The sequence below is a fragment of the Labrus bergylta genome, chromosome 7 (assembly GCF_963930695.1).
Source record: "Labrus bergylta chromosome 7, fLabBer1.1, whole genome shotgun sequence".
In the NCBI taxonomy this organism is placed as follows: Eukaryota; Metazoa; Chordata; class Actinopteri; order Labriformes; family Labridae; genus Labrus; species Labrus bergylta.
Window position 1 is genome coordinate 17850221 of NC_089201.1, and position 144179 is coordinate 17994399.

General features: G+C 39.7%; 1 protein-coding gene across 1 annotated transcript; it reads right to left on the reverse strand.

The window, feature by feature from the left end:
• Positions 1-35928: 35928 nt before the first annotated feature.
• Positions 35929-97951, reverse strand: si:dkey-106n21.1 (solute carrier family 23 member 1). The gene is made up of 12 exons (XM_065957053.1): positions 97638-97951; positions 85877-86029; positions 75736-75893; positions 70361-70544; positions 68760-68941; positions 66914-67031; positions 60486-60642; positions 55521-55774; positions 51353-51517; positions 48681-48789; positions 38939-39034; positions 35929-38848 (listed from the first exon to the last, which is right to left on the reverse strand). Exons 1-12 carry the CDS (start codon positions 97899-97901, stop codon positions 38664-38666), a joined length of 2025 nt encoding a protein of 674 aa, XP_065813125.1. The 5' UTR covers positions 97902-97951; the 3' UTR covers positions 35929-38663.
• Positions 97952-144179: the final 46228 nt, after the last annotated feature.

A 144179-nucleotide genomic window follows, 5' to 3' on the forward strand; every position in this document is an offset into this window, starting at 1 on the left:
TGGCCTTGCCCTTCCGGACAAGGTCTCCCAGGAAGGTCAAGAAGGTGGGGGAAATGTCAGGCGGGGAAACTCCAGGGGGCCCCCTGGACTCCTTTGGCTCCCTTCCCCATCCCACGAAGTAGACTTTAGCAGTGACAGGGGAAGGACCTTGGCCTAGTCATGCTGTCCTCGGGTCTGAACCAGGTTTCCTCTGATGGTCAGGGGGTGCAGATGGTTGAGGGGAGGTTCCCATCTGTGTCATCACATCTGTCATGCACTGGCGAATCATATCCACCATCTCCGTGTTTGTATTTCTGCCCTCAGCGGACTCGTAGGGCCTGCCGCCAAACCTATCCTTCGGTCTGGAGTGTTGGTCATTTCTGAAATTCCCTCTTGGTCTGGTGTGATCTCGTTGTGGCTGTCGATACCTAGACTGTGATTTGTGCCACCCTTCGTCCCTTTGACTCTGCTGCCCACCCGGTGGGCGAGGCGGTCCCGAGTATTGTGGTTTGGTTATGGTCTTGGGGCACGGTAGTTCGTCACCCTTAAGTGCCAGCGAGTTGGCTTCTGGTGTTGTGATTTCCAGGACACTGTGGCTGCTCTCTGGTTTCTTGGACTCCGGGCGCAGACGTGTTTCCCACGCTACTTGCGCGTATTTCTTCATTTCCTGCATAGTTAGGCCACGGTCTCTACAATGCATGGCGACATCGTATCGCACGCTGTCATGCAGGTTGTGTGTGAACAACGCTTTGAAGGCTTCATCTTCCTCTAATCCTGGTGCTTTTCTTCCTTGGAAATAGGCAGCCCTTAGGCGCCTATAGTACTCCCTGGGGGCCTCGTGCTTCTTATGTATAACACTGAAAGCTCCAAGGGTAGCTGCTGCTGAGTCTGTGTAGACTGAATATTCTTCCCGCAGAGCTCTGCAGAGTGTAGGGTAGTACTGACGGACCTCATATGGGAGTGTCCCCATGAACGCACGAACCGTCCTGGTTGTCGTTTTCCAAATCAGTTTTAGTTTTTCGCGCGTTGATGCATGGGGCAGGTCAAGGAGACACTGGTCGATTTCTGTGACGTAGTCATCGACATTTGCGTCTGGGCTATTTGGATCGAAACGCTCCACATCTTTGGCCAGAGATTCTATCTGCCTGGTACGCAGGCCCTGACTTGAAGGCTGGCGGTGGTCGTCCGATTCATCTGACGAATCGTAAGCCCTGTGGTTGTCACGGTAGAAGGGTTGTAACCGTGGCGGGGTTTGTGTTCGGCTCAAACGTGGCCGTCTCCCGTGGGGCCGGTAGCGTTCGGTACCCGATTGGGCCCACCTTTCCTCCCTGTCTCTAGGGGGTGTGAAGTCCCTCCTCCTGCGGGGTGAGGGTTCTCTTTGCTCAAAGCGTATTGCGGGACGCGGGGGCCCTTCATCTTTAATCATCCCGCTCCTTAACGGGTGGTCTGAGGACGTGGACGCTTTTGTGCCTGGGTCGACCCGGCGGTGCCTTCCCCTCTCCTCTAGATCCTGCAACATGTCTGTCTCCCTCCTCCAGGGGCTTGGTTCGGTCTCCCATCCTTCATCTGAGGTTTCCTCATCTGATCTGGGGGCTGAAGTCCTTCTCTGCCTGTCCTGAACTCTGGGTACCATATCACTTCGTTTCCTCTGTTCGGCCAGTTTGCTGCTTTCGTGCAGTGTTTTATTCTCCTCCTGCAGGGCCTTTAGTTTATCCTGCATCCCTTTGAAGTCGTCCCGCAGGATCTGTCCTTCTTCTTGTACCCGGGCTAGTTGTTCCCGGAGTATCTTATTCTGCACCTTTGATTTGCGCTGGTAAAGGAGGAGAATTTCGCCTAGAACATCTGAAATTGTGCGTATTGGCTTCCCAGTTGGTTGATTTGCATATTCAACCAAGCCCTTTAGTTTCTCTTCACATGTACTGAGGGAGTAGGAGTTCAGACTGTTGAGCTGCTCTATAGGGAGATGGATCAGACTAGCAACTACATCTTGAATGGACCGATCATCTAATCCGCAGGGAGCCTCAGCTCCTGAGTAATGTGGGCTTTCCTCGCCCATTCTGTCTTTTGTTAGGAGCGGGACTTTTGTGTACACAAGAGCAAATCTTATCTAAGTTTCCCAACTGATCACTGCAGTCTATCCTGGAAGATAGGAGAGGGGATTCACACCTCAAGTCCTCAAAGGAAGGGAGGAACTCACACCTCTCAGACAGCTGGCTATGCAACAATGATGAGGTTACACTCTCATCTGGCCAAATGGCTCTCAAACAAAGAGCACCACAATCTTTTAGTAGAATGCTTCAGGATCAAGATCTAGATTAATGCAACAAATCAGGTTCCTTGATAAAGTCACACTAGCTGCATCATTATGTCCAATTGTTGTATGGACCCAAAGGGGACAACAGTTATGGCTTTAACCATTAACTAACAACATACAACACAACTAAGCCACAGCTTGATGTCTGCTTTGCTTAAACCACAAAATTTAAAGAAAATATAATTTTCTTCCGAAGGATCCTTTTTAGGATTTTAAGTTTGGATTACTGTGCATTTACAGTGCAATAAAGCTGGTTTATTGAAGACCTCACACGGGGCACCATTTGTTGGGGTTGTATCAAGTCAACTTTGGTTATATTCTTTAATAATTATACTTAATTATTAATAATATAAATAAAATATCATTAAACTATGTTTAATCTCGTTTTGGGGCACCAACCTGTAATCAGGTAAATATAACCAAAATATCACTCAAATCAGTCTCAAATTAGTTATTTAATTACTAATATTATTAATAATGAATAACTATATTTAATAAATTGAAGGCGTGAAATCCGTACACAAAGCCTTCTCACCCAGCTTATATCACAATGCAAATACACCAGTAACCACAAACAACTGCTCTCTTAAATTATAACAGAATTTATTTAAACAAAGCAACATCAATCCAAAATCAATGAACTTAATTAAACAAATAACTATTATAAACTAATCTAAGCAACAAACATTATCAAGCAAAGGCTTGTGGAAGGGGTGTGAATGTAGGTGTGTGTGTGTGTGTGTGTGTGTGTGTGTGTGAGAGAGAGAGAGAGAGAGGCAAGAAGAAAGGGGGGGAGATGGCTTCGTACCCTCGTGGTCGTTCACGATGGCGCAAACCTAACAAAGACCTGGGTGCGTGCGTGTGTGGATGAAAGGGAGAGAGAAGGGGGGGGAAGATTACTTCGTCCCACGTGGTCGCCCTTCCGATGGCACACACCTAACAAAGACCTAAATGTGGCCTTAAGGTCTAAAAGAGACTGAGTTCGGCCCTACACGATCTGTGTCTCTGAGGCGTCTGGATAGCCGCGAGTGTATAGATCTCTGTGCGTAATGGCGCGGTGGTGGAGTTGGTCTCCAGATGTACGTTTACACGGGAATATGTGCGTATGTGTATGTTCGTAGAGGGGAATAAAAGAGAATAAAAGAGAAATGCGTGCCTGAAGAGGCCGGATCACAGTCCGACTCCCGCGCCACAACTCGGAGTAATTCCCTTCATTCACAGAAACAAACCAATAGCCGAATTCAAGTTAATACGGCTTACACTGGCCTTTCTGATCAGAAGAGTAATACCCGGTTATAACGCTGTTACGCTAAACACATATAGGACGCAGCGGTCCGAAACAACAAGAGTTTTAAACAGTTAAAACTCAGGACGCAGGTCCAACAAAGATAAAAATTACAGTTTCTACTTTGATCAACAATTGTTAAAAACACTCTCTAAAGCTAATTCTGCCCAGACCTAATTAAGCCTCACTTGTGAATCGCTTTGCCCGCGATTGGTGAAAGGAAAAGAGTCCGGCGATGGAGCAGATCTTCTGTCCGTCCTGGTGCAGAGGCGTCTGATGGCGGCGAGGGTCCCTTACGGCGAGAGCGGCTTCGTTGGTTCTCCGTCGAGTGGAAAAATGTCCTTTGATGTCCTTTCGTTGCAGGACGGAATAAGACCGTTATCTTTCTGATAATCTGTTATAGTCTGACGCTCTCCGAGAAACTGAGATGTGTTCACTGGACAATCCGAGCTCGGAATTTAGAACACTGCCGGCCGCGGATTACCTGCGCGCCAAAACTTAAAACAAAGGAAGATTGTTGCAGGAAACAGGAGATCTTCTTGGGTCTCCGAGCACCGAAGGTCAGCGCGTGAAAGAGAGCGAGCAATGGAAGTCTTGGAGTTTTGTAGCCTGGCCTGCTCCATGGGGGTCTACCTCAGGTCCCCTCCAATGAGGAGAGAGAGGTTCCGGTCCCCCCTTTACTTCACAGGTGTGAAGTACCGCAGGGGATTCTGGGATTAAGAGTCCTTTTAGGCCTCTTTGTGATCTCAGTGAATAACTCAAATGAGGCTTTTACAGAGGTGCAGGCCCAAGTCCATTGCTTGACTGTTCTAAGCCTGCGTGGCCCAACAATGGAATATTTTGAAAAATGAAGACTGGGGAATTATCATAGCAAATATGAATGCAGAAAATAAAACTCAAATGACCAAAGTTGTCTTGGAGGTCACAAGGGTTAAACAAGGATGTTTATGGTCCTTATGACCACAAGGAGTGGTTAAGAAATATCTCTGGTGGCTTATAGTGTGTCTTAGAGTTCTACAAGCAACACATATGTGACGGGTATGGAAGAGAGGAGATTTTAATTGGATTTATTTAGTTTAAGGTCACTTGGTCTGCAAATATACCTTGGCGGCTGTATGCTTTGCAGACATATTTATCATGTTTAGGCTTATTATAATATTGATTCATAAAGGTGAAATGGTTTATAAATATTGAGCTTCTCATGTGAGTTTTGATCATACCTCTAGATGACATACAGTTAAATGATGCTGAGGTCAAGGACAGTTGGAGTGAAGCCGATGACAGTGGCACAGAAGCTTCAGCGTGTGGAACCAGGCAGCCTGTGGATGTGGCATCAGAGTTTACTATCATTGATCAGGTCCATGACTCTGAAGATACAGGTAGGTGACCTCACTTTATTGAGTACCAACTGATTCAAGTTAGTTTTTCGCGCAGAAAAATAAACTCTCAAATATTTGTCTTATAGAAACCGTGTCTTTGGTTCCATCCACGAAAGATGAGACTGCCATTCTTCCTGAAGGTAAACAAAGTCTAATTGTAAAGCCCATCTTGTGAGACAGAAATGTAAATCTTTGTATCATTTTATCTCAGAGTGTTTAATCTTTCTTTTAAAGCATGCAAAAATGTTAAAAGAAACATAGAAAGTGCAGGATTATTATATCTTCCTCCCTTTAAAAAATGTACCTTAAGGACTAAAATTACACTAAACTAAGAAGCTATTCTCTCAATCTCAGGGGACCACATGTATAAACGGTGCGTGCAAACTAAAATCTTAAGTATGCTGTGTTTCACGCACACGTCGTGATGTATAAGAATCAGCGTGACGCGAGAATGTGCGGACCCTGCCGCAAACTGTTTTTTTGACAGTGCCAAATTATTTAGTTCTGAAACTCGCCAGATGAGCCATAATAAATTTGCCAGTCAATTTACTAAACTATTTTCATGAAGTGGGATAAATTAAAACATATTTTTTATAGTTTGAGCAACAAAAACACATCTAAACGAACAGATGTCTTAACCTCTGTGCAAAACCAAAAATCACTATTTTTGTGACATGGAGATGTTAACACACATCAGGGACTGAACAGTCCCCGTGGCGCACAGATATTCATGACACAAAGGAAACGAGGCGCACTCCCACCTCCTGTGCAAGCAGGTAGTGCGCTGCACAGTGTGGCAAACGTGGTGTGCTTGTGCCTCAGGAGCTACAAATGGACGAACCTGACACTGGCCCGGCACCGGACACCGAGCCAAACGCAACTATACAGCACCGTTAGGATACAGAGAACGTGAAACAATGCGGGATGTCTGTGTGTGTCTCTGTGTGTCTGTGTGGGTGGGTGAGTGAGTGAGTGAGTGAGTGTGTGTGTGTGTGTGTGTGTGTGTGTGTGTGTGTGTGTGTGTGTGTGTGTGTGTGTGTGTGTGTGTGTGTGTGTGTGTGTGTGTGTGTGTGTGTCTCTGTGTGTGTGAGTGAGTGAGTGAGTGAGTGTGTGTGTGTGTGTGTGTGTGAGAGAGAGTGAGTGAGTGTGCGTGTGTGTGTGTGTCTTTGTGTGTGTCTGTGTGTGTGAGTGAGTGAGTGAGTGAGTGAGTGTGTGTGTGTGTGTGTGTGTGTGCATGTGTGTGTGTGAGAGAGAGTGAGTGAGTGAGTGTGTGTGTGTGTGTGCGTGTGTGTGTGTGAGAGAGAGTGAGTGAGTGAGTGTGTGTGTGTGTGTGTGTAGGGTAGCAAACGTTGCTTTGAGTGTATGTGAGAGACGAAAATGTGAGGAAATTATTTTTAAATAAAGCAACAAATAGCCTTTAATAAAGTCTGGGTTGTAAAACCATCTGAAATCACATTGTGAATGTTATGTTCTGAACATGGGGCATATCATAATGCTATGTCCTTTTGTAGATGAAAAACATCTGGTTTTCCTTGGAAAGATAAGCTCCCATATGACCCTGTCCAAGGAAACGGTGTGCTCCAAGAGAATCCAGCAGAAGGAGCGTAGGCATCAGAGGACTGCCTATTGACAGAAAATATGCCGGGAGACCTTCAGGTTTCTGCATGTGTTAGTTACCATTTAAAAATAAACCCTACATTAAGCTCTTTTAAAAACTATAATGATAAGCATATGACATACTTCATCTAATTTGCATAATGGTTATTTTTTTCCAGAATATCTCAAAACAAGCTCACCAACCTTATCAAATTTTATAAACAATATGGATTTGCCCCAAGGATGAAAAGGTCTGGTGGGCGTGTTTTGAGCAGGAGGCTGCTGACTGAAGCAGTTCATGGTAAATTTTGCTGATGTCCACGCCATGCCACCCCCTGGGCGCATCCCCGGTTTCAAAAGGTCTGACATCCAGGTGCTTCCCACAACAGGGACCATGACATCAGTGTGGCGGAAATACAAGGCTCAGATGTGCTAATTAAATAACACTAGATTGATTACATTGTACATAATTGTTTAAAATAGTCATATTAAATACTCTTCTATATTATTATTCCCACTCCTTTTAAATCATTCCCAGGCCCAATTCCCTCTAATTCAAGGACCCAACAAGGCATAGTTTGAGACATGGATCAAGGTTAATTACCGTTACAAAACTGAGAATTTTTACAATGAGAACTAGCAGGCTTTATAGAACAACTATTAAAAAGAGAGAGAGGCTTGGATGTGTGAACACTTCTCAATTGTGCCGTGTTACTGTGATGGCAGGCTATGTGGCCTATTGACGAACGTTAAGTAACAAAAATTATAAAAAGAACTTCAATTTCTATTCTTGCACAAAATATATAAATTCAAGCACTTTCAATGACCCATGTCTATTTTCAAAAACTTTCAAGGCCTTGATTATTATTTTTGCAAGGATTTCAAGGACCCGTGGGAACCCTGTATTATAGTAAATAACACTATATCAGATTATATTGTACATAATTGTTTTTAATGATTATCAAATTATTTATTCATTTCTTGCACTGTAACTTTTATTACCTGTCTTATTCTATTTTAGCTTGTTTTTATTTTCTATAATCTGGGCTCTTTAATGATAATTTTTTCTAATTGTATTTAAGTCCTTTTATGTGTTTCTGTGCACTTTGTCACAATGCTTTGAATGTTTTATGTAAAGCACTTTGAATTGACTTGATTGTTTATAAATGTATTTCAATTAATTTGGAAAATGGCAGAATTTTGATTGCTGTCTTTAATGCCCTTTTTCTCAATAACAAGGTTTGGTGACAGTCGACATTTGGAAGACTGTATCTCGTAGAATATCTGGAGTAGAAAAATAATTTTGGTATTGCCATAAAGCTGAGACTTTCCTCTTTACAGCCATGCAGAAAACTCAAAATATGTTTCTGGGTTAAAGTGACTCAAAGTGATGGCGCAGGTCACATATAGACTGGATGAGCAAATTCCCATGCTCCCCCAAGAAGCCCTGTGAGGGTAAAGAGCTGGTCCTCTGTCCCACGGCCAGGACGGAATCCACATTGTTCCTCCTGTATCCGAGGTTCGACAATCGGCCGGAGCCTCCTTTCCAGCACCCTAGAGTTAGCTTTCCCCGGAAGGCTGAGAAGTGTGATACCCCGAAGTGTGATAATTGGAGCACACCCTCCGGTCCCCCTTTTTTAAAATGGGAACCACCACACCGGTCTGCCTCTCCACAGGCCACTGTTCCAGATTTCCACGCAACATTGAAAAGGCGTGTCAGCCAAGACAGTCCAACAATGTCCAGAGCCTTTAGCATCTCAGGGCGAATCTCGTCCACACCTGGAGCCTTGCCACTGAGGAGCTTTCTAAAGCTTTCTCTAAAGCCTCCCCGAACACACCAGAAACTACACCCACACCCAAAACCTGAAACTACTGCTGGTAAATAACTCTCTGAACCATTAGATTGGTTTTCATTGTCCATCCAAGGCTCTGTTGGGCAAAGATTTGATCTGCCAACTCCTTCTGTCCAATGAACCAGATGGTCCATATTGCCTTGGACAGTGGAACAAGATTCCTCCTCACAGAGTTTTGTAGCATACATTTTGTGATTTTTTTTAGTGATCTCACATCTGAAAAACGTGTTACAAGCATTTATTCCTAGCAAAAACTGACCTCGTGAAGTCAAGTGAAGCTCTCTGCCTGTATCACGGGAAGAGTTACACAATCTGACACTGGAGTTAACCAGTGTCAAAAATAATTTGGACAATTAGCATTCAAGTAATCCTTAACAGCAGTTTGCAATATGATATACACACACACAAACGGCTACACTGTGTGCTGCTTCAGGGGGGAAAAAAACTGACATCTATTCTAGCCCAAAGATTATACACAAAACCCGAGTTTATTTATTTTCGACACTTAAAACAATCAATTCATCTGACGGTGGCTTCACACTAGGGACCCGGGCCCAGATCTAAGTACGCTTGAGCCCAAAGTCCGGTTCATTTGATCAGTGTGAACACAAACGTACCATACTCATACAAAGTGTAACAGTACTCGGGTACTGTGCCAAAGTCCACTTGAAGAGGTGGTCTCGGGCTGGATTCATGTGTACTCAAGTACGGTCCGTGGGAGATCCTTGCCCTTTGTCTATATATGTGATTGTCAGTAGACTGTTATTACCACGGTAGAAAAAATGCTAGGCAATGGGAGATCATTCTCTGATATATTTATGGATGGCATAGTTTTTATCCCACTACACATGGGATTTGTGACATTGGTTTTTATGTGAATTCTTGACCTATGGCCAAAAGCTCAAGGAGAACACATTGAACCATTGAACTGCGACCACAATAATCTGCCCGTGGATGTTTTTGTTGTTCCTAATATATTCTCTCATTGTGATCCTGACATATCACTTTACCCAATTGGGTTTACTGGAATTGTATTTAAAAAATCTGTGAAAGTGTACATCCTCGTCATTATAGACTGTATAAAAAATGGACAGCACAGGTGTTGGAGAAAAGAGAAGCCAAAATATCTACAGCTGCCCCTGTTGACTGGTTGCAGTATAGGTCTTAACCCCGCCTACTCCATGTTTAAAGATGGAACATTGCGCAAACTTTAAGATAAGAAAAGTTTCCATCATTATGGTCAGTTCTTATTATGCCGATTGACATCTAAGTGTTCTGTTTTCTGAGAATTTTATTTTTAATCAGTTATTTGACGCATAAAAGAGGAGCTGTACCGCCAAGATTTGACAACACTGTGTTTTGTGTTCTCAGTGGTGTCTTCTTAAGGTTTACCCAAGGCTCAGTGCACAGGTCAGACAGGGCAATAGGATCTGTTGTAAGATCCAAAAGAATCAGGTGAATGGAATAGCCAAGTAGGATTTAGGTTACAAACTGATCCAATTATTTTTGTAATATACAGGACTCATTGTTGTGCCTGGTTTTCATATAGTGTTCACTGAAGGTCTAATCTGAACAAAACATTACAGAAATTGAAAGCACTCTAACCAGTTATTTGCACGAGTAAGTTAAGGCTGTTACTCAAGGTGTATCCACCACAATTGGTTCAAGTCTTCAGGGCTCATGCTTTGCAGCAAGCTACAACATTTGAATATAATCATTTACTCCTCTCAATGATTTTACATATCATTTTGTGCATTGCTTACACTCTCTCCTAGAGGAATTAAAAAAAGTAAATCTAAAGGGCAGATGGATTGCTACCTATAAAAAAGTGTCTGGAATTGTATCAGATTATAACCTATTTCCACTTGTTTAACAGGAAGTGGAACTGCCAGTGTGTCCTAAACTAGTCGAGCAGCATGATTACCTGCACAAAAATAAACCACACTGCCTTCAGGGAAGCAGCGGGTCCTGAGATTCCATCTCTGCATCAGCATGTAAAGCTATAATTGACCCCCAGAGGGTTAGGATTAGCGTTTAGCTGCATCCCCCAAACTAAACCAAAGATCAATTGGCAATTTATTGTAAAGCCAAAGTGGCTGTTGCATAGTGCTGGCTGCAATAAAAACTCCTTACTCTAACCTCCCTACCCTGAGGCAGGTGAGTGAATGTGACTGTTGGTTATTTAAATCCCTGGAATGGATTTGGAAACCTGGTTGGAACAGGTGAAGGGCTTATACTTTCTACAGCTGCAGACACTGTCAGTCAGTTAAGTTTGCCGATAAAAAAGCAAAAGCAACTGAATGACAGGGAAACAATTAAAGGACACATCTGCACAAGGACACGTGTTTATGTTCTGCAGGGTTGGACTGTTTTATATCAAGACAAGTGACAATGTTATACCTATTCACACCTCCATTATCTGATCCCGATCTGTTCTCTTCAAAAATGTTCAACTCTTTTGTGAATTGTTAAGTTTTAATTACCGTATATTTATTTTATACCAAATTATTCTTATGTAGACGGTGAATTAAACCAGAACTAAAAGAAAAATTTTGAATCATTTTCACTTTTATGTTTGGAAAAGCTCATGCGTCTACTTGGTATTCATTCCTGGTCCCTGGTGTGTTTTTCCAGAGCTTTTCTACAATATCTGATCCAGCACATGTCGCCCTTGAGCACCAGCATGAAACCAGCATGCTAATGCTAGCGATCTTTATTATGCTCGTATCTTCACACTGCATGTAAATTTACCCGAAATGATCGTGATCTAGAAAAACAGTTAAGCAGTGAGTGTAGTATGTTATTCTTCTTTTCTCTAGTCCCTAAATTAAACAACTTTTATATGCGTCCGGGCGATGTAAACAAACTGGAGATAGGACTCGGAAAACTCAACAGACAGTGGGACTCGGGTGTCACATCCATTGTAGACAGTCATGACTCACAGAGTTATTTTCAGAGGATATACTTGATTTCTATTATATCTAAGTGTGAAAAATTGCATATAACGCCTTTAAAAATTAATTTAATTTTGTATTCTTAATGATTTAATTGTTATGTGCTGTCCTTAAATGTAGTGTTGATTGTATACTAGTGAAAAACAAACACAGTGTCAACACGCCTCTTTCTGTTTCTTCCTCACTGTGTGTGTTTCTGCACTGCTCCCTTATTCATCAGCAAATTTGAGTTTCAGGGCGTCATCACATTAGCAACACTTGTTTTAATTGAGCACAGTGACCCCAGGACATTAGGGTCAAGTGTACTCAGTTCACGGCCAGGGTACCTCATGTGAAACGACATTTAGTTCCATTTCATCCACGATCTGTTTTACAGCAACTGAATCGTGTGATGAATAAGATTGGTGTTAATGACGTGACATATTTAAATGATGAAAACCAATGCACTGTTACCGAAACTTTACCAAAGTATATCCAGACTTACAGAACAACGGTATTTAAGCTGACATTAAACAGGGGATGTTCACGAACATCAGCATATTTACAGAAGGCACAAGACAGTGTGTCAGCACAGTGTGTGTTTCTGTCTCAATGAACAGGAACAGGAAAGGCAGAGGGAGAAGAGAAAGTGCATATACCTGTGTGTGTGTGTGTGTGTGTGTGTGTGTGTGTGTGTGTGTGTGTGTGTGTAGAGGTTACACTGGATTTCATTACTTCAGTTATGTTCAACATGTTGCAGATAGACCTGCCTGGTAGACATCCTCTTGCGTTCCTCTTGCGAGCCTGTGAGCTGACCGGTAAGATATCAAAAAAGGTTTTATTGGCCCATATTACTTTACAAGATAATCTGCCTTTTAAGATGATTGATTCCGCTGCTTTACAGTGTTTTTATTTCCTTGTAAACTCCTAGACAGACCACCTTGACAGTCAGTGTGTCACTGTGAAACTTGTAAAACTGTCAATGATAATTTAATGCACTCTGTTGGGTCTTTATCATTGCCTGGAATGACTGTATCCATTGTACAATATGAGGAAGTGGAAGCAAACATCTCACCTATGTTTCTTACTATTTTCCCACTTTGCTTGTAAATATTTTGATTACTATATTCATTCATTACATTTTTGTATTTCAATCACCCTTTATGGTAATTCTGTTCTAATTTCACACATGCATTGCCTTAGTCGGACTGTCTTAAATAAGCACAATGTTGCATTAAAGAGCTTTCTTTTCCAGTCAACTTTTCTCTAAAAATGTCCTACTGTATGCTTCAAGCAGAAAGTAAGTTAAGAACGCCCGAAGAAGGCTGTTTGTGCTGCTACATTTAGGTTGTTACCGAGCAACGGCCTCTGGTGTAGAAAAATGATGCCAATGTGGAAGTGCAAAATCCTGCAGTTCATCGAGTGTCCACTAGAGGCTGGGTCCAAGAGCCCCGTAAGTCACATACCCACTGTCCAAACTTTGGTCAGTTCTTCCAATGTACTGCCACGACACATGAGGTTCAAACTTTTTCTTCTGACCTAAAAATATTTTCAGCACCCCACAGATTCAAAATTTTCACATGTTGTAAACTTGATCTCAAGTCACTGAGAAGCCAGAGAGTAGTTTATGGTAAAAATAAAAGCATCCCACATTTGATTTTCAGAAGTCACCAACGGTAATCAATTAAAAAAAAAACATGGAAAAATAGCTTAAGTATGCTTCAGTGAGAAGTTATAGAGGTGGATTTTGAAATACAAATAATATTTAAAATGTTTGTGTTCCTTAAAAACAACATGTGACGCCATTTATATGATTTCAAACAGTCTAGTCTTTTCCTAAAAAGTTATTGTGCTTATTTTTAACTTACTAAAAAAGGCAGGCAAACTTCTGCACTTGTCAAATACGCTTGCAACTTTTCTCTACCGAAACGCCGGCAATGTATTTAGCAATAGCCAATGTCTTTTGCTCACAGCAGCTGTGGTTCAAAATACGGCTGAAGATCTGTTTTTTTTTTATTAAAATCTTTTGACTTGCATTGTAGCCACGCGGTTGACTTTTTTCCGCCGCCATATTGCTGTATTTAAAACTCTGAAAACTTCATCTTTGGCTGTTTATCCTCATTTACCTCATTGACTAGTGTATGTAACCCTGATTATGTCCAATGGGTGGTGCTGCTGTACATAATTATCATTGTCTTAAAACTGAAAAATACCGGTAGTGACTCGGCGCTGAACAGCTCCTCAGAAATCTCACAGAACAAGAGCAAAAAACATATCTTTTCACATATCATTTATAGACCCTCAGACAATCATATTTTAGTTGAAGGAAATAAATACGATAAAATATATATCTACGATTCCTCAGAAAATAGTCTACACAAACGGCCTGGCTCAAGTCACTAATTTCTTATTTTGTTCACCTTTTCTAACCATTGCTACTCATTCAATTTGTTGAATAAATTAGAGGTTATTTTAACAAGTTCTACTCTCTGTGATGTTTATATATGAAAAAACTAAACATTTTGTTGCAGAAATGAAAGAAATCCATTCATGCCCAAAGTAACCCTAAACAGGCAAGTCAACCAACTGGTTGACCTGCATATCTGCTTCCTGATTGGGTAATCTGAAAAATATAACCTGAAATGTTGCTTAATGAAGAGGCAGGAACACAATTTGACCAACAAATAATTTTTTGCAAATGGATTTCTTAGTGTGGAAGTCAAAGGGTTAACAGAGTAGTGTAAATGGGGCTCTTGGTGATACATTTAACGCACAAACAAAATCCAGCAAACACATTTAGAGTAGGATTTTAAAGTTGGTGACTGATAATGAACATTTTAAAGAGAGCACTTAAGGCCCCCATTTAAGAGTTTTGAGCCGGCCATGAGACAGACTAAACTTAATAGTGATGTCTCTTTATGAGCTACAATAACAAACTAGACCATCAGAAACAAGTATGATGGTTTCTATGTAGTTATTTTTAATGCCTGAAACTGCTGCCAGGGGGTAGGTGGCAGACAGAGTGATTATCCGTACAATGCTGAAACAGCTTCTTCTTTTTCAATACATTTTCTTCAACAAAGATTCAGAGACTTTTTGTCGGAAAACGACTAAAAGATGTATAAAACAATATCAGCAAAAGGATTAGACTTCTTTTTCATCAAGGGGCGCCACAATTCACAACCAGAAGTTCCTCATTGGAGCTTTACACTTCATAACTTTAAATGCAGACCCTGGCATATCTTCATTTGCAAAAAGCCCTGAAAAGAGTCACTGATGTGAGCTGGTGCTGAGGCTAAGTTCCACAACCCAATGCTCTCCAAACACAAATCAGTCAACATTTATCCATATGCTGCACCAAGGACAGACACAGTGACCATAAAATGCACGTGGACAATAGAAGACAAAAAATCTTTAACGCCTAAAGATATTGGACTCTGTAGTCTTTGTTTAACAGATCAGGTTGTGATGAAAATGCAGCAGTCATGTCTTGTTTGCTGGTCTCTTAAAGCTTCATGTAACTTCAAGGTGGGTCCGTCCACAAAGCTCAGCTGTGGGAGCATCTGTCCACCCGATGGATGGATGGATGGATGGATGGATGGATGAATAGATGGATGGATGGATGAATAGATGGATGAATAGATGGATGGGTGTATGAATGGATGGATGGGTGGATGGATGGATGGATGAATAGATGGATGGATAGATGGATGAATAGATGGATGGATAGATGGATGGATAGATGGAAATTATGAATCCATAAAAAACACATTTCCTTTGATTGACATGTAAAACATTGGTCAAGACGATGCTTTTAAAAAACAAAATTAGGCAACTTTGTGGAAAGGAAAAATATCTTCTTTTTGATATCCATCTGCAAAAGAAAATATTGAATGCAGCTCAGACTAATAGTGTAATTACTGTCAAGTTACTTTTTTCAGCAAATGTTCTTTTTTTAGTGTTGTCTTTATTTTTATCAACAATTAAGCATTTCATCTTAATCACATATTAAATAGATTTTACATTTCCCCCCATATAAACACAATAAACACATTCACCCACTAACAACCTCATATCCCATGAACACATTCCTCCAAACTTGCATACATGGAACAGCACAGTCTTATACGGCCGACTAGGAATCAACATGGTAAATGAAACACAATAAGCATGAGTGCATACAGTGAGTAAATTAATACAGACAACAGATTCTACCCTTATCTTTCAGCTATCCCTTGTTGATCTAGGAAGCACCTTCCAGGAACATATTCTCTGTCCCATATAATCAAGAAACGGAGTCCATATATGATCAAATATTCAAATGTTCCCTCTGGACCAATAAGCAAATGTCCTTTTTGACGTAACAAATAATTTGCAACGATATTGGTTTGAAGAGAATCATCCCACATGTTTTATTTCTGTCGTTTGATTCATCTTTTCCTGAACACCTGACCAACACATGGTCCTTTTATTTAGTGCCGGTCATAACAATACCAATCTTGCTGCTGTGTTGATTATCATACTAATTTGTGCTGTTTTAACATTTGGATGGGGCGTATTTTAATGCGTGGGAAACAGCTTTCCAGAAACTTTCATACCAGGTCCTTTGAAATGACATATTCTTGGATGAGTGGCTCTCCACATGTGCAGCGGACTTCCACAGATCTGTCGAATTAATGCCAAGGAGACACGTGGTTGCCTGAATTGCTTATCGAGACACTTAATGTTAGTTTTTCCTATAATGTGCCATAACAGTGCCCATATATTTTACACACATAGTACGCTTTAACCAGATGTCGTGAGAAGCAAAAACGTTGTTGTGCATTACTTCATCTGCATATGATGAAAACAATCGTGGTCTTTTGGATGGACCCACAGAATATTTCTAACAAATTTGCAGCTTTTTAGCCTTTTCAAGCCAGATTGATCAATGCAGAACTCCAGATGGGGACAGGAAGGGATTTCTGTATAGGGAAGTGCCAACAAAAAAAGTTTTGTGCTGTTTACGGTTTGTTAACCAGTAAAAAAGTTCAGCAATGAACAGTAGAGATATTGCACATTTGTTTTGTGCATTAGGCTCAATTGAAGACAATGCTATCCAGTTTAGGATCAATATTGTACACGTGTATTGAACAAATTGTTGATTGGTTTAACCAGATTACACAGCTGAAAATGAATTGTCTGAGACAAATGTGAGGTGTTATAAAGTCTGATGGCCACCGGAAGGAATGACCTCCTGTGGCGTTCTGTGCTGCGTCTTTGGATAATCCTTCCTGCACTGAATGGGCTCCTGTGTTTTCCGAGCATGTCATTGAGTGGGTGGAAGACATTGTCCAAGATGACCTGCAACTTAGACTGTATCCTCCTCTCTGAGAGAGTCCAGCTCCACACCCACAATGCTTCAGGCCTTGGGAACCAGTTAGTTGAGTCTGTTGGCGTTAGCTACCCTCAGCCTACGGGCCCAGCACAGAAGAGCAAACAGGATCGCACTTGCCTCCACTGACTCATATAATGTCCTTAGCATGGTCCTACAGATGTTAAAGGAGCTCAGGAAGTAGAGGCAGGTCAGGCCCTTCTTGTATATGGCTTCCGTGTCCTTGGACCAGGCAAGTTTATGGTCTATTGAAACTACTTTACAATAAAAGTTTTAGTCCTTATACACATACTCAATTGGACTTAACTAAAATATCGAGTTTTTAACTGCAAATGTCCAAAATTGGAAATTGTATCAAGAGGTGGTTACAGGAGAAACAACTAATTACTAGAAACTATGAAGTAAAAAAGTCACCTTTGGTATTTTTTCTCAACATTAAAAAGGTGTGTTTATTTTATTTTTTTATATATATTTTATTTTTTTATTACATTTTTGAACAAACTGGACAAAGAAACATACACATGACAGCAGGGACTTAAATTAGAAAATTTAAAGTTCACATGGGATTTAAAAACAATCGAAACAAGACATCAAAATATTTTGCAAGACAGTATCATACATGGACATATCTATCTATCTATCTATCTAAATACAACACCCAGGGAGCATTAAGTGTACACAGAGGTACAGGAGGGGCAAAGTTAAATGTATTGAGGGACTGTAATTTCCTATCAAGACTGTTAATAAAGTGTCTGACCTGTAGATAGCCATAGAAATGTTTAGAAGGAATGTCATAATGGGGTGCAGGGCTGAAGAGGGAACTTTCCTCTAGCCGAGCTTTACAATCCTTTCCCAAGTTCTAATTATGTTCATCAAAATCAGGCTGTTTTAGACCTCGGGTTGAAACAAGAAAGATTCATTTGTGACAAGGCTGAGTAGAGATAGAGAAGGGCACTGCCAGGAATTAATGTGTCTCATGATGCGAATCTAGAAAATGTCTTAGCCAATGTCTTAGCCACTCTGATACTATGCGCATGTGGCATGCCCAATTGTAGAACATAAAGTTTGGCATTGACAGACCACCACTCTCTTTAGGCAGCTGCAATGTTTTAAAATTGAGGCGTGGCTTTTTCCCATGACAAATACATTTTGAAATAGATTTATCAATATCGGAAAACACAGACTTATTAATCCTCAGTGGGAGCATTTGCATGGGGTATAGGATCCTTGGAAGGATGTTCATTTTAATTCAATTGACCATGCCCAACCAAGAAAGAGGGAGGTCAAACCACCTGAGCAAATCATTTTTAATAACAGATATAACGGGTGCAAAATTAAGCTTACATAAATTGTTTAAATTGGCAGAGATTTTAACACCTAAATAAATAAAACCAGAGTCAGACCATATAAAGGGAAAGTCAACCAGAGCACTCTTATCTCTAAAGTGGAGTGTGTTTATTTTTAAACACCTTTGCTCATACATTTGACACAGTTCATATCCGGGCTGGCATAACGTTCAGTTCCAATGTACGGATAAATACATACAATACGGGTGTGATCTGTCATTCATTTCAAAGTTTCCCGATTGATGAGGAAGTACACGGATAATGGATACCTGTGTGCGCAACCCCCCCAACAAATCCATGATCCATGTCACCTCTCAGGCTCAGTACAAAACTCTACCTTTTCTAAAAGATATTTGCTTGTCATAGACATGGTGCCACCTATTTTTAAGAGAGAGTAGCCTTGAGTGAAAATCTGATTCACGTAAAATTGACACTTTGTCAGGATCAGAAATTATTTTTTAATGGGGGGGGGGGGGGTTCATTCTGAAAACATGAAATGGACACTTTGTGGCGTATGTAAGGTAACATAAGCAGGGGTTGACATTAAGTTAAATTTGCCTCTGGGCCACTGGTTTTCAAAGATCACTTGCCCGACCATTGTAACCGCTGGCCCAGGAAGGTTACTTTTGACTGAAAAAAAAAACAGTCACCAATTTAGGCAACTCTTGAAACATTCTGATGCAAAAGTAAATTAAAACTTTTATTTAATTAATTGAGCTCTAATTATAAAAAAATATTGTTTATTTTTCTTATATCTACATGCTCATGTTTATTCACCATGCTGGTAACTGTAAGAGTCTACTTAATCTGACTGATATTAATATGAGGCTGTGATAGAGCTGGAATTGTTATGATCACCTTTCTCTCCTTCTTTCTTCTCTGTGAGAAACTCTTCATCCTTAGATCTTTACTTTAGGAGCTCTCTGAAGGGCTAAGATTCTTTGTGAATAACTTTTATCTTTACCAGGATTTATTCTTTAACTTTAAGGGGAAATTTAGTTGCAGCGTGTTCCAGCTCCAGCTGTCTGTCACTGGCTGAAACTTTTTTCCGTTCTGTTTTCGTCATGTCCTGCTGCCACTCTCGACTCTTCCCGTGATTGTTTTACTTTGAATTCTGATTTAAGCTCGGCTTTTGTCGGGATCTGATGGTTTTAAAACCGTTTAACCAAACGTGTTTTTTATTAGAGAAAACCTGCGCTAAAATCTGTGTGCGAGTGTACAATTCGAGAGTAGCGAGCGCACTCGCGGGAGAGACAGCAGTGAAGCCGTTGGCTGCCTTTCAACTGTGACACACGTGCGCACACGAGCGCTTATGATACGTTGATGCTGCAGCAGTTATTCGCGCAACGTGTTTAAAATAAATACTGACAAAACACCGGTATGACAGCAAAGTGCTGTGAAATTGAGAATGTGTTACAGTCTATTTTTTTTTTTTCAGGCAGTATTTTAACTGGCTCGAGCTGGCCAGCTGAACGTGCAATCAGCTGGCCCGGACTCTGTCAATCATTCATCCAGGCCAGCGAGCCAGTTATAATGTCGAGCCCTGATATAAGGCATGATCAATCGGAGGTTCCTGCTATAAAATGTCAAAGTGTAATTCAATAAAAGTCTGTGACTTTTATTGCAGATTACATGATTCACAACTTTGTGTCCTCCCTTTCGCCCCGAGGGTTACTCTGCAGGGATGAGTAAGGCTTTGAGTACATGACACTTTTACAGCAGCCGTAACAGGAACTTCTACAGAAAGACGACAAGGGCTTAATATTCATTTATCGTTATATGCTTCTATGGCTCATGGAGAGCAGCCAATGAGTGAAGACTACTTGAGTTGCCAGCCTAGTAGCAATTCTCCTTTTACACGAACTGTACCAGATGTAGTGTCCTTAGGCATGTTTTTTGATCTGTGTCATTTATGTAGTCGACACTGACTGACTCACTGCATGCACTGTAACAGAACACCATGTAGGCTACTCACAGGGAGGCTGCCTGGCATCTGTCCATCAGCTGAGCATTATTGTTCTGCTGAAACTGTAAAATCATTTTTCATTTCTATTCTCAAACGGATAGCACAACCATGGCAGGAACAAATACTGTAAGAGAAAAATTAGCAAGGAAAAAGATTACTTCCTATTGAAAAATATCACTGTCAGCATTAAGGCGTATCGCAATTTAATTGAATTAATCATGGGCCATTTTAGGTAAACGGTAGTTAAGTTATTGCACTGACAGCAGCGTCTCCCTCAAGTCACTGTGATGGAAAAGTAGACACCTCTGTGCCCTTGCATGGCTCATTTCACATTGAAAAACTAGATGTAAGAAATAGAAAATAAAAGCATAACAAACTGTTTTTGTTTTTTTAAATGCAAAACAATGGATTGTCAAATATAATGAAATCTATGGAATTACAGCATTATATCACGATTAAGGCAATTAATGTTTTCAGTACTCATTTTTTTTGTATATTCTTTTACTTCTATCAAATGTGTGTCGTTGTTACCTTTAAAGGGTCACAAAGTATGTGACTATTGCCTGCTATATAACAGCTCACAGCATTTCTTCAAAGTTAATTTCAACCTGTTTCTTGGGGATCTCAAGGAATAAACTAAAAAAAAAAGATAAATAAGTCAAGATCTCGTGGAAGAAACTTGTTAAATGTACTTGTTATCAGGAAAACCAAGTCAGATAAAACTTATTGATGCATGTCTGCTTGGGCTTCCGTATGTAACTGGTTGTGTAAGGGAGCGGTCATTATGTATTTATTGAATTAAACTGTTCTCATTCGTCATGGTTTCCACTCAGTTTGATCTAGGAAAAACTTTTCCGTTTATCATTGCGTATTTACCTGATAATAAGTTTATAGGTCAAGTAAATTCCCCCGGACAGAAAACACTTAATGACTTTATTAAATATCTAAATCACATTGCAGCTGATTGGTTTTCAACTTACTTTAACTGTTTTAGCAAACAAAATGGCAAAAGGCAGTAAACAACCTACGGGATAGCTAAACATCAGCAGGGGCAGAAACTACATCATCGAGATTTGAGTCCAAATTATTTCACATGGACAAACAAGTGTGAGGGCAAAAACACTTGCCCCTCACTGAATGTGGTGAGGGAATCGTCTCACTGTAGTGTTGGCTGTAAGTGTGAATTTGTCCTGATTTGCATCAGTTTTGGGAAGCTTACCACCTTCCATGGGTTCCTACAAGTTGGCTGACACATTATCTCACCATCAGAGGTAGTGATAGGATCTTTCATAGTTTTCTAGTGTTGTTAAGTTGTGTTTGAGTGCGTAAGGATTCACCACAAAAATGTTTTGTATGAGTTACTCACGATTCCCAGTTTCTCTTGAGTGTTGTGTGTTGGTTGCTGTTTTTTCCTATCCCAGAATTCTTTGTTTTTCTTTAGGGTTAGGGTTAGGGCTGTTGTGTCTCAGCTAAGGAGTGTTTCCATGGTCTCCCAAAAATGTTGTATTAATTCGCATTTGTCTCCCCCTCTCCCATTGAATCGCCTGAGATTTTTATCCTAAGCCATCTTGGATAACTCTAAGACACCCCTGGTCCCCCTCATCCCAAGACAACAAGTCAGTTTTGATTTATGGTGGCTTCCCATTACCTTTGTCGGCTTGTTGTTTGATGCTGGGCACCTAATTTACAGGTTTTGGACATTTTATGCTTTACTACTGATGTTTTATGTGATGGAAATTGAATTAAAGAAAGTGATAGCAATAAATTTCAATAAAAACAGCATTCTTGAGCTGACTCTTGAGTAGGGCTGTCACATTTTGTTAGAAATTTTGAATATTCATTCAAACTTAGGGGAGAAAGTTCATATTTGAACTGTAATGGGCTGTTCAAATTCAAAATATACAGTCTATCAAAGCATCAAGCTGTCTAAAGTAGTTTGCAGTTTCAGCAGAGGGTCCTTTCAAGGTGACGTGGGCATGAAGACAGTAATGTTGTGCCAAAAGCAACTCAGGAGGCACAATTCAGGAGATGCTATCTACACAGGATGCGCGAGATTCCAACAACTCGCCAAGCTGGCTCGCAATTATTTTTGTTTCCCATTAACCTCTGTGTGCTCTGAACGGGTGTTCTCGTCAGCAAGTAAGTTAATAGGCCGGTGTTTCTGGGGAATAATAATAAAAAATAAGGTTGGTCCTTTCAGAATGTCAACAGGCTATTGGTGTTAGGCTCTCCTGTTCACACACACTGCCAGATTGTTTTATCACTTCATGCAAGACATTCCAGCATTCACCCTTGGTTTGATATTCGGTATCAATTCTGCCTGCCTCTGACTTGTCTTTCACCTGTCCCCAGTTGGATTGTAACTTATTTCGGACTGCTTTCCTGCTAAAACTGCTGCCTGCTTGACCACATCCTCAGTTTGCTTCCCCACTGTACCTTTGCACTCAACTGAACTTTTGTGTGAAAGTTTGTTTGTTGCCCTTGGGCAGCCAGAGCTCCTGGACTTTTACAGAGACTTTTAGTGCTTGAATCTTTAGTTTGTTCAGAACTGTGCTGATATTTTGCTGAATCAGTGCATGACCTGGGTTTTGTGTGCTACATATGGGTTCCTACACCACCTTCTGGTCATACAGGTTAACAATAAATTGTTGCATTTTTATAACCGAAGGCTAACTTATCCAAAATAATTTCAACCTTTATGCAGTAGTTTTATCTATTAATTAGTAACTGCTATACGCTTTTGATGTAGAGGAATGGATTTGATCAAAAAACATAAAGAAAAAAACAGTTTTACTATTAACTTTATTCTATAACATAAAGAAACTAATATCCAGAGGTACGTGTACAATATTTGTTTTCTATTTTTTTAACTGAAAGCCAGTTTAATGAGCTAACTCAGCACAATGGCAAAGTTTCCTGGAAAAGGATCCATATCTGATGTTGTCAGGGTGTTTCAGAGGAAACTGGCAGGTATGTTAACAAAGGCATTACAGACATGCAGTTCCCTGGAGCCAGGATTGATTAGATAAAGAAGCTTGCCAGGAATGTCTAAGGAGAATAGCCATATATCAGGGCTATGTGCAAGGAAGTAAATATCGTGATTTTTTCACAAGTCTTGTCTTGTGTTCAATCTGATTGATCGAGTCATTTCACTGTTTTGTTTAAATATTTCATCTAGTTTTAAACCGTTGTGAGAGTAACCCTGGTTTTCAATATAAATACCCTAATATTTTGCGATACATGCAGTCAAAATGTGGCCAATACATAAAACAAGGACATCAATTTAAGCATAAACTAATACATGAAATCAAAGTCTAAATATATTGAATAAATCTCTGAATATATTGAATACAAGTTTGAATGTATTGAATTAAACTCTAAAGATCTGATTAAGAAACATTATTAATCCCCTGTGGGGAAACTCATTTGACACTTTGTCAATTCATACACACAACAAACATGATTGACAGTACAATCACAGTGTACAACGGGTAAATAAATAACCAACACCATTTGAGACATTATTTACAGCCATTAATCAGAGCAACAACCAAAAATGTTCATTAAAATATCTGACTGCTGCTGGAAGAAAGGACCTACTGAGTAGCTCACTGAACACTGAGGCAACACTAGTCTCTCACTGAAGGAGCTTCTGAGTCCATTAAAAACACTGTGCAAAGTAAACGATATATAATTATATTGAATAAGAGTCTGAATATATAATATACAATACACTTTTTGCTCTGACTTCAATGCAAACAAAAAAATACATTCATGCAACTGACCTGCTGATGGCAAGTCCAGGATTTTCTCCCATATCTTTGTTTTGAAGATTATAGAAAAGCTTTAATCACTTTAAAGAGAAGTCTAAAACACTGGCATTAGAGGTCAAAGCACATGTTAGTCTAATAAACTTAAAATAAGCATAGCTTTCAATGATCAAAACTATTTCTGTCTCAGTGTTTCTCTTTTGAGTTCAGAAGTTGGAAATGTCTCTTCTCTCGATTTCTTATCAGACTGATCTTTGATTATGTAATTGAGACGTATTTGCACAGTTCTCTGTTAGAAAATCCCAAATTTAAGTAAATGTTATAAGTGCTAGTTGACTGTTGACACATTTTCAGTGACATGTGGAGGTCGGGAACCAATGGACCTTCAGAAAAGGGGATAGGATCTAACCTTTAAGATGTGCTCAGTTATTTTGTGTTATCACTAAATCCAAGCTGAAATGTCCCAACAGATTAGTTGGGTGTAGCACAATACTGGGCCCTGTAGATACTGTAGGCTTTCTCTTACAGGAATTTTTCCAAACAGGAGCTATGCTGACCTCCATCTGATGTAGGTACTGCACAGATTATTATAAACCACATGCAATCTACTCTTTAAAAAAAATCGGAACTAGCATCAAATCCTAAATACAAGTCACGCTGTTATATAAGATGCAGTCTGTTTTTTGGGATCTCCTAGAGATAACAAAAAGGTTTACACTGTTATACTGCTTGACGATTTCCATTGTGTTCAGCAAAGTCCACAACGTTCTTTTGCACTGTGTAGCTCTTTCTAGTACCATTTTTTTCACCATGCAGTCGTTAGTTGAGTTCTCAACTGACGGTGAGCTTGGAAGTGTTTAAGTACGGACAAACTGGTAACTTTTTGTCTTTAAAGGCTTTATATGCGATTTTTTGATCCAGCAGATGTCGCCCTTGAGCACCAGCATGAAACCAAAACAACTTGCAGTGCATTTTTGTGTTAGCATGCTAATGCTAGCAATCTTTATTATGCTCGTATCTTCACACTGCATGTAAATTTACCCGAAATGAGCGTGATCTAGAAACACAGTTAAGCAGTGAGTACAGTATGTTATTCTTCTTTTCTCTAGGTCCTCAATTAAACAACTTTGCTTTGCACAGCAGAGTGGCCGCTTGCATAGGTGTCATGGTGATGGTTGCAGCTGCACTTGCTGTCATGGCAGCGCATGTCTCAGCATTGAATACCGGTACATTGGTCGTATCAGTGTATAGGACATAGCATGCAGAACTTGTCACATTTCCATATTATGGTTCGAATTTACAAAAAACTGTTTCAATTTGACCACACTTAGGCTGTGCTTAGGAAATGAGCTGCAATCACAGACAGCACAAAAGAATAAGATTCCTCAACCTATAAGAAATTGCAAGCTAAGTTCCCCCCCACACCACTAAGAGACACCATGCAGTGGTTAAGTGTACTGAGTAGTACTTCCCACCCTGTAAATAGAGGTCATGAGAAGACCTTCCCCACTTTGTTCCCAAACATTCACATGATGGATTCCAATTTTGCAGGTGGTTTTCCATGTGTCTTTTGAATGACAATTAATGTAAGATAAGATTTCTTTATATTTTGGGACTTTGTGTTTAAAAAGCTGACACAAAGGTCAATTCATAGCATGATGTGGTTTCTTATATGGTGTATGGCTAATCATCATTTGAATATTTGATGAACTGTAGACTTTAAAGTGCATATACTCAAAATTATTTGTTTTGTACAGATATTGTTATCTATTTTGTCTTTGTTTAGAACCATGACAATCATCAGTGCATCCACAAGTCATCATTCCCATGAAAATAAAGTGGATTGATTTCGTTTCAACTGTGGCTCCAGTTAGAACTGTCAATAACTTACATAGCCAAATACTTTTTAAAAATCCACTGGATAATACAAATAAATAACAGGCGACCCAGCCAAATGGTTTTGTGGGCCGCATTTGGTTGTGATATCTTAAATAGCAGTTTGTTGGGCTCTCAGGTCACTATAATCAGATCAATCTGAATCGACTCCCATGTGGATGCTTAAAATTCACAGAGAAAACTAAGCTCAGAAGAATAATTTTTATTGTCTGAGGAACCAGACTGAATTGCAGAATTTGCACCAATTATCACCCGCTTGTTATGTGACGTGCAACAGCTGTGGAAAATAATATGTAAACATTTTCATATAGAAATTGGGTGATGGATGATCATAAATGGATTTCATACATCTCAGCCATTTGTTACAATACTTATGGAAAAGATATAGACTAAAGAAAGTTAAAGTACACAATATGTTTTGGTCAAAATGGCACCAATGAATGAATGACTTGTGCACTTAATGTGATTATACACTGATAGTTGTTCAAATATTTGTAAGTCACATGGGCTTCACATTATCAGATTACTGTCTGCTCCCCCAGCTTGTGATGGTCGGTGATTAATGAAAGATAAACGATTAAATAGAGGATGACATTTAATTCCCAAAATAAGGGAACACATTCTCTAGAAAACATGGACTCTTGACTCTTCCTTTTGGCTCATTAATTAATTAATGTATATTTGTTTATCATGTGTAAAATGACTTAGATATTTTGATAGAAAGTTGAATTATGCTTGAGTTGAAAGTGTTTTGCAAGATTGTAGTTTAGGGGTTAATAAATGAAAAGTAATCATTTTACTAAATCTCTCAGTATCAACATTTTGACAACTTGCGACTATACTGAAAATAGTTTCCCTATTTTCTTAATAGAGAGTGTAAATTCAGTTGGCACATCAAAAAGGATATATACTATAGTTATATATGGACCAAACAGCATCCTGCAGTTCGTCGAGTGTCCTCTTGAGGCTGGCTCTCAGAGCCCTGGAAGTCACATACACACCACCGCCAAAACAGCAAATTTTTACAGCAGTAATTAACATGTTTACAGCACCTTTTGAAAAGGAGTCCGAGCCGACCTTGCAGACTTATCACTGCTGAATTCTCTTGGTTAAAGGTTTTAGAAACAGGCTTGTAAGATTATAGTTGAATTTCAAGTTTTTACCAACAGTATGCTGGTTAGCTCAGTATTATCTTCAAGACTTTAAACAAAAACTTTCAAAATATGATGCAATTTATGATTAAGGAGAGAGGTTTCTCAAGAATAGATAAGCAAATTATTTTGCCTGTGCGCCCTACATTTTGGCATGAACTCTGACTTTGTGATTCATGGCTTGTCTCCAAGAGTCTGTTTGAACACAGGACACAATGCTGTCATGAATGTTATCTACAATGACAGGTTGTTTGTTGACTGCCTTGCCTTGTTGATGATGTATGACCTCTGAAATACAATGTCAGTGTGATTCTAAAAATGCATAGCAAAAAAATAATTAAGCCACACTGGAGTGCAATAGCAACTGCTTAAAAGCAGAATTAACAAATGCCCAACCTTGAATCCCATCGGCTATTTTACAACAATATAGCCCCTGGGATCAACAGCCAACTTAAGTGAGCTTTTGATGTATCCAACATTAAGCAAACAGGACTTCTGGTCAAGACTTCCTTCGCTGTTTACACTCCGATAGAGAACATGAAAAGTGATAATGGAGCTGGAGTTGAGAGGGATAATCGTGAATGTTAGCTGCAGTTGCATTAGCTCTGCACCAATGACTCAATAACATTTCAGTTACAAGATGAGACTAGATTAAAATGTCACTGGTGCAGTGTTTCCCACAGGATTTCATGAGACTATGGTGGGGGAGACACTGAACCCTCTAGGGGGACTTTCCAAATCCTCTTTTTTTTGTCATACGCTACTAGCGACAAATCTAGCGACTTTTTCTGTTGTTATTTGAAGACTTTTTTGGTGTTAGAAACTGACGTGAAAGCACATATTGCTCTGTAATCACTGTCTTCAACGAGCAGTGGGTGCTGCAGTGAGCCCCTCCCCCTTCCAAAAGCACTCACAGGCTGTCAGTCTAGCCTTGCGCAGCAGTCCCAACTGCAGTCAAAGCAGAGAGGAGACCCACACCACTCTGCATCCAGACTGCAGCGAAGCCGCTGCTGTTCCCGCCGTGTCTTACAGAGCTACATGTAAATGTTTCTTCACTTTCACACAAAAATAAAATACTGCATTTGACTCGCACAGTCTTTTGATTAAATTTGATATTCTAACATTTAACAGTACAGAAAATTGATTTATGTAAAGTGGGTCTAAGCATTAAAGTCATGAAACCAGAAAAAAAAAATGTAGTTCATATGTGGCAAATGGCCAATTATGTAAATTAGGTGATGACATCATTTAGCTACTTCTAGTGAATTTTAGGACAGCCAATAGCTACTTTCCTTACTGAGGAGTTGGCAACACTTTCCCGGAGAAATGCACCCCCAGGAGAAAAATGTGTACATTTTAAAGTTAGATGCATCAAATTTGTGCAAAATGAAGAGGTTAAATGTATCAAAAACTTTGTTCTCTTCTAACAATTTTGTGCACGTTTAGTGCACAAATTGTCAAAACATAAAATCCAATGCCCATGGAAGTTAAATGGCTTTAGGCTTGGCCCATAGAGACCCTCAAGCAGGCATACTGTTCCTACTCCTCTTTCAGTTATGATTATCGCTCCTCTCCAACCACATTTGGATCACATCTCTACAACATGCTTCTATTTGATGACGTCATACAATTTGCTGCGCAAAGCATATTTTATTAATTAATTGTAATGTTCAGTATTATAAATATTTAGAGTATTAACAGCAGCTCAACCGATTTAAGAACATTTCAAAATCAAAATGTTTGATCACATTGAGCAGTTTGGACGCCATCAGTCTGTTTACAGAGACTGCAGTCTGCCATGTAGTTCACAGGTTAACATGTAAACTGTAGAGCAGATGATCAATTTAACTTTTTGTTTCTTGTCCGTCCACTTACATGCGTAATGGTACATTCCGGACTCTCGCTCGCCCGTATAACTCTCTCTCTCTGCCTCTCAAGTGTGCACCGCGGACCCACCTTTATCTTTAAATGCACCTTTTTGACATAATGAGGAAGAGAAACTCTGGAAAAAAGGTCTGATCTAATGTTTAGACTTAGATACAATAAGTAAACTTTAAGTGCAGTTTTTCAAGACAACAGGTGAGCAGCAGAGTTGCGGAGCTGCGCTGCGTCTTTCGGTGAAATGGATTTGTTGTTGTCATAAGTTGTTTTGCAGGTTCAAAAAGAATATTCAGCTAGAATTTCAATAACTAGGTTTACAACTAGTTATGCTGCTTTGTCTGACAGGGTGATCGAACGTCTTTGATTGTGTTTAAAAACTCCGAAACCTGCGCAGCGATTGAAAAGCTCCGAACGGCTGTGAGTTGTAACAAGGTACAGACCGTTTTAGTGAACGGACATAAAAACAATCACACATTCCAGTGTAGGCTACTGCAGCCACATATCACATTTAATGGGGTAAACTGTACTTTAAATGTACTTAGTAAAAAAAAAAGTTCTTATAGTTGATAATAATTCCCTGACACTAGCATGGCAAATTAGACTTTGGCGTGACAGATTAGACTATGGTGGGCCGCCACAGTCTAGTTAAGTAATGGTAAACAATGCGGTGGGCTCTTGGACTTTCAGAATGACCTAACAATGTTAGTTTTCCTAACATTGTACACCGGTTGTTCTGTGGGGCCGCTGTTGGTAGAGTCGTCGTCTCTCAACTGGAAGGTCGAGGGTTCGATTCCTAGATCCAGCAAAATGTCCGATGTGTCCTTGGGCAAGACACTTAACCCCGAATTGCTCCCGCTGCTTCCTCTGCATATGAATGCCAATTAATGTAATTAGTTACTTCTGATTGTCTCACTACATAGCAACCACTGCCATCAGTGTGTGAATGGGTATGTGACAGTGTAAAAGTGCTTTGAATAGTCAGAAAACTAGAACAGCATTGCTATATAAGCTCAAGTCCATTTACCATTTACCATTCTGTGATTCCTTTTTCTTGGCAACAAGGAGAGTTTTCCTACCTGTTGGCCTTCTGAACCTACTCCTGGCTCTGACCCGTCTCCCACCTTTCCCTCTGTGAATGGTTTACTATCATGGCCTGCTTACCTGTTGCTAATAATGCTGCTTCTTCATTTTCCTCCTCCTTCTACCTCCCCATGGAACTGTTGCCAAGTTTTAACCTGCTTGTTTATCAGATGTCTCAGACACTCACATATTGATTTCTGGGTTTGACATGTGTAGGCCGAGGTATCGGACAGTTTCCACTTCAAGCCTACATGCTGTTCTAAACTGTGTTTATATTTACCTGTTACGTGTAGAGTTTGATTTTAAGACATTACATGTAAATAATGTTCCGTGGTTAAATGTGCTGCTCTTGTACTGACTGTATTAACTGTTCTTAATTGTAAATTAACTCGTTGATCATTTTAAGCATTTCAAAATCACAGGATACAGTCCGTCGTAAAAGTGCGTCCCATAGGACAAGCCAAATTAAAGGTTGTTGAGGCCACCATGAAGTATCAACTTGACTAACCTTTACTACTAGGTCCTTTTTTATCACTATAGATATTTGCTAATCTAGGGACATTTAAGGCACAATACCAGTCTTTTAGATCTCTTAGTAATATGCATCTATCTAGGATGCTCTGCTACTATGGTAGCTACAAGGTTTGAATATATCAAGACATATAAATAGACATGAACACAGCTTGAAAAGACAATATGATGACACAGAGCCAGGCTTTGTTGTCCCCCACAGACCAAGTGCCCATAGATAAGCCTTGACAATGTCAGGACTGACTTGAAGCCCAAGACAATTGACTTTGACTCTCAGTAAGACCTGTGCAGTGAGAAAATGATACTAAATGTTGCAAGTAAACATAATCAAATCTCCATTACATTTCCTCTTTGGATGTTTAGCCATTGCAAATTAGTGCCAAATGATTTTCATTTGTAAAAGTCAAGGCTAGTTACACAGCGCAGGAAAAATCTATTGTAAACCATTTAAATGAGATGTCTTTAGAAGTAGGATGACGTTTAGACAGCAGATGTACGTTTAAATCCATAGGACTGAGCCAGACAAATGTTCATTTTAAATGTACTTTAGTCTACTATGTACACACTATACAAAGTATACTAAGATGTAGCCTCAATAAATGTTCACTTTGCCAGGAGAGAACGTTTTCCACTTAATTTTTTGTGCAAAGGGCACCACAGATGTAGTGCACCAGTGTAAATCAGTGAGTGAACACATTACCCAAAACCTTATTGATACTGACCAACTTGGAGATCTTCTATTACTATCACGACCAATTTGAGATTAATAGATAAGAGCTTCCAGCCTAGTGGGACACGAGGCCTAATTCAATATGGTGTACCTTGGACTAAAGCTGCATAAAGGAGCTTAAGCAAACCTGTGCCATCTTTTACTCGAAGCTCTTATCTGTTGTTCTAGCTGGCAAACAGAGATTAATTTCTTGTGTCCCCAAACAGTGCCCAGAAATCTTTCAATTTCCTTATAACTCTGTTTTGAAAGTCACCTCAAATTGTTCAGATTCAAACCCTTTCAATTAAATTTGACTTTAACTAAATCTATCAATCTGTCCTGCTGTTCAAGATTCAAGATGTTTATATTGATACATTTTTGATATTTCTGTTTTTCTGTATTTCTCAAATCTCACTAATTGAATTGATTAAACAGAGCAGATAAGAGTCCATGTTTCCAATTGATACGCTTAGTTTTATTGAATGAGATGAAAGACCAGTTCAGAGTTGGCACAACTCCAAGACTGAGTCATGTTTCTACATAACCCATGGCTGGTAATGCCTTGACAGACTTCTCTCTAATACTTCACGTTCAGAACATCTATTCACTAAATGAACACTTTCATCTGTCAATACAACTCAACCTGATTAGGATTTACTAATCCTGTTAGATTTATGCCCACTGAGTGGCTAGACTAGACGACCGTCTTAAATGTGTATGTGTGGCTGTTCCTCAACTTGCTGAAAGTCTAACAAGCAATTTCCATCTAGTCTGTGCGCTTCACGTTCCGTCGTTCGCTCCCATTCTATTCAGTGATTGTTTTTCCACAGTACGCACCCTATTCTGTTTCTGGAGCGTGCCAAGAGCATCGCGCCTCTCTGCTATGTTCCAAATACACATCGAGTCTATTTTCAAAGGAAGTTAGACAAGGAAACGCACAGAGCATCCTGTTAAATTCAAAATAAAACACAATATATAGACTCTAGATTGTATATTCCATCACCATATCAACATAATGTCGCAACAGGCACCCAATGAACAGTAAATCAACTTCAGAAAGAAAAAAGCAACATGTTGTTTGTTTGTTTTTCTCATTATTCCTGTGTGATTTTGTAGTTCTTCAGGGATCTTATGAACCTGTGTCCAGCTGCTCTTGGCTGCACTCACACCGTAGGGTGGAGCAAAACTGTAGCACTGATGGAACGCAGCACCCAGGAAACTATGTGGAAATTGCGGGTAAGTGTCAAACTTGGCACTCGGCCAACCCACATGGCTTTGGCATATGGTTTTCGCTTTGTGTGGCCCCATTTCAACCTGCTTTGTCATAAAAGCTGTATGTAAATTACTTCACACTAAATGCTTCAATGTACATATTCTATTGTTATATCTATCATGATTCGGTTTGTTTAGTTTTGTTTTTCACAGTTTAGTTGTATTTATCTTTTAGATCTCATTCTTCCCTGGTGTTTCCCTCTATGTTCTAGTGTTCCTTAATTTTTCATTCTACAGTGTCTTCAGTGTTTCATGTATCTTATTTTGTAGTTGTCCTCAATGTTTCTTGTCTTGTGTTCATTCCTGCCTCTGTGTGTTTCCCTCCAGTGTGATTACCCTCATTGTCTTCACCTGTGTCATTAGTCTCACCTGTGTTTGATTAGACTTAGACTTAGACTTTCTTTATTGTCATTCAAACTTGTACTTTACAGTGCAGATAAGAACGAAATTTTGTTGCATTTGGCTTGTTGTAGTGCAGGATAAAAACAGCAGCATGTATTTACATATAAAAAATAAAATAAATAAAAAATAAAATAAAAATGTAGTCTATTTAGTCTCTGTGTTTCTTCCCTTCTGCATCAGTTCATTGTTGTTTGTTGGTGTTGTATGTTGTTTCCCATGTCCTATGCCAGACCTCTGCTTACCTGTGTTTCAAGTATTTTTCCTGTGTTTTTTGACTTCTAGTTTTTGGCTCTTCAAGTAAGTTATTGTTTTGCCTTTGGTCTTTTTGTTTATTAAATATATTTAGTTAATTCTGCACTTGGGTCCAGTTCCTTGTTTTTCCCCTGAACGTGACAATATCATTAGTAAGACACCCAGCAGGTAGAAATGATGAGTAAGAAACACAATTATATGTCGATAAAGATTACAATTAAAGTGCACTCCATTTCAAAACACTTGCTCACTAAAGTGACTGGACTTAAATTAACACACTGTTAAGATGTTTCCATGTATAGTATGGACAGCTAAGACACATTGCCAAAGTGCAGTTTTATTTCCTAATATTTTGCCTGCAGTACTTCTGACATGTAAAGAATAATTTTATCCGCATACAGTGGAAAATTAGGCTTCACAACAATTGTCTGCTTTTATTTGTAGATGACTGCACATTACAGTAGCCTCACTCTGGTGACATACATTTTTAATTTTGAGAGGACAGCCCTGATTTTTAGTGGATATTTTACACTGACTGAGTTAAAAAAAAAAATTCTATTTTAGTCCTGAGATAAAATTAGATATTATGTCTTCTAAAATTGCCAGGACATAGGCCACACTATCTGTTAAAACAAAATTTTAAATAAAAATAGTGCACCATCTGCTAGCTAATATTAGTAAGCTAATGTTTGGTAAAAGGGAAAAAAGATTGGCGCACGTTAGCAAAGCTTTAAACTTCAGAAAGAGTTAGAATGTTATTAATTCATCCAATGTATTTGACCATTTGTTTCTAAAAACTCTAAAAGTAGCACAGTAAAGACATCTGAACTTGCTGGCCAGCTGGAGTGTAGCAGCCAGACAACACATTCAACAAACACCAATGTTGGGAAATGGTATGTTCCAATTGTAGGGGTGTCTGAATCCTCAAAGACTCCTTATTGTGACATAATTGTTGGAGTTAATTCGTAAAAACCCTTAAAATAACAGCTAATCTGTAACACCATTCCACTGCATGCTCATAGGACTAAACCAAAACCTAATAAGCAGTTACACTAAATTAAAGTATTAACTATGAATTGCCAGGGTGTGTCGGGGTTTTGTGGGAGCTGAGAAGTTTATATGAAAAGAAAAGTTTACTTGTAGTAAAACTTTGAAGTCACAAAGATCACGGTATAATAATGTGGAAAAAAAAGTTTTTTTTTTTCCTTTATCAAAGACCTCACTCAGTCTAACCCGTGTTCTGTGTGGCGCCAGTTTCAATGCAAACTGCGACGTCTGACGTCTGTGTTGAACCTTTTCATACTACAAAGGCTCAATGCACTTAGAGATAGACAGTAAACACCTGAGGGGATTAGACTTGTGACCTTTTCCTGCATGATGCTGTGCCTGATCAGGGGACCAAAGGCTAGACTGCAGGCTAATCTGGACTGTTGGATATGCTATAGACCCTAATCTCAAGAAAGGAAGAGATTTCCCAGATTTTCAGTATCAGTTATGATGAAGAGCAAGACAACATGCACTTCAAAGCTTTCTTGTGACAATAAGGAATGTTAAACTGCAAGACAGTGTGGTGTCTATACTGATGCATCACCCCACATACTTTTTTATTTTTGATGGTCTCTTAGCTCCATTGTTATGAAAAACCTCATGTACACATTCTGTCAATTTAGTGAACCCTCTTTGTCAATGGAATACAAAGTTATGACAGCTATTAGTGGCTCCTGTACGTTAAGTTGAGTTGTTATTTATGTGAGTGCTGGTAGACCTAAACCAACAAATTATCTTAATAGTCAAAAGCCATATTTATCCACAGAAGAATCCTCAAGAGCATACATTTTGGAAAGACAATTATTTTCTGGTTACGTGACATATCATGTTGAAATCTTAAGACAGTATTTGCATAGACTTCAACAAAGCGGGAACATCCAATGGCACAAAATTAAGCTGTTGCAGAAGTGCAAAAAGAAAACCCTGCAGTTCCTTGTGGAAAAAAAACAGAATCCCCTTTAGTTCCCAAATTTAAATGTCCATATTTTTAACAGTAGAACTTTTTTTTTTGGCATTTGTACACACTGTATGTAGGTGTTTGTTGTAATAAGGCATTATAAGTATATTTAGGGGCGTAACCTCAAGACTATTTCTGGATTGTGTAACATCATATGACATGGTTTTCCACAATACATTAGACACATTTTCCCCCAAATTACATATTGGTGATGGCCTCGAGGTGGGCCAGCCCTTCTCCCATTCTCCAGATATGCCTGATTGCCAGAATACACATAATGTCAAACAGACAAAGTCTGCTCATTTCATTCTGTTTCCTTATGCCCTCCATTCACATTTATCCCAGAACACCTACTTTCAGGATGGTTTGACGTTATATCTGTCATTAGATTTAACAAAGTGTAATCATGGTCTTAAAATGATGTTAATATATTTACAATTTGTCTGTCTAGCCCACAGAGGTGTGTAAATGCAGCAAGTGTGCACGACTATAAAGGAGAAATTGAGTTCAGGTACACAAGGAACAACATGAGAGTTGTTGAAAGAAAACCAACCTTCCCAATTTTCCACACAGCTACCGCAGGCTACAAAGTACTCCTTCCACCAATCTGATATCCATATTAACAATGAGTTAGTAACTTTAAGAGTAAATCAACAAATAAAAATGTGAAAAAAAAGTCAGTATATCGTAAAAGGAATGGCAACTAAATTGACAATGTCAATGTGAAAGGAGTGCTCGTGAAAGTAAAGGAAGCGTTAGCCATCAGGCTGGAAACTTTATTATTTTGGCTTACTCTCAAAGCTTTTAAAGTGTCATTTTATGCAAACAATAATCTATTATTGCTCATCCAAGACTTTAGTTTGACAGCAACAAATTTGTGTTGGCTTTCGAGATGGCCATAAAGTAATCCTCCTGAAATATAGACGCAGGCTACATTTTTCAGTTCAAAATGAATGTTGGAAATTACAAGTCTTTATTAACTCCAAAGTGTCTTTAAAAACAACCCTTTATAGTCACAGTTTAGAAACGATTACAAATTATGTTACAAAAATTAGTTATATTACATGTAATAAAAGCATCATGTTTGTACCCAAATTTGACTTCTATACAGTGACAAAACAACGTGAAATGTATAAAGAAGGACCTTAACATCAGATAAAGTTAATCATAACATAAAATAAAAAGCTTTCCATTAATGATCTGTTTCTGTGAGGTACTCTTAATGGTGTAGTAGCAATGATCCTACTGAAAACGCATGGGTTACGACACATTCATACCACCTGAACCGGGGCTTCAGGGCAGCTTCATGACACAGTTGTGGAAAAGTGCATCAGTTTATAAAGAGGTCATCTATTTAATTCTGCAAGCATGTCAGGTGTCCAAAATGTAGGAGAGGCACTTTGAGCATCGGTAATGCCAACATTTGGTGCACAATTTAAAAAAGGAATCTGCCTCACACTTATAGAAGTGTCTTAGGTCGGGCATACACTGTACGAGTTCAGTCCAATTCTGACGCCTTTTTTTAGTCGCACGACTGATTTTGAAGTTTGTTTGTTGTTGTTTTGGCGTGCAGTGTGGTACAGGTGAACCGACTGCTAAGATGATTTTCTGGCATGTTTGATATTTTTGGTCGTATGACAACATGAACATAATCGAGCACAATTCACAACTTCACAGCTTTTTTTGTTGACTGTACCTGCGTAAAATGTCAGTCAGCATTTGAAAACATTATGACAAAAGCAGGCATAACTGTTCGACCAGTTTTCCCCCTCTTATCACAAAAGATATTAACTTTAAGGAAATAGCTGCAGAATACCAGCTGCCAGAAGATATTTGTTATGATTTAGCATGCTAGTAAGCTACTTTTAGTAAGCTTGTGTTTGTTGGTGAGGCTAAGTGTTTGAGAGAGAGAGAGTGAGAGAGAGCGAGTGAGCAAGAGGTTTTTGACAGATTTTATATTTGAGCCGTACATATGAGACATCTGAAATACCTAGTGTTGACTTAAACTTCCGTTTGTGGGAAGGAAACTTTGATGACAATTGTCAATGCTCTGTCATGATTTAACAGTGTAAACACGTAATTCATAAGATTTGGTTGTGCGGAATAAAGTATTCAATTGTACAGTTTGAGAAGACCCTGAGTACATGGTCTTGAGTATTTAGGTTTTAATCAGGTTTTTTTAAGTATCCCATTTTTTCTGTTCAGCATGTAAATATGTCCTATTTTCATACACCGGGATAAGCCCTTAGCTCGACTTTGAGAAACACAATTTTGCAACATGCAGATCTACCAAAGAAAATGTGATACTGTGGCATGTAAACACCTTACCCCAGTTTGTGATATCTGCTGACTACCTGCCAAGTGACATACCAGCAAAACAAACAGTGGCGCCACAAGATCGTCTCATTCTGTAGTGACAAAGAAACCAAGTTTTGTCCTTAGCAAATAAAAAATGTAAATATCATTGGAAGTTTAGATGGGAAAGAGCATGGACATGACGGCATTTATGTCTGCGGTGAACAGGCTACAGGATGCCGGTTTCCCAACACGTACCAATCACGACTGCATACCATCACCCATTGCTCCCTTGTCCTAAGCGGTGGCAGTGACAGGTTGACACCAGTCAGAGGTGAGGACATGTTTAATTTTCTGTCGCTCTCTCCTCCCGTAGCTGGAAATCAGGTGGATACGTTATATCTACAACGCCATATTGGCATTTAAGCCCACAATGAGCCACAGTGGTCTCAAATTTGTCAGATTTCTAAATTGCCACGGTTTGTTTTGTAAAAAATAAACATCACAGGCCTCTGCACAAATAAGATGCAGTAATCAGAAACTGGGATACAAGTATTGATCATGTATACAGGGATATAAATAACCAAGTTTCTTTGTGTGCATATAAACACCATATCCTGAATATGATCAAAAGCAGGATAAGGCTCATAATTGGGATTCTCATTCCATCACAATAGTTTTACAATTGTACAGTGTATTTCAGGCCTCAAGTGTGTTTGCAAATTGTTGATCAGATCTGATTGTTTCTTGTTGTGTTTAGCTTGTCCAGGCAGTTCCTATGAACTTTTTTATTAACCACAAAATGATGTGGTAGTGTGTATTTTATTTGACAAAATATTGCTTTCTTAGTGCTTAGGAATATATTATGTTTATTTAATACTTTTTATTAGAGCCTCATTTACTGTGGCTGATTCAATTCTTTAACCCCTCAGATTACTGTGTTACTCATGGTTAAGAGAGCCAGCTGGTCTTTTATCATCACCCTAATTTCTGCATGTGCATTCCAGTCTTATTATCAGTTTTAAAACTACACTGAGTCAACTATGCAGCAAAAGGGAGAGTGGAGTGACGATCCGCTGCCAGTACCGAGGGGCCACGCGGCCTCGGGTGCAGGGATCTCAACCGGTAATGATCCTTCCACAGTTCACCCTGACTGTAAACAATACAGAAAATGCAAACATTTACCAGTAATTTCCTTTTGAAGATTTGTAGGATTTAGGGTTTAGGTTTAGTTTAATATATAATATAAGTGACAAGTAAATCCACAACCTTTGTACAATGTTCAAGTGAGAATTAAAGCCAATTTTTGATGCATTCTCCTCTTTTTACTGTTGTTTATCAGTGCTCTACCACTACTGTCTGGCATCACTGCTTCTCCGTAGGTTGGTCTTTCATTACTTAGATGTCCCCTGTTGGTTTGACATGTAAGAAGGGAGGAAGGGCATGTACTGGAAACATCGATACCGTTTCAAAAGACCGCTGCAAAGAGGGATATCGTAGCAAGAAAGATTACACATGGATTTGCTTCCCCCTTGCACCTTCTCCTGCCAGCTCTTGATGCCTCGCTCTTTTTCAGTGCCTTGAAGAAAGAAAGAAAAAAGACAAAGTCAGCTGATAGTGATGGTCTGGTTGTTTTTGTTGATTTTTAAATGGGAATATTTTGACAAACCGGGAATGGTGTTGTCCAAGATAAACCCAAAGAATCCTCCAATGAACATGTGTGTGGTGAAGAGCACGACAATGACTTGGTCCAGCTCTTTGATTCCTTCAGACAGAGACATAAGGTGGTAATGGTTTTTCTTGGTTACATGGTAATTCCAGAATTTCCTGCCATTTTCAGTTTCAGAAAATGTATATGTATCATGTAATCTTTGGAAACTAAACAAACTGACATGTTATGTGAAACGGATGTCTTTCTCAAAAACATGAGTGGTGAAAACCTAAAAAAAATATACTCTCCCTGCTATCTGAAACAATAAACAAGGATTAATCATCCATGTATTCATGCCAGGTAGGCTTTTCATTCATTATGAATAGATCTGTTATTGAACAATTGGTAGGGACACTTGTTATGAGGGAATTTCTGAACTAGGTCAATTTTGACACAGACCATACTGTGAAGCATCAAATACGACCAGTATGTTAGGGTTAAAATTAGCCTAATAAAACTCAGAAAGAAAAGCTTCCTCAAAGCAAAACCAATAGCACCAGGGGCCTGGCAGTAAACCCTGCGGGACAGAATAAAAACCAATCCTGCTCTCTTACGACTGTTTGATGGAAGTCATACTTTCTTTCTAGCTTTGGTTGGACAGCTCATATTGTATCTGTGTATGTGGAAGCCTCTGAGCCTTTTACTTTCATTGGTTTTCCTCCATCTGTCCACAAACAGGTGCAAACTTTATGTATGACTTCAGTGAGCAAAACTCCTCTTTACATCAATCAGTCAAACTTTGTTTGTATTTTCATACAAAAATAATGTAGGATAAAATGCTTTACATAAAAAGAAATCATTAAGCAACAATTTGAAATTATTATCCCCTCTGATTTAACCCATTCAATTATTAGAAATCCTATTTTTAATCACCCACTAACTCTGGATTATCCACAGATTTCACTCATACTGTTTTCACACATGTACTAAACTCCTGACATTTTACAGAAATGTTTTGGATGAGCTGAATGTTCATACTCAAAAAGCTGATTTTTTCCACGCAATTTAGGAATATTTAAAGGGATACTTCATTGAAACATGAATCTGTATTGACATTGGGTCATATATGTAGTAGAAATTAAAGGTGGGCGATATAACGATCTTAGATCGTGAAGGATTTTAACGTGCTGACGATCTGCCACAGCAGGGAGATCGTAGAACCGGGCTTATGTGTTTATTCTATCATGCTGCAGTTTATGCTCCAACACAAACGTGTCTCCCTCGCTCTTCTTTTGCTACGCGGCGGTGAAAACGAAACTTAAAAGTAAAGTCCGCAAAATCAACTCCATCCCGGTTATATGCAAATGATATTTTCTCAAACCGACACGGCGTGAGCAACAGTTAACTTATCTGCATAGTTTGCACAGTTAAGATTACATCTCAGATAGCGACACAAGAAACCGTTTAACGAGCCGGAGAGACGTTAACAGTCTGCAGAGAGTCAGACAGAGCGAAGCTCAGACAGTCAGTGATGAGAGATATAACACCGGTGTTTAAAATGTTGCTGTCGGTGTTTTCTGCTCGGTTTTTAAAAGTAACTATGAAGCCTCTCCACCCGAAGCTCACCTTTTGTGATTACCGAATTTGTAGGGATTACACTAAACAACGTTACAAAGCAGCAGGCAGGTGAGAGTGAGTAACCATGGTGACTGTCTGTCAATCAACAATGTCCCGCCCCCTCTATGAATTAAACTCTTCTTTCAGTAAAACTTACTTTGATCATGTGTCATAGAATAAACACATTCTGTATTATGTTTGATTATATATAAACAAAACTAAATGATGTCATAAAAAACAACAAAGGCTGCAGAGCCTGTATGAAGCTACAGCTGTAGGAATTCTGCAGGGCTAAAATAGAACAGAAACACAAGAACTCGAAGACCTACGTTTTTAAAATAAATGCATCACTGCGTGAAAATGTTCCTGATGAACATAAAGAGGACACATAACTAAATCATAATTTCAAAGTGGTGAGGAAAACCTTCAAATTGTTTATAAATATTGATCAAATAGATAGATAGAATCTTTATTATCATTGTATACAAGGACACAACGAAACTTCGTTAGCAGCAATCCTAAACAGCAGCGTTTACAAAAACAACAACAAAAATATATTTGTGGTGATATGAAAGAGAAATATGCAAGAAGTGGCCAGAGCAATTGCTGTTCAGTGAATGAATGATAATAATAATAATAAATAAATAGACAGTTATGGTGACTGAAAGAATATATACAATTATTATTTTACAGTGACTGATTAATTAAACTAACATAAATATAGAGATATAGTGCAAATAAGTGAAGTTATGGTGCAGTGACAGAGTATATACAGTTATTATTGTGCAGCAGTAAAAGTTCCTCAGCAGATCACGAGGGAGTCTGTTGCGCCTCAGGGTCCTCAGGAAAAAGAGCCGTTGCTGTGCCTTCTTTATCAGGTGTGCTGTGTTGACAGCTCAGGTCCTCCAGCTCAGGTCCTCTGAGATGTGCACTCCCAGGAACTTAAAGCTGGAGACACGTTCCACCTCTTCCTGGTTTATGTGCAGACTGTTGTGGGGTGTTTTTTGTTTTTTTCTGTAGTCAATTATTATCGCCTTGGTTTTCTTCGTATTGAGGTGCATGTTGTTGTTTTTACACCACCCAGAGAATGTTTGTCTCTCCTCTCTGTAGGCCACCTCGTTGTTGTTGGAGATCAGTCCTACAATGGTGGTGTCGTCTGCAAGGTCTGTTGGTTAGGAAGTCCTGGATCCACAGACAGAGGGGGGTTCCTAGCTGCAGTGTTTGCAGTTTGCTGACCAGTTTGCTGGGCTGGATGGAGTTGAATGCAGAGCTGAAGTCAACAAACAACATTCTGACGTAGGTGTTGGGCTGTTCCAGGTGGGTGAGGGCAGTGTGCAGTGCAAGTGAGATGGCGTCGTCTGTGGATCTGTTGGACTTGAAAGCGAACTGGTGTTGATCAAAACCAGCGGGAATGCAGGATTTGATGTGTGACAGTACCAGTCTCTCCATGCATTTCATGATTACCGGGATCAGGGCAACCGGTAATCATTCAGGCTTGAGATTGCCGATGTTTTGGGCACTGGGACGATCGTTGCTGTTTTCAGGCAGGTGGGGACTGTGGCTTGTTGTAGTGACTTGTTGAATATTGGTGTGAAGACTGCAGCAAGCTGGTCTGCACAAGCCTTCAGCGCTCGTCCAGGGACCCCGTCTGGCCCTGCTGCAGTCTATGCTGAGGAGGGCCCTCTTCACCTGATGAGTCTGCAGGGGATGGGGGTTCCTTTGTTAGAGTTTTTCTCAAAGCGAGCAAAGAATGAGTTGAGCTGGTCTGGGAGGGAGGTGTCGGTGGTGGGGGTGTGGTGGCTTTGTTTGTAGTCTGTGATGTTCCTGATGCCTTTCCACATGGAGCGGGGGTTGTTGTCTTCGAAGTTGGCCTCAATCTGCTGTTTGTATTGTAATTTAGCAGTTTTTATGCCCCTGTTTAAGTCTGCTCTTGCTCTGCTGTATGCTTCCCTGTCCCTTGATCTGAATGCTGCATCCCTGGCTTTGAGCAGCACTCGCACGCTGTTGTTGAACCAAGGTTTTTGTTTGGGGAATACTTTGACCTGCTTCTTCGTGGTCACATTGTCCATGCAGAAGTTGATGTAAGACTGATGAGGTGTGGAGCTCGATGTCTGGTTCCTCAAAGAGCTCCCACATGGTGTCCTCAAAACAGTCCTGGAGTGCAGAAGAGGCCTCCTCACTCCAGACCTGCACTGTCTTTATACTGGGTTTTGATCTGCTGATGAGGGGTTTGTAGGCTGGTGTCAGGAACAGGGATAGGTGATCAGATTGTCCAAGATGGGGGGATGGGTGAGCCTTGTATGCACCAGGGATGTTTGTAAATATCTGGTCAAGTGTCCTGTTATTCCTTGTTTTAATGTCCACATTCTTGTGAAATCTTGGCATTACAGACTTAAGATTGGAGTGATTGAAGTCTTAGCCACAATAAATTTGCCTTTTGGGTAGTGGTTATGATTTCTGGTTATGTTGTCATGCAGTATGCTCATGGCTAGTTTGGCGTTAGCCCGGGGGTGAACATATACTGCTGCAATGAACACTGCGGTGAATTCTCTTGGCAGGTGAAAAGGTCTGCATCTGAGCATTAAAACCTCCACATCTGGGCAGCAGTGTCTCTGGGTTATGGTGCTGTCGGTAAACTAGCTGTTATTAATGTACACGCACACGCCTCCCCCTCTTGCCTTACCAGAGTCCGATGTGCGGTCTGCCCGATAGATGGAGTAGCCTGCTAGCTCCAGTGCTGAGTCCAGGATGTTTTCATGTAGCCAGCTCTCAGTGATGATCATTGCACAGCTGTCCAAGCGGCGGTTGAAAATCCGTAATTTTATCTCGTCGACCTTGTTGATGAGAGAGCGGCTGTTAGCGAGAAAGATGCTCGGTAGTGCAGCTCTGTACGGAGCTGCTCTCAGCCTAGCCCGGATGCCGGCTCGCCTGCCTCCTCTCGCATCGCCTCCGGTGTTTCCTCTCTGCTCATCCGGTCTTCGTTCCAGCTCTGCACTCGGCAGAGCGTGTTATCTCCGCAGGGAATGAGCCGAATCCTTCGGGAGTATTATAAGTTGAGCCGTGTCTGATAAGTTCAGTTCGGGTACAAGTCCTATTTTTGATAAAATCGTTGCTTGCTGTCGGAGAGCTCCAGGCCGCCGCGTCTGTGCGCACCGCCATCTTGCTATAACAGTGGCGAAGATATTTCTGTTGCTAAGGATGTTCTGGGTGAGACCTCCAGACCTCCCACAAAGATGTTTTTCAAATAGATTAAACTTGTCAGCACAGTTTTTGTGCATTTAAAAACATTATACAGGGAAATAAGTTTGGTTGAACTGGTCAGTAACATATAAATTGGTCTAAAGATCAGTATAAAAAAAAATTGTGATAAAATCGTGGTATGATATTTTTCCCATATCGCCCACCTCCAGTAGAAATGTGAAATAAATGTTGAAGTTGGTGCCTTCTTGGCTGAGAAAAAGGCAGAAAGTGTCTTTTTGGCTCATGTGGATGAAAGACACCAAATCTCAGAATGCACAGCACTGCAGGCCACTCCCACTAAGGTCCGAATCAGAATCAGAAATAGGAATTCCAGAGGGAAATTTGATCGTTACAGTTTCTCCAAAAAATACAATAAAGCAGTAAAAATATAGTAATAAAAACAGTTACAGACATATTTACTTCAACACATACGGCCATTTCCTCAACTGATTCAGAGATTTCTTCCAGAAGGAATTGTTATCTTGGAAATTCCTGGCAGAAAACAGACTCTACGTCTGTGTCTATAGGCAAACAGCGAGAGCACGGACACTACCAGTCCGCCCCAGCTTGAGCCAGCCCGGGCTCCTCGTCCTCACTGCCTCCGACAGGCAGGCCTTATGTCTCGGCTGCTGAGCTGACCCGAGACCCCTCATCCCCTTTTCGACGGAGAAAACTTCTAACTCTGATGGCCATGTGGGACCAAGGAAGGAAGGAAGAGTTCAGGGGCAGACTGTCTGATATTTTCTAAAAATTTTCAGGACTGTATCTACGATAATGATTTTAGTAAGTAGGTAAGAACATATTACATCCCACATTTTTGTCTCTCTTGAGCCTTTAACTGTCAGATAAAAGGCTAAATGACCACACAAAAACAACTTAGCATTGAGCTCCTCATAAATGCCACATGACAGGCCAGACAGGGTTCAGCAGTTGTTAGAGTGGAGAATTAAGCCAGCAGAATGTCTCTGGCCAGTCCTGTGAAGCCTACAGGTTCACAAAGAGCCAGACAGACAGAAGGATGTTTAGACATAAGTTGCTGGGTGGCTGACGGGCAGCTTGTGTGATCACTTGACCACCATGACTCTCTGATATCCTAGGCAAGATCTGGCCTTTCATGTGGCATGTGCTAGCCCCAGCACATGGGTGAACACAGAGCACCATTCAAATCTGTGGATGCCTGCATGCCCCGGCTTTCATTATGCCCCTCGGGCAACAAATTTCCTAATGAAATTGTAATGAATTGAATAAAGAATTGCAAACAGCGCTGACGTAGTTTGACTCGGAACACACACGGGACTTGTTCAAAGAACTGATCCAACACACACACACACTTACACATTTCCTACCCAGTAAGCCAGGAGTCAAAAGTTCAAAGCACCCGCCGACTGGATTTTAAATCCAACAGCCTGCACCTCTAAGTCTGGATGAGCAACAGTTTGTTTACACTTTGTGCTGACAGGCCTCCTCTTGTGTTGCGCTATCAGTAGAGTGTTGAGGCCGGGGGAAAAACTGGGGGGCAAGTGTGCTTAATCTGAGCCGGGCAGATTACAGCCAGTGACATAGGGGCTAGCCAAGAGGATTGGGAGGTAAGCAGCCTAGACCTGCGAGAACCAGACAAGCCCTCATGCCCAGTGTTGCACTTGATTAGCACTTTCCTGGGAGACACTCGCATCACATGACTCATGGGATCAAGGTCTTATGTCTGTAGAGAAGAACTGTTTAATCTGGAGGATTGCTCTTTTGATGGTGCTTCGTAAAAGGTGGCAGAGTGCACGCTCCGCAGCACATCAAAAGCAGGAAATCATCAGCTGAGGGGCTATGATTTATCTTGGACTGGTTGTAAGATCTCTGATTGATCAGACTTGTATTTTTAAGAGCTTCAAATGGTCTTATTTAATTTGAATTTCAGGTTTTTAGACAAGGTTCTTTATGTTAGGTTAAAGTAAGGATTTTGGCTGTTATAAAACCTTATATCCCATTTCCTAAAAAGATAAGACAATTTGAAAAATGTTATAAAAACAGAATGCAGTGATTTATAAAATATTGAAACCCAATATGTTGTTGAAAATAGCACAAAGACAACATGTCAAAACAGAGAACTGTCTTTGTTTTTGGAAAATGATATTACACATTTATAATAGATAGATAGATACTTTGTTGATCCCAAGGGAAAATTCAAACTAAGATGCCGTTGAAAACTGTTCTGAGGTCTGTTGACTCAAAATGGACTATATGTTGGGCAATCAATGACCATCCGTTCTCTTGGCTAAAGAGGTGAGGGACCATCCAGCTAATTATCAGCGCTAAGTTCTAAAGCCAGCATCTGTGATAGCATGAGGCTGCATAAGGGCACATAGCGTGGGTAACTTGCACATTTGTGAGGGCACTATTAATGCTTTTACATACATACATGTCAGGAGCAACATACAGTATACTGGCAAATAGAACATTTATTTTTCAGGAAGGCCTTGTTTACTTCAGCAAGACAATGCCAAATGACACTCTGGACATATTACAACAGGCAGTGGCAATTCTTGAGTCTGTAGGGTTCAATAACTTAGCTGTGCATACTGGATGTAGAATGGTACCTACTATATATAGATTAGAGATGTACTCCTATTTCTTTATATATAGTGTGTTAAATATTTGTATTAGAGCTGTGAAAAAATGCATTTTTTAAATTGTGATTAATAGCTAAAATTCAATAGATTAACTGATTAATCACATTTTAATAGCATTTTTTAAATTCCATTCTTTTGTATTTAAAAATAAAAATCCCCTCAATAGGCTCTTATTTTGAATTCTTGTGCTGTCCTTAGTGGAGAGTACTTTAATTGCTGTTGCAATTCATTATTTTGAAATAAAGACCTTCTGGTAGATTAAAGGTTATGACGATGCAGCAGTGTCGTTCTTTTCCATCACTGTGACTACAGGAAGACGCTGCAGAGGCGTATCCATGGTCCGTATGGAGGAACAAAATAGCATGAGATTAATCATAATTTAAAAAAAAAATGCATTAATTTCAGAGCTTAATTACTCTTGATTAACTAGTTAATGCTGACAGTCATAATTTGTATATTTGTAGTGTGTATAAAACTATCATATTCTACATTTTTCTAACTTCTGTTTATGTCCTGTTTTCTACATGCCTAAATTCTTTACAAGAGCTTCTGGATCCCCCCAGTGATAAAGTATTTCTGATTCTGATATTTGTAAATATTTTTTTTTTACAAATGTGCACTTTATTTCTTCAATTTAGTTGTATTTGTAAAGCACTCTTTATTTAAAATGTAATCTCAATGTGATTTAAGATGAAAAACAATCATAACTTGATAATAAAATAAAAGTAAAAACGTATAGGTTCACAAAATAAAAAAGCCTCACAATAATGGCTATATTGACAAATTATAAAGAATGACTGATTTTAGTATTTGCAGCAGTTACAGGAAGCAGGTCTTATAGTTTAAGCTTTACAGGTTTTTTTTTTCAAGTTTCCTCTACGTACCCGATCAACCAGTTGCTAATCCACCGGCTTTTTTCACACAACTACTGCCATTTGATACAGAACACACAAGCAACCCAGTGTTACCGCTAAACCCGGATTAAACCAAGATTCAACCCTGCAGCCAAGTATGAGAATCTTGCCCTCTGTGACCCATGCCAACCATTGATTTCCCAGAAAGCTGCCAGATTATAAATTAGGTTCACAAATGTTTGTTTTTTAAACTAATTCTAAAACTATTCAGTCATTAATAGACCAAACAATCTGATAACTATGACATTGAATCTTAAATCCAGACAAAAATGAGTTTGTATTCCTTTCCTAAAACTGGACAAAATTACCCCGCCCCCCACACTTTTACCTCCCCCCAACAATCTGCACACCACAATTGCTGCATCTACAGTTTCTCAAGGTCATGTGTAATCAATACAATCCCTTACAGTCACACTCACTAAGGGACTGACACCCTCACACTAATGAACTTTAGTAAATATCACACCCTCAGACTAATACCCAAAGTGATATCCAGCAAAGAGGCATGTATCAATGTGCAGAGCCTTATACCCAAAGCCCCACTATTGCCCCCTACAGGTAGGACAGCTTCTTACACCTACCTGAACCCTTAGTATATGACCTGACTGAAAAACTGAGATACACACTGGCAGACATCTGTTGTAAGGGGCAAAAAAAACAAAAAACAGACACATACAAACTAAGTCAGGGTGAGGTTAAGACAGTTAATGAGGCTCTCTCTGTCAAATCCAGGCTAAAGACTAAATGTTGCTTCATGTTTCCAATACGGGCCCATTGGATTTGGAAACTCTTTGGCCCATTAGGTGCTTCTGCTGGCAGGATCTCAGCTATCTTTTTCCACTTCTTATCTGGAAGTGGAACATCTTTTCTTCTTTTCCAACAACTTAAGTTCTGATGAAATATCACATATGAAGTATTTAAATTTTGCTTCAAACCCAAAAGATCTGATGGTCAGCCTGTGGCGAATTCAACACTTTTCAGGCCAATCGGTTATGTCTTCAAGTATGAAGCTTCCAAAGTTCTCTTTTAAGTTCAGCCAAACTGAATTTCTATATTAGCATACTTGACCTTTTGTATAACCTGTAAGAAAAAAATTATCCGGCAGAAAAGATTCTGTACTTCAAGTCACATCACAGTTTTGATTACATTAAAATAGATGGAGGATTTAAATCAACTATTCAGATAAAGTTAGTGGATGATTGACTGGATTTCAGTCTCTAAAGTCCCGCTGCAGACAAGTCTACTTTATTTATAGAGCGTCAAAATAGAGTCAAAGTCAAAAATAGATAGAAGAATTAAAACCATTCTTTGATCAGATATACAGTCACTGTGTGTGTATTCAAACGAGTTTCAGTGTGTGAAAATCACCTGTGTCGATGATGCCAGGATTAGAGTGAAACCAGGACGGTAAAACGAGACCACTGAAGGTAGAGAAGCCCAGAATGAGGAGGTTACGGGATGAGTTAAGGTCCACATACTGCAGAGAGAGAAAACAAGAGAGTCTTAGACTACAAAGTGTTTCTCCACTTAAAGATCTCATTTCTATTCTTTTCAAAAATTTCACATACATGTGGAGTACAGGATCATCACAGAGATAAGAGGTACCGACAAAACAAAAGTTCTCCACAGTGGCTTTAATCATGTATTTTTTTCAAATCCTGTTGAACAGAAAACCAGTGATACATTATCAAAAAACAAATGCTTCAGTTTTTGTACACAATGTCAGAAATGTTTGAGAATTATGGCAAGCAATTATTCCACAGACAAATTGTAATGTAGCTCCTACAAAGTAAAAGCACTGAAGACTTGTGGGAGCTGCAGCTGCTCAAATCTTTTTCGGGGAAAATTCACTGCCTGGGTTTTAGAACACTGGATTCTTATGATTTAGTGTTTCTTTTTTAAAGCTATAGTACAAAGAGAAGATTTTCTAATAATCACTCAGACTCCCTGTTGAGTGAAATCAGAACAACCTGACAGGGATATTTGAAGTTTTTATTGCACTCGGGCAAAAGAGACTTCTTGACCAACATTACAAACTGGTATGTTCTGAAATGAAAACCATTTTCATGGAAGAGCTGAAAAACAACTTCCCGTTGTGTGTTGGATAGCTGACCATTTTGGATGCATGTTGAAGAAAGATTTGCAACGGCCAAATTAAGCTTTAAATTATGTTCATTGCTTTAAGAAACAGATGGATACGATCTGCTTTTATCCCTTTTTTTCTTTTGGGGAGGGAGGGGTTAAAGAAATGTTTCATTTGCAAGATGCTAATTGTTATGAATAAAAAAACAAAACATTCTCTTGAGCATTTCACAACAGCTTAAAAAGCCAAGGGAAAAAATGTAGACACACATGACAATCCTAATAACTATTCTTCAACCTTCATGTTAAAGAATTGTTTAAAAGGACTTGCTCCTCAGCCTTTCTGCAAAATACATACAGAATCCAGGGCTGCAGCTTCAAGTGGTAACTGTAAAGTTTCATTGTGCAGAGCATCCTTTGCTCAAACAGATTTTTCTGTGAAAGGAGTAAAATCCTGGAACTCACTACCTGATCACTTGAAGCTTACTGCGAACTTCACCACTTTTATGAAAGCCACTAAGTCCTGGTTAGTTCAGCAACAGACTTCTACTCATTTCTAGTTGTTTGTATCAAATCTAAATGTGTATCTAACTGTACCCAGTCTACTCTATCTTTCTCCTTTTTAACTTTTTTTTATCTTTTATTTACACAAAAGCCCTTTAGGGACAAGTGTTGAAAATTAGCACCCTCTATAAACACTATGATATTTGCATTGGATTGCTGTTTTAAGTTTGTCTATGTATACTGTATCTGTCCTTATCCAATCAACCATAAATAAAATGAATAGATGTGTATGACCTGAGAGAGTAGTAATGACAGTAAGTAATAGTGGATTAATACCTGTAAGTTAAAAAAAGAACAAAAAAAACAAAAACGTCTGTAATATCACTGAATAAAAAGTAACTTTTTTCATTATAAATTCTGATCCTGATTTTTAACAGCAGGGATGTAACACCTTGCGATACAATTTAAAAAATGATACAAATATGGACTTACACAAGTATATTGTGATACTGTCAGATGTTGCCTTCTGCTTTTGGCTAAACCTAACCCTCATTGATGTGAGGCGTACAGACATTGCAGAAGTGAGAGTTTGCGATGGTGAGGTCCCCATCCTGTTACAAAGTTGAGGAAAACATACACACTTACCATTCCGTGATTTAAGTATAGCATTATATCACTTGACAACAGCCGTATTGCTTTCAGGAATCATTTTTCATTTGTTTTCTCTGTTTGTTTTCTTATTTTTAGATCAACAACAAACAATATGTGCTGTGTTGCTCTACTTTATGTTTCAATGTTCGTATGTCATTTATATTAGGTAGAATATATTGATGTTAGTTGATATCTAGCATGGTATTGTTATTGCTGTTTTTTATCTATTAATTTTGATGTTTGTTTATCTCTTGAGGTTAGGTTTTTTCATTTTATTTTACTTTAAGAAACTCGTTGAGATTAGAAATCTCTTTTTGAAGAGAGTCCTGACCAAGACAGGCAGCAGCACAATTAAGAGAGTTTCACACAAACAACAAGCAGCTAAACATAAAAATACAATCAAATATACATTTTAAGATCATCCACCAACACATCAGGGTGAACACAGCCAGAGGTGTCCAACTCCAAGTCATGTCCAGTTTTGAGAAAAGGCCAAAGTGGGTTTCTACCTCGCCTGCACATGTGATTTATTTGTATTCACTTTTTTTCTGTCAGATTTTTACTTTAACAATATCCAAATAAACTTAGCTAAATTAATAGACCTATTAGATTGAGTATCCTTTCAAAGAGCTATCTTTAATTGATCCCGATAGGTAGTTTCTTTTCTTCACAACTATTATGCCCTGAGTAGCACACCATCAGTGTTGGGGAAAGATGGGAAACCTTTAAAAGGAGAATGTGTGTGTCAGGGTTTTTCAGTGGAATAGAGGCATGTAAAAACTACATTGCTACACTTTGTTCACCTGGAGATTTGATATTCCCACTGCTGCAATCATTCCAAACATTACGAGAAACATGCCCCCAATAACCGGGTCTGGGATGGTGATAAAAACGGCTCCAAATTTCCCAAAGATTCCCAGGACGATCATCAGGATACCAGTCGTTTGGAGGACCAGCCTGCTGCCAACCTGCCATAAAAAGACAAGAGGGGAGTTATGATAAGGTGCATACAAGACGGGTTCTCAACATGACAGTGTCACTTTACAAAAGCACTAAGTGGGAAAAAGAATTTCTGAAAAGCATGCTATGGATCTAGACACAGGCTTTTTCCGAAACAGCACACTAGTCATATTAAATCACCCCACTGTTATACTTTTCACATATTCAAGTCAAATACTCCATGAAAATGTAAAAAATAACATTTCACGTCTCCTAATTTTTTAGGGCACGTCGACAGTGTTTACAGAGAATACAGGAAATACCTTAACAGTTTTTGTTCATCTGTGTGATGATCATAGATATTAAAGCTGTTTTATATGTACTGTATATATATAGAGAGGGTAAGGGCCAGAGGAAGTAAGTATTGTGAAGAGGGGATGGTATCCAGATGGTTCATCTCGGAGTGTTCACAAAACAGTGCTTTGATCCCCATTTCCAGAAGTTATTATAAAGCTAACTAGTGCATGGCGTTCCAATAAAAAAAAAAATCTCTGGATGATTTATCACAATCAAGGAAATTTTTTTGTTGCAAAAATACACAGAAACAGGTCTGTGGGCACAAATACAATTTGAAACCATTTATAATTGCAAACATTTATTGTAACACAATCTATTGACTTTTGTGTTTCTTTTCCCTCAACCTATGTTACACTTCCTTAATCTAATCTGTTTGAGCTCTCTCTCCCTCTCTTTCTTCATATGTTTTTGACTTTATGAGGGGGAAAAGCCACTCTGTGCCATGAGCAAACGGTAATATACTGTTGAATAAAACTTTTGGAATTCAGTTTTTGTTGAAAAGACTCTTTACTTCATGACAACAAGTGAGCAGCGGAGCTGGGAGGCGTGTCAGGCAAATTCGATCTTCAGTGGATTTACACCTTCAGTTGTTCTTCAATCAAACTCAACTCAAATCAAATTCAAGGGTTACATCTAGTTATGCCCACTGTGGGCAGCCCCCTCACTCTGGAACCGCTCCATTAGTGCATGTCTATAGGTTCCTGTTTGTGCATGTGTGTGTATTTCGGCCTATGTTTGTGTAGCATGTTAACTAGACAGAGTGTAAAAACGAATTTCCCCTCGTGGGATCAATAAAGTATACATTATTATTATTATTAAGATGTTATGTGTCTTGCAAAATTGGATTAACAAGGCAGGTTTCACAGTGAAATACGAAATGAAATACAACATGTTCTTGGATTGAATTCCTGTGCGTGCTCAACAGATCCGTAAAGCATCCTGCAGGGACTTCCATCACCCTTTTACCATGTTATCTTTGGTTTTCCTTAAATGTACACCTTTTTCCAATTGATCTACCTTTTTAACCTTCACATGGAAATTATTGGTATTACCATCACAAAGAAATAAAAATAACAGTTCTCTTTAGTTTCTTCATTTATCTCTTATTAAATAATTAAGTTATTTCAGGAAAAGAAAGCTGTCTGTTTTTAAAGCAAATAAATCTCTTTTCTCTTGCAGTAAACAAATATTTATCTGCTAAACGTCAGAGCTCTGTTCTATTTGGACCCATCACTTTTTAAGGGTGGTTTCACACCTGTAGTTCATTTGCTCTGGTTTGAATCATGGAACAATTTGTTATATTGTTGCATAATTACCTATACCATAAATAAGCTTGGTCTTGGACATTTACAAGCTGAAGAAAATGTGCGATGTGCAAGGAGATGCTTTCTAATTGGTCGAAAGTCTTGCGGGAAAAATCCCAGAAGTAAAACAAAGTGTCACCTGCCTGGCTGTGGCGGCTCCAAAGACACTTCCTATTTAAATGGACAGACAACTACATGTACTGATGGTGGCCCTGGTCATTGTAGGAGTTTGAAAATGAGGCGCAACTGCAGCTGGAAAGTAATATTTTGATGTACTCGAGTCCCCAAAACAATTCAGGAGAATTCAGGTATGCCTGTGGTCTTGAACACATTTTTAGCAATGATGAATAATGAGGGCCCTAGTTATTGTAGCTAGTTTAATCCAAAATAGGGCAATGCTTCCTGCAGTTAGGTCACATTAAGGTAGGTTCATGCTCTTACTACTTTACTTACCTAGATTTATTTTGGGATTTTGTGTGCCTTTATTTTAAAAGACAGGACAGTGGATAGAGGTGGAAACCAGGGAGCGAGAGAGTGGGGAATGACATGCAGGAAGAGAGCCACAGGTCGTAATCGAACCCGCTTTGCCCGCGTCGAGGACGTCAGCCTCTGTACATGAGGCGCACAAACTATCCAGTCATCCACTGTCGTCGACTTACTATTTGGCACATTTTCTCAGTGAGAAAAAACAGTTTATCGCTTTTTGCTTGTTTCTTAAAGGGGCTATATGTAACTTTCAAAAAACTGTGTCTAACACCGCATGGCCGTTAGGCGAACTGCACCAGTAATCTGTTGCTCGCTCTCCCTCGTGTTCGCATCATACGTGCTTGTACGTACACAAACAAGCATCATTATCGGCCGCGAAACACTGGATATGTGTTTCACAAGTGAAAGTTTGTGAAGGAGTCTGTGTGTCTGTATTCATTCTCCATCCTACAAACGACAGTCTCGGCAGGCACTGGCTGAGAGCGGGAGTGTGTGATGAGTTTGTACTGTTGATCTCTCTTCAACTATCCTATCCAGTGAAAGCAAAAATGGCCTATATATGAAAAGTGGAGTAAATCCACATAAATATAATTTTTCGATTGGTTTCGAGCTGTCATTTTAATGCAAATCTGAATGATGCCTTAAGTAGAAGCTGGAAAGTGCCATCTTTCTACCAAATCTCTCAGCCAGACACATTAAGTCCCCATAAATCTACATTATTTATGCATTCCAGGAGTCTTGAGTCTGCCCTCCTTCACCTCTGCTGGGCACTTGACTGCATGCATCACGTGCAGAAGTACTACAGTGTGTCACATGCTGTAACAGTGTGACTGTGGGTAAAGTCTTGAATTAGCATTACAATCAGAGTTTCCATCAAACAGGCCAAAGAGTTTATAAAAATGAATGCCAAGCAGAAACCGTGTTAGAAAAAGTTACCTAAAATCTAAACGTTTAACCCCATATCTTGTAATTTCCATTATTCACAACCTATTATCCCCTGATCTTTACATCTACAAAGTACAGAAGTACAGATACTGTAAGATCACAAAGCTTAATCTCTTATTAGGCCCTTGAAGGGCTGAGCTCACTTAAGTGAGGTTGAGTTTTTTGCAGTAAAATCTTCAAAGAGAAGATGCCAAAGGTCAGCACACCATCATGGCACTGTGCCAGGAGGTGAAATACAATAGCCTGTCAGAACAGACTGTAAACTGGTCCTGGTCTAAAGAGGAACTAAAGCACTGAAAGAGTCTGACAGAGAGTCACTATTTGGTTGTATAGAAAAAAAGGTGGTTGAAGATTTTATTCTGAGTTACACTGTGAAGCAAAAAGATTTTATCGATGGCAAAACATTTTATTTTGTTTGTGTTTAATATTACTCATCTGAATGATATCCTTCAGAGTCAGTCGTTTTACTACCAGATGATACCAGGGTTAAGGATACAAAATAATGGTTGAAGCTGCCCTTATAAATACATATTATACTGCAAATTGAAAAAGAACAGAAGGAACTGACTTAATGACATTAATGGGTCCATTACCCAAGGAAAAAATCACGGCCATCAGTTTTGGGCTGTTTCACCCCTAACAGCATTCAGTTTTGATGCATGTCCCTGATTATTTTGTTGTGTGAAGCGCCAATGATAATTTAAAACATATTTATGATTTAAAATCTGGATATAAGTATTCATGTTTTGCATGGAAACTATGTTAAATACATTGTCTCTATTAAATTAAAATAAATACCATTCAAATATTAACACATCATAAACTATATTATTAAAAACTGATTATATTTCCCAGCCCTATTTCATAAGGCCCTTCGAAACAAGACTCCAATGAATACTTATATTGCTCAGACATCAAATGAGAAGAATTTGATGGGTACCTTGGTTATGCCAAGTGCAGCAATGTTTTGGCTGTAGGAGGTGGTGCCGTTTCCTGTTCCCCACATTGCAGCCAGGATGCAGCCGATGCCCTCCACAGCGATACCTCGGTTTATGGCGTGAGTTGGTGGGGGAGGGGCTCCAGATAAGCGAGCACATGCATAGTAGTCACCAATCGATTCCATGGTTGATGCTAGGACTCCAGCAATCATGCCCAACACTGAAGACAAACTCACTGTGGGCACACCCCATTGACCTACGGGAACAGAGAAGGGACACCTTAGCATCCATTCATGCAGATATGCAAACACATAACTGTACACTTAAAGAAAGTTACTGATTAATCTGCCAAAATTCTTCAATATTGAAATCATGTTGAGGTTTTTCCACTTTGGTTGGCACAATACTAGAATTCCCTATATTTTGTTGTGACTGAAGGAATGGCTCGCAGACTGCTAGGGTTTGCATGTTACAAGGCAAATGATTTTTGTTTTCTGAAACCAATGAAAATATTTATGGACACCCAATATCTGCCTGACGAAAGGTTCACAAGACGCCATGCTGACTTTCTCTGCTACTCATGCATCTGAACTGATCAAAATCTCATGACAGATCTTATTCCCTTATATTTTGCATGATTTCAACAGTATTAACTCATCCCAGCAGTCCCAGTAGAAACTAGACTTTCTGGAAAAACAAAATAAAATAAAAAATATATATAACTCATTAAGTCAATTTTGAATGCTGGCTCTCTCTTCTTGTAATAACTATCAATGGCTCTCCACATGGCTGCTCTGGATTTCTGGTGCCATTTTTCTGACAACTCAACAACTGTGAGAAATTTGAAAATTTATATTGGCGAGGTTCTTCTTGTAGGGCTTAAAAATGACCCGCAGCACAGACTTAAAGCCCCTATGTGCCCCTTAATAGCCTTCATGGTCTGTAATAATACAGTACATTGTCCCCAATATTTAGCTGAAGGTTGTTTTGAACACCAGGTTAGGGGGAGGTAAATCTCTGGTGTTTGTACAGGTAGATAGAGTCAGTGTGCTGACTAACTCTGACTCTCTCTGTCTCCGTCTGTATGCCCCTGTATGCCCCTGTCCTTGTGATCACAAATAAGCACGTGGGGAACCTGGAAGATAAAGGTGTCTTCTGGAATTGTTCTTTTACATACAATGAAATTTAATCCTGGTGGCACCACTTTTATTTGCTCATATGATTTTATATGCTTGTAACCCCAACCATGGAATAACTTTAAACTTTATTGTCCCCAAGGGGGAAATTGTTTTAAAACCAATCATTAAAAACCAACAGTTTGATGGCCTGAGTTGTAAAATACATTTTAAATCTGTTGGATTTAACTTTTAGTAATCTGTATCTCCTGTCTAGAGTGCAGAAGCTCAAAACCAAAGTGAGGTTGTTGAGGACACTGTAGGATGTCTTGTGCCATAGCTGTTGCTCTCTCACTAAAGGCAAGAGGCAGATCAGGCCATTTAACCCCAATGATCTTACTGGCAACTTTAATGATTTGTTGCAACCTGTTCTTGTCTCCTATCGAGAGATTACCAAACCAGGCGAGAACAGACTCTGCGATGGAGCTTTAGCCGTTAAACAGCACAGGTTTTGTGTCAATGTGTAATACTGGAGTGCCCATTGTGGCATTTTTAGTCTCCACCATTGGCTAAAAAATGTTTGTCTAGCTGCAGGATATAATTTTATCAGTAACTTTGTCCTATTTGTGGACTAAGCTGGACCTCTACAAAGTGGACCCACCCAAATAAAAAAGGAACCAAGCAACCGGTTTCTAATTTGATCCATTTTATAGCTTTTTATTCTCCTTGACAGACACCTTGGCATGATCCTTCTCACAATTCTCATCAGAAAAAGACAAAGTCCTTTAATTTATCCCTATTACCGACCGGGCCCACTCATGGTCGGGCAATACTATTGATCTTGTTTTATCTTATAACATGTTCATAACATGTTCTGATCCTTCCATTTCTGATCACTATTGCTTATGTTTGGTTTTACCTTCTTGTCTTACTGGCTCACGTACACAGCTACGGTCTAGAGTTTTTTTATTCTACCTCTTCCAATACTTACATACCAATACTAATTTAGTCAACAAATTTGAATACCATCTGAAATTCCATCCTTGATGAAATTGCACCATTTAAGACCAAAAAAATGCCAAAACATTTCCCAGCCTTTGATGAATAAAAACATTCATATAGTTAACTAGTTCCCAATCCACTGGTATTGTGCCCTCTTATTCAACCTCTGTTGAAGAAACCTGGACAACATTCTATTGATTTGAACAAATTTAGACATTCACATTGGCTGCCAGATAGTTTTAGAGTTGATTTTAAAATTTTACTTATCAGTTTGGCCCCAATTTATATTTCTGATCTTTTAACTCCTCATGTACAGTCACAGGCTTTGAGGTCCTCAAATGCTGCGCTGGTGGTTCCAAAGTCCCCATTGAGAAACAGAGCGTTAGCCACCAGGGCGTTCGTCACCAGGGCTCCCAAACTGTGGAACAACCTCCCAGAGGAGATTAGGATGATAAAAACTATTTCCTCTTACAAGTCTCTTCTTTAAACAAACTTTTATAGTCTTGCCTTCCTGAGATCATTTTTTTATACCCTTCCACTCCATCTGTTTTTAATGGGTTTTTTTTATTACTGGGTTTTATGTTTTACTGTTTTTTATTGATGCTGATTCCTGTTCCATGATTAACACTTCATGATTCTGTAGTTTTATCCTGTAAAGCATTTCGTAAACCTTGTTTTGGAAATGTGCTTTATAAATAAAGTTTATTATTATTATTATGATAACAGTTTCTTTTCAGGGTAATTACATAAAACATCAAGTGGGAGGCCCGGGTTCAAGTCCAACCTGGGGCTCCTTTCCAACATGTCAGTCCCCATTTCCTACTCTGTCCTATCTAAATAAAGGCAAGAAGCCTTTACATACTTTATTATCCCCAAGGGATTATTGAGGGTTAACAACATGCTTCTCACACAAATAACACACATGCACAAACCTGTGGACATGCATTAATGGAGAGATGTCAGAGTGGGGCTGCTACACAGGGAGCAAGCCAGAGCTGAAGGGGGTTCGATGCCTGCTCAAGGGAACCTCTGCAGTACTCGGGAAGTGACCTGGCAACTCTCCAGCCACCAGGCCAACTGCCATACTTCGATACGCACAGGGATTTGAACAGGCGACCCAGTTCACTTGCTCCTCCCTTTTTACCAACTTTATTGAATAAATCTAGAACACTTTTAAGTGCACAGTATAGATGACTTCATATTCAAGACCACCACAATTATGTTGGTTCCCTAGTGTGCAAAATTAGCAAACTTGTAATAAGTTGTGTTTGTGAATACTACTTTATTTATTCAATAAGACTACTGTGATGCCTCAATAGCTTTTTTTCAACAGCAGATGTGATTATAAATGCCTGCATAATCTCTGTAAAATCAGCTGATGATTTCTGCCCCTCAGCATTCAAAATATGTCACACATGGAAGGTAGGAAAGGGTTCATGTAAGGTTAAGGTAAAAAATAAGTGATAAGAATGCTTTATTTTGTTGTTGCAATATCTTCTGCCAAATATTGAATTCATGTTAAGTGTGACAAGAAAAAAAAAAAACTTCTACAAAAGAAGCTCTACATCTACATCCGCACCAGCTGCTGCTGATTTTAGGTCATGGGGAAAATGACTTTTCTCAGGAGGCAGCTTGGCCAAGTAAGGTTATGAAGACCTGTTATTTAATAAAAGTATCATCACTCAATTTAATACACCAAGATTTAAGATGCACTGAGAGCAGTAGTTTTAATTTGCTCCATCATTCTGGCAGTTCATTTCAGGACAGTTGTGCAACCCTGAATAAGCTACAAGGGTGTCCTCTGTTTGCAAGTGGTTTGGATGTTTGTCAATAATTAAATGAATGGTTGGCAGGCAGGCAGAAAAGTTACATAAATGATAATTTTGTAAAAAAAAAAAAACCTTTATCAGTTAGGGATGAATATATCAATTACTACTGTGATCAGTGTCAACATATTCTATCAGAGCAGCGACTGCACACACACATATTCATCATACAAACTATCCTGTATACCAGTGGTTCACAAAGTTTTCACAGTGGGTACCACCACAGAAAATAATGTGTACCACCATTATGGCCAACAACGAAATACAGCAGTGTAGGGCTATTTAACTACTACAGTTTACACAGGAGGCCATTTTATTCCTGATATGCCTGTTATTTATTATTGACCACACACTGCAGCCTGGGCTCATTCTCTGTTTGGCTCTGAAAGAATCCAAACTGGATGTAAATCAAGACATATTATCTTGGTGTTTTGCGTCGTGTTGCCCAGCGTAACTGGCACTGCTAACGTCGTCGACTTCAGTTTCTGCTGTTGCTACTCAACGTATCCATCGCACTTTTCTTTCTAAATTTTCTCGTTTGCAGCCACAAAAGCAAAACAACTTTAACCATCATATTGGCTTCCTCTGTTTGCCATCACAGCTTTGCTTGTCAACCATTTGATTTTTACTTTATTTAAAAAAATGTAAAAATCAGTGTCTCCCAGTGTACCACAAGAGTGCTCTTGCAATACCACCATTGGTAATCGTACCACAGTTTGAGAATTAATGCTGTAAACAAATACACATGTTTGTGCAATTATATTTAGATATACTATCAACAAACTGTTTGTCATTACTTTACTGGATGGTTTGTTGAAATACATTTTTTTTTATTATATAATCAAACAGTTGCAGGGTAGAATCTTTGGTTATGCTTAGGAACTTTTTTACATATGTGAGCTCCATTACATTGAGAATGAGGTCATTTTTTGTTTTGTCTTCCTGTCTGTTACAACAAAAAAGTTAATCCCTTTCAATGCTCAATCATATACTGTATGTTCATGTAGGATATTTATGCACTTACCAGGGTAAGGAACATGGAACCAGGGGGAGTTAGTCACAGCGTCCAGGTTGATGTCGGTCCTGGCTGAAAAGCCGTACTCATTGGACTTTGAAGGAAGGACGTCAAAAATGGTGAGTAAGAAGCAGACCAGCCATGCTCCACACATCCCGAACATAGCCTAGAAATGTAATATTAGATACATTTTAAATGAAGTTTAGTCAACATATGACACTCTTTACTGAAATTCTCTTAAGCAGAGTTTCATGTACACCTGAAAATAAAAGTCAGGACACTCTGCTCTGAGTTACGTATTTACACGTCCCTTATAGCGTTTACCCCAGTTGGCATAAAAAGGACGCTTGGAAAATATATCAAAAAGCAAGTGTAAAAGAACATACTGGGGAGCACAAAAGAGTATGATGTAGTTCCTTTATGTGCAGGATGTTTGAACTGGTCCTGAGCCAGACAAGTGATATCATCGTCATCACCCTCGCAGGCTTGCTCTTGGTACATTTTCTGAACGTTTTCTGCTGTGTTCACTGGTCTGATTTGCCTGACTACACGCTGAAAGTGTGGCAAGGAAAAGGGTAAGTCTAGGTGAAAAAAATGTTGGGAGCTGATAGCCTGGTGGTTAGTTTGCTCGCTTTATGTGTGGAGGCTATGGTCCTCCAAGCAGGCAGACTGGGATTGAATCTGACCTGTGGCTGCTTAATTGCATGTCACTCCCCACTCAGATTTCTGACTCTATCCACTGTCCTACCTCTAAAATAAAAGGCATGAAAAAGCCTCCCAAAAAATGTGGCCAGTTGCGTCTGAGTTTTTGTGTATGTGTGAAAACAGCGTGCTCAGGCGTAGAGTAGTCTTTGTTGCCAGTGAGGTGGGGTAACAATACGCCCCCCCAGTTATGTTTTATAGCTTTATATAGACTGACTGAGTAACGGCCTAAGCCCTGGCACAATCAGGCTGTTAAAATTGGCTATCGTTACTCTCGTCCAAGAATATTAATAGCCATCAAAATGTGTCAAACTGACACACAAAACTGTACCATCAGTTGAGTTGAAGATCATGGTCTAAATCTTGAGGCATCTGTGTTCAAGCTGACACACGCTGGCTAAGAGCTGTCAGTAAACCAGTCAAGCGAGTGGGTGAGCAAGAGTGAGTGTTTCCAGTCAGGGAGGTCACAGGTGTTCTTATCAGCACAGAGATGGGAGATCTATTCACCCTCCAAAAACAGTAAATAAATAAAAATAAATAAATTTTTAAGTAAAAAAAAAAAAAAAAAAAACATGCATTAAGTGCATCTAATAAAAATGTGTCCAATATGTACAATCCTGGCGGTCATAATCTGGTCCCACTTTCCCACCCCTTATTGAGGCAGCTGTCGGTCAGTGGTAGAGACAGCCTTTTCTACTTATAAATGTGTCTGAATGGGATTTGTTACTTTACTTAGCAGCCTCTGCCGTCAGTGTGTGAATGTGTAGGTATGACTTGCTGTATAAAAGGAAATGACTGTCCCATCTGAACTGTCTCTTTTGCTACTTTAACCACTTTCAGAGAGAGATGGTTGTAACACTCTCAAGTTACAGCACTTAAAAACATTCTGCTGCCTTCTACTTAAGGTTTTTTATTGGTCCTGTTCACCAAAAGGTCATCACAGGTCATCACAGTTAACCTGTGCTTAGCCAGTCAGAGTGTTTCCTGATGCAGGCACTTTAACATTTAAACTGAATCTGACTGTGTGTGGAAGAGACACAAAGAGGTAAACAAGTGTCCAACAACAACACAGCCGATGGGACTCAAGCTTCTCACTCATTGTAGACAGTCATGACTCAGAGAGATATTCACATGTATTTATATGAATAAATGTTGCACATTCTTCCTTTATGTAAATGTATAGGACATTCAAAAGACCTGCTGAGACAAGATTTTTATTTGCTTGTTTTGAAGATTGAAACCTGAAGCTATTGAGTAAAATTTGTTTTACCCTCTTAAATGCCTTTCTTTATATTACTCAAAGCCTACATTAAACTGTCAGGTATTTGATGTCTTTAAAAAGCCAATAACAGTACAATCGATCTTAAAAACCCTTCATTAGTCCACCGCTAACTGCAACCGCAGCTGTTCGACAAGACTCTTCTCCAACAAAGCTTTCTGTGAAGACTTTCCATCACAGACTCAACTAAGTAGCAAGCAGAGCTTTCCCACATTTGGCTTGTGAGGAAAAACAGATTTACGACTCTTTATTAATGTAGTGTACTGTTTATAACTTTGTTCATAATTTGCACAGCAAGTTTCTATGTACAACATGCCTCTGGCACATGTTGTGTAGTTCTGTTTGCATCTGTTGAGGGATTACATAGAACCAAAGAGTTTCGTATGTGTGACTGTTCAAGGAAAACCAAACAGTAGGTTGAGGGGAGAAAAAGGAGCCAAAAAACGTGCTCTTCATATCTCCTTGATTTCTGTGTTGATGGATCCAGGATCCAAGAGGGAGATAAATTGAGTGGGCTCCATAAGTGTCATATTTGAACCACAGCTATACATCCAGTGGGTTTTTAAGTGCCAGCGTGAGTCATCAATAATAAATTAATTCATGATAAATAGATATTGGCAGCAGATTGTGTGTACTCCTCTACATCAGTTGGGTTCTTTCCGAGGTACTATAGAAGCTTCATTCCTTAACGCTAAAAACCACAGTATTTTATTTTTCTAAGGCTTCATTTTATGATAGACAATTTATCCTAATGAATAGTCCAAGCTCAACCATGTTGACTCTGAGATCAAGAGGCCTTTGTGAGGAGGCGCTGGGGTATGATGGGCTGTTTGTCTTCTTAGATGTTGCTATATGCACAAGCATGTCATGCTGCCATCCATGAAGCATTCCAACCATTAAACCCTGAAGTCAAACTGACTCACTGCTCGTTAGTTGACTGGAGGGGCGTTCAGTTTCACATTTTAGGCATTTTTCAAACCTTTATCATGACTCAGCATTTCATTTGCATGTGTGTTCACATTCTTCACCTTCCCTCTTTGCAAAGAGGGAAATGCAAATGTCATAGAACACCCAGGAGCTTTAAAACGTGGCAAAATGACATCTCTGCCGGCTGCAGCCACGATTTCTTGGCTGATTTTGAGCAGAGAGAAATACACTGTGTCCTGTTTATTGATGGAAAAATGTGAAATCATTTATAGTCTCCAGGTTGCATCCAAAGTTCATGATTTGTGTTACACCTAGCTTCTTTATGTTTGTCACCAGTAAGATTTATTATTGGGATTTGTATGCCTTTATTAAAGAGACAGGACAATAGATAGAGTTGACAATCAGGAAAAGCGAGAGAGTGGGGAATGACAGGTGAAAAAGGAGCCACAGGTTCGAATTTAAACCCAAACACCCGCTTGGAGGACAATGGCCACTGTCTGTGAGGACAATGGCCCTACTGATGATGGGGAAGGGTTACAACAACGTGGATGCTCCAAGAAATACCATCTCGGAAGAAGATCTGTATCACCATAGTTAGTGTAGTTCCTACAGTTGCAGCTTGTGGCAAAGCATCTCTGATGTTTACTTTACCTTGTGGGGACTGCCATCTAAGCACTAGGCCACTGACGGCCCTCAATGAATTTTTAAACACATTTTGTCTCTGGTGCATAACAATATCATATGATACCATTTGTTAGGATATTTTATTTAGCTAGTTTTATTGTTCCTTCTTTTTACAAGGATGTCCAGTTGAGATTAAACATCTCTTTAAATGAATATATGGTACTTTATGGAACTATACCTTATTGTACGATATCATACAATACATTAGATACAACATCAAAGGGACATTTTTTTGTTTGAAAGGAATATGACCACACAAACTGCCTTTAATTCCCTCATCCAATCCAAAAGAAACAGCTAAAAAATCATTGGTGAATATGACCTAGATCACACCCCATGTGCGAAGGCAAAAGTCCACCAAGCACGCAGTCGGGGTTAAAGTCCGGCATGTGTCTCCTTTCCCACATGTCATTCCTCACTCACTCTCCAGATTTCTGACTCTATCCACTGTCCCACCAAAAACTAAATCCTTAAGAATAATAATTCAACTATCGGTGAATGTGAATTTGCTGTTATTATACAGTATGTGTTGTCATTTGTTGTCAATTTTCATTAGAGGAACAGACATGCTGAATCAGTGTCCCATTTTAACCACTACTTGAAACCCTTAAATCTAATAAACTTTCTTACTTTAGTCCGTATCCACGACTCTTTGAACTGTTTTTCATGGTAGAAGTCTAAATTTCCACACGAGTATTCACATTACCTGTTCCTGAACTAAGGTGAAGTGGATGGGCGGATGTTAAAAAGAGCCGTGCTTGACTTAAAACCCATCCCTGGGTACATAGAGGTTTTAAAAACACAATACAAAATTCTCTGTGTGTGTCCATCACCAGGGGCGCTCTCTGCCTGACAGATAATAGCTGTAATCACAAAGCAGCCATAGCTGAGGGGCTTTAGAAATGGGGCTCAAAGAATCCCGCTAAAGACTTTGACTGGGGCTGTGTTTGCTCAAGTCGCATGCAAGGCTAGCAAAATCTCAACATTGCAATAAACAACAAGAGAGCCATTCCCTTAATTTTTTTTAAACATGTCATGCTTGTATCATGTACTATTGGAAATTTAATTTTAATATTGCAGCCTTTTCCACCTCGAATTGTGTCCATCATCATCGTTCTATTTCATCCTCTGTTTCATTGTGTTTGCCTCTAGGGGCTGTACAGTCTGCAGCTAATGACTTTATTTGTGATGTATAAAATGAAATTAAGATGACAGGACTTTGTTAAGTCTGAAGCTTTATTCTATTGCAGGTCTTTTAGTGTCAAAGTTTGTTGAGAAACAAAAAGCAGAGTCAAATTTCTTTCAAACAAAGGACATTCTGGAATTTTTTTCCACAAAAGTTTTAGCAACAAGAAACTTTTCTTGGAATATGGATACTGCTGCAAGAAAGTTTCAGTTTCTATAACCTAGTCTCTTACACTTGTCTTTCAGAACAGGTGACAAAGGAGAGTTATACAGTCACCACAGTTTCACTGTAAACACCCAAGATTTGCGTCACTGATTTTGGCATCTAAACTGTAACTCATTTTTAACTGTATTTACAACCTTTTCTTCTGCTCCTGAGTTATGGTGTTGAAAGACAGCTATGAAAAGGGTTTTTATGAATTCTTGAGTTATGGCCAAAATCCAAAGATGTTTTTACTCAGAAGTGGACACATGTATGGTTTGGTGAATACTGTTTTAAGTTGTTTATTTTTGCATTTTATTTGTCCATAGTTTGTTTTCTTGAAACTTGTGGTCAACATTTAGACAAGTGGTTGTAATGCATAGGCCTCTGATCATATCCTGATTGGCGGTTCATCATGGTAGCTACCTGTCAATCATCCTTAGCCACACCCTTAAGCATACCCTGGTTTGTTTTCTATTTGACACTAAATTGATGCTACATTTTAAATGTTAACATCCTACTCTGTAGAGGAAGACATGAAACCATCAATTGAGACCAGGAACACATTAGGAAAATGTCTAATGATGTAATAAGTGAGTGAGATGTTAGGTCATTTCCTGGTAGACTTGCATACAAATGGACCTCATTTGTAACCAGTACAGTGCCCCCCTGCAGTTTTAAAAGTAAGTAATGCCAAAAGGAAGGATTTATTTTTTAAATCCAGAGGTTACGTCCAGTTGTTATTTAGAGATCACACAAAAGGTCCTTGAGAAGTTTCATTGGAGTTCAACCTTGGACCACTGAAATGTAATCGCTTCATTCTTTGGTTCCAAGTGAACGTTTGTGCCAAATTTACTCAAAGTTTTTCTGAGATAGAGAGTTCTTGCATGATTCATAAGAAATGTAATGTAGAATACAGACTTCAAAGAAGTTTTGATCTGTCTTTTTGGTCTTATACTCCACGAGTAGGGTCTCTTGTACCTGGCCCACCCTGGCTGGAGGATGTTACCCACTGTGAAAACCCTTTTGCACTGGTGAACCTCTTTTGTGTCCATTGTGATATTGTGGATCGACTGTGACTGAAAGGTTCCTGTACTTTTTTTAACCGTTATATAAGCTGAAAGCAGAAGCATCTGCACAGACATGAGATCAAAACACATACCAGATGCATCAAACTTGGATTTGGTTATTTCCTACGAAAAACCAAACAATTCTTCTAGATTCAATTCATCACTTTCAAAGTTTTACATCAGTCTAAAATAGTTTCCAGACTGGCAGACTTTGTTCTGATATTGGTTGAATTTCTGCAGTATATGTTAATTAGTATAGTTTTGATACACTGCTATGAGGTAATTAAAGGTGATATGGGTCATTGTCTTTAAAATGAGGTGTATAGATATTTCAGTGAATAAGAAAACAAGAAGTATGCATGAGAACTGCATAATGTTGAAAACTTACAGAGAAGAGCTTGAAGAGTGGATACTGGAAAACCTTCCACTTCTTATCCTTGTAAGCAATCATTGGAACGTCGACTTTGCTGAGATACTGAGAGAACAGGAGGATCAGACAGACCGTGCTGCAAGAAAAACAACAGAGAGACCGATTGAAATGTATCACTCATCCCCCCCCCCCCCCCCCCCCCCCCGAGGCATGGCCCTCACTCATAGTTACCTGTGTAATTTTGCTAAAGTATGGCATGTCAATACATCATAGTCAGAGCGAAGTCAGAGCAAGTGAAAACATGTAATCTTACACAGCTGGCATGTCCACGTGATACCTGTCATTATGGACAGGATTATGTGTAAGTAACAGTGAGGCGAAATGGGCCATTTAAACATTGTAAAATAGTCGCTTTCTTGCTTTTAAATGGCTTCTCTTGCTGCGCAGGAAATACTCCAAGTAAGGTTCAGGAGTAATGTGAGTAATTCTCATTGAGGTGTTAACTGTCTTGTGATATCAGTACATAGATGAGAGCAGCAGCCATCATGACGGAGTCTGCTGTTGAATTGGAAATAACCATAGGGGTGGCTGTGGCTCAGCTGGTAGAGTCGGTCGTCTCTCAACCAGAAGGTTGGGGGCTTGAACCCCAGCTCCTGCAGCCACATGTCAAATGTGTCCTTGACCCTAAGTTTCTCCCACTTCTATGTCAGCGGCGTATGAATGTGTATGAATGGATTAGTAACTGATGGACACTTCACATACCAGCCTCTACGATCAGTGTGTGTGAATAGGTGTTAATGGTTAGGTGTGACCTGTTGTGTAAAAGTACTTTGAGTAGTCAGTAGACTAGAAAAGTGCTATACAAGCTAAAGTCCATTTACCATAGAAGATGCTCCCGCCCCTTTTAAATTGTTTGAGTGGCAACTAGTGGAGAAACAGATCACAGCTGACTTGTAATCCATTTAGATCATTGTCTCCTCTCAAGAGCTGAGTGTATCGACACACTCCTACTGATCAGGTTTTGGAAATGGACTTCTTCATTACCATCGCAGTGTGTCTCCTGACAGATTGCCAGTGTAACAGACTGGGAGGGTTGAGTTACAACCACAAGATGTTTTTGTCTGTGCTCCTGTAAGGTGCTGGATACCCTCTGCAGATACTGCTGAGTAGGGGGATGGGGGGGGGGGGGGGGGGGGGGTCACTGGGGCTTAGAAGGAAATGACTGATTACCATCCAGGCACCAGGATGTGCTGAACCTTTCAAAACCCGCAAGGGTCACTCGAAGTAATGATTTTAGTCTGCATTATCTGGAGACATCGGCGGTAAATGAAGACAGATTTCATGGATTTGGACAGTGATGCAGCAAAGGTAGTAGTACAGTGATTAGTTGGCTTTAAAAAGTAGGCACATCTGCATTGATGTACAAATAAGGTCAGAAAACAGGCAAAAACATTCTGAATGAAAACTGAAGAAATTCACATTTTCACTACTCTAATGTACAGAAAAGACCTAAAGTACAGCATGTGTAAAAGATGAAAAAATAAATTAGTGACGTCATCTACTTCCATACAGGCCATGAGGGGTTCATAATTAGTTTGATCATGTGAATCAGACCAGTACCACCACCATAAATGCTAAATGAAAAAAATCTTCTGGAGGAATGGTGTACAGCTTCAGAGTCTTGGAAAAACATCTCTGCCAAGAAGAACTAAAGCTGTTTTGAGGAAATACAAGAGACTTTGGTGTTCTCTTACGTCTAATTGTTTGCACACAGTTCACTGAAACATCCAGACATACTGCATCCATACAAACTGTAAGTCTTTTGCGCAATAATTTATTGATGTCTATTGGGCAATATACTCACAGAGCAGCAATGCCCCAGTGACCTCCAGATTTCTTTCCAGCTTCAATAAATAGCGACAGGCCGATGAGGTTGATGGTGGGAGCAATAGCCAGCGGGCCGATGAATCGCAGCACGAAGCCCACCAGCCCAGAAAGGCCAAGGACTATCTGGAGCAAAGAGGACACCAGGATGGCTCCCTGGATCTGTGCAAGACGAGGAAAGAGGTTCGAAGTTGGGATACACGCAGTGCAAGATTTGGTTATAAAGTGTGTGTGTGTGTGTGTGTGTGTGTGTGTGTGTGTGTGTGTGTGTGTGTGTGTGTATGTATATATATATATATATATATATATATAAATAAATAAATAAATGAAAATGCATCATTGTAATTATAAGTAATATTTGATTGGACCGATGGATATAGCCAGGATCCCCCAGGTAGGCGGCCAGGATACGGAAGACGACTTCGATACTAGACTTGTTTGCAAAAATGTGATAGAAACCTGTTCAACCTGCACCCACTGTTATACCGTGTATGCGGTAAAACATACCCTACTACCGAAACCTGCAGAGCTGAAGCACCTCATAAATCTCTCCAACTGTGAGCTATGTGAAGGGGTGGTAACATAATGTGTGATAATGTTCATTAACTCTGTGGTAACACATAACTATTTTGAAATACACATCTGTGAGTGATGTTAATGTTGCCTGAGGGGAGAGAGCGATATTGCGCAAAGCTCTGATAACAAGGAGGAGACAGAAGGGTTAATACTTGATAAGCTGAACTGAAATTAATTGAAACGCTGAATAGATACAGCATTGGGTCAGAGTCACTCAGGGAGCTTACATAAAACCTACTGAACCTATGAGAACGTGCACAGGAGATCTATGAGAGGAATACAAGAAACTGGAGAAATAAACACGACTGCAAAAGGATGGACTAAAGACATTTGATCTCTGAAATATTACAATATCTCTCTTCTCAAAAAATGTTAGTTGAAAGACTTAAACATGCTAAGAAAACAGTCCTGGGTTTGGCATTTTGAACCGACTTTCCAAACTTTTACCTGAAATTGCTGCAATTGACCACATTCTCAGACTTTTGTTCTGTAGCTTTTACCCGACTTTCTGTACATTCACAAAACAAGAGCGCATTTAACAAAACGGTGTCTTGCATCAGTAATTCTTACGAAAAATTACAACCTATATTTTAAAGGGTTTATTCCTAATTTTCTATCACTTTTTGGAGTTGTGTTCAAAGTTGTTCCTGTCTGACCAGAAAATGTGTTTTCAACTAAATTATGGTATTTTTACAGAAAGACGTGATTGGGGTATTGTTTCTCCCAAGTTAGAAGTGTTTTCAAAAAGTCCCCCAAATGTCCACTTCAGAACATTTAATATTAATATGTAACAGAATTTGCAAGATTATTCCAATACCCCCCCCACCCCCAAAATCTAATTCATATAAAATGAAATCATATGGACATAAAGGTGTAACAAATGGTAAGGGTCTTCAATGTGTCCACTAATCTATTAGCTCTAACCACTTGGCCTTTGGATGCTAGGTGAGGAAGCGTAAATGCTGAGTATCACAAATTTGGCTCACATGAATATTTGACATATACCTCACGCATCCGTGACATCCAGACCTCATCTGAGTCCTCCATGTGCAGCGGGCTGCTGCCGTTCTGCAGCTGCATGGATAGCACCACAGATGCTTTCGGGGCCGGACACTGCCACTTGGGCAGAGCGAGAATAGCCAGGGTCGGAGTGATGAAACTGAAGGTCCCACCCTGGAGGACCGGTAACCTGTAGGTCAAGTAGGTGATCATTTTGTTATCAAACTATTCATTACCCCTCACTTCATTGCCTTTAATTGGGATTTTATTAATTGGCCTAACATGGTAATTAATCCAGTAATTATTCATTTGAACACACTTGACCGCCTGACATAATTTCAATTTACACTGCATGTCCTTCACATGACACGTAATTCCCTAAGCCCCTGCCAGGCATGCACTGTACTGCCGAACATGTCCTTACATTGTCTGGGTGGACTGCATGTGTGAATGCCAAAAGGTCAAATATCGTTCAACCTGGCGTTATCTGATAGGATACTCCTCACTTTCTTCCTCATCCTGTCAATAAATAATTGAGATAGAGGATTTGTGGTTTGCCCACTATTTTGCCTGCTGTTGATACAATCCTGGAGAGTTTATTCTTTAATTTACAGCTCAAGTGACCGTAACAGGCAGGGAGATGGAAAGTTAAAACACACTCAACAATAGGTTTGTACACTAGCTCTAAGATGTGTTGACTGACACCAAGACTACTGAGTTTTCTAAGGAGATAAAGTCGTAAGCATTTTTTGAAGATATACTCTGTATTTTCAGAGAAGTTCAGCTGGCTATCCAAAATTGTACCGAGGTATTTCAAGGTTTCCACAATTTCAACAAGTTGGCTGTCAAGTGAAACTGGCTCAATTTTTAGATCTTGTTTAGTGCAGATAATTCATTCTTTTGGCTACATTCATTACTAGCTGGCTGGCGTGACACCACGTCTCCAGGGCCTTTATGTGGAGTGAATATGCAGCTTCACCAGAAGCGTAATTTTTCTCTAACAGTCCAACAAGACCCATTTCATCTGCATAGTTAAATAAATAGTGTTTCTCATTGATCTTAAATTCATTAGTAAATAGTGCAAATAACACAGGGGAGAGAACATAGCCTTGGGGGCAGCCAGTGCTCACTGTGAGCACATCTGACATGCTGCTCCCAAAACAAACCCTCTGTGGACGGCAGGATATAAAATCTCTGATCCAGAGAACTAGACCTGTGTTGCTATTTAGATCAATGAGTCTTTTCAGGAGAATATGCGTCTTCATCGAATTAAAGGCCGAACTAAAGTCCACAAATAAGACCCTGGCATACCCTGTAGGGTTCATGAGATGTTTTGTTACTGTGTTAAGTAAAGTCAGCACAGCATCGTCTGTGCCTCTCTTGCTTCTATACGCGAATTGGAGTGGGTCTAGTATGGTGGCCGCAGAGGTTGTCAGGTGACCAACAACAGTCCGCTTCATAATTTTACACAGTATAGAAGGTAAAGAAATAGGCCAAAAATCATTTGGTACTCTCGCACAGGTCTAATTATTGAGGACTTCCATGCTTTTGGCACAATTTATGAATCTAGAATGAATTGAAATAGCCTTGTAAAGACACCTTTCAGTTGAGGAGCACAGTCTTTAAGCAGACGAGCTTTCAATTTTAAAAGATTTGCTGTGACATCATGTTAATTTATAACTATTGAGGTCTCAGAACGAAGGTTATTACATAGCTCTTAACATTCTGATTTGTCATCCACAGTGTTGAAGCTACAATAAAAATCAAAGCAGTCCCTGAGTTGCTCTTTAAATCCATCAGACCACCTGTATTTGCTTGGTGGCAGGTTTCTGCCTCACCACAGCCTTATACTGTGGCAGAAGATGGATTACATTGTGATCAGATTTCCCTATGAGTGGTTGACATACTGATTTATATGCCTCTTGTTGTCTTGCCTCTAGTTGTTTATCACTTGTGTTCCAGAAATTACCACAATATCACTATTTTGTTTGTTAAGTGGGATAGTCCTTACACAACAATCAACATTATGGTAGACCCTTCCTCATGTTCTTCCCAGGCACCCCCCTTCACCTAAACAATGGAACATCTCAAGAGAGAAAGATAGCATGGCTGTATCCAAATTGCCAAGTACCTACTCAATCTGTTAGAAGTCAGTACCTACTGTCCCCGTGCTGTATACTGTTTAGTACCTACTATTCAGTAGGCAGATATTTGTTCCTACTTCGTCTAATTAATTCTGCATCGAAGTGCCGTCATTTACGTTACCCGAACCGGCCGCATTCACCCGTTTTTTTGTTTTGTTTAGCTTTATTCAAGAAGAGTAATGCGCATATACAGTCAGGTAAACAAGAAACAATATCACAATGTAAATCAAGTAAAAGGCAGATTAAATAACATACAGTAGGCTATATAAAGGAAAGTACAAACAGAATATAAAGTAAAATAAATAAAGATTCATTTAAATAGTGAAATCATATTTTAAATAGAGGGAAAAGGTTTTATAATACTGTATTCATTTGTTATATTTTCTGTTAATTAAAAGTAGCGGTTTCAGTAGGGGCTTTAACTCTAGATTGGAAAATTGATTCAATTAATCCACGCTCGTTTGTTTTGATTTGGAGGCAGACATGAAGTGATGGTTTATGTTTAATTTCGCACAGCATTGTGGGTGGTAAAATACAATTCATTTCCTGAAAGCACGCATCCAATCCATATTGCATGAAACCCGGAAGTTAGTATCCATACTGAAATGTTCAGTATACTGAGGTGGACCCAAAAAATGCATACTTGAATGACCACGAGGGTTCAGTATACTGAATCTCCCTACTGTAAAGTACGTACTACCTACTGAACTGTGGCTATTCGGAAACAGCCCCTGTCTGACAATGACAATTTCCTGCTGTAAAGCACATGACTGTCGGGTTTCAGGCCGCTTTTAAGTTTGCTATTTATCTTTTTTTTTTTTTAGAACTATAACCAAATTTACAAACTTCCATAAATACTGAATTAAATGATAAATGGTTCAAGATTTTAAACCCATACTGTCAGTATTTTAAAGAACGATCTAATAGCACAATGACTTTCTACAGGATGAATGGTGGCACTCCCATGTCCACAGCGCACCAAAGTCACCTGTATACTGCACCATGTAACCTTGGCAACAGGCTGCGATAACCTAAGAAAAATGTGTACAGATTTATGGCACTGATTCTCACAGCAGCCTTCATTTACAAAGCATCTAGTTTGTCTGTCTCTGTACTGTTTGATACAAAAGCTAAGGCTATGAGACAGAGGAGGATGGTAACAGAAAACCTAAGAAGAAAAACAGAGTTAGAGGCAGAAGCCCAACTAGAGTTAATATCAGACTGATTACAATACTGATCAGAAAGTAGGTATTCTGTTCTGTCTGATAATTAGAAAGTAACGAGCCAACAACTCAGTGTTTACAATCCTGCTGAGACTATTCACAAGAGATTGCGATGTAACGCTAGGTTTCATTATTAATGTCATCATGGTCTCATGTTTAGCAGATTTACCAGGTGAAGAAAATCATCTGACCCAAGGCCAAAGGGTATGTCTCAGGCGTGCATACAAATAAATAAGAAATCTATCTTGAAAAATCTATCTCTGAAAAGGTGTGTCTCTCCTTATGGATCTTTATGTTAGCTTAAGTTTGGAACGTTACAAACCAATCTCAACTACAATCAAAAATGACTCTCTCCAAAGTAGCCGTTTAACCACAGACTATAGACATGATGTAACTGTAAAACACCACACTCAAACAGTTTGCCAACCATGAGCTGCAGAAGCTAGCAGTGTCACTACTTGTGTTTTACAACAGTGAGGTTGCAATCAGAGACCTTTGGTGGGCGCCAAAGAGCACCAAACCAAATTCCTACATATTGTTGCTTTAAAAGAGAAATCGATTGGATTTTTCATTTGCTCAGCAATGTGAACTGTGCATGAATGTATTTTTTCTCAGCCTCAGAAGTGTTGCAGCAAACTGATCTTCATGCACCTTTGTCTGCATGTTTGTGTTTTGATCCCTCTATTCTTTATTTTCACAAAGCCAGTGTTGAAAACAACCTGCAGTGATGAAGAGTGCTGTAAAAATAGAGATTAACTTCCTTATTTTTCAATGTCAGAGAGTTTTCTGGGATCACATTTCTTTTCCGTTTAAACTGTTGCCAAACTGTGTAGGTGGAGAACTGAAACAAAAGCATTAGCTGTTTGCTCTGGCTTAATGTTACCGCAGTGCTGAGGGGGAAGAAAGTATGTGTGGAGCCCTGTGCTGTTTTGCACGTTACTGTGCGAGTGGGTGTCAGCTACACTGAGGTGAAGCAGAGAGATTGATGCATCACTTTCAGAAGGTTTCCTAGCAAAGCTCGAAACAGCTACCAGTGCTTCACAGCTCTAATATAAAAAAGGGAGGAACGACAATATGCAACGTAAACTTGAGCTTGTAAGTCTTTGAGGAAGATGATTTCAGTTTCTTATGCTGAAAGGCAACTCTCAGATCCACTGCAAGTGTCCCATGGAGCATAGCAGAGGACTGGTTTAACTGCCTATGAACCACCAAAGGGGTGTCTGCATGTTTTGCATGATTTAGGGAAACATTCATCTTTTCACTGAGACGGCCGTGTGTGCTTTAACTTGTATGTCTAAATCTTCAAGACAAGCATACTCTAGGTAAGTTCAACCAGGTGTCCCAATTCAGCGAGGAGAGAGGGCAGACTGCCCAGAAAGGCTCATTACTTTAGTTTCAATACTCTGAGAAGTATCTTGGATTTTGTATTTTTCCATCCCCATGGACCTTAATCCTAACATCAAGATGGGTTGGAACAATACATATTGACCCAATGAAGTGCTGTAAAATGTTTTAACATGAATTGTTTTTAATAGAATCTTTACCATTGATAAATGTCTCTGTTTGAGCTGGACATTTTCCCTTTGAACATTAAAATGGAAAAGCACCAGCCACACAATTCTTACCTATAGACCTGTTAATAATAATCCAGTGAGTGTGTTAGAATGATTTCAGATCATATGTGCAAATCTTTTGACAACCTGAGGACAGATAAAGCCCGCCCCCCTCGACCTAAGGTCGGGAATCAATGAGTTGCAGAACTGGTTTTATTACAGGAGTCTTTTCTATTTTTTATTATCCGGCTGTAAATCTGAAAATGCTTGCTTTAAAAAAAAACACCACACAAACATTGACATACCAACGAGTATCATTCCACAAAGTTTAAGAGTATACTTTACACTCAAGCAGAAGAAGAATTGATATCTCACTTCTGTGTGGAAAAATTTTTAAGTAGATTTTTAGTGTCTCTGTGTGATCTGGTGCGTTCTGTTTGCCCGGGCGCTGTGGGTATTACCTGGTACCGAATGTTGTTTGCAGCAGCGTGCATAATCCTGACACAAAGAAGATGGTGGAGATGAGCTGACTTTTGGCATTATTGTTGTCTTTAATGCAGAGTGGCTCAGCCAGGATCAGGGGGACAGCGATGATGCCACCGAAGGCCAGGATGTAATGCTGTGGAGAGAGAGACAAAGGAGGAGAGATTTCAGACAATTTAAAAAAAAAAAAAAAGGTAACAACGTTTTGTTACGATTGTCAGAAAACGAGTAGAGATGGAACCAAGTGCAGAATTAACTAACTATTTATTTTAACAAAAAGGTAAACAAAAACTCACTTCAGAAAGTACAACAAAAAACACACGGATCAAAAACAGGGAGCCACAGAGGAGCACGAGCAAAAACAGACATACCAACAACCGACATAGAAACAACATACAATGAACTGACACAGAACGGAAGAAACACTGAGACTAACAAGACACGGGTGAGGACAATCAGGGCAATCACACAGAAGCAGGAATACAAGAAACACTGAGGACAACTACAAACTAAATCATGAAACACTAAAAACACACAGAACTCAAGAATGAACAACACACTAGAACATGAAGAAACACTAAACACTGAAAAACAAAACTAAAAAAGACCAAATCACGACACGTTTCCTTTACCCTGAATATATCTTGATCCTCTTATTTTGAACACGTATACATATAAAAAAATATATATATGTTTCTTAAAGCAGTTGCAATTATTTTACCAGCATGCAATACTGTGCTCTTACATCCCACAATACAAGAATGATAGAGACCCCTTCATAGCTGCTGATATACTGTGTACTTATGTCAGATACTGTAAGGCTTCAAAAGATCAGGAATAGTTCAAGCTTTTGTGAAATGCTGAATAAGACAAAAGTGTTCTAACAGAGGTTTTACATTTTCAAACAAAAACAATGTGAACAGCAGCAAATGACCACTTTATTCAATGATTGATTGTGAGGTCTCAATGCTGTGACTGACAATGACAAGAAGACAAAAAGGAATTATGGGAGGTTGACCAACAAAGGTCAAACCCTGGAATCAAACTAATAATGTTGCTATTAAAGACCAAGCATCCTAAGTATAAAGTACATAATGAGCACGTTTACTGAAATAGTAGAAAGTTATCCAGTTTTTTTTACATCAACAAAATACTGTATACATGATGAACAATAGTTGGAAAATACTGAAACACAGACGATGCATAAGCAGGTGCTATGAAAGGTGTAAAATAACACCAGAACTGTCACAGTACTCCTGTGTGTAAACTGCACACCTGCGTTAAGATATTTTGATGCTTAGCATGATTAACACTCTAGGTAACACTGTTGGTGTTAAGAATAAGAGGGATGCTGCAGTAAATCTTTTTGTTTTCCATCACGCCATGGATTATCTCTCCCTCAGGAACCAAAGTTTGCTGTCAAAACAACATCATTCTTTTCCATCAGCGACTGAATTTAAGTGTTTTGGGGTTTTTTTGTGGTAAAAACTCTATCACAATTTTTAGAGGTTTTGAATGAATACCAAGCTCAAAATGAAAAATCTGTGACGCATCATGTAAAATATTAAATAATAATAATAATAAAGGGGAATAATACTGTCCAGTTTAAACATTTCTAGTTTTGTTTTTTGTTTTGTTAAAACTCGGCTCCTTGCAGTGTTGTCAACCAGATTGAGAGAATCGAGTAGGAAATGCAAGAGAAAACACAACGTAAAAAATGAACAACCCAGTCAGTAGAATCAACTAGACAGATGCACAGACCTGAGAGGTCTCTGTCAGTTTCAGTAATGTAGAGAAGTTAAATGTGTGCTTTAGTTAGCAGAATGGGTGTGGCGCCGATTCTGCAATTTCAGCAGCCAGATCCCTTCTGCTCATGTCCAAGTTCCAAATTACATCATCAGTGCAATATTTCAGCACAATGGCGTTGGAATTTAGGCTTCACTAAAGGAGAAAAATACACATTGTCCATATCAATATTGAATCAATGGTCAGGCCCAACAAAGGAAGCCCCCAAATCATCAGGAGGATTTTTTCATTTTCTTTTTTTACTTTTTTTTTCTTTCCCCAGGGTCATTCCTGACCCTTTTGTTCTTGGCTTCATGTCATTCCCTACTGTCCTCTCAATACTTTCTCACCCTCGTTAGCTGTCTTGTCTAATTTTTTTAATTTATTTTATGGTTAATTTAAATATAATCTGTACAGAACAGTTCAACTTGGGGTTAAGTGTCTTTCCCAAGGACACATCGGACATGTGCCTGCAGGAGCTGGGGATCGAACCCCCAAACTTTTGGTTAAGAGAAGGTCAACTCTACCACTGAGCCCCTATTATAAAGCACTTTTCTTAACCCACATTATCAAGTGCTAAACAAGACTAAAACAAAGCACAAAAAGCAGTGCAAGCCAACAAAGACAACTTAAACAGGTCAAATCAAGAGGAAAAAAAGCTCTTTGATATAAGTATGATTTAAGAAGAGATTCAAAAGTAGTCATTGAGCAAGCTTACCTGATTTCCTCCGGCAGCTCCTCCCAGAGCTTTGGGGCTTGGAATGCTCTGTCCCCCATTGTTTTAAACATATAAACATAAAAGACCTCTGCCAGGGGATCTTAGGCTGCACAGTGGCTTGATTGGGACCAAGGCGTCAAATATGTAGCATGCACAGAGGCCATGAATAGCCTTAAAGGTTAGCCGTAATATCCTGAAATCAATTCTAAAACATTCTGAGAGCCAGTGATAGATGGCTAAAACAAGGTTAATGTGGTCACATATGGTCCCTGACCTACTACAAGATCAGGACTACAGGGGGCACATACATGGATACACTCATTTCTAGTTTTTAAATATGTTTTTAAAAGAAAAATAGATGCAGAAGATTAAACCTCTGCAGCATTAAGTAACAATTTAACTCTCCTGGACACTCTTTCCTGGGTCTGCATGTGTGTGTTGATGGAGTCAGGGGGAAGGGGGTGTTGGTGGGATTCCCATGAAAAAAGATTGAGGACAGATGTTGATAGGCCTCATAAGATTTATGGAGGTATTTTTGGACCTGTAACTCCCATAGGTCAGTTAAAGATGCACAAGGTCCATGTCATGACAGAGGAAGGATTCCTGATGCCTCATGTTGTGAAGATTTATTCACCTTAGTTCCTCCACTGCTACACTAAGCTCAATGTGTTTACAATTTGAATGGGGAAACTTGACAGAAACTAACACACACACACACACACACACACACACACACACACACACACACACACACACACACACACACACACACACACACACACACACACACACACCGCACGGATGGCTAATTGGTCCAGTAATGGCTTCTTGGTCTGGTACCAAAGGACCAATGATTCTGTCAGATGTATTAACTCTCATGTTAAGTATCTGGTACAGTTATTGTGGGTAAAAATATATATATTGGCTTGGCTACAGAAGAGCGACCAAATATTATCTGGATATCCATTTTCTAAGTCTATTTTTTGTTGTGTTCATTACTTCTGATTATTATCTGACAAAAGCTGATTTTTTAAGCGTATTTGTAAGAAGTTAACACAGGTAAGATGATGTCTTAGATAGTTTCTCTGGTTCTTTATTGTTTGGTTATAAGAAGATGGAAAGTTTACCAAAATAATCAAAGTTTTTTTTGCCCCCTTTATCTGGTATTTGTTTCTGTAATACTCATGTCAGCCACAAGAGGCTGATTTACCCATACAGTAAATAAATGAGGTATGCTCGAAATGGGACTACTGTAGTTTTCATGTTTAAGGCAATGACTGATGCAAGTTGTGGTACAAAACTTTTTCCACTTGATATATATTTTATATTTTCCTTTTTTAACTTCTGTGAAGTAAAAGAGAGTCACAAAAATCTGTTTAATTTTGAAAACTATGTTAGTAAGACATGAAGAATAAAGCTTGCTTTACTTAAAATAATTATCATTATTATTATTATTATTATTATTATCATCCAGTGTTAAACTTCACACAATTTTCTAATTTAGTCATAGTCATAGTCCCCTGATGAAAATGTCCTTTATCAGATTGAGTCAGATATTAATCATTTGTTATTGATTTAATTTAGTCAATTAGTCACTGACTAAAATTGCACATCATTTTAGTTGACGGAAATAGAAGATATTTTAGTCAACAAAATCAGACGCAAGCTTTTATTTTGATTATCAGAAGCTCACTTATGCTGCATTCAGCAAGTTTCCGAGTTGGGAAGTCATTCTTCCGACTTCAGCGTGTACACATGATTTAAGTTTGGAAAGTACAAACAAGCGTTGATGCTACAAAGAAGATCAGTGAAATGTGACTGTTAAAAGTTATATTTGATAATAAAGTTAATGTGCAATACGTGAATTAGGCTAATAAACAGTATGTTAACATTAACAAAAAATATTTTGCCCCCCATGTGGCGACGATTCTGACATCAAGTCGGGAAGTCGGGCACTTGAATATTTCTTGAGTTTCCGAGTTTTGGTCCGACTTGAGCAGGCGTTCATGTGCATTTTACAACTTAGAATCTCTTTTTCCCGATGTTTCCGACACCACTTGAATGCAGCAAAAGCTCCAGGGGGCGGGGCTTCACGGACCTGCAGGCGAGAGGCGCATTGTTGCACTCACCACACACGCACACTTCTGATGAAATCTGCTATGGTTAACAATGATTTTAGAACAGCTGAGGGGGTTTAACGCTTCTTTATCAAGTGATAATCATCACTTGCAATTTTGTTTTCGTTTCGTCACATTTTCGTCAATTAGATGATGAAGTAATATTATTTATCAGATCATCAAATAGCGGAGTTTCGTCTCATCATAGTTGACTAATTTAAAAAGACCTTCGTCAACGAATATTTTCGTCATTTATTTTGTTGACGAGATAAACACTGTTATCATCAACAACCCAAAGAGAAAAAATGTTGACGTAGTGTCGTAGTACATCTCTGACCCATAATAGAAAACCTTAGAAAAATAAGTATACATTTTCCCAAAAAAATTAAAAGTCAATTTCCTATATTGAAAATGTATTTTTTCCAAATTCAATTGTGTTGTTAGACCAGTTGTTGAATCTGTGTTATTAGGAGGTCAGTCCAGCCGATTCAACGTACCAACAGCTAAGAAGATATCTCCTGTTGGTGTGTTGTAAAAGTTGAACGAAAACAGACTGACCTGATGCTCGATACGAGGGTGAGTTTTACAATTAGTGTGGGTGTGAGATGGTGTGGATTAAATAGAGGTCAGATGAGGGGAAAAAACTATTAAATCTTCTTGAAGAATCATGATATACATTAAACGAAATGTCAGGAGGATCAGATAACTCCTTTGTCTTGTCTTACAACGCTGAACATTTAGGTGTACTGCCTGCCTTGGGCTTAACGTGTGATGTTAAGCCCAACAATATATTGCCTGCAATGTTTGTCAAAAAATGTGTTCATGGTGACCAGATGACATGAACACATATGGTCTATTATTTTTCTTACAATCAACCCTCTGGGAGAGTTTACGGCTTGTCGACTCTTCAATTGATGTACTCTGTTGATACTCTCTTTAAAGTCTTTGAAGTGTCAAACACAAATCAATACCTATAATTCAAAGGCACACAGAGCAGAGGAGCAAAGGGTGCTCTTCTCTGTAAGTATATAAGTAAGACATGGAACTCCAACTAATGTTTGACGTATTGGTGTGGCAACTTTTTTTTTTAAACCTAACATCTGCTAATGTGGCTAATGGATGTCAATGGGATTGCATGTCTTAACATTTCAAATTAAGACCCATCATGGCAGGGTAGTCCCAGCACTTCAAGAAATGGAATGATCATGTTCCCATTGAAACCTTTCTCCATTGAACATTAAAGTCTTTTTACTGTTTGGTTGAAGAAAATTAAGCTTTTAGCTTTGACCAGACTTTAACTACAGTTTCATGTCGCATATCATATACAGAACATTGCAGCTGTCAGCAGTGCACCACAGTCATAAATGGAAAAATTAAGTATGAAAATAAAGCGTGCGCAGGCACGAGAAGATCTGAATCGATTTCACAGAGTGAATCTAAAATGCATTATGGTCAACCAAAATGTTAGCCACCAACTTCACTCGTCATGTGTCAATCAGTACGTGAATATTCCAAAAATTTGTACATTTTATTGTACAAAAATAAAATGTGCTGAAATGATGTCTTTGCTTAGGCTATATACGGTATAACGTACTGCTGCAAAACAATTTTGGAATAACGCTGCTACAGTCATTTGAGTCCCCCTTTAATGCTCAAATGAACAAATCATCAAAATATTAGAGCAAAACTCTGTTTTGTGACATGTCAAGGATGTTAATTTTGCCTGTTGAAAAATGATAGTGGTCTTGGTCGTCAATCAATCAAACTTTATTTACAGTATATAGCACCTTTCAGACTATTTAAATTGCAGTTCAAAGTGCTTTACAAGAGTGCAGAAAAGTTATTGATGAAAAAGTAGTTTATAAAATCATTGAGAGACTAATGCACACCAATAAGAATTAAAAATATATATAAAAGTGAAAAAATTAAATACGACACATTAAAGCAATAAGATATTAAAATTAATACATAGGAGAAGAATATTTAAAATAGTAGCAGGATAAAAAAGACAATACAATAATGTTAAGATGTGAATTTATATGAAGCATTATATAAAAGCCAGACTGAATAAATGAGTTTTAAGACTGCGTTTAAATATTCTCTGCTCCTCTCAGACCCTCAGGAAGGTTGTTCCATAGTCTTGGAGCATAACAGCTGAAAGCAGCATCGCCAAATATTTTTAATCCTGCTCTATGGAACAACTGAAAGACAGGAATTGGAGGATCTGAGTGGCTTTCCTGTTTCGTAAACTAAAATCATCTCTGATAGGTAGTCTGGTGCAAGGCCATTTAGTGCTTTATAAACTAATAAAATCATTTTAAAATCAACACAAAAATTAACAGGCAGCCAGTGTAAAGATTCTAAAACAGGTGTGAAGTGTGCTCTCCTTCTGGTCTTTGTCAGTACTCATGTGGCAGAGTTTTGTAGTAGCTGTAGCCGATTGGTTGTGTTTTTAGGAAGACCAGAAAGGAGAGCGTTACAATAGTCCAGCCTGCTAGTGATAAAAGTGTGCATTAGTCTCTCTGTTTGGCTCAGAGAGAGCCTACACTTTTCCTGAACTGCATAAAACAAACAATAACACCACTGAAAACAACACAATCTCTTGAGGATGGATGGCAAATAGTCAAGTTGTGAAGTCGAGTTTGGGTTTTCTGGGAAACAGGTTGTTTGTGCGCACGTAAAAACGATGATGTGACATCAACGTGTACAAAAAAACTGAAAGGTTTTGGGAGGAAAAACAGTGCAATTCCCTTGGGTGGAAAATTAACCTTCTCCTTCTCCTTTTTACCTTCATGTCTCAAGTTTAAGAAATGAGCATGCTGACAAGCTGATCGCTCAATTTGGGTTCATGGCATTTAAATGTCCCAACATTCCTGAGGAGATTACATCCGTTGGTCCAGTTACCAAAAAGCCACTAAAATAAGGGGTAATTTATAACTAATCAGGAAATAATACAGTAATTCATACCTGGACTACTACTACCCACATGTTGTATAAATGATGCTGAACGAGTTCACTCGGAGGACAAAAATGTAAACTTCAAGTCGCAGTGGTTTAGGTTTCAAAGAAAGTGACAGATTTAATGTTGATACAAAACAGGAGGCGGCTCTTGCTGTTCTTTAACTGAAATGATGATAAAATTACTTTAATGGACTTATCTTTGATATAAGTCCTCCCTGTGCTTGGACCCAGCCTATGTTCCCTTTATGAATGCTTTCGCTATAAGGTGGAAACCACATGTTTTACTCAATGTGAAAGTCTTTATAGTACAATTGAATATTTTTTCTTTGTTCAAAGGTTTTGCAGAAAGACTTGTTTTAATTTGTTGGGGTACGATTAACATTACCAAGTTGGCATGAATTTTATATCAACACAATCATTTTAAATGCATAGTATGTAAATTCTGCCTCCGAGGAGGCTCTGAAACCACACAATAACCAAAGATGAAGGTTGACGTCAGATCTGGTATTCAGGTGTCTCATAAGCGGCGCTCAAATACACACACTGTCAGAAACACTCTCTCTCTCACACACACACACACATATACTACATTACCAATAAACACAAGCTACCTAGCAGCTGAAACATTCCCTGTAAGTATTCCCTGGCAGCAGGACAACCACAGCTATTTCTTGGTGTTTCTCTTGTTCATACCTTTCTTGATAGAAGGGGGAGACGCATCAAATAGCTGGTGCCCTGATGCATTCAGATGCTGTTGGGGAAAAAAAGCCCTTCAATTGAGGAATCTGCTCTTTGCTCTGCTCTCACTGTGCAAGTGTATGCAGTCAACCGACCGGTTGGAAGCAGCAGTTTGGGCCATCATCTACAGTGTTGCCCCCCTGTTATCAGAATAACAAACGACGCAAGATCCAGATGAAATTTGGCCTGACTTCAATACCATTGTGACGATTAAAAAAATCTGGTCAAAATCTGCTAGATATGACAGTGTATGGACGGCTTAAGTCCTGACTACTCCTAGTGTAATGAGCCTCATTATTCTCATCAGCATCATTCAATCAGCATTTGGCAGAGTGTTGTAAAAATCGACTTTGTCAAATTCAAAGTAAAATACTTGTTGAGGACAAAACAGTGGGCAAAGCTTGCATCTAGCTAGCTGAAACATCTTGCTAACATTGAGAACAAGATATTTTCTTAGGAATTATAGGCGATCAAAGCAGATAAAGTGAGTTCATTCATCAGCTATGCAGAAGCATGACCTCATTGGAGTGATGTTGTTGAAGATTATCCACGGCAATTTATCAAAGTCGGGGGGGATCAGGGTCTCTGTATTTGTTTTGGCATCTCTGTTCTAATTCAACAATGCAATGCAGCTTTTGAAGTAAGTCTTGATTTGTACTTCACTATTTAGTTTACAGAGGATCCTTAGAGGACTTCTACAAGAGACATCAAAGCAATCTCATCGAAGTTTGAGAGTCAGTCAGGTTGAAATAGTCACATAAATGAAAGTGAATCCAAAACATGGACGCATATTATTTTTCCTCCCTCTGGTCTCAGCACAAATGTCACACTTCATTTTATATTTAATTGGAATTTTATTTTGTGCCTCTACAGGAAATCCTTTTGAGCAAGTCAGCACACCACGTGGTGGAAGCATGAGTTATGTGCCAGGCAGCTTTCAGGCCATTCTGTAATAAGCTACAAATTAAGCCGAGGAGACCCTCGTTCCCAGTGTTAAATACGAAAGTCAACACTTTGTATTATTTGAGCATGACATTGATTTCTTTTGGTAAGCCTAACCAATAAGTTCAGCTTCCTAGAGCTTGTGAAAAACAGTTTCAGCATCCGAAACTCCTGGTGTGGTATCGAGAAGAGATTAGGACAAAATCTAATTCATCAAGGAAATTACTTAGAAAAATAAGTTTTGTCAGGTTACTTTCTTAGAATTACTAATGGCAGTTAAAATAATTTCACTATGGTATTTATTCTACTACAAAACTCAAGCTCTGGTTTCCTTACAACCATCATAGGGGACTTTTTCATTCATGAATAGTTTGATCAACAATAAGAACAGCTGCTGTTGATCGAATATCTTGATGTTCACCAGGGCTACAGCAAAAATTTAGTTCATATTGATTTTGAAAAAAATTAAGAAAATGATTCAACTTTGAGTTAAAAAAAATATATACTTAATTCCATATTTCAAGTTATGGCATGGTCTGCATGAATACTCGATTCTGGTTGGCTGAAGGGTGTCACGTGGGCGTGTATTAACCTTTCTTATATGGACACCTAGGCAAGTAATTCCAGTTAAACAGCCTGTTCAGTGTTCCAAATTAATGCGCTGCAGATGGTATCTAAGATGAGTTACCATAGCAACAGAGATGCAGACAAATTAATCTTTGAAAAAAAAAAAAAAAAATGAAGCAAGCCTTCCCTTCTCTTGATTTTTGGCGCTGCGGCAGCAACACACTTCTAAGGCAATCTGTGTCAATAAGGTGTTAAAGCATGTAAATGTTTCAAGGCATGGGATTAATTTACCTGGAAACCGAGCAGAATACAGAGGTACCAGGGTGGCCTGTCGTTAAGGGAGTAAACCAAATCAACCCTGTTTTTGACACTCTCGTCCAGGGCCTCTGTGTGTGGCTCCCCGATGTGGACCGTCAGCTGTGGCTCTTCATCACTGTCTTTGACCTAAGAAAAAGTAAAGCAAAGGCAAACCCTTCATCAAAGGCATTTCGGTCTCCCAACAACATCAAAGAAAAGACAATGTTTTCCGAATTAGTCCTGGTTAAATTCCATTCCACCGTTTTGACACCAACTCCCATAACTAACTGTTTTTCAAAGCACTTGTGTATCTTGAATCAGTTACTTACTTCTGTTTTTCACATACCAGAGACTCTCACAGAGCCAAAGATATCTGAAAGATTTGTTTTGTCTTCGGAAGTGGGGATAGTTCACAGAAATCCTTCTATCTTGTAATCTGTGGCTTCACACATTTCACCTTCTCGTTACGGGAGAGTGGGGTAAAGTGAGATTTTTTTTTACATTTGCTCCCCTCTAAGCGAGCTAAAATGATATATCAGTAAAATTTACACATTTCCCATTAATTCAGGATGTTTCCTAGCAATGGAAATTATCAGAATGTATTCAGGACGAAGAACAGTGAAAATATGATTGTTTTTTAAAAAGTGGTCTTGTGTCTCACTTTACCCTAGTTTAGGGGTAAACTGAGACAGACAAGAAAAATCAAACGGGTAAAGGTAAACTGATCCACTTATTTTTTCAACTCTGAAACAACCATAACAACACATGTCGTAACAGTTAGAATCCTGACAGCTAGCTTGACAACCACACATTCATGTCGGATTAGTAACAGAATCATGGGGTTTGGTCAATTAAGCACATTTTTTTTCTAAACACTTGAAAGTAACTCTGAACAAAATCAAATACAACATAATATAATTCAAAATGTTTTAATTAACATTCAAATGACAGATAGAACCAGTTAGATTAGAACACAGTCTGGGGGTCAGAACACAGGACCCTTAGAGCCGGCTAGTGTCTGGGTGTCAGAGCAAAGGACAATCAGAACCAGCTAGAACAGTCTGGGACTCAGAACACAGGACTAGACCCACCTGGATTAGAACATCAGCCTACTGTCATACTTTAAAACTATGCCTACTCTACATTCCAGCCCTGAAGGTTACAGGGAAAGATGAGGAGTTGCTCTCTCTGTGTGGTTCCTCCAGGCCTTTCAGGTTGAGGCAGCTTCTTCACCACATCACTTTTAGGAACATGTGCCAAATCATTTTCCATTATAGCAAACGTGGGTCTCTCCCACTCTTTCGTGTTTCCCTGGATTCCTCTGAGAAATTGTGAAAGTATTTCGTCATCCTCAACTTTCTCAACCATGCCAATGTAACGGATGCTCCTGTGTTTGGTTGCAAAGTTAACTATGACAAAGTCACCCACGGACAGATCTGTGTTTCCTGGATCACTTCTCTCATCCTCAGAGCTCTCTGTCAGACACATAATCGAGTGGGACAGGGACATCACTCTCCTCAGAGCTGTTAACTACGATTTTCTTTTTGGTTGCTTTGTTTTTCGGTTTTCTCTTTTCTTTGCTATTTTGCCTTTTCCCTTTCAGTTTCTTTTCCCTTTCTTTATAAGCCTTTTCAATTGCCTGCTTCTCAGGAGTATCAGTTAGGATGGCTGTCTTCACACGCTTTCGTTTGGTTTGTGTTCTTGGGGGACATTTGGGAAGTGGTAGGATTTCACGAGGAGACACATATCCAGGTTGGCTGGGAACACGTGGCACATCTGAGTCAGCTTGCGAGGCACATCCATGTGGATCATGCACAGTGGATGGATTAGCATCAGCCAGTAAATTATCTACAGCGGGTGGTTCATCTGCAGGTGGATCATCTGCAGGGGGTGGACCATCCAAATCATCTGCAGGGGGTGAACCATCCGGATCATCTGCAGGGGGTGAACCATCCGGATCATCTGCAGGTGGATCATCTGCAGTGGCAGGCAGCAGCTCAGGGTTTGGCCGGTCTGACACCATGGATGGTGCAAACGCTTCATCAGGGAAAATTTCTCGGTTATATGGGAAAACCCCAGTGGACCTAAATCCAGAAGTGATGTTGCGTGGTGTCACTGCTGACATGAAGGCCTCATTCCTGCAATCTGGTAGATGGAGACTGTTTTGCCAGGGTTACATCTCATCCACCCATCAAGAGCTCGGCTGTATTGGGTTTTGAACGGGCCATACACGGTCACGTCGAGAGGCTGCATGCGATGGGATGTGTGGGGTGGGAGGGTGAGCAGAACAATACCGTTGCTATTTCTCCGGCCTTGAGTGAGATGTGAGCCTTAAGATTATCCAGGATTGGCAGCGTGGGACGGTTAGGGGTGCAGTTACTGTGCTGTATCAGGTGATAAAGGAACTCAGCCCAGGTGTCTTCATTCATCCATCCCGTTCTGGTGGAGGTACCTTTGGCTCCTGGAGGTGCTCCTATCATGAAGCAGTCCTTAAACTTAACTCTGGGGAAGGTAAACATGGGAGGTGTGGCATTCCCAGCAGCATTCACTGCACACACCACAGTCACCAGTTCTCCTCTCTCAACCGATGTGACAGAACCGACTTGCTTTTTTCCTTTCTCTGTCAAAACCTGAATCAAATAGAAAGTTTAGAATCAATGGCATGTGCAATCAGTAGGCTACTACTGGTCTTAAAGTACATTGTATTTATTTTCACTTCATTTATTTTTTCCAGTTCACAGATTCACAACATTACTAATAGCATTAATTTCAGCATTCTGTCAATAGCTAGCTGGTCATTATCACAAGCCACTCAGTATCAGTCTGGTGGTCTCTAGTGTATCATGTGTAGCTGACCTGCTGTGGCTTTTGTACTGTAAAGACGCCTGTTTCATCCACATCGTAAATCATGTTTGGAGGGAATGTATGCCTGTTAAAGATGATAGGCAAGGAAAGAACCTTATCAGAATCAAAACCAAATCTTACAGGTAAAGCCTCCATAAAACATTTGCAACTAAATAATTTATTCTGTCACCTGTCCATCACTACAGCCAGATTGTCAAAGAACTCCCCGACTGTAGTTTTATTGAAGGCTGTAGCCCTTCCCAGGGATGTTGCCTCTGGAGTTCAGACAGAGAGATGGCGACATGCTAGGAAGCTGCCAAACCAATCTTCACCTCGAGTAGACAATTCATTATTGTAAGATTTAGCTTGGTGGCAAGATCAGTTGGCCTTAATTAACCTACAGACTCATGTGATCTCTTGCACACCCTAGCCTAGCCCAGCTTCAGCACCCCAGGCTACTGATTTTACTTCCCCTTTCTCTTTTTTCTTTATGAATCTCAGGAGGCTTGACTTGTCAATATTTCTATCCCTTCTTTCCTTCCTTGACCTCAGCGGCTGCACTCTCCATCTCCTCGAGGGGTGTTTTGCCCCAGGTTGTCTTCCTGGTGTATTGCCTTGGCATGATGGCTTTTCTACTATGTTTATGACATTAAAAATAAAACATATGTAATATAATATTACATTAAAATATGTTAAATAAGACTAAACGTAACTTGTGCCTCATGGTGCATTTGTCTCACTTTACCCCACCGCCACAATTTTAGAAAAAACGACCTCTCTTAGCAATTCAGGCTAATCTTCAGCTAGCATCATCACATGGTTTTATATGTTGGTAGTTCATCAACATGTATGATATAAGTTTGTCTACCTGAATCAATTTGCTTTGGCACAACAGTTAATTAAGCTGACAGCAAGAAAATTTACTTTTACATGCAAAAAAATGTTTTTGTGAAAAAACATGCTTACCACAGCACCATGAGGTCCTTTCCTTCATGGCCAAGGGGAAATGGGAGGGGCTTGAAAACATAATGGTCACATGACCACAAATGTGTTCCGTTGCCTAGATACAGGGGGGGTCTCATATTACCCAATGTCTCACATTACCCCCTTCTCCCCTTCTCAGCATGTCTTCATAAGTTGCACGTATTTATTCTGTAAATAATTCAAGTGTGGACATTAAGTCGGGGCATCTCTGAAACGATCATTAGGCCTATATATCCTCATAATTAGTCACAGAGCAGACAGAGTTTCCCACGAAAAAAAGGGGCCAACAATCAAACGTTTTTGTTCGTTGATCAAACCTTTGATTACTAATATGATAGAGTGAGGCAGACTGCTGTCTGACGTGAGCACTCTGACAATATGAAGAAGTCAGTGTGGGTCCCGTTTACATGTAAACATTGCAGATATACTCGTGCGTAATGATGAATGGCGTATGTTTTGGCAACGTGGTGTCATTCTCTGTCATTTTTCTTCAGTTTGTGATCCTCCTGCTGCAGTAAACTACCGATATGTCCATTTTATCCTTCACTTCATTCACAAACTCTTCTGTTTCTGGGTCAGAAAGTTTTGTTTCTTTGTTTAAACTTCCGGGTTTCGCCGCGATCCAATGCTGAAAACCTTTGATCTGCCCCCTCGTTTGTATGCATTTCTTTGCATTGACCGTTTATGGTTGAATGTGGGCGTGTAGAAGGCGGAACATGGGACTAATCTAAGTGCGCACATTTCCAGTTGGATCGTTATCTAGAAAAGGGAACATTGCGTGCAGGTGTGCGTACGAACGGTTTTATAAATCTGAATCATTTTGTGCACACGCCATTTCCGGGTTTTTGGCGCACATACATTTTTAGTATGGATTCTACGCACTCTTTTATAAATGAGACCCCTGGTCTTTCAACAACAAGTATTATTATTATTACATTTTGCAGCCATGTAAATGTTGTGTAACATTATGACACTTCCTGAATTGTGAACTTTGGAAAATTACGACCTGATAGCTATCTGTGGGGTTTCCTACCGTTTTACAACCTGCAACCTGAAACCCAGCACTACTGTGTCAACAAATTTAACATTTCAACCATAATCGTAACGTCAAGGATAATTCACCTTTTGTGAAGATTATTAATTGTGTCCTCTGTTTAGGTAAATTCGATATAAAAGGCCCTTGAGCACCAGCATGAAACCAAAGCAATCTACTGTTTGGCGACACCTCAGCCACACCTCAGCCTCCACTCTCCTACAGTGTCACCCTCTCCCCTCGCATTTGCACAATGGAGTTATCAAATTCGAACGCGCCATAATTAAAGGTCCCATATTATGCTTTTTCGGGTTTTATATGCCCTTCAGTGTGTTTTCCAAGTGTCCTGTGCATTTTTAGGCACATCTATGTGCAAAAATTCAAAGTTTTCTGCAAATATGAAAGCCCTAATGGTGTGCTCTACAATGAGAAAAGAAGACACAAAGAAAGAGATTTTTATCACGAATGGACTGACACTCACATGTTCATTTTCCCCACGGGCAGTTTAAACCGGAAGGCCTCGGATGATTCAATATACTCGCGACCGTGAAATAGGGTAATGTCAAATATCCCCACAAGCCTGAAAAGATAACATCTAAAATCACAAGCAACAGCAGATGGCAGCTGTTACAGTACATTTTCAGTAAATGGTATTTGTTCAAAAATATTCACTTTGTACTAAACTACAAACAGTTAAACTTCTCTAACAGAGATACTTTTATTTAAAGTCCTGCCTCTAATAAAATGCCTCCTTCTGGCACTTTCTGCAGTTTGGTAGATCAAGGCCACAGTTATTTCTGTATTGCTGAAACATAGTCTAGTCTGTTATGGTATATTACACACCCTTAACATGCACAACAGTTACCAACCATATATGTACCAACACCAAGTATTGAAAATATTATCTTTGAAAGAGATTCTTCTTCTTCTACTTAAGTCCGTCTTTGACGTATAAATGTTAAAGTAAGCCCAAGGGCAAGTTAAATAAAAGAGATATGAGACAAATTGATGTGTTTTTGGTGTCCTATTGCCAGCTGGTGTGTAGAAGCTCTGGTTTTCATCCTTGTATCCAAAGACAGAAGGAGGAGGTCAGGTCATAAAGTGTAACAAACATATTTGAATCGAACAGACTTTTGTCTCTTGGAATAACATTAGTTCTTTATCATTTAGATTTAAAAAAGCCAGATATCTATGTTCAAATCAACAATATTTGTAGGATATGAGGGACACTTAGTGATCCTCTTCCTTTAGCTGTTGTCTAATACACATATATCAAGTGACTCACTCACATCCAGCCAATACATCATGTGGAAAATGGAGGTGAACATTGAAAGGAGGGATTGCCTTTAGGACCACGGGGTCAGGTCAGATGAAGTGATTTACGGCATGCTGACTGCAAAGCATATGTTATCTTTCCCAGAGGTTTTACAAGGAGTTGCATGCCATGCACACACAAAGAGGGAAGTATCTGTTAACAGTTAAAAACAAGAGAGTTGCCTGAAGACAGAAAGTTCCAATGGACGGAGAAGAAAAATTGCTAGAACGTGACTCAACCCAGGTTGAAAAGTGATGGTGAATTAACAACTTTTAACACACTTTTGGTTTGTTTATTTTTATTTAATAAATAGATTTCATAATGTACGCTCAGGCCTGGTAATGTTGGACATCACTGTCATACAAGTGGCTTTAAACATTACATTAATTATGGTCTTTATACCCAGCTTCTTTTTGTCCTTTTCTTATTTATCAGAAGACAAAATCGACAGATCGGCTTAAACCTGTTCGTTTGCACTCACTGACATTGTTTCCTCCTTTCTAGATCTTTGCTTGTGTTGTACTTTCTCTCTGATGTACATTGCTTTGGATAAAAGCGTCTGCTCAATGAATTGTAGAATTAGCAGTGGATCAAAACCTTTTTGTCTTTGGAGCCCTCTACTTGTATCTAAGAAAGGCTGAGCCCCTTCACAGGACCCACACAAAAGAAAAAAGAGATACTCTGCTGTCAGAAATGGTCATACATTTAATTTTTTTCATTGATAAAATACCAACAAAAAAGGCCATCATACACTAGATCTAGCTAACACAGTCTTTATTTATCCTCATTATTACAAGATCATCATTATTTTTGTAATACATGTTCCTGCAAAGTCACTCTGATCCCAAACGTCCTTTTAGACCACCAGCTGTGAATGCCCCTGTCACATTTCAAACACTGGTGTCAACTTTGGACTTTCTCAGACATCAAACAGAAACATCCTCCAGAGAGTTTGTGCACTGAACAGCCCTTTGTAAACTGATCCGCCCCATGAGGTCTGTGTTAAGAGGGAGCTGACCTCAGAAAATGTCTAATCCTGAAAACCAGAAGGAAGATACTATATTATTCTAAATGTAACATTTTGGGCTCTGTTTTTTTTTCACCACATTTTTATCAATGGGTTGCTCTTTAAAAGTGTTAATGCATTTGTAGCAATCCAGTACAGACTTACTTAGGGCACACTCACAACACCTTGGCCCTGGCACGTTTGGAAGAGGTGTGCTTTGGCACAGTTGCTCATGCATGAATAAAAGCACAGGAATGCAACATGGACATGACGTACAATCAATACCCGCCTTCCATAATCGAGGAATAAACCACAAAGTCAGTAGAATTACAGTCATGCTCTCTGTGTGGCTCTCCATTATAAGAAAAAAATCACCTTCACCATCATACAGTCTATGGCTGCTATTTGAGAGCTACCACACCTATGATGACGTATGTACAGAGGTCATGTGCTCAGGCCTGGTTGGGCCTGGAGCAGTGTGAGTGCAGGCCGGCGGAGGACTGGGGAGGGGTGACAATCATGCTTCAGCACGGCACGGGGCAAAAGGAGCCTAGTGTGAGTGCACCCTTACTCTCTGAATCCATCAAATAGCACAGACTGGGGCCAGCACAAAAGATGTCATCCGCACTCTTCTGCCATATTTTGCAGCCTTGACACTGAAACAAGAGTGTATTCAGCAAACATTTTTGCTGCATCTTCCACTTAAGAGAAAAATGACACTGGACTGACCACTCACACATGTCTGTCTCACATTTCCTCTCTGCTTTTGATTAACTCTAGTTCTCAGCAGGTAGCACTCACAGACATTTGTTTCAGTGATTACATGGACATGTGCTTCCATCTAGTGGCTCTCACCACACCAGTAACCACAGGAGAAGAGGCCAAACAAGTTAATGATCCCCATAACATCTAGTGGAAACACAGTCTCTATTATTTGGCACAATCTCTTTGTCATGTGTTTGTAAGTGGTTATGAAATAAACTTGGTTTAATAGGATTCCTCTGCATGCCCTTCGTTTGTAAGATTCACTTCAAATAAACAGTTACTGGTCAGATTAGGTCTATATTTTTATTATTTAGAGGACAAGATCAGGAAAAAAAAAGACAGCTTTGACACAAATGCCCACAAAATGATCATACATTGAAAGTTCCCTCATTGCAAGAACTTCAATCTTACCTCAATCTCTAACTTTAAATGTCTTATATAAATTACAAAGTAGATGCCATGCATAAAGGTTTCATGGCCAATTTGCAACCTCTGTCCCAGGCTATGCGTTTAGCATTAAAGGCCAAATTAATCTAATTCAGTTTCAAAAATATGTAATTACACTGAATATAAACCCCATTCATCTGACAAGTCCAGATAAACATCTCATTTCCAAAAGAAATGGGCCTGCTAGCTTGGAATGAGTAAAACTGGCTGTACATGCAGCCAGAAGGTTTTCTCAAATTTCCTGAAATGAGATGTCATGTCTTTTCTTTTAAAACTTAACACGTATTGAAACTTGATATATTTTTGAAAGACTCATGATAAGGTTTGAGGTTTTTGCTTGCTTTGATTTTGGTTGTATAGTTTACTAAACAATATGTCTGCATTATATGATTTCATAACATTGTTTTAGTGCTCTTTTTCTCTACACAAGAAAACATCACTTTCCCCCAATCAGTTTAATTTGAAATAAATAACATTAAAGGATAATCACTAATAATATTAGTGCAGTATTTTTTGGCCTTTTTTGCCTTTATTGGATAGAACAGCTGAAGAGAGACAGGAAATGTTGGGTGGAGAGAGTCGGTTACGACTTGCAGCAAAGGGCCGAGGTCAGATTCAGGCTACCAACGCCCCCATATTTGTGCAGTACCCATCACCAACTTCAACAACAACCATTGCTAAGAAAATGTTCCCAGGTACAGTCCACCATAGGAGATGTTAGCCATGTAGACAGAGTAAGAGGTTTTGTTCCATGTGAAGAGAGTCTTTGTTTTTGGAGTTCAGCCTCCATCTTCATCCTGTTCTGATACCTGAAACCTTAAATGGATTTCCTCTGGACTCACAACAAAAGCTCACTTGTTACATCAGTAAGATAAATAACAAAGATATGAAGGTTCTCCTTAAACTGCTTTTGCCCTGTTGATGTCCTAATGTTACCCTGTTAGAAAACACATCTTGTGTATCGGGTGCTTAGGTTATGAACATGAATTAAACAATACAACAAAAGCCTTTATATGCACAGTGAAGGTGGGATGTATTCTGCCACATATCTGCCTTATCATCCAGCTGATATCTACCATCTAATCTAGCTGCACTAACTGTTTGGTCTCGATGACAAGATCACATGAAGATTTCTGCTTCCACATTTTTCTGCTTTAAATCATTTAGCTGCTATTTTTAAGCTGAATACATAAAGCATGGCATTTCTCCCATACTATATCTGTCATGTTCTTGTGTTTCGATACTGCAGAACAAAACTCACACAGGAAATTTGAAACAGGGCTGTGCAGTGAATTACAAAGCCATCATTATGACAATGTGATAATTTGCAATAACCACATCTACATTTAGCAAATAAATGTTTTTCTATAGCAAGTGATGTTTTCTCACTCAGCATGTGTACGTTATACCCCTCTGATTGACACTTTGGTGTGCTGTCCATTCTTTCACAGCATTTGAATGCAGTCAGATTCAGCTAGAGTTAGCTATTAGCTTCCCTCAGGTGAACTGAGCCCAAATCAGTACTGAAAACAAACCAGCTTTTTAGATTTCCTCTGGGGAATCTATTGTGTTAGACATAAAGAGCATCATAGTATAGCGGTATATCTAATATGCACTCTTTCATTTGTTTCTATTTATTGCACATCACATCCTTATGTGGCAGGTGTCGTGTGAGGTGTTGCTTGCACCCTCATGACAGTCTTTTTCCCTCTTCACCTTTCTTGTTTTCTTTTGTTCTTTTTAGGGAACATATTCTAAAATCTGGCCAGGACTAGGGAAACTAGCCTTTTAGCTAACTGGGGCATATTAAAAGAAATACTGATTAATATGCACTGTGCCTTTAAAATGAAAATAAAAAATGCAACTAAGTAAGCCTAAAGTTAAAGGAAAGAAATACAGAATTTGATGACAATGTTTAAATTTAAATATCTATCTAATAATTCAAAATTGACTAAACCTATGTTCTCTTTAATTTTTTGTTGAGTACTTACATTACCTCAAATATTTCCAACAGCTATCAAAACCAGCTAAATCTATAATTTTATAGTTGTAACAGGACGTATCTTGGGGTTAGCATAGAAAATCAGTCCGATGATTCCCGTGCCAGCCTTGACTTCATCTTTTGTTATTGAGAGCCCCCTGGTGGAGGATTTTACTGTGCGTTACCTTTTCTTTTTAAATGTATTTTTAAAATTAAGTACATTTTTTAATTTAAATTGTTTTAGCATACAAAGCCAGAACTGTTATGGAAAACCCTACAATAGGAAGGTCAATACACTGTAAAGCTCTGTGAATTGGGTTACTTTACTTTTTACTGCATAAAATAGTCTCAACAGATCCATTACCTCAAAGTATGAACTCAATTAACCTTGCTTTGGATGGTAATCAATCTAAAGGGTTAAACAGATTGACAGAAAACGGTTGTTGTGAAATATATTTACGTGATCAAAGCCGTAAGATGACGCATTAAAATGTATCATGGATGCCAATGTCAGGAAGCTTCGTCGATGTATTAAACAAACAAACCCTCAATCCAGATCTTTGAATTCATTGTTGGGTGGAAATCTCTTGCTGGGCTTTTAAATAAGAGTGTCAGGTAGTACACAATACAAGGATTATAATAATTAATGGCACCAAATGCCTTTGCCTGTGTTATTCTGCAGGTGTGGACAGACTCATGTGTTTGCTCATCTGCTTTGAAAAGCTGCCCTGTTTGTTTGGGGATCCCATTTTTTCTAAATTCTTCAGATAATTGGGATGTGGAGCAAAAGGGGAAACATCAACCCCTGAGCTCAGCTGTGTACACTTGCACAACCCCATGCAGCCGGACGTTTCACAATTCACACACACACACACACACACACACACACACACACACACACACACACACACACACACACACACACTAACTCTCTCTGTCTCTCTCGGCTGTGATACTCTTAATTCACTCTCTGTTTCTTGGTTGTGTTTTTAACATAAAAGCATTTCTAGTTTTAACTTGAGGCTCTTTTATCCGTCTCCTCTATGCTCAGGTCTGAACTTTACCACATATTTGGAAGCCATACAATCGATTCAACTGAAATATCCGTGGTTTGTGGTCTGCATGCACGCTCCGTCATTTCACATTCCACTGTGGCTTAAAATTCACCTCTTTGTGGTGTAATGAAAGAAATAGCAGCACTCACTTGTGTACATGTGTACAAGCATACTCTGTAAGTTAAAGCTAAATAATAATAATAGTATGATACTTTGTCGTGACAAAATTGTGCCTGTACTTGTATTCATCTCCCCCTGTTGTTTGACTATTTGATTATTTTTAAATCAATTAATGACAAGATAATTAGGAGGTGACTTCACTTACCACAAATGCAGGGTTGACTGTTCCTTGCTCCTTGAGTCCCAGCTCTATTTTCTCCTCTGTAGTAAGATGCATTCTGTTCAACAGGGCAAAGTGTTGTACAGTTGCTTCCCAGGACTCCTCACAGATACACAAGCACACAGGGTTGGGGCAAAACTGTGACTGAGGGCAACGTGAGCGACTGACCGACCACTTCACAACAGGAAAACTGAGCCAAAAAAACAGGGACTGGGTTATTTTATAATCTGCTCTCGGGTCCTGAAACATTAGCCGCTAGGCAGTATAAGTGTAAGCTTTAGTTACTCTGAGTTGCGGTCATGTGCCTGCTGTTGTGTGACGATGGATCCTATGAGAGGAGACAAGCACGTTTGTCACATGCATCTTTGATTTGTCACACCCATTAAAATGCTCATTTCTTGTCAAAACTTTAGAATTAGAGCATTTTGAGAATAAGGGTCTCTGTGTTTGGCTCTAGAGGATCTAAGTCCCCAGTTTTCCTAGATTCATGACCGTTTTTACACGTTTCTAAGAAACAGCAGTTCACCTGTTCAACAAATAGCAACATCTGGTCACGCATCACCTTAATATGATACTTTTAGTAGGATGACATTGTGATTAGAGACAGTTTATGTAACAAGAAAGTCTTTGTGATCCAGTGACTCACATTAACTCACCTAAAACATTCCTCATGCCAAGTTGAAATCCTACAGCATTCAGTTCATTTCTCTCCTGTGCATTTGATATTGTCACCTATTTTTCTAAGGGGTAGGGTTTTTAAGGGGCATTGTAAGAGGAATTGGCTAAATGATGTGATCCAAATGGACTTGTATGCATAGCCGTATCACTTCTGTGCCGGCACTCTGACTGGTTTCTCCAAAAAGGGGCCAAGCTCACTGGCATCTCCTGAGGCTTCAGGCCATGATTCACTCAGGGCGCACTCACACTGTGCAATCTGTACCGTGCCCAAGCACGCTTCACTTTTAAAGTTCAGTTTGTTTGACTAGTGTGAGTGCTCCAAACTGACCCGTGCTCAAGCACGGTACACTTATTTGGCCTTGGCATGTTTGGAAGAGGTGTGCATCGGCACGGTACAGTTCATGCACGAGCACAAGTACAGGTACACAACATGTAGCCTTCATTATGGAGATATCCCAGAGTGTTGTGGCTCTATCTGACTAACATGACTCAAAATAAGACACAAAGTCAGTAAAGTAGCTGTCATGTTCTCTGTGTTGTTCTTCGATGTGCGGATGCAAACTCGACTGCGCATCCCCCTTCAAGTCCGCCTGTCTTGTTATCTAAGCACGTTTAATGATCACGTAAAGACGTGTTGTATTATGTTGTTATGTACTAGAGGTAACCAGGCATGGGTAACACTAACCCTGGTTCCCCACATACAGTCAATAACCCCACATACATTAACAATGATTGTACAAGGATGTGACGACAAATTTGGGGGACAAATAAAGTATTGTATTGTCACCAGAGAAAAGTGTTCACTGGAAAGTATGATTGTTGAGTGTGACATCTCTTATAAATACTGCTCCACAGTGACCACCTGGTCGCAGCAGACGTCTTAATGCTCCAGTCCAGCGCCAGTGTTTGGGAAATGGACGCCTTTTTTGCAACGATGCTTATTTGTGTACAAACAGGATAGTTATTTTTTTCCCAAAATGACTGTGTAACAGCTTATTTAAATACGCACAACCATCACCGATGCACAGAGACACAGAAGCGCAGTAAGGGGTGCATTTAACCCCTGCGTGTGTTTTGTGAATTAGACATGACCTTTGGATTCATATGCACAGGTATTGTGAGCTCAGAAGCAACGCAATCCATTTGTGAATCAGGCCCTCTTGATTCACATGAACCCCATACAACCCCACTTAAAATTGTCCTTAAAGGAAAACAGTCCCAGCTGACATTTGGTGAAAGTCACGTTACAACTTGGACAGCACGTTCAGTGAACGAATCACTGACTGAACGTGAACGAGCGAGACTGCGAGTCACCAGCCTCAGTCACACACTCACTGTACTGACTGAAACACGATCGTTAGTGGATGTTAAAACAGTCAGCTGAGTGAAATTAAGTTGGATATAAAAGCCGTTTGCAAACTGACAGCAGCTATTAAAAGCACATACATTTTCGTGACACCTAAATATATTTTCTACTTCCTCAATTTTGGAGACATGAGATGGAGAAGTAGGGGCGGGCTTTAGCAACACAGAGCTCCCGACGGACTCCGTCCTGTTGGTTCAGTCAGTACGTCTCACTGACATGAAAGGGAGAGGGAGGGCGGGCTTTGAGCGACTCTCGCGGTCTAGAGAGAGAGACACGAGACGGGAGAGAGGAGAGCGCAACTGAAGTTGAGAAATGAACGACTCTTTTCAGTAAGTGACTCAGTTCAGTTCGTTCACCCAGATGATTTGTTCGTTTTGGACGAACCGTTCACGAACGACACACCACTGTTAGGAATCTAGGGGTTCTATTTGATCAAGATATGTCCTTTACCTCTCACATCAGGCAAATTTCAAGAACAGCCTATTTTCACCTTCGTAATATATCTAAGATCAGGAATATCCTGTTGCAAAATGATGCAGAAAAACTAGTTCATGCATTTGTTACCTCCAGGTTGGATTATTGTAATTCTCTTTTGTCAGGGTGCTCTGGTAAGTCTCTAAATACTCTTCAACTGGTCCAGAAAGCTTCAGCTCGTGTACTGACTAGAACTAGGAAAAGGGACCACATTACTCCTGTGTTGGCTTCTCTGCACTGGCTCCCTATACAATCTAGAATAGAATTCAAGATCCTTCTTCTCACTTACAAAGCTCTAAATGGCCAGGCACCATCTTATCTTAAGGAGCTACTAGTGCCGTACTACCCTTCAAGGACATTACGGTCCCAGAATGCAGGCCTGCTAGTGGTACCTACAGTCTCTAAGTGTACTATGGGAGGTAAAGCCTTCAGTTATCGGGCTCCTCTCCTCTGGAATCGTCTTCCAGCCGAGGTCCGGGAGGCAGACACAGTCTGTATTTTTAAGAATAGACTTAAAACTTTCCTTTTTTGATAAATCTTATAGTTAGTGCTGGTGTAGACCAGCTCTTAGTTATGCTGCTATAGGCTTAGTCTACCGGGGGAACTGGCACCTTGAGCTCCTCTCTCTCTCTCTGTGCATATACAGTACATCATACTGCATGTATCTATCTGTAAATTTCAGTCACTAACCACCTACTTTCCTGGGAGCTCTTGAGCTCTCTTAGGCTCCTCGAGATCGTTGGTTGACGGCCTGCGAGAACAACCCCCTCTCCACCGGATTGTTGATGGACGGCTTGCCTGAACAACATGAGTTGATTCTTGGTTACTTTAGTTTTGAAAATGCCACTAAACTCTTTTGCTATACAGGACCAAAACGGTGATATGTATTAACACTGCCAACAAAGATGAATATAGTCCCCTCTCTCTCTGAGACATTTCAGACATTGTGGTGAAAAGTCTGGGTCCATCTTATTCTGGATGGAAGCTGTTATGTGTAATCTATAAAGAATTTTATATTGACTTTCCCTCAGTCTATTGTAAGAAAACACATTTTTGATACAATTCAAAGCTTCTTGCCAGTTGTCTTCTATGTACTCATACTCTTCTAGGTCCCTTTCCCATTTACTCTGGACATTAAACAAGCTTATTGGACAAGTGAAATGTAATGTAATGTCTGTGATGTAACAGATAGTAAAAGGAGGAAATAAAATGGGAGGAGCTCTTGCAGTTTATAAGAAAGGATTCTGGGACAATTAATTTAGGAGTATTGAGGGAGGGGAGACTCAGCTCCCTAATAAAGTGACGAATCTGCAAGTACCCAAAAAAATGCTCCTTGGAAAGGCCATACTGAAGTTGAAGTTGCTGAAAAGACATGAAAATACCATCTTTAAATAAATCTCCAATAATCTTAATTCCTCTGGACTTCCAAAACTAAAAAATTAAGCTGCTATTAGCCGGGATGAAGTCAGCATTCCCACAAATAGGTGTCAGCATAGAGACCAAATCTTTCCTCCCAGATAAACTAACTATATCCCCTATATAAACTAACTATATCCCCTATATAAGAATTGTAAACTATCAGGTTAGCTTTGACCGCTTTCGCAATGTTTTGCCTTTTACAGTTAATCAGGCCCCACATGGGGCCATCAATATTTAGGTGGAAAAACCATCCCTTGGTCTGAGACACCATCTTTCACCAACTGTTTGAATTGTCTCTCAAAACAACTGAAGCCCCAGTCCCACCTTGGAACATGTGACCCTAAAGACCAATGTATAACATTAGGACAGTTCAAACACATTTTCAAGAACAACTTATTGAACAGAAATAGGATTGAAGAATCAATATCATAAATATAACAAAGCTCTGTACCATCTACCAAGTGATGACTGTGATATATTTTATTTGTTGTTGATTTTGTTACTTAGCTTGTTCTCTGTATTCTTTTACTTTATTTTGAAAGTTTGGGCCCTGGCTTAAAGTTACTACACCCTCTTCAAGTATGAACTATTTCAAAAATAAAAAACATTGAGACATTAAAGTATGCTTGCATTGTTGTTTGCTTTGTTTGCCTGTATATATGTATTTTAATGTTCAAAATACATATATGAAATGGAAATGAATGAATGAATATTCATTTTGATGCTAAATGATACAAATTTATATTTACGGATGAATAGATGGATGGTTATCTAGCCCCTTCACTGAGTCGCTATATAATCTGAAATACCACTGCAATTGAAACCTCATCTGACCCAAAAGCAGAAAGTCCTCCCTTTTACCATGCATGCTCAAGAATTGGACACACTTTGGGTAAATGAATACAACTACTAATAGCAAGGTTAACATTACTGTGCAAAATGTGAACAAATTTTCTTCCTAACGAAACAAGAAATCAATTATTTCCTATGTCATGGCTTGTTAGGAGAGTTGTCATGAGAGATACATTCACAGAGGAAGGTTGAGCCAGACTCTGGGCAGTTGCAGGCGGATGCTTTTATAAGCTTAGTGAGAAAATTTGAAATTCACGGAGTTCACATGCCACCATTTTTGAGAAATTTGAACAGACTAGACAAACTAAATTACACAGCAGTTGTAGAAAAGGAAAAAGAAAAGAAAAGAAAAAAAACGCTTCAAAGCTCCTTAGCTTTTTGTTGGGGTCCCTGCTTAACTTTCTTGAAAAAACTCAGATATCCTACAGGTACGTTACATTAATAATCATCAGTTTGCGGACAAGATTTTTTTTCTTATGTGATCTCCCTCTCGTTCTCTGTCTCCATCTCTGCCTCCCTCTGTATACAACTGTTTTTGCTGCTGTTCGCACCTGTCTTTAATGTGAACAAGACCTCTTCAGAGTGTTTAGGGACAAGGGAAAAGTTCCCCACACTGTGGAAGATTTATGCCTGTTTCCAAAATCCAAAGAGAAGAATGCCAAGGGTCCCTGACATCTTGAAAGACTGATACTACCCCACCTCAGGCCCCCTGTCAGGGCAGTGCTTGTTTGCCAGCAGTTCAATACTTGTTGGTGTGGTGCACCACTGAGGCTTGTGTGCATTGTTTGTCATTGTGTCATGTAGCGCTGAGTCAAAGGAGCTTTAACTTTTAAAGTGTTTGCTTAGAAATGCTGCGTGCTGAGAGGATTATCTCCAATGTATCTGTCATCAGATCAAAGCCGGTCAATGTTCTACCCTGGACAGCTACCCTTTCATTTTCTTATTTATCAATTTCTTTAACTACCTACATCTTCACGACAAAGCGCTACTTACTCATGGTCTGTAGTTCTTTTAGTATTTTACGCTTGTCTTTTCTTTTCAAATGCAAAATCACAGATTTTGTTTCCAAAGGTTTCTGCTGAGATTCTTTGCCATGTGTTTGAAGGGATTGGACATGGCACTACTTGAACTGAAAGGTTTCTTTGTACATTCAGATTCTCACACAGTTCACAACAATGTTGTGGTGAGTCTTTCACGTGATAGAACCAAAGATATGGGAATACTTCCCCTTCATGAGAAAGTTAACTTTGGTTTCAGTGCCCCATTTACTGAAAGAAGAAAAAGACCATCAAACTCCCAAAGAATTAAAGCTACATACTTTTTAATGTTATATCAGTTAAATTCAAAGTATTAATTCTCTGGTATACTGTACAGATTTGTGTATACGTGTTGTGTATGCTATTAAACATGATGTTGTAATAGCATTTACTTGTACAAGACCAAAACTGGTAGACAGTGACTAATGAAACCTCTGAGTACATGTATGTGCAGTGAAAAGGATTGATTCAGGCTTTGATATGTATATGTATGGTCCACTCCCAAAGGATTTCATAAAGACATTCTTTACCTAACGTGAAGCAAGCTGATTAATACCTTATCGATAGGCCTGCTGTTAGGTCACATACTTTTACCTAATGTAATTGCATGAAAAAAAAGGATTTCTATGTTCCTTTGATTTGCCCCCCGAGGATAAATAGCGTTTTTAGAATTGAATGTAATGGAATTTGGTCCAATAGAAATTGTTATTATTTATTGATTTTAGTGATTAATACCTGCAGACTTCTTGTTTTTTGTCTTTCCAAAAAGTGGCCTTGTTAAACAGACTTTGCATGGTATTAGGACCAAACACAAAAAAACGTTTTCCAGTGTCCTTGCTGCTAAACCCTCTTTGTGTTTTTTTACTTTTTGAAAGATCTGCTGAAGAGAATACTTTAAAATGTGGGGGTTGGGTCCAGATTTTATTCATCACTAAATAAATGCATACAGTAAGTTGTACTGTAACTGTTGTTGTTGATGTGGCTTTTATAGTTCAAAATGTCTCAGTACATATTAAGCGGGGGATTTCAACTTCCTGCTGATAACTTCATCAGGTAATAACTAATAAAAGGATGGCGCTTTTCAGCCAATTTAAAGCCCAAACTCTAATCATTACCTAGTCTTGACCAGGTCAGCTTTACGTATTAAGTCAGTTTGTCATGTATCCCGGTGAAAAGAATGCCAGCTTTGCGACACTGAAAACACTGATTTTACGCTTAACTGCCCTCAACGGACTGTATTTCCCTTTCCCCAATGTTGCTTCAAGTACACCCCTCAGTAGAAGTATTGCTTGCACTGCATCTCAGTACCCAATGTATTTCTTTACTTTTCTTTTCTTTGTTGGGGGCATTTTTGCCTTTTTTGCCAGACAGTAAATGTTGGGAGGAGAGAGTGATTGACATGCATTAAAGGGAAGTCGAAGTTGAGTTTGAACCCATAGGCAGCACTGTGACAAGGAATAAAGCCTCTGTACATGGGGCATGTGACATAACTGCTAGGCTAACCGGTGCCGCAGCCTCTGTATTAACTGTCTTCGATTTCTGCCTACTGTGACCTCTCGTGCATACCCTCTATAATTTAATTTGGACCGCTCCACTTGTTGCAACTGCTGATGTCTGCGCATGAATCAGGGAGACTGGGGGAGTGTGCGAGGCTCAGTATCCTTTATGGCTATATCAATCAATCAATCAATCTTTATTTGTAAAGCAGCACTTCATAACCAATGTTATCTTAAGATGCTTTAAGAAAGAGCAGGTAAAAGACCTTACTCTTTGTTATATTATCTAAAAAGACCCAACATTAATCCATCATGACCACATAACTAACCAACATTTAAAGTTACAGTGGTAAGGAAACATTTCCTTTAAGAAACCTCGAGCAAAACCAGATTCATGTTGAACAGCCGTCTGCTGAAACTGTGTTGGGCTTGGACAGTGGGATAGAGGGAGAACCAGGAAGAAAGAGAAGGATAGAGATAAATGGAGAAACAAGAAAAAAATAACAATATAGATTTATAGCTACAAATGTCAGTAATAATGGTAAAAGTATGTGTCTTAGCAGTGACAGCTAAGTATGATCATAGACTGATCAGTCTAATATTAACGTTAGCAACTACAATGGACTGATGTTAATGCTAATGCTGATACTAATACCCAGTCCAGTCAGTCCACCTGCAGCCCTTATGCAGTGTTTCCCATTAATTAACTAGACTGTGGCGGCCCGCCATAGTCTAATCTGTCACACCATAGTCTAATTTGCCATGCTAGCGTCAGGGAATTATTATCAACCATAAGAACTTTTTTCTTACATTTAAAGTACAGTTTACCCCGTTAAATGTGATATGTGGCTGCAGTAGCCTACACTGGAATGTGTGATTGTTTTTATGTCCGTTCACTAAAACGGTCTGTACCTTGTTCGGAGCTTTTCAATCGCTGCGCAGGTTTCGGAGTTTTTAAAAACAAACAAAGACGTTCGATCACCCTGTCAGACAAAGCAGCATAACTAGTTGTAAACCTAGATATTGAAATTCAAGCTGAATATTCTTTTTGAACCTGCAAAACAACTTATGAAAGAGCAACCAAATCCATTTTGCTTAAAGACGCCGCGCAGCTCCACAACTCTGCTGCTCACCTGTTGTCTTGAAAAACTGCACTTAAAGTTTACTTATTGTATCTAAGTCTAAACATTAGATCAGACCTTTTTTCCAGAGTTTCTCTTCCTCATTATGTCAAAAAGGTGCATTTAAAGATAAAGGTGGGTCCGCGGGCCACACTTGAGAGGCAGAGAGAGAGAGTTATACGGGCGAGCGAGAGTCCGGAATGTGCCATTGCGCATGTAAGTGGACAGACAAGAAACAAAAAGTTAAATTGATCATCTGCTCTACAGTTTACATGTTAACCTGTGAACTACATGGCAGACTGCAGTCTCTGTAAACAGACTGATGGCGTCCAAACTGCTCAATGTGTGCTGAGTGCTCACCTGTCTGTGCGTCTGCATGTCACCCTCCCTGCTTATTAAAAAGTATATAAATTGGTCATAAACCACGTCAGAACGTTTTGATTTTGAAAAGTTCTTAAATCGTTTGAGCTGCTGTTAATACTCAGCTCAAATATTTATATTTATAATACTGAACATTACAATTAATTAATAAATTATGCTTTTGCGCAGCAAATTGTATGACGTCATCAAATAGAAGCATGTTGTAGAGATGTGATCCAAATGTGGTTGGAGAGGAGCGATAATCATAACTGAAAGAGGAGTAGGAACAGTATGCCTGCTTGAGGGTCTCTATGGGCCAAGCCTAAAGCCATTTAACTTCCATGGGCATTGGATTTTATGTTTTGACAATTTGTTCACTAAACAAGCAAATTGTTAGAAGAGAACAAAGTTTTTGATACATTTAACCTCTTCATTTTGCTCAAAATTGATGCATCTAACTTTAAAATGTACACATTTTTCTCCCGGGGGTGCATGCCCCCAGACCCCCTTAGAGGGTTCGGGGTCCCCCCAACATCTCATGAAATCCTGTGGGAAACACTGCTTATGGACACATGCCATTGCTTAGCTCACTTGCTAACTAAGCAGTAAGTTTACAACACTTCACATAAAGAGTAAATGCTATAAACAAAATTCTCTCTAGTCACCATACTTTGCCTAGATTCAAGAAACACTAGACCAATGAACCTAGGCTTACTCTAACTATGTGTTACTCTAACTATAAAGTAGGACATTGATATAGGCTTACGGTAGTTACGAAGCAAAAGCACTTCACATAATAAAACTTAACAAAACTGCAATAATTTTACCACATAAAACAGCAATATGTAATTCTTACACCTAATTTTTAATATGGGTACTGCAGTCCAAATTCAAACACTGAAGAGATTTGTCTCACCCCCACCCCCTCCTCCCTAAAATTGAAGTGCACACAGTTTGCCATGTCACAGACACTGAAGCTTCAGTGTTCAGCCAGCTCTGCATCCATCTTGAAACCTTTCTGTTTTCTGACCTCTCTCCATTGCCAAAATGTTTCCTAGTTTTACCATTGGTGTGGATGTGGAGCTTAGGAGAAACATGCCGAGGCTTTTTAGGTCGGGTATAGAATCGCCTAACTATTCTGGTCCAAACAAATACAGACCATTCCAGACCGGAATCAAAACTCAGAAGGAGGACACACCGGCTGCTGCACTTCAACATAACATGTTAACTTAATGTCTTATCATATAGCAAGGTCACTTTATGATTTCATTCAGTAGATATCTTACATATTGCTCCTTTAATGAAAAGTTAGGAAACCTTTTTTTCTCCCTCATTTTCTTTCCATGAGCAATTCTGCAGTTGTGCTAAAATGTACAAACCAGCATCAAGTAGGCCTAATGCAGTTTTTCTAGGTGGTGGTAATGTAAGTTCGTACACAGATGTGTATTAAGGACAAAAGAGCCACTCAAGGTAAACTTGGGGTGTTCCCATGAATGTGCTCAAATAACTGCATTTCTCAGGATTTGATGACAAGAAGTAAGTCAGAGGTGTCTTCATATTACAATGACATGCATTATTCACTTCTAATTTTCTCCTGTCAAACAAACAGTGAAAATAAATCACCACAAGATCTGGGACGGACTTTGGTGTAGAACATGGTTTGGGGAAAAAAATCCATTTAGCATGAGGAAATGCCAACAAGGCAACAATTAGACATTTTGTTCCAATTATTGTTCATTGTCAGAGTTTCTGTCTCAGAGAACATATTATTCTCAACCCCTTTCCAAAGTACAAACTGTACAAACAATTACAGGACTACACAATCACATTTCCATTGGTTCATGAACTTCCAAGCTAAATAATCCAACCCAAGCTCTTAGAGGGATAAATTGAAAAAAAGGGATAAATTGAAAAAAATACATGTTCCTTTATCAGAGAGGACAGGTCTATTCCTTATTTTCTTAAAAACTAAAGACACTTTGTATACTCATTTGTTATTTGCAAGTTAATGCTCTAATGTTTCCATGATTATCTTTTTTTCTTCTGATTCAAAGGCATGAAAAACTTGAAAAAAGGCTGAGAATAACTGTTGGAAAGTTCAAGTTTCTGTTCCTGTAAGTGACACATTGTTTCACCAAGTTGCTCATATCTTAATGAAATGGAATGTAAAAGCAGCTTTTAGTAATCTAGATCAGTGGTTCACAGCCTTTTTTCCCATCAGTTGTTACTATTTTCATTGAAAGATCCCAACAGAATAGACCTACACACACTTGTTCTTACCCAAAGACCTTTGTGTGAACTTTCCAGTAAGTCATGATTTTAGTTAGTATGTGCAAATTACATTTTGACAACCTCGGAGCAGACAGATACAGATACAGATACAGTTCTCATAATAAAAAAAAAATCATAGACAACTGAGAATACATAAAAAGTAGTGAACTCTATTTCCCCACAAGATGGCGGTATATCCTAAGCCAAGCTGAGACCTTCCTCCTCTCAACACTACCAGTACTGCTGATAGTACTGTGCTGCTACACAAAGAAACAAAGACTCTGCTGATTAGAGGAAATAGTCAGAACCACATTTGAACTATTTAGTACCAGGTTGATGGAGTGGAAGTACTTAACAGCCTTGAAGAAAAACTGTGCATGAACCAAACATTTCCAGGTTAGCTTTGGTGCAGCTACACAGGTGTTTTAAATCATGTTGACTGATTGGGCTTCTGCTCAGGTGGCACTGAACCCTGATGACCTTTTCATTGACATCACCTGTGAGATTTTTTTTTTGTAGCGCAAGGTTTTTATAATGCTAAACAAGGAATGAGAAAGCATGCTTTATGTCAGCAAGAATCATTTATCTGCTTCTCCCAGATGAACACTGTGCATTGTACACAAAGTGCCTGCTTATGTAGCCCCCTTGTGATCCCCTTCATTGAGTACATACACACCATTCATACATGGATGGCTCTATGTTTACAAAGGTGCATTCACAGGACAAACATGGTTAATCGTAATATGCGGTAATAACCCCATGAGGTCATTACATCTCACTGCAGTGCAAGATAATCTGAGGTAATCCAACAGTGAGGCTTTTGGATTTAGACCATGTAGATCCTGAGAGAATTAAACCATTCATAAAAGTGGGCTATCACTCTCTCCTTATCTGCAATGACTGCAGCAAGGACCCTAATGACTTAAGTGTGTGAGAACTTGAGAAACACAGGGAGAGGCCAGTAAATATGTTTCTATTTGTAAGAAGTTTGTCTTAAACTCCCATTTGAATCTGTTGACCAACACCTGCTTTGAACAGCTTTTACAGATAGTAATTAATACGTCATGCACAAGCTTACAAACAGGACAACAGCATGGATGTCTTGTGACCCCATAGAGGACAAAAACTGTGTCCATACATGACCCATGTATGACTGAATGTGTTTGTGTGTTTTCTACTGTCACAGGAAGTGCACCAGTTGTTAGTGAAGCTGTGGTTTCATGTGCGTCTGTGTGTTTCCACTGACATGGTCAGTGTGTCACTGTTCATGTTGATGGTGCGGTGCGTGTGTGTTCCACTTAGTCTGCCTGCTTTCCATTGGTGCACAGATATTCACACACACACACACACACACACACACACACACACACACACACACACACACACACACACACACACACACACAACACAAACACTCTCAGTTCTTCATTTAAGCTACAACGCCAGCAGAGTCACAAAAACACACAACCTCAGATTGAGCTCTTGACATGTTGCCTCAATCTAAGGTGAATGTGAAAGCTCTGCGTACTGTTAAGCTTTTTTTGTGTGTGTGTGTGTGTGTGTGTGTTTTATGTTTAATCACATGATCCCCCTGCACATCTTTCTAACTCGATACTGACGCAAACAAACAAATGGACCATGAAGAACAATCAATTTAACCCCCGACACTGACACAAACATGCTCCCACCGGACCTCTACGCTGACCTACTTGGTTGCACAATGAAGATCACAGTGACTGATAACTCTGCATGTATGTGTTGGAGCACTGGTCAACACTAATGGCCTTGGGCTTAAGTGAGTTTCTCTGACCCAGTTTACGTTGATGTTTTATTATTTAGATGTTTAGCAAACTTTTGCTTGCTCTAACGAGTCATATAACCCTAACAACTATTACCTAATTGGATTCCTCTACTGTTGGCAAGCAACACGTCCTCAATTCAGACTTTTTGTCTCATCTGAAACAAATCTCTGGTAAACAAAAGTTGATGATGGTACACATATTCAGAAAGATAAACCTCATGAATGAACATTTCTGAATAAGTGTAAAACCAATCACTAAAAGTGAAAGGCTACTGACAGGTTTTGAATAAATTAAACCAAAGTTGCATGACATCTAGGTTGACCTCGGTTAAACTTAATTTGTTTAAGGCTTGATGTCATTAAACTTCTCTGAAGTTTGAATTAACCACTGTGAGCTAGTTCAGGAAAACAACTTAAGCGGCACTGATTTCACACTTGACAGGTGTCGTTATCCACAATCACCTGACAACACCTCCTTCCAATCGGTGGTGTTTACAACCCAGCTCTCAGGCTGCAACAAAAATAGGAGTTGAAGACGAGGTATAGCTAAATAACACCAAATGTATTTATAATAAATTAAATAATTTGTGTACCAGCCCGTGTCGCGATGTTCACACAGGGTGTGAGAACAAGATGTGAGCGTGCACGTCTGTCCTGAGAAGAGGATTATATGGATGAGGACTACATCAGGCCAAGGTGAAGTCCTCATCCCCTGATTACGGCCCCGCCTTGATCGGAACCTGTAACAGAAAAACAAACAAGCAGCACGGGAACACCAATATGTGTGGACGGGTAGTCACAGTGGTCTATTTAAACTTCAAGATTACCCGTCTCTCCCTTTGCTCTTTCACTGACTTCTCTTACCTTCACTGTACTCTTGTTCAGCCCCAACAGTGCCACCCCATACCATCACTCCTCAAATTTCTGCATTTAAAATAAATCTGTGAGGGGTGATGAGTTCAGGGCCTAGAGGCCAACACAAACTACATTCTACTGCTGCAGTAAATATTTTGAACAAATGGAAATGTGAGTTGTCTGACTAAAATCGTGTAAAAGCCTTGTATACATTTTCAGGGCAGCTTCTGGCGTATTTAATGTCAAAAAAAGCAAAAACATAAGAAGCCCTTAAGCTGGTGTGAACTACAGACTCCCCAACAAACAAATCTTTGAAAGTATTTATTAACGGGACACAATGAGATTAAGGGAGACGCAACGGAATGTGATGGTTAGTATGATAGAGACTCAGTTATCACCTCAAGGTTGCAAAAACAATCCATTTATCCTAGCACTGCAAAAAGAAATCCCTGCCCTCAGATTGAGTGGGAGTCATTCTGCTAATAATATCTCTTAAAGGTGTCGTGCACCCAGAGGTAAGCTGCAATTTTGCCCCAACAAATGATCGAGAAAGAAGGGTCTTCCAACTGTGTTGTAAGATTTTCATGGTGTTGAGTAATGCTTTCTGTGTGTATTTGGTTTACAAAATCTACAGCATGGCAGTGCATGCACCGCAGTACGTCATGGTGTATTTGTGATGTGTTTTTGTATTGACATACACTTTTCTGGACATGCAGGGTGAAATGCTTTTTTCATCTGTTTGTGCCACCTTGTGCTCTGAAAACTGGATATTTGGTAAATGTGTGTGGGACATTTTGGACACTTTTCTCACTCTGTCTTTCTTTCTTAATGTTTGTCTCCCCCTTTAATTCATTGCATCAAATCATACTAATGCATCTACTTGAGTGGTTTCTCAGTATGCTTGGTGGTTGACTTTATTGTTCTAACTTTCGTCACCTTTAATTATCTCCTGTTCTCCTCCTGCTGGGATCATCTCAGTTAAAAACCCTGTCCTTTACTTTGTATTCCTATCTGTCTGTTACCGTTCCTCAATACTCTTACATGGATTTAATGCTAGCTGCAGCTATAAACCCCTCTTTAAATCCCTCATCCTCCCTTTCTCGTTCACTCCCTCCCTCTCTCTGTCAAATCCAGTTTTTCTGAATCATTCCTCCTCTAATGACGGCATGCTTTTCCCCCTCGCGCTCAGCCTCTCTAGCTCTCTCCCTCCCTCCCTCCCCCCTCTCTCTCATCCAGCTGCTGTTTTCCTGAATGAGCGCTGAAACCATCCCATGACCTCACCACTTGCTCAGCTGTGCCCCCCCCCCCCGCCTCCAAACTCGAAAGATGGAGCGATGATGATAACAATGGCGGTGCTGCTGCTGGTGATGATGGAAAGGGGGGTGTAGGATAGGGTAGCAGTCATGCACCACCGCCGTTTCCATATTTGAAAGCTACCAGAAACATCGGGTTGTCTGCAGACAATAATGCATGTACACACACACACACACACACACACACACACACACACACACACACCCACGCACATGTTTTACATGCACACGCTTCATTCTAACCGCACACACTCCAGGATTACAGCGCTTAATCTGCACGGCAACAGCCCCCATGCTGATGTAAGGCTGAGCTGACGGGGAGGGAAAAGAGAGAGGAAGAGGACAGGGGAAGTGATGAATGAAAAAGGAAGCATGAGAGGAAGAAAAAGAGGAAATGTCAGAAGAGAGCGAGTGCAAGATGGTAATGCTAAAAATGACACGGGAAGAAGAACATGGAGCTGAATGTGAATCTGTGAAGGCAGCAAGGCGAGGAGAAGATTAAGAATGGCTGCTTATCCATTCATAATTTCCTCCTCATTCAGATCGCCCGTCTGCCCCGTGAATGGCTGTGATCACCCTGTTACGTAAGTGAGTGAGAGGAGATAAAAAAAAGCCGGAGGGGGGAGGGGTGACAGGAGGTGAGGTCAGGTGAAGGAGGGTGCAGATGGAGAGAAAAGAAAATGAGAAAGAATAAAGAAAAGTATGAGCTGCAGTAATCTCATCCCTGTCTTCTTACTGCTGGACCGATCACCCTTTGATCGCTGTCAGTGTGGGGCTTATGAAGGATTTTTATGATGATGACAATGATGATTGCTGATGTCACAATGGTTACTGAGCTGCAGGGGTAAAGTGGTGCATACGGCGAGGATAATGTCTCAGTAAGTGGTGCATTGCGCTTCATCTAAAAACATGAAAAAAAAAGACAACCCTAACAGCAACAATTTTGACTGAAATAAATATAATACAATGTGCCCTGTACATATCTACTATACTGCACAAAATGCATGGAGGAGTAAGGAAAAACTGATCAATGATGAATGTGAATGCATGAAGGAAACACAGCAAAAGGTGCAGAGCGTCATGTGCATTCACATGTGATGGCAGACAGAATGACTGGGAGACTGTGATCTAAAGGAACTCAGCACAAAGCTGCAGTATAGCCCTGTAATTCTGGCTGCAGACAACCAAGCAGGAGCACAATGGTTGTGGATTTACTTTAAAGTTCTTCAAGACAGAAAAAGAGATGAAAAACAGGGAGGTGGGAAAATGTTATGATGGTATGGACACTACTATTCCTCGTGATTTCATTTGTTAGTTGTACGTTCAAAGTCTATAGAATGTTTCCCGTTTGAAACAGATTATTCACTATTTTAAATGAGGCTCTGCATAAGTTCAAGCCACAAAACAGTTCTATTCTCTTTTTTAATTAGGTCATTATTCAATCCTATCGCCTCCTCTCTCTTTATCACTATCTCTTCCTGCTCCAGGTATCAGCTGATGATGGGTGTGTACTCTCTTAACCATAGAGATAGAGGCCCCAAACACTATTGACCAATCATATGGCTGCTTTACTTGAATCTGTTCCCCTCTGTTTCGCTGTCAGTTGGCATTTCAGTTGAATGTTGCGACCCTTCCTCTCCTCAGTCACCTCCAATCACCTCATCAGGGTCCAGGTCCGGCTCCTCAGAAGTCCACTCCTCATCACACCAGCATCTTTCCTTCACCATCACCATCAGTGTTTAGACTCCATCATTGGGGTATCCTATCCTACGGAGCCCTTAAAGGGACATAGGAGGAATTTCGAAACAAGCTCGTAAACATAAACAAACACTAAATGCGACAGGATCCAGACAACATCTTCACACACACTCACGGTTGATAAACTGTGTGGCTTCCACAGTATTGGGAGGGAACGCAAAAGTATTGCGAGGGAACGTAAAAGTATTGCGAGGGAACGCAAAAGTATTGCGAGGGAACGTAAAAGTATTGCGAGGGAACGCAAAAGTATTGCGAGGGAACGCAAAAGTATTGCGCGGGAACGCAAAAGTATTGCGAGGGAACGTAAAAGTATTGCGAGGGAACGTAAAAGTATTGCGAGGGAACGCAAAAGTATTTATCTTTTTTTTATCCTTCAAAAACAATATCTTCCTATGTCCCTTTAGGGGCTCCGTATTATCCTGCTATCGGCAAGTTACTGAAAAATATGTTAAAATACGGTAACTTTAGCATAAAATGTTTTGCACCAATACTCATATTAATATACACATTCATTAGTGTTGTTGTGGCAGTGTGAGAGGAAACAACTCAACAGATTCAACAGTTGATATGAGAAGCATGTCGTCAACAACAGTCTGTTTAGTCCTTGCTAACAGATTGTAGAGATGGCGGAGATTCAAAATCTATCCTTGACTTTTGGATGGAGAGGATCCTCCTTGGTCGCCCGAGCTAACGTAAACTGCACCTGGGTCACAGGTGTTTGCAGCGCTGTCCTCTCTGACATCCATTTTAGTAGGAGCATGTTGTTTAGCTCTGTGCTTCATGAGAATGAGAATAGAATGACTATTCTTGGCGGTGGACAATGTTTTACTTTCCGCACGTAGACTACAACTCACCGCAGTGTTCTTGTTGTTTAACTCAAGAGGGAAAAACAATATTGTTGATATTTCCAACACGGAAAGCTCAAGCCTGTTTGACCATCAGCCTGTGTGTGTGTGCGCGCATGTGTGTGTGTTAACTGCACACAATTAAATATTAGAAGTGGAAAATATTGATAGTTTATGAAAATGTAACATCATCATTAAGACAGATGTAGCCTCGTGGTTAACATGTTAACCACGAGGCTACTTCGCCCTATGACTTCACCATCTCTGTAATAAGGTAATGGCGTCCTTGAAACTTGGACGCAGCTTCAAAGCGTCCTTCTATCTCGTGAAGTCCTTGTGCTTCTTATTTAACCTCTTTGACCCATGGTTGTTTATTTCCACCTACAGAAAAATTAGAGGCCAGTGTCTGGTTCTGGGTCACATCCCCCCCACCCCCTCACCGCTGAAAAGATATCTGTAACCGAGAGGGATTTTAATAGTGGGGAGAGGAACAAGAGAATAAAAGAGGCATCTGAAAGACAGAGCGCTAACCAAAAGATGAATCATGCCATGATGACTAATGTCTTGCATAACCCAGTCTGAGAGTTCTTCCTATTGCTTGTCAGCTAGCACCCACAAAAACACAGTTTTGTAAGCCTCCCACTGTGCCCTCCTCACACACCAGTCCTGTGAACACACTTACACCATTAGTTACCTCAGAGGTAAACATCGGCAGCTGTAAAGCCAGTCTGGCACAGTGGGTTTTATTCAGCTGGTTCAGCTGGATGTAGGTGACGGAGGTCTCATTCTGGGCCCTATGACAGCAAAGGCTATTGACATGTTTTAAATGTGAAAGTTTACAAAATGATGTCAGGTTGTGGAGTTAAAAAGTGTTTTTCAGATCTATAATTGCTTAACTCTTTAATGCCATGTGTTTGTGTCTAGGCAATATGTTTTGACAAGGACTAATGTATCTGTCATGGGTCAAAGGTCAAATTTTTTCTTTAAAATTAATACACTGCCTGTAAGTGGAATGCAGTATCATCCCCTGTTACGAGCTAACACCAGCTATACATATAAATTAAAACAACAAGTCCTAACCTGAAGTGTGACTGAGAGGTCAAGACATGACAGAGACAGAAAGGATTGGTTCTCACGATGGGGAAAACATAAGGCTGGGGAAAGCTCACCTGATCGCACCAGACAGTGTTGTGATTTGGGATTACCCCAGGCTTTGTCTATGAGTTCAGGTTTTTGTTGTAGTTGGATCACATAAGAAGATACGGCTGGTTTCAGAAAGAAGAAGAACCTTGCTCTTCCCTAACACCATTCACAAAAAAAGACATTTTTGTAATTCCTTTCTCATTACATGGAGTTGAAGTGTCTTGCATAACAAACTGAGTCAATCCAAAATAATCAGCAGAGGAATTGTGTTTGTGTCTGATCTATGTGTGCAACAAAGTGTCCCATAGTTCAGCGAGTTCATCGGCTGTCCCACATGAAGAGAAAGTTTAGTGTGAAGGCCCATTTAGAAATGGGTCATCACTGGAAACTATGACTGGGGGAGAGTGTTACTACTGAAGCCAACGCATAAACGTACTTTTGTTTTTGCTTTCAAAAACTGTATAATGTGGCCTGTGTGGACTTCTGTTGCATCCAAAATTACCCCTCTGCTATAATAAAGATTCTCCAGCCCAGTCCAATCTAAAAAAAGATAATCAGACATTTAAGTAATGGTATTTAAATGTACACTGGCCTCATTAAAACACATAATGATTCATGATAATTAGCTTTAGTTCCAGTCAACACCATAAAGGTATCCTGCACATCTAAAGTTTCCATAGACCCTAACCTAACCCTAACCCTAACCCCTATGACGATGGCCTACTTGTGTTTGTGACCCCCCACAGCCCCCTCCTCTGCCCTCCAAAACACAGACATCGCTCTTACGTCATCCTGCAGAGCCATCACAACTGCCCTCATGGATTTCTCTGTTCCATCGAGCCAAAATAAATAACCTATGGGAGTGGATGAATCAGACGCCTCCTACCGTCAAACTCCCTCTCTGCTTCCATTTCTCTCTCGCTCCACATCAAACCTCTGAAAGGTATCTCTCTCATGATGTTTGATGTGTGACGTGTATTAACAATTCAACACACTGTTTTTGATTAGACTGATTTAGTTTAAAAGTGTCACATGTTATAAATATGCATCAGATGAGGGGCAGAATGTCAGAAGAAGACCTTCAGCAAAGTCCAGCTTTCGTTTGTTAATCAAACTTTGAACTTCCCAACTTCATCAGTTTTGATGCTTCATTTTCTTTACAATATTGGACATGACCCGTGTCAGTTAAGCACTGTGTCACACCGATGCGCATGCTGACCACCAGGTAAACATGGTAGCCAGGTGTGGGTACACACATGATGCAGGCTCTGGCTCACTCTGGTTCTGTTTACCAGAATCAGGAGGACAAGCGTCTGATGTGGTTTGTGTCTCCTGCTGTAGAGTTCTGAAGGTACGGGCTGTTTGTCTTTAGCGGTCATGTGCTGCTGGCACACGAGGGAGGCCTTCCTGTAAGTTTAAGGAAATATATTGACACTGAAAATCGATTTGATTTGCATCAGAAGCATGTAAACATGTGATTTAACATGCTTTACTGTCTCTGTAATTTTCTATGAATAACTTAAAGCTACAGTAAAAGACATTTAATTAAACTTTATTAATAAAAAACACATTTTGATCATTGCATGACACTTACAAAAAAAATATTACTTTTAATTCATTTGTGTCTGAAGTGTGCCAATGAGTGACCTCCTTTGCACTTATTTAAAAAAAAAAAAAAAAGTTTAAGGTTGTGGCGCCGGATAATATATGACCGCCAAAGGGGGTGGGCTCTAACTAAACCTATAGTCAGTCTATAGTCATCCCCCACTCTCTCCTCCCCGTCTCTCTTCAGCTGTCCCATTTAATAAACGCAAAAATAGCCCCAAAAGTACCTGAATCAAGGTTAGTTGTTTGAACTAACCAGGTTTAGCTTGTACGTAACCAGCCAATCACAGTGACTCCGTGAGAAGAAGGATTGGGTTGCTTGGCAACCGTCAGTTTGAAACTAGCCTCATTTAGCTTCTATGTGGCTCTTGTCAATAGCGCTCTCTCTCTCTCTTTTTTACTCACTCTCTCACCTTGCCTCGGTGGAGCTAAAAACACAACAGCACCAGTAACTTCTTTTTGACAGTTTTTGTTTTTCAGATTTCTATTTATCGGCTGTCAGTGTTTCTGTCCCGTTAAAGCCCGATACACTGTACTATGGCAGTAGATATACTGTATGTGTATTTTAGTTGTCTCACATGCACGGCTCAAATACACACATCAGTGAAAAATCTCTTTCTCTTTCTCTCTCTCTGTCACACACACTCAGCATCATCAACTAATACAATCTTAACACGTTTAAGTTTACAGTTTAATACAGTTTCAAATATTCTTTCTTGGTTGAAGTGCATCATCTTGTGCTGGCTTTGTTAAGAAGTGCTATGCTGCAGGTAGAGAGGTGTTTCTGTAGCGTTTTCTTTTCCACCCGTAGGAGCAAATTGTCTTTTAAAAATGTAAGGATATATTTGAAAACAGGAAGCATGATGGATTTTAGATGAAATGGTTTGGATTTGTAATAGAGTTGAGATGAGTTTAGATTTTATTTGAAGATGAAGTAACTAGGGAATCTTGGTCAAGCTGTGAGGAAGATAAAAGTATTTCAAAATACAATTTGGAAGAAAATACATCTCTTATCTTCTTTGTCCTTAAGAAAGTTTGCTTCCCATCAGTACACTACACTTTTTCGTTTTTCTCGTCCCTAATCCAGCAAGTGTCTCATTTGTTGTATGGTTTTTTATAGTAACACACATATTCACACACAGAAAATGCAGCACTGAGACTTTATCCGCCCACTCACTTTCATGACCTCTCACTAAAAATCGCGTATAAGAGTGATGTGACAGGCAGAGTGAGAGGAGGTCTGTTCAGTACCCTCAGCATGTTGGACTGGTGTCATCCTACTTTAGTTTTTCTCTAAACTAATCTAAAATATAAAACACTTACCTCTCCAGTTTGAATCTTAATGTGTTTCTTTTTGACAATAACAGAGGAGCCCCTCATCCTGAATCATTGAGATATCACAGGTTCATCCTGTTGTTACAGTTTTAGGGCTAGATCTCCTCCTGGGACAGCTATAGAGTCACCGGAGGATAGCTGAACCATTTCATCCCCCCATCCCGCTCAAACACTCAAACCCTGTTTACACTTCTCATTTAAACTCTCTTAATAAAAATGAGATCCAACCTCTTTCATTTATATTTGTAGCTCAGTCTACTGTATTTTTTTACATTTTAGTGGATCTCCTTGCATCACACATACAGAGAAACGTAGGTTATTTCAGCCCTAATCTCAAACATGCCCCCTTTATAAGATATGAAAATAAAGGTGCGTCACTCACTGCTAAATAGCATTAAGATTATTTGTGCGTGCGTCAGAAGGAGCAGTGTACCACCTCATGTGATCTTGTATGATCCAATGTTACGTCACAGTAAGGAAGAGGCTAACACTACAGACACTGACTAAAACCTGTCTGTGAAATTGTTTTGCAGCATGAGGGAGACGAATCAAGCTGAGTGCATGAAATGACTGAGAACATTTTCGGAATGATTCATACAACACAGGTTCTATTCAGCAGCAAGAACTGGTGGTGAGAGTGTAACTTGTAATTCCTTTGTCAGTATGCTAGCTAACGTTAGCCTCAGATTGTTTCATGCTCAAGTGTTCTAGCGCGAAACTCATTGCTTCTCCCTTACTGGTTATCCTGATCCTGCGCTAAGGCAAAGGACTTCTCCACTTTCATTCAACATTTTGTCACTCTTCAAATGTTATGGCTACAAATGTGCTGCCAGAAGACTTTAAAATGAGTTTGCCATCTTAATCTGCGCTTCTTTAAGAAAAGGCTTCTTGCCATGCACGAGCACAGTAGTTTCAAATGATGGGAAGTCATCAGATATGCTGCACAGACACTATTTTTGGTCTATACTGTTGGTTTTCAAGCATCTAGGTAGGGTTCTTTGTGTGCATGTTTTGATAAATAATAATGCCTCAGGTGTGTAAGCTAAGTCTGAAAGCCCTACCAGATCACAAAAAGTCGGTAACAGTTTAAATAAAAGACAACTATTGTGTCATATGTATCTTTAGCTAGCTCTGCAATGTCTGGATGAAAGACACAAGCATAACAGGAAGTAATATCCCACACAAAAACATTACACAGACTAACTGAAGCATATTAAGTATTTACAAGGAAATGCTATCAAAAATTCAGCATGGCCCAACACAAGCTCATCTGTTATTCTGTCGTTTTTGCTCATTCTGAAATCTCACATCAATTTTCATGAAGTCATGAATACAAATGTAGAGTCATTACACAGTTCTTCATCCTGAAGTCACAGCTTGGGGGCGAAAAGTGGACAAAAAAAAAACAAAAAACATGAATTCTTCATGAGCATTCTTGGAACAGATATGCCTACAGCTTAACGTTTAAAAAGTACAATGACGGAGGATCACTGTCTGTGTCAGCACATGTTTAAACATATCCAATGGTTCTGGAGTTCATTTCAAGATCTTAAGGGCCTTGAACAATTAAAATGTCAACAACAAAATACCAATGTGTTAACTATATCAAAAAGAGACTCTCTGAATCAAGAACACAGTTTGTTTAACTTAGAGATGTACCTTTTTTAATTTACCTCAAAGTGATAAAAGAGCGAGAGGCTAATGACAGATTTATACTGACTTTAGATTTGACATGAAAGTTCAGTTTAATAACCCAAATTTATGTTTCCTGACAGTTCTTGTTTGATTGTGAAACCATATTTTCACATGCTTGTGTTTTAGGGTTAGAATTATCGTCTTCTTATACACAAACACCCCCTGAGAACATGAGAACAGGTTTACATTTTTACTGGATTTTTTTAAAGGTTTATTTTTGGGCTTGTTTTGCCTTTATTTAGAGATAGGACAGTGGATAGAGTTAGAAATCAGAGCGAGAGAGAGAGTGTGGAATGACATGCAGGAAAGGATCAACAGGTCGGCTTGGAACCAGGCTGCCGGCTTGATGGCTTCTTTTTCTGTCTCTCCCTCTCCTGCTCTCTCCTGCTCTATGTGTCAGATGTTAAGTTACTCCTCGACCTCCTTTAGTGATAATGGTACATCTAAGAAATGTAGTACATGATTGATTGATTGATAACCACTAGGCTACCTGTGCCCCCATTTTTACTGTTTGTAATGGTTTGATTACTGCAAGACACAACGTTTTGTAGCTACACTAGCTGCTGCAATTGATGCACAGAATGATTTATATTTGATATCAACAATTATTTTGTAATTTTAGTGCAGATGTGGTCCCTTAGAGCAAATTATTTTGTGATTTAGAATCAAAATCATTACACCTAAAATGAACTATCATTTAACTTCTCATGACAACATGCACCGCACTGTTGGCCTGCACAACCACACAAGCTCTGAGCCTTCACCCCTGTAAAGTGAAAAATGATGACCTATGCAGGAGTTAGTCTTTGACGGGGTCTCCTCACAGGCTGAAAAATTTTTGCCATCTGACTTTCATGAAGTACAGAGAAGACGTTTCACCAACAAACAAAAAAAACTCCTCCCACATCTACATTAAGTCCCAAAACCACAGCAAAGGGCAGAGACATCTGGTGTCTCAAAGGCCAGCAGCTTCCCATCAGCAAACACTGTCTGCACTCTGTGATATGATGTCATGGTTCAGCTCAAAGACACGACAGCACTTGGTGCTGTTTGTAATCCCCATTTAAGTAACGCTTAATTCAAGTTAGCCCGTGTTAATTGGAGCTTACACAACATTTATAATCATATGACTAAATTAAAAACTATTGACAAAAGAGTCGATAGATCGTCCAGAAGCAAAAAAAAAATGTCTGACTTGGCCACAGATACAGAATTATTCTTAGTTAATGTAAGTCATTAGTTGAGCTTGATTGTTGCAAATTCACTTAAAAATGTGGAAGAACCAAAAAAAAACAAATGCAAAGATCCAAGCTGGTAATTTACCTGAGCTGCAAGAGGGAAATTCTGATACTCATTTAATAAATTATTTCATCATTGGATGGCTATATTTAAAAAAAACATAGTATACATAAGCAATGTAGTCACTCACCCTAACCCATTCACTGAATTATTGTTAATGTAGTCCCATGGGAGACACCACTAACTACATATCAGACTGAGGCCGTAGCGTTCTCTGACATGCTTGCTAGACATTTGATAACACCACAGAAGCGCTGGGAGGAGCCAGTGAAATGTTTGGACAAAGTGACATAAAAAGAGATAGATACAGTGTTTACTACACAAAAATATATATGCACATACCCATGCAAATATAACTTTCTCACTGGCTTTTTCTCATTCAGTCAATGTCCAACTGATTAGAACAAAGAATAGATGCATCTTGTTTTTAAAGCTGACTTATAAATAATGATGTCATACCTGTACCCAAACCCTTTGGTTGGTAAAAAGCCGCTGAAGTGCAGCAAAGATCATTCGTCTAGGTCTCTCTTTCTTTACCCTGATCAACCAGGTCATGTACTTCTTGGACTGTCAGTCTTCCCAGACTCTGTCATGTGCTAAAAGCCCGTCTCATCTCTCCGGAGTTACTCATAGCCCCCTCACACCGCTGAATCAGCTCATGTGCTCTAATATCCCCATATGTCCCGTCCTTCTTTTTTTTTCCTGCCACTGTCCTTTCTTTGATGCGTCTGTAACCACTGACTAATCATAGAAGGGAAACTCAGACTGTTTGTCACTACTGAGTTGATGGGCTATAAATTATTGTGCATGATCAATCAATTATTTACTCACACTAGTCTCACTAGGAAAAAAAACTCACCTCCATTTATACTGATGAATCCAAAAGGTATTTTCACTGCTGCTGAACAAAGACAGCAGACTGTACCACTTGTTTGCTCTGAACCACATTTGAAAAAATCTTTTTTCATTTGTCAGAAAAAAAGGAGCCAAACTCTAGAGTTAAAAAAAAAAAAATTAATCTAATGTGGAAGTGCAAAAAACCGGCTGGCTCAAAAATCCCAAGAATCCCCGTTATGCCCGCTTTCACAGCAGAAATAAACTTGTTTACACCCTGGTCCCAAATATGAGTTTGGTCTTGATAGATCACTTCTTTATTGTTATTAACTGAACAGGGAGGTCATTTGTTTTTAATAACATTAAGGCAAAGAGTTCTGCATATATTTGTATAATTAGGGGCAGGTTGGGTTCACTCACAGGCTTTATTGTTGCTGTTTGCCTGGAGGCTTACAGCCTGCCTCAGCTCCACATTTTTGCATTCTGTTGATCAAAAGGCTGTGGTAACATTTCCAATATAGTGAAATGTGTCACCAGTGGGTGGAGAATAAGTGAATGTTGTGCGTGTCCCGTATGAAAATTCCCAACGTGTAACTTTAGTTCAGTATGCAAGAGTTTACATCCTAGTCTTCATCAAGTGTGGAAGTCTCCTCAGTTGGAGCTTTAAACAGCATCTGATGAACTACATTGGTAGATGGGCTATATAATACAACCCTCCCCTGCAAAAAAACCAAGATGGTATGCAGTATCAAAAACATATTGTTTTTTTCAACCTGTGTGGAAGTAGTACAAATGCAATTGAAACCAATGCAATGAATAATGTTTTTTTCTCTCTGTTACAAGAACCAGTAAGGAAAGGTTTAGTGACATCAAAAAAATAAATAATACAATATTTCATTAACTCCTCCATGACTTTAAACAGTAAACAGACATCCACAGTTCTCATAGTCATGCTTGATGAGTAAAACCCGTTTTAAAAAGTGATGTAAAAGAAGAGACGTATAGGTGACTAAGAGACATTAGGACAATTATAGGTGCTTATGTAGTCTTTGCTCATATAGTCTGACAAAAGAAGACAGCAGGGAGTTTGGAGGCCACTAGTTCTCCTTACATTACTCCACAGAGTCGTCATGAGCAGGAAATGACCAACATTTGACTCAGATACACACACACAGACACAGACACACACACACACACACACACACACACACACACACACACACACACACACACACACACACACACACACAGCGAGTGGATTAACAAGTCTGACCTGAGATTAGTAAAACTGCACAGAGGCTGAAACATGCTCATGTCCTAGTCTTACTTTGACTTTATGTGCATCAAAGCAGCTTGAGGGTTGTCAACCAGTCTTACAGCATACACACACACACACACACACACACACACACACACGCTGCAGCACAGCAGTGAAAGGCCATCTCAGCATGTCACCTCAGCACGTTGATTCTCGCCACAACAGCAGATCATTAAACATTCATAAGAGATTTCTAAATGTATTTCTTTCTACGATTGTTTGCCGGAGCAGAACAGTGCAGACTTGATCTCACTATGAGCCAAGAGGCTAAATTATGGATGGGAGCCTTGAGATGACATCATTCATGCACGGAAGCTGCCCTGTGCTTACATTGTGAGTTTGTAATGAATATACTATCACGAGCTGTTTTCATGTACAAAACTCCTGAAAATGTCCCAACATTATGGGGCTGAACTGCATGTGTGAACATGAGTTTATAACCCTGATGACTTCCTCCCAACCCCCTTGTAAAATTCCAGCATTCAGTCAGGGTGGGCCTGTACCAAAACCCAGCAGGAAATTTTCAAAAATCACAGATAGTAAGTGTACGGTCAGGGTTGGGTGATGTGGATGTTTCTTTATTCATTGTACAGCACTTTGGTCAGCTGCTGCTGTTTTTTAAATTTGCGTTTATGAATAAATGTGACTTGACATATACAGCACAGCCTCTCATATTTAAGACAGGGAGAGCAGCAGAGAGTAGGAAAAAAAGAGAAAACAAAATGACATGCACAACTTCAAATCCCAACATGCCAATTCACAAAGGATTACAATAATCACAATCTCTGTTGTTGGACCAAATAGCAGAATCAGAATCTGCTCTATTGGCCAGATATGTGTGCATATACAAGGAATTTGACTATAGCTTACTTTGCAGTGTTTTAGTTTCACCGCTATTTGGCAAAGGGAGCCTATTTGTTTGGCCTGGAACTATTTTGGTCCCCCTCATTCCTATTCAATCACTTGGGATTTTGTGGTCATCCCTCTGGTGATAACTTTAGGGTACCTGGGGTCCGCAATTGCGTCCCACTACCCTTACAAGCCACAGTATAAAACTAATATCTACTAGCATACATAAAACAATAAGGGAATTTATGAAAATAAGTCTTGTCAGATTGTCAAAGGAGGACAAGCTCTACAGTAATTGAAAACAGTAACAACCCCAAGGTCATCTTAAAGTCCTTTCCAAATAAACTGCAGTACTTATTCACATTTTCTCTACATTTTTAACTCTTGACACATATCTGAGCAGAACAGTGTTTACTGTAAAGAGCACTGAACTTGTGACACAACAACTAAAGACTGAACGAAATAACAACAGCATGAAATTAAAACCAACCTTAAGAGCACTAATCCTTCATAAGGTTTTATCACCTGCAATATCATTTAACACTGTTAGACATTTTTCCTGAGCCAGAGTGAAACAAAGGAAATATAATTTGTGTGTTTAATTCATCTCTGACATTAAAAACAGACCGTGTGCATGTGGATCTGTGTGCATTATTCTGTTGTGGATGCAGCAAAACAACTGTGTGAAAGAAACACATGAACTGTTTTCTACGTCATTATCCTGACATGACTGTGTGCCCTTAGCTCTGCCTGCCCTTAGCTCTGCTTCAACTTTGGATCACCTCCTGAACATAAGGTTCCTTATTATTAAAGGGCTGTTTTTGTAACTGTGCCGTTCAGTGTGTTGAGTGCCTTGCTGTGAGAGCTTAAGGAGCCGGTGTTTTGATAGGAGAACCAATAACAACAACGTTAACGAGAACAATACAGAGTTTTTTGTAGAGGTGTTAAAGGGTGTGACTCCTACGCTGTGACTCATCCTCATTGGACGATGTTACGACCTGCAGGTCAGAGAAGGTGTTTGCACAACATGACTCTATAATGATGGTGATTACAGGCAGATTAAAAAGGAAATGACTCACCTGACATGTTTACAGCTGTGGTTGCAGTGATTCATTCTCTCCATATTCAAATTGTTGTTTTTCCTTTAATGCCTCTTCTTCTTCTTCTTCTTCTTCTTCTTCTTCTCGTTCAAAATCCGATATGATTCATTGTTCCGAAGCTCCCTGAGATCACGGCCATTTACATGCACTATAATTAGATGGGTGCAGAAGACTGCTGGGTACAGTGGGTGGACTCTGTCATGAAGCTTTCATACCAGTACCATCCTGTTTTACGGCGTGTTTGTTGTTGTTCTGTGACATTTTTCTTTGTGCTTTACAAGATGTTCAATCCGTTTATCACTAGAACATTGATGTCCGTTTTCCTTTTAAAAATGGCTGGGATGCCTCTAGATGCATTTTTTTAAGACATATTTCATCCTTTCAAGCTTAGACAGATGTAACACCAAATGGATCCAACTCTGTGTGCACGTCTCCTGCACTCACTCCGTAAACTTCTGGTCTTCCTTCTCTTCTTTTTGTTTTTTTGTTGTAGCATTTGACTTAATTTGCCTTCACAGGTTGCTGCAATGTCACTAATCTAATCTCAGTGCTTACTGAAATAGCATCATAAACAGAAGTAAATGCTATACAATAGGTATCCTTTCAAATAAAAGCCAAAAGGTCAAAAATCGAATATCTCTTCAGATCAGGGTCTGATGTGTCAGTATGCAGATCAGTTAGAAATTATATTATATTACTTGTTTAAAATCTGCAATATTTCATAAATTTGTCATATTAATATGATACTTACCAGGCTTTGAAACAAAATCATAAGGAGTTGACATTATATTACGCTTCTGTGATGGTAAGGGTCCTTTCTGTAAACTGTATAGGTTTGTAACAGATGTGTTAATCCTTAAATCATAAAGGACACGGATCCTTTTTTACAGTGTGCACTGCGTGACAACGAATGGGGAAAAAGTTGAACTATATTCAACCTACGTGACAGATTAGCGCGGTGTAAATTAGCTACAGGGTTCAAAAGAGCCGAAGCTCACCTTTTGACTTCCTGCTTCTACCTGGGCTGCATGGCCTTCTGGCACAGCACTTACACTGGAATCCAGCAGCAACGACTGCAGCAACTGACTGTTAAGGGAAGTCAATAAAGCATTGCATTAAGTTAGGGTAAGACATGCTGCATATCTGACACCAGACCCGCTGTGCAGATTCTTTGACTGTACTTTTGAAAAGTCAGTTTGTTACATACAGGTTTGTTTCCCATGCAGTGAGTTTGTTTTGGATGTACAACCTGCAGATACAGTAAAGAGTCACATTACATGGCATTAAGCCTGATTGTGTGAACACTAAAATAGCACACGTGTACCCCCCCTCTGACCGATCAGGTTGTTTTGTACGAGCTACCTGTTGCATAATGTGAATGTATCTGGAGCAGTGCAGGGGAACATGGACAGACAATAGGAACATGTATGACAGCTGAAGGCGTTGGGGCGTTTGAATTACTCATGACTTGTGATGTAACTGTGTGGTCGGAGCGTGTGAAGCTCTGCAGAGACTCTAAACATGAACACATGCTCATACGACACTTTCCATGCAGGTCCAAGTACCATGCATGAGCAGCACGTCTGTTAACTGCACCAACACAAAAAATGATCAAATTCCTGCTACGCTACAATATTAAACATTACCATACACAGCCACATAACTCTCCACACAGACACAGAACAAACACACACTGTTTTCATTAACTCGTCCTCTGAAGCCACTCTGACTCATTCGGAGTATTATGCAACTTCCTATAAGCGCATGATCTTCTTGAAAGACTTAAGTATAATCTCATTCCAAGCCTGTGTGAATGGGCCTTTTTGTTTTTATTGAATTTTTCCTAGAAAATCCAATAAAAAAATCTTTATTCTAAATAGCAACATTTTTGTGTGAGAACTTGAGGAGAGCAGGAATGAGGCTGTGCAGAATGAGACACACCTGTCAGACAGTTGCATCCTGCAGCCACATGGTGTCATGAGATGAGTTGCTGGTTTCTTCAGCCTCAACCTGAAGTCCAGTCAGCCTAACTTTAAAAAACTCTTGAGGTTTAATATTTCAAAGAAACAGATTTGGATATATAAACTGTTTTTTTCTCTCCACCTACCTCCTTCTGTCTCTTTTTTTCAGTAAGCAGCTGGTCAGAAAAAAAGTTTTCCATGTTGCTGGTGTTTAATAAATAAGATTCGCCAGCGATAATCCTCCATCTGGTTGAAGCAATGAGTTAGTTTGGCTCTATGTTAAGCTCTGTTGGGACTGAACCTTGAAAATCACAGAAAAAATAAAGTAAAAGCATTCAAAATGAAAAATAACAATGGAACCTACAGGCCCTGACACACCAAGTCAAATTAGCAAAATCTTAAGATTGCTGAGGCCGTCATAAAATACTACAAATCACTGGAAGGCTACAGGTGGTTTGCCAGTAAGGCTTAAAACTAAATGACATATTCAAAACTCTGCATATAACAAAAGGCTTTGGATGTGAAATCACTTAAAATTTGAGTTTTTATTCTCACAGTAAAAGGAGATTCATCAAACATGAAACGTTTGAACTCATTGACTCATTAAATGAAATGACTTAATGAATGCCTTTGAGAATCAAACTGTTTTCCAACAACTGACTCCATTACGTTAACATTACGTTCAACATATTTTTACCAGAGGCTTTTGCGTAGCTTGATTGTAGAAAGTGCATCATCTCCCTGGTCTATATCCGAGCACATGAAAATCAGGGAACTTACGCCTCTTTTCACAGCATCAATATTTCAGTCCCTCACAAGCCTCTGCTTCCACTGAGCGGTGACGCCATGTTGAGTCAGATGTTTGACTTCAGTGGTCTTAGATCATTTTGTCAGGGCTCCGAGGGGGATTCAGATAGGTGGGTGAATGCAGTGGAGAAAAATAATATACCTCTATGTTCTTCACTTCACATTTGTGACTGTGAAGCTTTGATGTGGATGGAGGGTTGAATAGAGAGGAGAAGTGTTTTCAGATTTAGTCATTGGAGTGTAAAAGTCTCACATGTGATTTATGACAGGCCTATTTAAAGGTCACAGGAAGTTCCAGTTTAACATTATGGCCTTTAAGGACAGTTTTCCACTGTCAAGTGAGAATTCATCCCCCAGGTGTTAAAAGTGAGCCACTGTAATGACCCTGCTGGTGACCGTGTTCATGGGCAGCCATGTTTCTCTGCTGGTATGTGATACTCCAGCAGGTACACTAACAAGGGTCAAAGTCTCGATCATCTGAATGCATTAATTAATAATTAATATGCTCAAATTACTTAATATGAGTAATTGAATGACTTAAATTATTCATGCAAAGGGAACAAATTACTACTTTGTGCACATTAATAATTTTGCATTTTCATCATACCATCATTCTGCAGATGCTGTGCGGTGGCTGGTCAGCTGCAGGAGAGAAAAGAAAAGAAAATTACTTTGTCTACTTTTGCATTCATGCAATTTGTCTTTGACTTGCATGTTCCAAAATATACCATTACAAATGAAGATGAGCATAGACTATAAACCATATATATAAGTGATGTCGTCCTTTGGGTTCTGATTCCCAACAACGGCGGTTGCTGTAGGAGATGCCAAGTGACTTTGGATGAATCTAGAAACAGACAATAGACAATAGAGGTGAAGCTGAGGCGGGCTTTGAGTTTCCTAACAAACTACTATGCGTCTGCTTGTCAGTCAACTCTCCCCTAATTATGCTAATTAATGAATAACTATAAGCTTCATATAATCATATAATCAAAACATATTAGTTATATTAAAAAAATCCCCAGCACGTTTTTTTAACCATAAATAAATGGGCTACAGAGACCAATACTGCTTTTTGTATACATTTAATTCTGCTGTAAAAATCTAAATCTTTGAATATGGGCTGTAATGGGGACTGACTCACTTTGCAGCCAACCTCAAGTGGACACATGTGGAAATGCATTTTGGGAACTCTGCATTGGCTTCATTTTCCAACACTGGAGGTTGCTGCTTGAGGATGAGTCTGTACACTGCTTCTTATCAGGTGTGTGTGTGTGTGTGTGTGTGTGTGTGTGTGTGTGTGTGAGCAAGAAGGCTCCCACACCACCACCCTAAAATCCATGACGACCTTTTGAACTTCCTGGCGAGGTGTTTACCAGGATACACAGGAATTTTTACAACATGAAAGGTCTGCTGGGAATTCCACAAGTGGGCCACTTCAAATGAGTGCTGTTCTGCCCCAGTGTTTTGGAGACCCCAGGCTCAGAGGTCAAGTAAATAAAGCTTTATGGCAGCCTGTGAGGGGCAAGAATGTCAGCTTTGAAAGCACTTAATGAACCACAGTCCTCCAGACAGGCTTTATAGGCTTTCACGTTATTATGTTTTGTTTGTTTTGCTCTTTGGCGGCTAACTTCTGCAAGGCAATCATTACTCTGCAGTTTATCTTTTTGGCTTTTATTGATATTATCTCTGGAGCAATTCAGAAATTGTATTCTTAAGATTTTCTTTCAGCAATTGTTCCTTGGTGTTATTGTTTTGAAAACAGCCAACAGCCCTCCAGCAGAGGCTTATTTATTTAAAGAAAAGTTTTTTTTTTTGGTGTAAAAAGTTCGACTAAACCATGTTTAGCTGATAAATTCCTTGATTAAAACCTTGGTTATTGTTACTTCAGCCAGAGGTCCAGCATGGAGCTATTTTATTCTTGACGTTATACAACAGGTCCTATCCTGATATCCTCTACAATTTCTTAGTAAGGTCCCACAAAGAAACTGTTATTTAGAACAACACATCAGATGGATGTTTTATGACTTGAACCTTTTTTGGTTGGTGGTTAAGGTTTGGTAAAGTTAAGGCAAACGACTTCTTGGTTTAGAGACTTGTGCATAAGCAGGCCTGTACACAAACGCACAGTTAAACATGCTCTTCTTTAGAGATACTGGCTCCTGAATGGCAGCATTTGTTGAGCGGTCATGTGAACTGTAGTGGTTAAATTTGGCCTCCTCTCTGCATCCCATGACATCCTTTGAGAGCAGGCGGCCGGGCTGAGAGGGAGGGGCTGAGGAGAAATACTATGGCATCTTAAGTTCAGGGATAAATATAAAGAAGGTCCTGATCAAGGACAAACTGTCATAAACACCTTGTATAAGTATTTGGTGAAGGCAAGACTCAAATACCCGGAGAGGTGATCCGGATCCATATATTGACACTCTTGTCAGGAAGTGACGGCTGCCTGCTCGCTAACCTCTGAGTCAACATGCAAAGCGCTCTCACAACATCATGAACGCTCAGCTACTGAACTCTGCTCACATGAAAGATCAAAGGAGATATTCACACGACAAAAGAATCTACGGCACAAGAGGCACACACACACACACACACACGCATACACACACACACACACACACACACACACACACACACTTACTTATATTTAAAACAGAGGACCATGTGGCTTAAACCAACCAAGTGAGGACCTCTGTTTCTGGTCATTTTGAAAAATCAATAATAGGGCAGATTATGAAATGATAAGGTATTTTGACCACAAACACACACCCAAATTATATCAAGTTTCTGATGTGAACACAAAGTATAATAAAGTAGGAATCAGTATAATCACTGTACGCTGACATGCTAAGGTAAGTCGAGCAACGGTTATGGCCATTTAGTTGGAATACTGTCCTTGTCCCATTACAAATACACTGAGGGAAAATCAATTTATTAACGTAGAAATTTCCGACTCTGCTACGCTAGGTGGCGATACGCCCCCTTTCAGCTAGTTACTATTGGACCTTATTCCATTAGGGAACATTAGGGCTCACCAGTTAGCAAGCAATGAAGACAACTACACAGCTCTGTTCATTCCATATGCTTTACTTTAGGTTCAATTGTGATGCAAGCTGTCCCTCTAGCTTTTGGTGATATCTGAAGGCAGACGACGACGCGACTTCTGCTATGCTACACACCCGTGCAGTTCAACTTCCAGGTCAAAGCACGTTGTGGGGACTGTTGAGCATGCGCAGAACGCATTAACTCCAGTAGGTGTGTTCGTCTGGCTTTGAGAAATTTGATTTAGTACCAATTCAGTTTACATGCATTTTACAAGTCCAGTTTTAGTCGCACTAACACAATAGATTAACTTTTTCTAACTGAATGCAAAGATACTGATCATTTTTCCCTAAATATTAAAATACAGAAATGTATCATTTTACAAACACCAATAAATCTCACAAATGTACTCGTGTCATTTTTGTCACTGACAGTCGATTCACTGCACAGACTACGTGATGCTGAAGCTAAATCTTTGGCTTGTCTTTAAATCAAGTAACATTATATTGGTTTGAACCAAGTCCACAAGTATGGACATTTGACAGACATCAAGGATTTAGTTGAAGTAAAAACATTGTGTTTATTGACCCTCTAAGGGAAAAACAAACAAACACAAAAAAAGACAATACTCAAAGCATGATAAGGAATGATATTCAAACAAGTCACTTTTAAAAAAATACCCTTTAAATGAATCAGGAGAATGAGCCAGAAGCCATCGTTCTCCTCTTAAAGACAGAAATTTAAGGCCTGGGCTTGTTTTTATGAGTAACTCATATTATTCATCATGTTAGTTTCTGCGATCTAGTGGGCTTTTAGGTAGTTTTTGGTTTAAGGATTATATGGCACCAGCTTTTGTCCTTTGCTGAAAGCATGCAATCCCTCCTCACAGTTTTGTTCACTAAGTGGTGAACCACAGACCATCCATTCACAAACTCCCTGAAAAGACCCTCCGTCCAGTTTTCTCAGCTTTCTGATCGCTAATCACGGTGCAGACAATTTCAAACACTCCCTTGTAGCCGCCGTCTGTGTCAGGTCCCCATGGGTTACGCAAACCTACATACACCTGACTTGCCCCTCTCTGCTGCAGCGGATGTGGCGGCTCCTCTTGGCCGGGCCTTGGCATTCTCCGGTTACTGAGTGTGCAGGCGGACAGGTCTTTATGTGTATCTCTTACACTTGCTCAGGCAGGCAGGAAGTTCCTGTTGACATGAATGAACTGGCCTTTCAATAATGCAGGAGGAGCTCAGGGGAGAACGGCTGCCTCTCCCCAAGGACCATTACCTCAACCTGTCCTGCTTAGGCTGGCCTGGACTGTGTGTGTGTGTGTGTGTGTGTGTGTGTGTGTGTGTGTGTGTGTGTGTGTGTGGTATGTGTGTGTGTGTGTGTGTGTGTGTGTGTGTGTGTGTGTGTGTGTGTGTGTGTGTGTGTGTGTGTGTGTGTGTGTGTGTGCGTCAGGAAGAGAGAGAAAGAAGTGGAGGAAGCAGAGTATTTGTTTTATGCTAAGTGGGTGCATTAGAGTGTGTCTGCACTTGTGTGTTTCTGTGAGTGTGCTGTGTGTAGACTCTTAGACTATATGAAAGAATATCAATATATTCCACTATTCATCCAAGCACATAAAAATTAACCTGTGGTCCAACAAACAACTTGTTCCTTGTATTACTTTTGAAAAACAAATCAAACGTCCCTTTTCATTCACACTTATACAACTCTCATCTGACATTTACTTATGAGACGTTGGCTTGACTCCATGGATGAGGAAAACAAAATTGGCACAGCAGTTAAAATCGAGACATCTTTTGAGGTTTCGAGATATGCACACCACTTCAAAGTTGTTTCGCTAAAGGACAAGAATGCCGTGGTTGTAAAACTGTGGCCAGGCCAGAAACATCTCTCCACTGCTGTAAACTCGACATCAAATCTTTCCAAGCCCCTGCAGAGGCAACATGCTATCGCAAAGCTAGTAAGACCGAAGACCCCTGAGTGATGCTGAACACCAACCAAGCAGCTGAGGCTTATATTTAAACAACAGGTACAGACAAAAGCAGAAATAATTAGGGTTGCTTTTTCATTCCTTTCATGAAAAGTAAGTTATGTGTTATGCATTACTTTTTTTTGAGTAACTACCCAAACTGGTGAACAAGCTAAAGAGAAAATATTTCCAGGAGTTTGTGACGAACTGAACCAGAGCTAAAAGAACATTTAGATGTTTGAATGGAAGAGACACATTTAAAAATGCATTCGATGTGAAGTTTTCTGTGTACCAAGATCTGTTAGTAGTTTCTGTCAACTCAGTGGAGATTTTGGAACTTGAGTTGATTTTTGCAGTTGACATTGTTAATGTTGGTTCTGGTGAAGTCATCACCCTGATGGGCATCCAACAGAGTAACAAAAGGACATTCATCTCGCCACTATCAAATTAAATATTTCCTGAAAGGGCTTATACTGATAGGTGTGGCGAAAATGGGGGGGGAAAGGACGGAAACAGAAATAGCACTCAAGTAGAACCTGCAAACAAAGAAAAAGCAAAGAACAGTACAAGATAAAGCTAACACTTATCAAAGTGATGCAAGTTTATTACAAGTTTTGGAAGAGATCAGGAATTTAGACAAGGACTCAAAACAACAGCCGAATGACACAATCTGAGTAAGCCTGCTTAAACCGAAAACTAGAGGAGGCAGAGATGCAAATAAATAAGACTGACGCTCGATTGCAAAACCTATAACAAGTGCTAGGCAAGGGGGATATTGTTTATCTTAACTCTATTATTATTTATGTTCAAAAGAAAATTAACCATTTAATTAAAAATAAACATTAAAAGTGCTGTTAGCTCAAACAAATATTTTGCAGACAGGGTTGAAAAATTGTAAACCTTAACACTTTTGAATCATTTACATTATGGATATAAGATTCTCTCAAAATATGACCTCTGCACACAACAGACCACTGATCAAACAGCCCTCGTCCCACCAGGCCCATTTTAAACGCTCCTTGTTATCTGACCCGACTAAACAAGCCAGCCAACACAAACATTCTTGTTTGGCCATAAAAAGCCAAAGTGGAGCCTTTCCCCTCCTCTCAGCTCAGCCTCCACGCTACACTTCTCTACACTCCTCAGCAGCTCTTTTGAAGTCGTCCCCCGCAGCTCTCCACTATTAACCAGCCCTCCCATCTGCTGTGCCAGAGCCACTTCATTACCAGCCAGCCACCACTGCTGCCATGATCGGAAAGAGAACAGCAGGCTAACGTAGCCGTGGTGCTTCCTGAACCGAGCCCCTCTTTCATTCCTGCTTCTTTAATTAGCTGTTGGCTTTTATTGACCTCAAACATCCCCAAACCTTATCCCTCCACTCCCCTATGTGGCTCATTAAGCCTTGAGAGAGGAACAGTAGAAGCATATTGTCTGTAAAGAACACACCTATACTTTAACAAGTGTGGAAATAAATGTGACAGAAGTGGGAAAAAACTCTTAAAAATGACTTTATAACTAGAAGTAAAGTTTTTGTTTGTCAAGTGTCTCTAGAAAAATAATGTTCTTGTGGCATTGTGGATGATATCTTTCCTCCCCTTCATCTTGTGAAAGTGAGATGTGTGTTGTCGTGTTAATCGACGATCAAATTGATGGTTCAGGTTGGCTTTTGGTGCCCTGCTCTCCTGCACTTTTTATATTTTTAACTTGCGGTCAAATCTACCCTGACACACCAGGACACTATAAAATAAGATTTACCCTTTTAAACCTTTAGATTCCTGTTTGCAATGGTGATACAGTTCAAGTGACATTAAAAAAATCTTGAGAGTGTGGGATTACACAAGACTGAATAATGAGTAGCAATTTAAAGGTTTATTTTTTGTTTTTGTTATTATGCTTTTATTTTGAGACAGGACAGTGCACAGAGTGAGAAATCGAGAATATAAAGAGCGGGAAACGAGACGCGGGAAAGGAGCCACAGGCAGGACCTAAACCCGAGCTGCCTCCCCTGAAGACCACGGCCTCCATACAAGGGCCACCCACGCACCAACCACCAGAGTACCATGAGTACCAATTTAATCGGCATATTTATTTATGTAGCGGTGGTCAAACTTCATCATCTATTAAGATGCAAATAAGCATTATCAAAAAATGTAAACACAATTTATGTCACAGTTATCCAGACATCATACTGGAGCTGTATGATGTTCTTTGTACATCCTTTTGTGCATCTTTTTTGCAAAAAGATGTATTTTGTCAAAGGTCAATGGAGATACTGCCTCATGCGCAGCTTGTGACAAAATTAAGAACAATCTTTGCTTTTCAGTTTCAGAGAGTGAATTAGAGTTCATCTGAGGTATTTCTTGAATTTCAGCCAGCCTTCCCCTGAAAACTTAGAGTTGCATGTTCACATTTATCCCTCACATTCAGAGGTTTTCCCTGTTTGATGGGGAGAAGGGGTCTCGGGAGGCAGGAAGTGACGTTAAAAGTGTGCACCATGATGATTTGAAGTAGTTTCATTACGTGTACAAAGATCTCACTGGTCATGCACCAGTCATAGGATATAAACGTAATGCCCTCTGGCACTCACTGGCGGTGTATATTCCTGAATAATTCTTGCTGCATTCACTCAGTGGCTCACCCTGACTTCTTGGGCTGGCAGGAGAATTCCTTGAATGAAGTCAAGGGGAAAAGGTTGGTTGTTTGTGTTCACACAGGCAGCTCACCTGAATATATTTAGTAAAATGTCAGGAGTTTTGTGCATGTGTTGATAGGGCATGTCAGACATTTTTCACACTTTCGTCTTTTAAAAGTACATGGAATGCCTGTGGCTTAGTGGTTAGTTTGCACGTGCCATGTACAGAGGCTACAGTCCTTGAAGCAGACGGCCAGGGTTCGAATCTGGCCTGTGGCTCCTTTCTCTCATGTCATTCCCCACTCGCTCTGTCTCTGAGTTCCGACTCTATCCTCTGTCCTGTCTCTAAAATAAAATCAATAAAAGGCCTAAAAATGAATCTTAAATGTTTTCATATTCTAATATAAAGCCCCTTTTCAAAGATATTTGACTTTGAAAAAGTGAGCAACTCTAATGACCCTGCACATACATCCCTGAACCCTTACTGAGCAACTACATTTGTTGTTGTCTCATCATTAAAGCACACAGAACACAAATGCACACACTTCACAGGAGGGACATCTGTTTCTAAATCAGAGCGCATTAATCCACCTCTCAGCTATGCAGCATCCAATACACTGTTCCTGTCTTTCTTGTTTTTTATATGAGGGGCTGTAAACAGACAGATTGCCTCTTGCTTCCCAGCTCCCCCTCCCTTATCCCTCATTTAGAGACTTCCTCTCAGGGTGGCAGTAAAAGAGCTTTATTCCTCATTATTCCTCTGGTTTGTTGAAGCTCCAGACAGCGGGATCAAGTTGAGGTCAGCCAGGTTCTTGTGTGAGTGTGAGTGGAGTTAGTTTGTACCCTCTCTGCTGCCGCACCAGGCCTCTTCTTGTAGATTTTTACACAGATATCGGCTGATTAAGAAGATTGCATGCTGGGCTGCTTTGATGTTGGTTTCAAAGGTTGAAAAGTAAAGAACATTTACACGGGGAATCAATGGGAGTGCCTTGGCGAGGACTTTGCTTGATGAAGCTATAAAATGAGATGTCAAATAGAGTTTATGTCAATGAGGTCAGTGCAGTGTTGCAAGGAACAAACGTAAAGTAAATCCATATTTAAGTGTTTGTATGTGCAGTGTTTGAAGGTGCATCACTGCAGTATTATACACTTTGACAAATGTTTTTGATAAGCAGCTTTAATAGGAGAAATGCAGCTCAAGTAAATAAATAGAAAGACATTAAAGTAAAACTAAAGAAATCAACACAAAGGAATATAAATGCATCTTAAAGGAAAGAGGGGGACTCAAAAATATTTAAATGGAAATCGGAAAACGAGGTAAAAAAAAAAAAAAAAGGTAGATTGTAACCCACGTATGATTACACACAGGATGGACTTTGTTCACCTGTCACCCAAGTGTGCCACATCACACCTCACTGCTGAGCCTGTGGTTTGTTTATGATGCCATTCGTCACACGGCTCATCGCCGCTTCCTCTCCAGCAGGGTCGCAGCTGGGTCGCCTCATCGCACATGTACTCTAAAGAGAGAAGCTTAAAGAAAGTTTAAAGTCCCACTGGTCGTCATTGAGCACAGATGACACTGCTGCTGCCTGACTCCTCTCGCCGCCTACCTGAATCATCACCACAGAGCGGAACTACTCAACTTCATCAAGCACTCTTCATGCATCCACATATAGACACAGTCCAGTGTTCTCTGCAGTTTTTTTTTCTCTCTCTCCCTTTAATCATTCTCTGAGTATGAGTAATAAAAGGCACTTAAACACAACTTGATTAAATCACAGGAAAACATGTTTGATATGACAGAAACAATGCAGAGGCTAACTTTTACAGGACACACTTCATACACAGCCGCTGTCCACACACAACACCTGTCCATAGCAAGCGGCAGTACCTCAAGTGTCCACTTGATGCTGTCTGCAAAAGCCAAGAAATTCTAATTAGGCCTGATGTTAACAAGCCCATTTTTACAGCAAAAATAAATATGTTTACAGCAAGCGGAAATATCCGTCCGATGTTGAAAAATTAAGCCAATGTGAAGGGCAAAAAATTGCAGTACCTCAAGTGTCCAATTGACGCTTCCTGCAAATCCATGAAGATCTCATAAGGCCCCTTGTGACCATTCCCATGTTTACAGCCTGGTTAAAAAAATGACCCGTCCATTTTATTTAGCCTAAGAATACATTTTTGGGCTTCTCTTGTTTCAATTAAGACACAAAAAAAATAATTAATGAAACAAATTAATATGTAGAAGTATTGCTTATTCATATATATGTAGCTTGTATTGTTAGTTGAGTGTATCGTTACATCCCTACTTACATATTATACATTTGGCTGAGTTGAGTAACATGTCGATCTATTCGGTTCAGCTTGAATTATTGTGTGTTAACATTCAACAACATCCCGGCCTTACTTTGCCCAATTTAAACCACATTTCAGTAGTTTACCATGAATCCAAGAAAGTTAATTTGATTATGGACTGAAAATTCAAAAACAAACAAAAAACTTTTAGATGCTTTTGGAGAGACTTTAAATTACGCAGAAAGAAAGCCGTTGTGGATTTATGTTTCCAGATGCTTGAGGTCCATTCAGCAAAGTCTTTTTAATTAACTTTGGATTATTGTCCGTTTCCAACAGTTTGCAGCAGAGAGACAGAATTGTGATTTTTCTTTGCAGAGTGTCAGCTTCTTTCCTGACATAAACACTCATTTACACCCGAGATGAATTCTCTTTTTGACCTTGTTGACGAAAATGTCCAGAAAAAAACATTAAAAGACCTGAGAAGGCATAAAGAGCGGCTCACACGTGCATGAAAAACGTTCTTCAGTTCTTCAGTGCCGGGAAACAGTTCAGATCCTGGCAGAGATCCAGAGACCTTCAGTGTGCTGTTTCACGGTGTGTGGCTGTGTGTGTGTGTGTGTGTGTGTGGGCAGGTACTTCATATCTATGTGTCTGAAAGGAATCAACTGTCTTTATGATTTGGGGCTGAGGGTGTTGTATTGTTTTGACTTTGTTTCACAGTGTGGGTTGTCTGGAGCTGCTTTAGAGTGGATGGAGCCACAGTGAAGAGCTGCTGCACAGATCCTCTTTACTTTCACCTTCACACATGTGGGCGTCCTTTTTTGTCTTCTGCAAAAGTAAATATTCCTGCAACAAAAAAAATGGATGTACATTTTTCGTTAACAGGAAGAGGAGGTGTGATAGAGCAGAAAGCATGGTTCCTGTGTGTTAACATCTGTGTGTGGGCATGAGAAGGAGAGTCACAGAGTAGCGTTCACGAGGGGCTAACACTACATCCACATGCCGACATTTGCAAAAACTGAATCCACTTTTTTTCCCATGCTACAAAATTCTGTAGAAGGGAAAAAATGAAAGGGAAAAAGATGCGTTTTCAGATCTCTCCGCCTTAGCGTGGAGTTGAAGTAAAGCAGCAGTGTTGATTCCACTCATCAACACGTCTTGGCTCTGCCCGAGCCGTGAACCTCAGATCGGTGAGATATGGCAGCCAGCAGACCTCTCAGCAGCACGTCACCAACCTGTCCATCTGCACTCCACACATTCCTGCACGCAGAACATCCTCTTCTTCCAGCATCCACAACCTATTGGTGCAAAGCAGAAGAATAATAAAATCATATTTCACACTTTCAACATTCAACTGTATGCTATTAATCACCGGTTGTGTAGTTATCCTGACAGGTGGCACTCTCTGTAATTGTTCTTTCAGCTCACCTGTTTGTAAGCAGATGAAATGGTTTCATAGCAAAATATCCTGATTTGTGTTTGATCCCTGGCCTCAGCATTCAGTCTTCTGCAACGAGAAGCAAAAATGACGATATTATGCCTCCTTGTTAGTCTTGCAGATTCTGAACAGAAATGAATGGTAAAAATGTTGCACACTTTGTGACGTAGTGACTGATTAGAATCATGTACATGGACACTAACATGCTTCTTTAGCCTTTTCACACATGCACACCTGAAAATATCCAGATGATTTCAGGAGGACGGCTCCTGAGATTCTCCTGACCTGGCTGGTCACATATGTTCCTCACAGCAAGAGTCTACCCCTGTCAGAGGGGATCGGGGGGTCTCCTGTGGTAAGACGTGAGGTGAGGTAAAAAGAAGTAGCAGACGAAGCAACAGAGTCCGCTACACCACGCTATGATGAGAATATGTGTCTTTATATCAATGCTACGTGTAGTTCAACAAATCACAATGTCAACAAAAGAGCAGAGAACAACATACTGATGAACAGAAAACATAATTACGTGCACAGAGATCGTAGCGGTTGCGTGCAGACAGAGACTACTCACTGACTCCAGTTAGAGTATATAAACGTCACTCCCCCTCCCATTGGCTCGAGCTGAATTCTCCAGAGAATATCCTGCTGCGTTTTCACATCAGCCCACTCGGACTAGCTGCGTAAAAATGACTGGGGGTCTGAAAGGAGAAACTCCGAGTGAAGTCTCAGTGAAAAATTCGGCTGTTTGCGTACACACATACAGCTGCTCCTGGAAATATCAGGAGTTTTTCAGGTGTTTTCTGCAAGTGTGAAAGTCCTATTAGTGTCACTCAGCATGAGTCTAAAACTTCTGCTGTTAAGGTCCCTAAAACAAACAAAATGAGAGCAGATTTGTTTTTCCTTTTGGAAAAAAATGCAGCATGGTAAGATTAAGGAATAGTACTGAAATAAATCCATGACAGGAAAGTAACGGTACTTACATTGCACAGCTAAGAGTACAATGCAAGATCATCTGGGCCTATTTTGGACAAGTCCATTTATCATTTTATATTTGTTTAGTTTTTGACCTTCAGTGTAAATAGATTATGTATTCATAGACAACTCCCTCCCTGAAGGACATTCCATAAGCATACAGCTGAACACAACATTCCTGTTCTGTAAATACACTTCAGAGTGGAAAAATATTCAATTACTGTTTTGTGTTTTGATGGCAGGGCAGGAAAAAAAAGTCATGAATTGTTCTCAGCAGTGAATATCGACAATGTTGGTGTTAAAGAGAAAACACAAGAGCGGACATGGTCTTGCTCTGATGCACAGCAAAGAAGGAAATGTACATGGAGTACGACCTGCCCCGGCTTTGTTTTGACACACTTTCACGACATAAATCGTACTCCTCCATGTGTTACACAATGGGGAGGCTCTGACCTGTGGCTAATCTGCGTAAGAATGCAGACAGATGTAATAACAGCAGGAGAGAATGTTCTCGCTGTCATGATATACAAATAGGAACAGAGGTTCTGCTGAGTTCATTCAGTCGCTGCAGCGCTAATGGTTGAACCAAGTGACGTTAGTTATCCTGGTTCATGGGCTGGGTGGGACTAAATGTAAACAACCATCCACGTGTTGCACATTTTGTTCAGACAGGACAGATTAAGAGTTTCACTGTTGTTTCAAACAGCAAGACGGCGTTATATGGAGAAAGGTCAACCAAGCAACAACGCTAGTGCAGCCCTTTAGAAGCAATAAAACAGGGATTTGTTTCAATTCTGCTGACATCTTTTTAACCTTAACATTTCAGGGTTACGTGCCATTGCTCCAGGCGAAAAGAGACTTTTGGAAATTGTGACGCAATCTGTTCTTTCAATCAACACTTGTCCTTCCCTGATTCGTCACCCCGTAATTACTGAACTATTTCCCCAAACAGCGTCTTCACTTCACGGCCACTTTTTATATTTTACTGATTATCTGCACTTCTAACCTTGTTTTCCATGATGGCTGCTGTTTTGCACTTTGTGACTGATGTCTGTGAAAAGTGCGATATAACCTTACTTACTGTTTTAGTGAACACTTAGTGTTCCCCTGTTATGAATGCCCAGTGTATAAGTTTGATCTTGTGACATTTTATGGTGTGAAAATAAGGATGAAGACTTCAGACATAGGTAACGTCCACAAAGTTTAATACATCATTTGAATCAAAAATAATCTTCATCCAAACGTCTTAGGATGTAAGAGATGACGTAAAAAGAATGAAGCTGAAGTAGCAGACGAAGCAACAGAGTCTGCTATAAGACGCTATAATGAGAATTTTTGCCTTTATATGAATGCTGCCTTTAGTTCCAGATGTTCACAATATCAACATGGAATGGAGAAGAGTGTCGGGCAAACAGGAAACATAGTGAAGCCGCTTCTTTACGTGCACAGAGATCATACTGTGTGCATATACAATCTAATGTTGTTCACCTGTTGCAGGCTCATGGTGATTTTATCTTATTATCACATACTGTGCTCTCACATCAGCTCATCCGACTTCAGGTGGACAATTTATTCTGGGGGCTGGCAGGAGGAAGTCTGGGTAAAGTTGGAGTGAAAAGTTTGTATATTTGCGTTCACACATGTAGCTCACCATGAAATGTTCAGGAAGTGAAAGCACCACAGGATTGAAATGAAGCAGGTAAAAACAGCAGGTGAAGTTCAGTCAGACGGCCCAACATAAATGAAAAGACCATCATGTTTCTGTTTTTAAATGTTTATCTTAGCCGTTTAAGAATGTTTTTGTTCCTGCACAAGTGCCTCAGCCGTCATCATGTTGTCATCATGTTGTTGTACTTTCATATTGATTCTGTGACGGCGTAATTTTGGTATCCCAGTCCGTGAATTCACTTTGATTTTCAGCGTTACCGAAGCATGGCACATCTCGACATAGACACACAGTCAAACATGCACACGCACACACGCACACACCCCCAAAACAGTTAATAAAACTGCTCATAAAATTCTGAAACAATTTTTGTGAAGAAAAAAAAAACAAAATCTGAGTGATGTGCAGGTTACTAGGTTGCTTTAGCGAACAAGATTAAATCGAAATCTGTAATTTTCACATTTGCTGATAGAAAACAACTCTTCTGGACTCAGTTTCACAAAATTAAAGGTGATATCATCGTACTAAAAGGGTACTAAGGGCGCGGTCACACTGGCCATCCGTTCCGTGTCCAAGCATGCATCAACCCTAAAGTCCAGTTTGTTTGACCAGTGTGACCGCTCCGTGCTGTGCTCAGGCACGGTACACTTCCTTGGCTTTTGGCACACATCTGAGAGGTGTGCTTCGGCACGGTACACTTCATGCACGAGCACAAGCACGCGGGTACACAACGCTGACAGCCTTCATTATGGAGAAATCCAGAGTTTCATGGCTGTATCTGACTAAAATGACACAATATAAGCCACTAAGCAGCTGTCATGTTCTCTGTGTTGTTCTCTGATGTGCGGCCGCGGACTCGGCAGCGGACTCGGCAGCGTGTCTATTTTATTTTTGAATTTATTTATGGCTGATTAA

What these genes read in the sequence shown, in the direction of transcription:
- si:dkey-106n21.1 (XM_065957053.1), bottom strand. Translation starts at nt 97,901, where the DNA reads ATGTTTCAGGACCCGAGAGCAGATTATAAAATAACCCAGTCCCTGTTT. An exon ending in CTGCACTTGGCATAACCAAG is followed by an intron (nt 51,518 to 55,520) that starts GTACCCATCAAA and finishes TTTTTATGGCAG; the next exon opens with GTTGGCAGCAGGCTGGTCCT. An exon ending in TGGGAATATCAAATCTCCAG is followed by an intron (nt 48,790 to 51,352) that starts GTGAACAAAGTG and finishes CTCTCTCTGCAG; the next exon opens with TATGTGGACCTTAACTCATC.